Here is a 144,179-nt window from a genome sequence, read left to right on the forward strand (position 1 = left end):
TTAATAAATATTAGTTATTAATTATTATTAACACATTAACATTGATATTATTAATAATTATTAGTGATCAATTATTAATTATTATTAATAATTTAACATTAATATTATTAATATTTATTAGTTAATAATTATTAATTATTAATTATAATACATTATACATTATACATTAACATTAATATTATTAATAGTTATTAGTTATTAATTATTAATACATTGACATTAATATTATTATTAATTCATTAACATTAACATTAAAATTCTTAAAATTAATTAAAATTTAAATAAAAAATAAATAAATAGGATAATAATAAATAAAAATGATTAAAACAACCGACATTCATTTAATCTTCCCACTTCAAACTATTAAAAACTATTTAATACCATCATTTAAGATCTTCTATTATCATCATTCAAGAATGTCCTCATGATGGATCCTTGTTGCGATTTGAAACGTTGATGAAAATGGTTATTACTGTGGGTTCTCCAGTTACTAAATTAAAATATTGACATTATCTTGATTGAAAGCAATAATGAAAAATCTCAGTTGCTTAAGTGTTCATCTAACTTAGACTCCAAGACTGGCTAAAATCAGTTCTGAAAGGTGCTCCTCACAAACATACCTTCAATAGTTTTTGACTTAGATATTTAATTTTTAGATGGCCCTACTACTTTTGATCTGTCCAATTAACAATGAGTTGGAGAAGCTTTTGAAACTGATTATCTGCAGACTACAATTGAATAATTAAAACGTGGCATAGGTTTCTTATTTTGTTAATAGTAAATTTTATTGAATGAGGTGGCATGCCTCAGTTTTCAAGTGATATAGAGTTCACATAATCTTGGATTTTGTTGAATTCACACTTGAAACATGTTTAGAAATTTCCTTTGAAGATTTTTCCTTTCTGTTAAAAGGCTATTATGGTTTCGAGAAATGCAATATTATTCTTACAATATGATCTTGATTGACGAAATGTCTGACATGAAATATTTTTCTTCTGGAATATTTTAATGGAAATAGCTTATTTTTGTTTGTTTGTTTATCATAGAGGGGTTCTTTTTTAATTGCTAAAGGGCCTAAGATGAATTGGACAGCCAGATTTTACATGTATTCATCAAAAGAAAAAATACAATTCTGAAATGTCTAGATTATCCTTTGTCGAAAGTGTACAAAAATTGTACATGTATAACTATACAGTTAAAAAACCTTGAATTCATTGAACTCAGAAAAACAATATCAGAATAAGTGATTACAATTTCAAATCCAAGTCTATGAGCTCTGGGTGTTGGTTTCCTTTGCTTGTGTTAGGTGAGGCTGCAAAATAGAATCTTGTACAGATGCATTAAAGGCCAGAGAATGCATCCTTGAAGGAAGGGTGTGAAATTTGAAAATGTCCATGATGTGCTTCAGTTGTTAGTTTTCACATCTCAACTGAGCAATTTCTATCCCATGAGCCAAGAATATATGTAGAATTAGTCCAATTTCCTTCCCATAAGCTGCCAATGTTTGAAGAATTAACCTAATTTCCTGATCATTAAGCTGAGAGGCCCATTCTACAGCCCAGTATGATGTGTAAGGATGTCTATCTGTGATCAAAGTTGAAATTTTTCATGTCTCCCAAAATAAAAATTAAAAACATTTGCAAGTGAAGAAATTAAATCCCTCTCAGCTCATCTTAGATCCATATTTAAAATTGACCTATGCTAGTTAAGTTCCAGCTGAATGTCTTGGTTATTCTTTAGCTGGAAAAAGTCATTCCATGCTGCACAACTTGCTCCTCTCAGTGCAAGTAGACATGATCAATGATTCAGGGTGTCCCCCTGGGGAAGCCTTGTGCCACATTGAATAGATGGAAAAGGAAGAACAAAAATTGAACTAGAAATCCTTCATCAGCTGAGGTGAGGTGAGGACTAAAGGGGTGGGACTGAGCTGATGGAGGAGAGAGTGGAAGTTGACCTTGGGGGTTGGGAAAGGAATTGAGATGGGCCAGATGGAACTAGGCTAAGTACAGAGCCGAGGAAGGAAGAGGCCTAGACCAGAATAACAAAGAGGGGGGTCCTGAAGGCCAGAAAACCTGACCATCCCTTAGGGAGAATGAAATATCAGAGTAAAACCCATATAGAGTGTACAACTTAACCATTTGAAATCCCACCTTGAATAATGATTGAGGAAATTATCTATTCTAGTTTGGTGTGCTTGTTTGGAATTTGGGTCAATTAATTTTTGAGAAGATAATATTTTTTTGGTTTTGTTGTTTGATTTTTTTTAAATATATAATAAATTAAAAAATATGACTGAATAATCTCCAAAAACCTAAAACACATAAACTACAACATTAAAATTAGTTGTATAAGTGCATCGGTGGTATGATTTAGTACCTTTTGGTCCTCTGATTAAAGGCAAGCTTGGAATTTTATGTTGTACATAATGTTTTTTCTTTTTAAACATAAAGTTCTAAAAGTGACTAGTTTTGAATGTCAGAAGTGATAGGTGAAAAAAATTTGAAACTGTAGATTTCAGCGATAAGTATTTAATTTGTTATTGAAAAAATTTAATGAGTGCTTCAAACAGAGGTGAAGTTACATGATTTGTTGTGTTGCAATGCCTATTTCTTATCAGTTATAAGTATTTAAGTTGTCTATAATAAATTTTAATGAGTGGTTTAAACAAAGGTGAAGTTAGATGATCTGTTTGGGTGCAATGCCTATTTCTTGCCACCATTCCGGGGTGGATTAACTGGAAATGAGATTCCTTGGAATTTGATGTTTTACAAGATTCTAAAATGGTTACCAGAGAAGTGGTAAGTTATTTCAATGAAAAGGCTTATCTTCATCTGTCATTGTTTGAGATGTTTTCATTTGTATAGGTTTTTCTAGTATAAATATTATATTTTATTATTAGTTCAAGGAGTTTTCTTGCATTATGTCTAATAATAATATGTCTTTTTGGCGGTTGTCATGCTCAACACTTCTACATGATGTGGTAAGTAATAGGTATAGAGCTCATTAAATAATTTATTTTTGGAATTAAGTCTTTCCTTGATGTTGCTGAGAAGTCAGAGCACACATACATTCTTCTAAGCACTTTTTATGCTTGTACACGTTACCTCCCATATGTCTTTCCATATGTACCTTGTACCTTGTTACCTCCGAATGCACGTTATCACCTCCAAACTTGCAAGTAAACTGTTACCTTCCATATGAAGAATTATTAGCCACTGAGATAGAAATCAATGTTTCACCTGCCAAAGGTCCCAATGTTCAATCAAAGAAGTACCCATAGCAGCAACTCCTCCTCCAGCTCCTATCTTAGATCTTCTTGGTTATTTGATAGGTTTAGGCAATGCACTTGTCCCTAGAGATTAGTGAGCAATAGGCTCTAGGTGGGTATTAGATAGTCAACTCTATTTCATTTTGTAAAGAACAAATGGAAAAAAATTCTTTATTGTTGTTAGATGTGAATTTTATTTACTATGCGTCAACCTGATTAAAGCAACTTGTGATATTTGGTTAATGCTTTGTGCAGCGTTTTCTCTCCATTGGAAAGCTATATGAAATTCAGGATGAGCTTGGGAGGGTAAGTTTTCATGCACTTTGAAAATTTCTTTTTGGGGTTATTTTATTTTATTTATTTAGTTTTAAATTGGTTTTTTTCTTGTCTTTTTTGAAAACCTTTTGCCCATTCCTTTCTCTATGTATTTTTTTTATTTATTGGTGCATCTATGGATTGATTGAATTTTTTCTTGTCCATGGGTTTCTTGAGAATGATTTGTTATAGCCCTTAAGAGCGGGCTTGAGGGAAAGAGCCATTTTTTCAGTAAACTGACACTTCATCTTCATCTTCTTTTAGTCGGGGAAATTGCTTCAAGGAAAAATTGAAATTAGAACATCGTAAAATTAGTTATTTCATCATCATCTTCTCATCATTCAGATGTGGAGATGAGTCAAAGCCTTCAAGTAGAGGATGTGGAATTGAGGAGACTTCTCCAGAAGAGAAAGAGGAGAAGTAGAGATTGAAGCTTCAACTATGAGCCACATAAGAGGCCTTGGAAGGGTTGAAGTGTAATGAATGATTACTGAAGCCATCGTCACCTATTTTAGAATTGACATATGAGGCAAACAATGTTGATCATTCTTCAGTTTCATTTTCACATGACATTATTTTTGTTGGAAACATGGAGGTACCAATTTCAGGAACTGGCATGAGAATCCTTACTAGGATGGGGTGTAAAGGAGGAGGATTTGTTTTTAATGGCCAAGGAATGACTCATCCATTGGAGGTGGTATAGAGACCTTGATTCACAAGTTTCGTACACATTGAACGAGAGTGCTCAAAGGTGTTAGAAGCTTCCAACACATTGTTTATATCGTCGCGGAAATAACATGATATGAACACACATCACCATCCTCTCATGATAGTGGCATAGAAAATTATGTAGTTTTTCTAGTTTACATAATCATGCGGTTATTGAGTGTTGGAAAAGAATGACAAAAACAAAGATAAGGAGATGTGAAAGGCCTTCTGCACATCGATGAAGGAAGCAGGTTAAGAAACTCTAGAGGAAGAAGACCTTTTGCCGTCATTGCAATAGAAGTGGTCATCAAATATCCACAAGTTGGAGGCTCCATCCCGATCATTGTCTTAAGGACAAAGCGCCCATGTAGAAACCAGTTGGTGAAGGTGCTCAACAAGAAAATCCGCCACTTTCCTCATTGTTCACTTTGTTGAGTAAGAGATGGTTTTACCAGATTTTGTTAGCTTATCATGGCCACATTTTCTAAATCATGTGTTGCAATTTAAATTGTAAGAGTGATGATGTTTTTTGAATCACTTATTAAAGCAACGATGATGTGTTGGCCTCATGTTGACAGTTGAGGTATTGAACTATATTATAGTATAAACTTGAACACAAAATGTGTCTTATAAACTTGTGTAAATTATGGGGGTTCTTGGGTCATTATTGGTCATGTAATTGAGAATATGATTTGCAATTATGTAGTACAGTTATGCACAAGATGTAGGTGTTGATTCATCAATTATGGCTCTGAAGAAAAAGGGTTAAGGAAAAGGAAGTGTAACCTGTTAGGACACTTGTGTTGTAGACAATGTACACAATAGTTGCAGATTATGTTCATGCTTTTGGAGTACCACAAGATCCTAATTGGGGAGGAAAAATCCAGGTGGCTCCAAACACACTAAAAATTCAACAGTGGCTATGGAAAAGCTCAAAAATAAAAGCCCTCATATTGAAATGCAACCAGTAACATATTGTAGTTCTCATCGTCCTGATTCCAATGGTGTAAACGACACTCAACTTTCAGTTTGTATGCTCCAGATATTCATGATCAAAGTTTGGGTCAAACTTGGCCAAGTGGCACGCTTAAGGAGGCAACAAATTTTCCAAAACATGGTGCATCGAATTTGACCACTGAAATGGGTGAATTTGTTGCCTACTTAATTTTCCTAGTGACCCTTATTTTTTGACGATTAAAAATCAACTATTGTTTTATTAAAAGCAACAAACAAATATCTTAACAGGTGGTGGGTTGCCACCCCCGCCAACCAATGGTCATTATATATGTAATAAACTGGATATATATATATATATATATATATATATATATATGACCATAGTTACGAATATCGAAATGTGCTGCAAGCTATACAGGGATCAAACCCTCCCGTCCATGTGGCTGGCCTGCACCACGTGCGGTCCCATCCCAAATAGTGCCACAATACGTTACAACATTCCAAACGGTTAACCAAAACATAACTCTGAAAAATAAAATATGCCACCAGTCAACAATTACCACAAGTTGTGCCATCACCACCAAAATATATTGTAACCACCAAAACATAACTTGTCACTATGGTTAACAAAAAAACAACCAATGCTTATTTTTTGTCGGGTCGGGTTTTGAACATCAAACCTCTGCCCAAAAACCAACATGATTTTTTAATCTGCCCAACTGTCATACGTTAGAGTATCCGTCCAACAAATTTGATATAAACTCAGATTATTCAGTTGATAGGGAATAGAGGAGTGTCGAGCCAGACCAAAGCAGAACTATGAGGAGGTAGAGGGTGTGGAACCCTGAACATGGAGAATCTTAAGAAGCTAATAATATTATCTTGAACGCTAAAGATGCTAGCGACAATATTCGCCAAGCTTACAGTAATTTTTACAGCTTTTCTCCCCAAGAGTCCAACTGTGCAGTCAAAATCTCCATCCAAGCAGCATAGATGCAAGTGTCCAATAGCAAGGAATCCTTAGAGAACCTTGTGGAATCTAATATATTCCCTTGGAGGTTTATCTTTTGTAGTTTTAGAATGATGCCAACGTTATAGTAATTTTTCACATAATTTTGCAAGAAGCATAGTGGTGTGCTCAGAATCTTCATTAGAGTAGTGAATTTTTTGGCCATCTTCAGGAAGGAATCTTTAGGGGAATATTCAAGATGCTCGAGGGTCCAAAATTTAACATTTTAAAAAAGGGGGAATGTTTATAGTTGTTTGACATGAATTCAATGGCGGTGTCCATTTTAGCAGCTAATATTTGCATTTTTTAGCCATCCTATAGAGTGGAGGTATATGATGTAGTTATGTCTTACTTTTCTTCTAATTTGCTGAGATCAAGTTTTTGTTGTGTTGATCCTTGATTACCATTATTTTGAGGGATTCTTGTATGCCACATATTGTGATATTTTATTAGCTTTTCATGTTGAAGGAATACCGATTTGAGTGAGAGCTCCTATAGAGAGAATGTCTCGTGGAGAGACATGCCACTTTTTTGAGGGAAGTTACCCATATGAGTGAGAGTACCTGAGAATGTCTCGTGGAGAGACATGCCACTTTTTTGAGGGAAGTTACCCATATGAGTGAGAGTACCTGAGAATGTCTCGTGGAGATACATGCCACTCTTATTGAGGGTATTCATCTTTGTAATGACAAAGAACATACCACGTACATCGTCAACATTTGCAAAATTTAATGAAGCGACCTCCCCACTCTTGACACCAGGGCCGAAGACGTAACCCACACTAGGTGAACTCCATTATCAATGTGTATGTGTTCATTGATTTGATGGTTGTTGTTATGTTTTATATTCCTAAAATCATGCACATGTGGTTGTTCAATACTCTATCATATGCAATTATGCTAACATCCCAGAAGTAAAAGATCTTGGATAATTTTGGTAGATGAACATATGCGGCTCAACTAACCCTGAGAACTCACTGGTATTAAGGAACATCATGCTTTTGTAAACTTAGTTAAGGAAATAACTAATAGCCCATGACAGTAGAGGGTGATAGTATGATGATAAACATTTTTCATTTTTGTTCCATCACAACAATGTTTAGAGTTATTAATCTAGAAATATATTGTCTACATATTTATTACTATTGGTTGCCAAGTTCAAATATTTCGGTCTAAAAATAGTTACCACTATAAATAATGTTGAAAAGGTGTTAGAATTCTTATATCTTCATTAAGAGAAGTTTACATGTGCAATGAGTAACATACAATCATCATTCTCATGTTATCTAACCTTATTTTCCTTCTACTAAAAATATTCGTCAAATATTTAACATATTTTTAATTTTCCTTTTATTTTGTGACCTATAATATTTTATGTTGTTTGATGCATTGAAGGTTAATATCATAATTATTGATTATTATATGCCATGAATAAGATATTATTTAAAATTACTAAAAATAAGAAAGTGTGAATATATCATAGTTGTGGTTGGAATTTTGAGCACGTTCATGTGAAGGTGATGCAAGAATTGTTTGGAAAAGTAATTAGTCTATCTTGTTGTCACTATAATAAACACCCTCAAAAACATTTATTACACTTGAAATTGGAGACTAAGTGTGATCCCATTTTCTGTCATTGCTTGATTATTCTTAGTCACTTCATTGATTGATGGATTTCTAAATGTTTAGGTATTCCTCTGAGATTCTAGTTGTTGAAGGCACTTGTTCACACATGCTTAGCCTTTCATTCATTTAGAAGCGCCTTTCTTTCAAGCAAGCCAAATATTCAAGCACATCCTAGTAAGTAAAGTATTGCACAATCCTTATTGATAATCATTGTGCATGTGTTGAAGACATTGATTGCGTAGATGTATGTGGATGGCGATTGATAAATCCCCAAAGACAAGGACTATGTAGTCCTTATTGACAGTCATGTAGAAATTCCTTGTAGATTCAAACTTCTTATGTAATTTTCTAAAATAAAGGAGATAAATCTACTCTACTCATCAGTGGAAACAATTAATCGATTGAGAAGTCATGAAGAATACAAGAGAAATAATTAAATAAACACATTACACAATTATTTCATAGGGAAAGGAAAAGCTAAAAACCCCTTCTATCTATACATTACATTAGTTACAAGATATGGGAAGATTACAATGCTTTCCTCAAGCTTGAGCAACATCTGTCTCACAGCTTCCTAGATAAGCCTAGGCCAATACTTAACCAATTTATGACTTGTGCAAGTCCCTAATTTGTTATTTTTTCCTCGAGAATTATCCCCTGTTAATTAGGGAAATACCTCAATTGGAATTGCGCAATCCATCATAGGCCTCCCTCTGACTGCATGCACCACCTGTACAATTCAAATGATTAAATAATTGATAGTACATTGTCCTTGAACTCCAATATCAATTTTGTAACTCTCATATCTACCATGCATAAGTTATTTATGAGTGAATCATTATCTAACTAGTTGAACACTTGAATCAACACCCTAGTGTCAGACCTCCTATTATTTTCTCCATTAGTTGAAGCTATTTTTACTTACTTTTACTCAGTTAAACTGAATTAATTAATTACAACTCAAAATAAACTGAACCATGGCTCCAATAAAGTAGGAGACACTCTACATGACTTAGTTAGACCCTCAACTCAAATTAATTGAACCAACTAAGTCAAATTAAGCTATATGTATATTGCATTAGTTAGAAAATATGAGAATATTACAATGCTTTGCTCAAGGCCAAGCAACCTCTGCACTATCTCTATCTATCTCACAGCTTCCTAGACAAGTCCATGCCAATACTTAACCAATTTATCAATTTCCCCGGTCCTTATTACCTTGTGTTATTTTCTTGGGAATTAGCCCCTATTAATTAGGGAAATTTGTCAATTGGAATTGTGCAATACATCATAGACATTGTGTTGAGTGCATGCACCACCTGTACAATTCAGATGATTATACAACTGATAATACATTGTCCCTGAAGTCCAATCTCAATGGATAACTTTCATATTTGACATGCATGAGTTATTTATGAGTGAATCATTAGTTAAATGGTTGAACACATGAAGCAACACCCCCGTGTATCACCTACTACTAGTTCTTCCATCCGTTGGAACTAGTTTAACTAACATTAACTTACTTAAACAACATTAATTAATTATAGCTCAAAATCAACTCAACCATGGCTCCTACAAAGCAGGAGACACTCTACATGACTTATGTTAGACACTCAACTCGAATTAGCTGAGCCAACTATGTCAAATTAACTTATCTAACTTGTACAAGTTGTCTTATGATGTGGAATTACAATTTTGTTCCTAATTTAATTCAAGGACAAAATTAAATTAGGATTTTCTTGTTGCATTTTCAACACTCCCTCTCAAAAAGAAGGGATTATCAGACACCCAAATCCTACCTCTACAGAACTCAAATTTCCCTCTTCACAGTTCCTTATTTAAGATGTTTGCATCATGTTTCTTTGTAGGAATATACTCCAACAACATAATTCACCTCTGCACACAATCTCATAGATGGTGACACCAAATGTCGATATGCTTGGACCAATCATGAAAAATGGGATTCTTAAAGAGTTTGATACAAGTCTAATTGGCACAGTAAATCACTGTAGGACCCATTTGCTGAAAAAATAAACCAACAAGGATCTTCCTCATCTAGATAGCCTCATAATCTTCTTGACTAGCAGTCATGTACTCTACTTCTGCTGAACTGAGTGCAACTGATATTTTTTCCTAATTTACCAAAAAATTGTTGCTGACCCAATACTCAAGATTCCCCCTGATGTGCTCCTGTTTTTGGATGGACTCTCTGCCCAATCGACATCTATGAAGCCTGGGAGCTTCACTCCCTTTGTTCATCTGTACCAAAGACCAAACTAGGTCGTTCCTCTCAGGTATCTCAAAATATGTTTAGATGTCTTCCAATAAAGTTTGGTTGGATTGACCATTTCTTGACTAAGTTGTCTAACTGCAAAACATATGTTCATTCATGTATCCACCAAGTACATGAGTGAACCCACAAGCTTACTATAAATAGTAGCCTCCACTACTTCACGTGAAGTAGCATCTTCCTCCCTCCAATTTCCTACTAGAGGAGTCTCCATGGGTTTTTTTCTCTCTAGTGGAACTTCCTTAGTATCTCGTTGGCATACTTGCCGCGAGAGACAAACAGTTCATCGTCTCCTTGCCATACTTCCATACCAAGGAAATAATGCATAAGCCTCAGGTCCTTCATATTGAATTCTCTTGCAAGATCTTATTTGAAATATTTTGCCAAATTATCATCACCTATTATAATAAATCATCGACATATAATACTATAATAAAAAATTTACCTTCAACCACAATATGGAAAAGGTTTGCATCTGCTTCACTTTTGGTGAAGCCCAACCTAGTGAATTAATTTTCAATCCTGATGTAGCAAGCATGAGGTGATTATTTAAATCCATACAAGACTCGCATGAGTATTTACATGTGTGACTCTTTGTTAAAGGTCTCAAACCCTTCTCATTTCTCAATGTACACCTCTTCCTCAATCACTTCGTTGAGGAATGTTGTCTTCACATCCATCTAATGTGTCTTCCATCCCATCTATGTTGAAAGTTCTCGAATATATATGATTGAAGAGTACCTTGATACCATAGGAAAGGTGTCCTCATAATCAATTTCCTCCGTGTGAGAGAACCCTCTAGCCACAAATCTGGGCTTGTGTTTCTCCACACTCCCATTTCCTTCTTTTTTTACCTTATAAAACCATTTAGAACTCACCAATGACTTGTTTGCTAGTCTTGGGACCAATTCCCAAACATTGTTTTTGATAATGGAGTCATATTCCTCTACCATGGCATCAACCCATACTAGTTGTTGCACTAATTCCTTGAATGATGACAACTCAATGTCTACACTCTCACCCATTAAGGCCATATAGTACTGAGTGTACCAATCTGATGACCTCCTCTGCTTGTGTTGTGATATGCGTGTTCCCAGATTCTCTCTAGAAAATCTATTATCTTATTCGTTGTGCTTCCTTCGATATCTGGAAGTCTCTGCATGAGTGGATGATTCCACTCTCTGCTCCTCTACATGTGGTTACTCCATATCATCTTGTGATTCTTCCTTTCGAGCTAAAATATCCTCATATCCATACAACTGAAGCTCCCACTCAAGGGAACATCCAATGGCCTTCTCTTCATCGAAATTCACATCTCTACGAACCAGTATCATCTTATGAGAGGGAAATTAAACCCTATAGTTGTGAGGTGTATTAGTGTACCCAAAAAATACACCCGACTCATTTCATGGTTCTAGATTTTTCCTTTCATCCTTGGTAACATGACAGTAAATTAATGAACCAAAGATCCTGAAGTGTGCCACACCTGGTTTCACACCTAAAAAATATTCTTCTCATGTACTCATCCCAAGAATCAAATTAGGAATCCTATTCTTCACACATATAGTTGTGTTGCATGATTCAACCCACAAGTGCAACTGTGGGTCCTCATCATGTAACATTTCTCATGCAACTCTTGCAATACTTTTGTTATTCCTTTTGGACACCACATTTTGTTGTGGGTAATGGGGTGCTATTATTTCTCATCGAATTCATTATCATGCATATAATTTGTTGAATTAATTAGACACATATTCTCCACTGTTATCACTCCTAAGAGGCTTCACTTTCCTTCCAATGTCTTTCTCAACAAGTGCTTTAAATGAACAAAATACTGATAACTTTTGATCTTTGTTATGTATGAATAAATCCATCACTTCCATGAGAAATCATCTACCAATATTGCATAATAACTTTGCTTGGATGTGGACATTGACAAGAATGGTCCACGCACATTTGAGTGAACTCTTTTAAGGATCGTTTGTGCTCTACCATCCTTATCATGAAAGGTGGCTTTGGTGTACTTCCCCTTTTCACACCCTGTTCATGTATCTCTTTGCTCTAGTGGGCCCTTGGCAAGCCATATAGAAATCTACTGCATGATTTTCAAATCTCCATAGTGCAAGTAGCCCAATCTTCTATGCCACAATTTACTGATGTCTCGGCTCTACACCCTCTCTTCTTTTGTGCTCAATAAAACACAGTCTTCTACATCCAATTTGTAGAGGTTCTTCACCTGAACTCTGATCTGATTCACTTTTCCTTAGCCTATGTGATGAAGGAAAGAATTTCCTTTACTAAATATTGAATTGTTGCACGATCTTCCAACGTAGCAACTGAAACTAAATTTTCCTTCAAACCCGGAACAAACATGACATGTTTTAATGTGAGAGAATAACTAGATTCCCTCTTCAAAATAACAATATCAATGTCGGATGCACTATACCTTCCAACATATCCCATTTCCATGTGCACCTAGAGGTCCTTCTCATCCAGGTCACTGAATAATTCCTTATTGTAGGTCATATGATATCAAGCTCCACTATCCAGATGCCACACTACCCATCATCGATGTCACCATGTAAGAAATGAGGGTGGAATCCAAATCGAATTGTGAAGCAAGAGATTTACCTAATGATCCTCCAAAGGGATTTTTTTCATCCTTCTTGTGAAAGTACTTTGTGGCATATTGTATGAGCTTGTGATAGTGAAAACATTTAATCTTCGACAAGTCCTTCTTCTTCCCTTCCTGAATAAAATCTAATTTTGAATGGGATGACTTGAACCCTTTCCCTTTCTTTTCCTAGCTATCTAAGGCACAATTATCCTCATCATCATTCTTGGATGAGGATCCCACTCTATTGTTCTGCCAAATCTCTTCTTGCACCAAGTTGGATCATAAAATATCCCACTCTGTTAGATTATCCTTCCCATTTACCTAATCATGGTAGTTGTGCGAACTATTCAGAAATCCTAGAAGTGCTAGGCTAACTATATAATATTCAACAATTCTAACACCAAAACTTCGAAGCTCATCTCTACATTAGGTGAACTTTTTCAAGTACTTTTGTATTGTGTCTCCCTTCTCCTTCTTGATTTTCCTGAACTTTTCCTTCAGTTCCATCTTCCTGTGGTCACTACTATTCTGAACCAAGTATATCAAGTCCTTCCCCATTACATATGGAGTCTCCTTCCCGTGGGGGTTCGACACAATATGATCTCAAACTCCTTCTAGTATGATTCTTCTCTCATTTGAAACATATTTCCTCCACTCTGCCAAATCTTCAGCATTAGTTCCTCGAGGCTTAGGAATATATTTGTCTGTGGATTCCTTCTCCCTGTTGTATTCCAACATTACCTCCATCCTATCCTTCCAATAAAAATAGTTAGAATTAGAACTACCCTCAAGGGAATATTCAACTCTCAATCCATAGAACGACATCCTGTTGGCTTTGATGAATGATGCTACAAATTCGATTTCACCTGCAAAATAAAAACTCATATTCTCTTGTTCTAGAATGATTTATGATTTGATACCATGTAGAAATTCATTATAGATTCAAACTACTTATGTAATTTTCTAAAACAAAAGAGTTGAATCTACTATAAAAATAAGTGGAAATAATTAATCAATCAAGAAATCACAAATCTTACAAGAAAAATAATTCAATCAACATATTACACAATGATTTGTTGGGGAAAGACACAACTAAAAAACCTTGTTATCTATCTATTGCACTAGTTAGAAAATATGAGAAGATTACAATGCTTTTCTTAAGCCCGAATGAGCTCTACACTATATTTATCTATCTCACATCTTCCTAGACAAGACCAGACCAATACTTAACCAACTTCTCGCTTGCCCAAGTCCCTATTTCCTTGTGTTGTTTCCTTGGGAATTATCCCCTATTAATTAGGGAAATTCCTCGATTAGAATTATGCAATCCATCATAAGCCTTCCTCTAACTACATACACCACCTATATAATTCAGATGATTAGACAACTGATAGTACACTGTTCCTGAACTCGAGCATGGCATGTTGATCAAAATCCATCAATTATCAACAATATTGAAAATGAGGAAGATGGTCATTTTTGTAACCAAAAAATTAATCTTGAAGATGATTTTCAAGAATGGAATATTTTCTCTCACTTGGTTCAACCAAATCATGTGAATGTTTCTTATTTTCACACACTTGGTCTCAGGGACTTTGATATATCCTTTGAGTGGGAAAGTACAACTACTTATGATGATGTTGCAGAAGAAGCTATTAATTTTATAAGGAATGCAAAATAAACGGGTGATATTGTTGACCTTTCAAATAGAACATTTGCATCTCCAGATTCTTTGTTAGAAAAACAATGACTTGCTTTTGAAATTGTTTTAAGGCATTTTATTGAATATGAGATTCGTGAATTTCTTCTTATGATTGTTCAGGGAACTGCAGGCACTAGGAAGTCTTTCCTTATCCATTGTATTTTTGAAGCTCTTTCTAATTTTTCAAGTAATGGAAGAATCCCTTTTCTTCTTCTTGCCCCAACAGGAATAATTGCTTTTAATATACATGAAAAAAATACACTCAGCTCGAAAAAATCTAATTAAAGATATTCAGCCACTACGAGGGCAGTCACTTGTAGTATTCCAAGAAGAGATGAGACATATTAGATATATATTGATTGATGAAATGAGATTTCTAGGATCAAGGTTGTTTATGCAAATAGATACTCGATTACGAGAAGCATTTCTAGAGAAAAAGAATTGTCCTTTTGGTGGCAGATCCATCATCCTTATGGGTAACCTTGGCCAACTCACTCCTATGAGAGATAAGCCTTTCTATCCAGATAATACAACACGAATAGTATTTTGGAACAAATTCAACAATGTTTTCACTCTTAACACAATCTTTCACCAACAAGGGAATAATAAAAAACAATCTTGTTTTTGTAGAGTCCTCAATAACATAAGAAATGTAGAACATATTCTCGAAGATTGGGAGTTTCTTATGTCACAGGCTGACATGAGGTTGCATCCTAGGGAAATAGATTTAATGCAGAAGTTGACATGTTTGGAACAAATAATTTGTCTCCTTCCATAATGGGCATATGTTAAAATCATTAAATGTTCCAATTGCATGATGTATTTCTAAGAATTCAAGGCGTTCAAAAATCATTGGTGTTGATGATGATCAGTTGGACCATGAAGTTTTGTTGTGTCATGGTCAACGTGTTATGTTGACATGTAATTTGTGGGTTGAATCTAGTTTGGGGAATGGTGCACGTGGTTATGTTAAGGATATATTTTATATGCCTACCTCTAATCCACCTCAACTTCCAATGTTCACAACTATCTTTTTTGATAAGTATGTTGGTGCTCCATTTGATGCAAGTAATCCAAAAACTGTGCCTATCACACCAATGATAAGAGGAAATCGAAAAAAATTCCTTTGAAGATGGCATGGGCTCTTACAATCCACAAGTCACAAGGATTGACTTTGGAACAAGCATTAATTGATATCAAGAATAAAGAGCACCAAGGCCTTACCTTCGCAATCATATCAAGAGTGAAATCAATAGATGGTTTACGCATTGCACCACATTTCTCTTTTCAACGTTATGGCAATATGAAATATAGTGCATAAGTTAGAATTAGGAATAAAGAAGACGAGTGATTGAGGTCCATATTGCTATGACATACAACTAATAACATTGTGACCTTTTTTATAGTATTTTTTTGAATTTCTTTTATTGTCCTCTTCATTTATTTTTAATATAATAATCATTTTCATATATTTATGATATTAATAAATTCATGATATTCATAGTAATATTTGAGAATATTGTTTACATCGTTTTTCATGTTCTTAAATGTACCTATTTTTTTAAGTGGCTATTGTTTTTTCTTTGCAACAGACCATTAAGACATAAAAAATGTGTTATATTAACCAATCATTCAAAATTAATTTTATAAATCATTCCTATTTATATTAATATTGTGGATTCATGTTACATCATGAAATTAAAAAATGGAGGTTTTGAATATTGGCCATCACTATGGTCAATATTCATTTTTTGAATATTATCCACGGTTTTTTCCATTGTGTTGTGAAATGAGGCTTCTATTCGTAGAAATTTTATATCATTTGGTTCAGGTAACACTAGATTGTTTTATTTCATGTAACATTACAAGATTAAGTTTTTTAACATAAATAAAAATGGGGTGTTATGTTTTATGTATGTATATCTATATATGTGTATACTATTTTATTTGTGTGTGTCTTTATTAATTTTTCTTTTGTTTTTTTGTCTTTCAAATGTAGATATGGGTAGTAATGATGTCATTATTATTCTAGAACAATGTGTAATACTGTTGGAGTGATAAGCTTTCTTTTGTATCTTTGGATCAAGTTTGATAGAAAACATGGGTTCCATACTGCTCTTATTGATGAGAATCTTCGTGTGTTAGATGAAATGAAAACACATGTAAAATACTTGTTGCATGTGCACTAGAGGGAGCTTGGGAGGAGAACAAGGAGGAATTGGTTGGAAATCATTAAGTATTGTGATAATTATCATATTGATTTCAATTGGTGTTTCTTTTCTCATCGGTTTGGTTGTGTTTTGGAAGAGGCTATTCCATAGAAGAGTTTTGATGGAGTGTCTCAAGTTCAATTTTGTAGTGAAATTATTTGATGTAAAGAAAACAAAAAATATATGTTAAGACTCATTGTTCTTTCTGTGGTAGAAATGTTGGGGAAATTGAACTTTTTTTCTCGTTTGTTATGTAGAAAATTGTATATCTTTGGTCTTAAAATGTCATATTATGTTGTTCTTATTTAAATCCAATGTGTTCAATTTAGATGTGTTTTTATCATTTATGTTCCTTTTCTCGAATGGAAATGTTAATATTTTTTTTTCTCTTGCATTTGTAATTGTTTTGGTCTTTTGTGTGGGTCCCTTCACTTTGTTCATGTCTTTCATAAATGAAAATATTGTTGACGTTTATAATATTATTCTTGGGAATTCATGTTATTGTTGTTTATATACATATTCTTGAGATTTATACTGTTAATACATTCATGTATTGATATTAATGTATTTATGGCTTCAAATTTATTTTTTGTTTATAATGTAGTGTTATAAATGTGTTATTATTAATGTTATAATGATTTATCATGTTTTAATGTTTATAGTGTATTCATTTTCTATATTGATCTCTTAATGGTTTACAATGTGGTTCTTATATTGGTCGTGGTTTATGTTTATTATTATTGTTTTGTTTTATAGCATTATTTACACTTATAATATTGATACCATGAATTTAGGGCTTAGGGGTTTTAAAATATTTGATATGACATATATTCTCTCATTTTCAAAACCAATCATCGTGAATGTTGTCGAATGTTGCGTTAGAACGAAGATTGTATTCAGATGAAAACCGTAATCAACCATGGTGATTCATTGTCAACCATAGTCCAACGTCGCATTGTAACAAAGATACTCTCAATATGAAAATAAAAAATGGTTAAGGATGGTCATTGATATTTATTTTTTTATTTATAATATTTATCGTGGGGTTTAAACAACTTGGATTTATAATGTTAATCCATTGGGGTTAAAATATCAATCCTTTTCGTATTGATCTCTTGCATTTGATTATCACTTAGGTTTGTAATATTTTTCTCTTGGGTTTATTTGCTCTTTGAGTTTATAATACTAATAACTCCTTTGGTTTATCATTTTATCCCTTGGGTTTATTAATCCCTTGACTTTAAAATATTAATTTCTAGGTTTTACTAACAGTTTAGGTTTTTAATATTAGTTTGTTGGTTTATCTTACGAAACCAGCTCACAAAGAGATAGAAAAAATAGATCAACACCTTAGAAATAAGCCTCTTTTAGGGGGAAACCTCCTTTACATTACACAAATGAACAATTCTTGGATGATACAAATGACAAGACCTCCTTTCTATATATAGGAGTCTAAGGGGTCATAATATAATCAGAGCCAACATAACAATAATAAATGTAAGGGAACAATAATAATAATAGTGGGCTTCTATGTGACACAATAAGAACAATATGGGGACTACATGGGCACAAAAATATAATAAGGGGGTTGTACTAATAACAATAAGGGGTTACGCTAGTAGTATAGGGACCTAACATGCCCCTCTCCTTCAAAAAGTGGTGTTCTCAATGCTTGAGTAGTTCTTGATTCTTCTGTATAAAATTATTGTCCTCCCATATGGAATCTTCAGCAGGTAAGTTCTTCCACTTAATGAGATACTCTGAAATTGATCGATTTCATAGTTGTCGGGTTCTTGTTTCTATGACTACTCTAGGCTCCAATATCATTTTTCCTTCCTTGTCGAGTTTTGGCAATATTATTTTAATTGGGACCTTCTGCAACTTTTGAATGAATGGCCACACTTCTTTTTCCTTCTTCCATTCATCCCTTGCTTGGTTTATCCAATCTCGTTGGATAATAGAAATAACACAAAACAATGGTTCCACATCCTCATCCTTTCTTAAGAGTGCATCTACAACAACATTTTTCTTCTCTTTTTTGTAGATGATTTCAAAATCATAACCCAACATATTTGTGACCCATTTTTTTGTTATTGGAAAGATAATCTTTGTTCTAAAAAGTATTTAAGACTATCATGATCCATTTTTACCTTGAAGTGTCTTCCCATTAGGTAAGGTCGACATTTCTTAAGTGCATGTAGTATTTCCAACATTTCCTTCTCATGAATAGCTTGCATGAGATGTAGCCATAAAAATACCTAATCGCATACATCAAAACATCTTTCACTGCGATGTTGATCTGCTTGTTGTTTCATTCGATTCTCCACCAAAGTGGTGTTATCCTTTAAAAGTTGGAGAACTTGTTGTTGATGCTGAATGTGATCTATCACTACTTGAATCTTTTTCTTCTTGATATGTCCTTCTATCTTCAGAGTTTGAGTAGTGGTAATTTCTTCCAATGCATTACAATATATGGTTAGATTCATTTGTTTATTCTCGATGTGATATTTCACTTCTTGAACAATTTTCTTCTTGATATGTCCTTCTATCTTGATAGTTTGAGGAGTGGTAATTTCGGCCAATGAATTACAAGATACGGTCGGATTCATTTCTTCTTTCTTGATGTGAGCTTTCACTTCTTGAACCATTTTCTTCTTGATATGTCCTTCTACCTTAAGAGTTTGAGGAGTGGTAATTCTTTCCAATGCTTTACAAGATATCATCAGATTCATTTCTTCTTTCTCTGGGGTGGGTTCCTGGTGTATATCATCTTCTTTTGATGTTTCTTGACCCTTTTCTTCCTCCTCTTCATAATCTATGTAAAATAATTTCTTCTCAGCACACTTATGACCTTTAGTGTATTTGTTATCACAATTGTAACAAAGTCCTTTCGCTACTTTTTCTTCCAATTATTGTGGGGTTAACCTTGTAGGTTGTAGAAGGCTAGGAGAAACAACAATTCCATCTTTATAGTTGTGACGGGAAGACTTCCTTGTTGCCATAATTTTTCTTTCCATTTTTCTTGCCAACCCAAATGCCTTCTCCAATGAATCAAGTTCCCAAATATGAACCTCATGTTGAATGTTATCCTTTAAAGAACCTATGGAGATATCAATCCTCTTCTTCTCTGGAATATCATTTTCCCTTATATTCAATTTTTGAAACTCCTTAATGTGCTCTTCCACTGAACACTTTTGTTTGAGATTTATCAATTGGTTAAAGAAGGTGTTTCTCTTTGTATCCTCATAATGTGCTATCATTTCCTCTATGAAAATTGACAATGTAACAAGTGGTTTATGAGAACAAAGTGCTTTACACCATAAAAATTGATCCAGTTATAAATATGAAGATGCAATACATACCTTTTGTAACAGTTGCACCTCATGTAGATCAAAATATTTCTCCATCTGTAGTATCCAATTTGTTGGATCCTTGCCATAAAACTTCCTCATATTGCCTTTCCTTGATTTTAGGAGTTTGATCTTGAAACAATTGTAACTCTGTAATTTCGAATCTTCAAGTTCTGAAATCATGACCTGCAATAGCCCTCTGCATCCTCCTTCCAATGCCACCAGTCTGATTGAAATTGGATTCTCCAAGAAAGAGTTATGCACAATATCCCAAGACGACCTCATTATATACCTTTTCAAAAGAGCGAACTTGTATGAAGTGCCACGTGTCACTTTTGAACTTCGGATCTGAAAAATATACAAAGAAAACTATAGTCCGTCCTCTTTCTATAACTTCTTACGAAATTTCAATCTGAGGGGTCTAAGGGGTCATAATATAATCAGAACTGACATAACAATAATAATGTAAGGGAACAATAATAATAATAGTGGGCCTCTATGGGGCACAATAATAATAATATGGGGACTACATGGGAACCACAGTATAATAAGGGGGTTGTACTTATAATAATAAGAGGTTCCACTAGTAGTATAGGGACCTAACAGTTTATTTATTCCTTGGCTTTATTGATTGCTTGGGTTTATTAATAACTTGTTTTTAAAATATTAATGCCTTGGGTTTATAAAATTAAAAACGCATTGGGTTTATTCATACATTTTACTTATAGTATTAATAATCCCTGGGGTTTATAATAATAATAACCCCTTTAGTTTATTAAACCCAAATATTAATGTTTTAATTTGTTAGGTTTATAATGTTTATCTGTTTACATTATTTATTCTTTGGGTTTATAACACTAACAATCTCTAAGGTTTTTTGATCGCTTGGGTTTATAATATTAATAACCATGTGAATTTATAAATCCTTTATTTTTTGAATATTAACTCCTAGTCTTTATGAGTCTCTTGTGTTTGTAATATCGATACCTTGTGCTTCTTGATCCCTTAGGTTTCTAATATTTATCCCTTGCGTTCACTAATTCATTGGGCTAATAATATTAAACAGTTGGGTTTACGAGTTCCTTGGGTTTATAATATTAATAATCCCTTTGGTTTATTAGTCCCTTGAGTTTAAAATATTAATTCTTAGGGTTTATTAATCTCTTCGGTTTTTATATTGTTTTTTTGTGTTTATTGATAACTTGGGTTTATTAATCGCTTGGATTTATTAACCCTTTTTGTGCATAATATTATTTTGTTAGGTTTACTATTTCCTTGGGTATATAATATTAAATGATTAGGTTTATTTGTTCTTTAAGTTTATAATATTAATAATTCCTTGGGTTTATTAATCCCCAATATTAAGGTTTAAGTAATAGTCCTAAGGTTTAATATTAATCCCTTAGGCTTACAATGTTTATCCCTTCAATCTATTAACGTGTTGGTTTTATAATATTAGCAATCCCTAGGGTTTATTGATCCCTTGGGTTTATAATATTCATAGTCATGTGTGTTGATCAATCCTTTGGGTTTAAAATACATTAATTCTTAATGTTTTTAATATTCATCCGTTACAATTTTTATCCCTTGGGTTTATTAATTCCTTAGGTTTATTGATCTACTTTAATTGAAATATTAATAATCCCTTGGTTTTATAAAACCCCAATGTTAAGGGTTAAATATTTGTCCAACTATTTATGATTATGCCAATATCACAATAGATTAATCTAATATGGAAATAAACCATGGTGAACCATGATCAACCATGGTCCAACATCGCATTCTTAGAAGGGTTGTCTCACTATGAACATAAACTGTGCTTAACCATGTTTATTTTAGTATTTTTAATATTTATCTAAGGGCTTTATACCTTGGGTTTATAATATTACTCCCTTTGGTTTAATATTATTCCCTTGGGTTCAAAATCCCTTAGGGTTTTAGTATTAATCCCTTGGGTTTATTGTTCCTTTAATTTTATAATATTAATCCCTTGGGCTTAATTCTCTTAGGTTTATAATATCAATCATGGAAAACCATTGTTAATCATAGCCAACCATGATCAACCTTGTTGAATGTCGCATTGTGACAAGGATTATCGCACCATGAAAATAAACAATGGTTAAGGATCGTTATTGATGTTTATTTTTCAATTTATAATATCTATCTTGGGGTCTAAATAACTTGGAATTTATAATATTAAACCATTCGGTTTAAACTATCAATCATTATGTTTTTAATATTTATCCCTTGTGTTTTTTGATCCCCTAGGTTTATAATATTTTTTTTTGGGTTTATAATATTAAATGTTTGGGTTTATTTGTTCCTTGAGTTTATAATATTAATAATTCCTTTGGTTTATCATTGTATCACTTTGGCTTATTAATCCCTTGACTTTAAAATATTAATTGCTAGGGTTTCTTAATCTTTTAGTTTTTTAATATTAGTTTGTTGGATTTATTTATTCCTTGGGTTTATTGATTGCTTGGGTTTATTAATCATTTGTTTTTATAATATTAATGCCTTGGGTTTATAAAATTAAAAATGAATTGGGTTTATTCATCATTTTTATTTATAATATTAATAATACCTTGGATTTATAATAATAATAATCCCTTTGGTTTATTAAAACCCAATATTAAGGGTTTAATCCATTAGGTTTATAATGTTTATCATTTTAGTTTATTTATTCTTTGGGTTTATAATACTAACAATCTCTAAGGTTTATTGATCGCTTGGGTTTATAATATTAATAATCATACGAGTTTATCAATCCTTTGTTTTTAGAATATTAATTTCTAGGCTTTATTAATCTCTTGTTTTTGTAATAGCAATCCATTATGCTTATCGATACCTTGGGTTTTTAATATTTATCCCTTGGGTTCAATAATTCATTGGGTTTATAATATTAAACAATTGGATTTATTAGTTCCTTGGTTTTATAATATTCATTATTTTTTTGGTTTATTAATACCTTGGGTTTATTAATCCCCAATATTAAGGTTTAAGTAATAGTCCTAAGGTTTAATTAATCCCTTAGGTTTACAATGTTTATCCCTTTAATTTATTAACCTGTTGGTTTTATAATATTAACAATCCATAGGGTTTATTAATCCCTTGGATTTATAATATTAATAGTCATTTGGGTTGATCAATCCTTTGGGTTTAAAAATGTTCATTCCTGATATGTATTAATCCCATATATTTTTAATATTCATCCTTTGAAAATCTTTATCCCTCCGGTTTCTAATATTTTATCCTTGGGTTTATTAATTCCTTGGGTTTTTTCCTTATTCATGTTTTTAATTTTAATAATTCCTTCGGTTTATCATTGAATCCCTTGGTTTTATCGATCCCCTTAGCTTAAAATATTAATTCCTAAGGTTTATTAATCGTTTGGGTTTTTAATATTAGCTCGGTGGGTTTATTGATTCCTTGGGTATATTGATCTGTTTCATTTATTAATCATTTGTTTTTATAATATTAATGTCTTTGGTTTGTAATATTAATAATGTCTGGGTTTATTGATCTCCTTTATTTGTAATATTAATAAGCCCTTGTTTTTATAAAATCCCAATTATTAAGGGTTAAATATTTTTCCAACTATTTACGATTATGTCAATATCACAATAGATTAATCTAATAAGGAAAGAAAACATGGTCAACCATGTTTATTTTAGGGTTTATAATAGTCATGTTAGGGTTTAAATACATTGGGTCTATAATTTTCATCTCTTATGTTTATTATTCCATTGGGTTTATAATATAAATCGTTTCTATTTATTGATCTAAGGGTTCATATTCATAGCAATTAATATTATTTAGTAATGGTTAACCCTAAACAACCATGTTCGACCATGATCAACCATGGTCCAACATCGCATTGCAACAAGTATTGTCTCACTAAGAAAATCAATTGTGCTCAACCATGTTTATTTTAGTATTTTCAATATTTATCTAAGGTTTTTTATACCTTGGGTTTATAATATTACTCCCTTGGGTTTAATATTATTCCCTTGGGTTCAAAATCCCTTGGGGTTTTAGTATTAATCCCTTGGCTTTTTTATTCCTTTGGTTTTATAATATCAATCCCTTGGGTTTATTATTATCTTAGGTTTATAATATCAATCATGGTCAACCATTGTCAATCATAACCAAGCATTATCAACTATGGTTGAATGTTGCATTGTGACAAGGATTGTCTCAACATGAAAATAAACCATGTTTATTTTGTCTCAATATGAAAATAAATTATGGTTAAGGATGGTTATTGATATTTATCTTTCGATTTATTATATTTTTTGTGGGGTTTAAACAAATTTGATTTCTAATATTAATCCATTACGTTTAAAATAGCAATCCTTTCTATTTTTAATATTGATCCCTTGCATTTTTTGATCCCTTAGGTTTATAATATTTTTGTTGGGTTTATAATATTAATAATTCCTTCGGTTTATAATTTTATCCCTTCGGTTTATTAATCCCTTGACTTTAAAATATTAATTTGTAGGTTTTATTAATTGTTTACGTTTTTAATATTAGTTTTTTGGGTTTATTTATTCCTTGCGTTTATTGATTTCTTGGGTTTATTAATGATTTTTTTTATAATATTAATGCCTTGGGTTTATAAAATTAAAAATGCATTGGGTTTATTCATCCTTTTTATTTATAATATTAATAATCCCTTGGATTTATAATAATAATAATCCCTTAGGTTTATTAAACCCCAATATTAAGGGTTTAATCCATTAGATTTATAATGTTTATCCTTTTAGTTTACTTATTATTTCAGTTTATAATACTAACAATCTCTAAGGTTTATTGATCGTTTGGGTTTATAATATTAATAATCATACGAGTTTATAATCCTTTGGTTTTAGAATATTGGTTCCTAGGATTGATTAATCTCTTGTGTTTGTAATATCGATCTGTTGTGATTATAGATACCTTTGGCTTTTAATATTTATACCTTAGGTTCAATAATTCATTGGGATTATAACATTAAATGGTTGGGTTTATTAGTTCCTTTGTTTTATAATATTAACAATCCATTTCGTTTATTAATACCTTGGGTTTATTAATCCCCAATATTAAGGTTTAAATAATAGTCCTATGGTTCAATATTAATCCCTTAGGTTTACAATGTTTATCCCTTCAATTTATTAACTTGTTTGTTTTATAATATTAATAATCCCTAGGGTTTATTAATCCCTTGGGTTTATAATATTCATAGTCATGTGGGCTGATCAATCCATTGGGTTTAAAATATTAATTCCTAACGTTTATTAATCCCTTTTGTTTTTAATATTAATCCCTTGCAATTCTTGATCCCTTGGGTTTCTAATATTTTTCACTTGGGTTTATTAATTCCGTGGGTTTATAATATCAAATTCTTGGGTTTTTCGTTCTTCAAGATTTAATATTAATAATTTTCTTTTGTTTATCATTTAATCCCTTGGTTTTATAATTAATTCCCTCATATTAAAATATTAATTCCTAAGGCTTGTTAATCGTTTGGGTTTTTAATATTAACTCGTTGGGTTTATTGATTCTTGCGGTATATCGATCCCTTGCATTTATTAATCATTTTATTTTATAATATTAATGCCTTGGGTTCAGGAAATACTTGGTTAGTCTAGGATTTTACAAGGGGGGAAGCGGGAGAGAAGAGGGAGCATCTAGGGTTTGAGGTTTTCTGAGGAATTTTCCCCATGGATGGGCATAGAGGAGGGAGCTCCACTCCCTCCTACAAGGAGGTGGTGGCCAACAAGTGCAAGAAACTGCCGAAGAGAGGCAGAGGTAATGCTGAAGAAGGAAGGAGAAATGGGGAAGAGGAAACAGATGGTTCCATTTCGAAGGAGAATGATAGCGCAAAAAACAAGGAGGAAACTAACAAAAAATAGGGAACAAAAGACAAAAAACAGAAGGGACCATGCAAACCCAAGGCTGAAATTACTCCTAGAGTAGTATTAAATAATCCAGAGCTGCAGGCGCACAGGGAGCACATGCAGACTTATGCAATCATATGCAAATTCATGGGGCTATGGCCCACTGAAAAAGCATTACAAACTTGGATTAGATACCACTGGAAGCCTAAAGGAAGCATTGATCTTCATCTAGGGTCCAAGGGTTTCTTCACTGTAGTGTTCACCAACATTGAGGATAAAGATAGAGTGTTTGAAGGTGGGCCCTACTTCTATGCAGTAGCAGGACTCTATATGAGGCCATGGATGATGAATTTCGTTCCAGAGAGGGAAAATTTTACTTCAGTCCTGGTTTGGGTAAGACTCTATTCTCTACCTCTAGATTATTGGCAAACAGAATCACTAGCTACCATAGGCAATAAATTAGGAAGGTTTTTCAAAGCTGCTGAAGCCACAAGGAGGGGAAAATATACCTCCTTTGCAAGGATCTATGTGGAGATGGATCTATCTAGAGCTCTTCTGAATGAAGTTATCTTGGAGGTTTTTGATGAGGAATGGGTGCAGATAGTAGACTATGAGCATATTCCATTCAGATGCCGTAGATGCCATGAACACGGGCACCTTCTAAGAGACTGCCCTCTCACTAAAGCAGAAATCAAAGGAAACACTAACACATCGAAAGACACAGACAGTTTTCACAAAGTAGTTCATAAAGGAAAAAGTGGCAAAAAAGGGACAAAGCAACACCAAGCGGGAGGACAAAAGGCTAATCAAAATCAGTTCCAAGTTCTTGAAGAGAATGAAGAAATAGCAGTAGAAGATCAAGAAATGAAGGAAGGTTATGAGAAGAAGGATAAGGAAGAAGATAATGACTATACACAGGAAAATGAAAAACAGAAAGGAAACATGTTGAGTGATTCAGAACTGGAAATGGATCAGGAAATGAACTAGAGTGAGATGGAAATGGAAGACAATGAGCTACAGGAGATTCTTGACAGAGAAAACCTAGATCTAGAAGGGTTCTTGAATCAGGGAACTATGGGTGAGGTACAGTCACTACCACAAGAAGAGATCAATAGAATACAACAATTATTCCTATGGAAAACTTAGGCCAAGGGTTTGAAGGAAGTAAACAACACTAAAAGATAGAGCAATGAAGGGGGGAAGTAGTAAAAATGACTCCAGGGTTAGCACCGAGAAATCCAGGAAAAAAAAGAGGCAGGGAAAAGCAGAACGAGCTCCTGATGAAATGTGGCAAGCTCATGGTGGACTCAGGTAAGATGAAAGATCTAAGCAATTACTCCTTTACCAATATTTAATTATGAAGTTCACAACTTGGAATATTAGATGTCTTGGTAGCAAGAGAAAACAGAGACTACTAAATAACCAAATGAAACAAGAAACCTCGGATATAATATTTGTCCAAGAAACGAAATGCTCTATTCAAAAGTTAAGACAAATCTATAGTAAATGGCTCAGAAAATTTGAGTTTCTAGAAGTTAAAGCTGAAAACACAGTAGGAGGTATCCTCACTCTCTAGAATCCCCAAAAGATTGGAATAATTGATGCGGAGGCATCAAGGAACTATCTATCAGTGGTCATACAGCCTGTAGGAGACAGGGACACTTATCTAGTCACGAATGTTTATGGTCCCCAAAGGTTAGATGACAAAATCCAGTTTATAGACTCCTTGGTGGATTTCTGGGACAGACATGTAGGGTTACCTTGGGTCATAGGAGGAGACTTCAATATGATCAGATTTCTCTCGGAGAAAAAAGGAGGTACAGGAGCTTTAAATAAAGATTACTCAACCTTCCAAACGTTTCCAGAAAGCATGAATCTTGCTGACATTGAGACAAACAATGGCTTCCGCACATGGAATAATAAAAGAGGAGGAGACTCCCAGGTAGCCTCCAAGTTAGATAGATTCATGATCTCTGGAGACCTAATGCTTTTAGACAAGGAAATAATGGCAGAAATTCTACCTTTCAGAGGCTCAGATCATTGGCTGGTTCAAATGGAGATCAAAGGCATAGGCAACCCAAGAAACCGACCTTTTAGATTTGAAAATATCTGGCTTTCACACCCAGATTTTAGCAGCAACATTGAAAAATGGTGGGTGGAAGATTTGTAGATTCAGGGATCAACAATGTTCCTACTTCACAAAAGATTAAAGCACATCAAGATGAAACTAAAGGACTGGAACAAGAATGAATTTGGAAATATTTTTGCAGGTAAGAAATCGGTTGAAAACAAAATACTGGAGCTCAACCAAGCTTTGATCAAGGATGGATTTGATAAGAACAAAAATGATCAGGTAGAGAAACATCATCAAGAATGGGAAAAGTTGTGCAAACAAGAGGAAATTTTTTGGAAACAAAAATCAAGAGTTCAATGGCTAAAGGAAGGAGAACGCAACACCAAATTTTTTCACTGTTCCACCATTGCTAACAGGACTCACAACAGGATATCTTCGATCAAGGACGAGGATGGGCAGATTCACCAATCACATGAGGATATAGAAGTTGTGTTAGTTAGACACTTCAGAGACATTGCACAGGAAAACATCTTAGTAAGGGAACCTTTCATCAAGGACTTCACTAAACATATCCCTAAGTTGGTATCAAGAGAGGACAACTGTGATTTTAATAGACCTATATCTGAAAAGGAGGTTAGTGAGGTAATCAAGGAAATGAAAAATGGCAAAGCTCTAGGTTCTGATGGATTCAATGTGGATTTCTTCATAGTTTGTTGGAATATTGTCAAAAACGATATTGTAAGGGTAGTGGAAGATTCCAGGATGAACATAACTATTTTGAGAACTCTCAACATTTCCTTCATTGACCTAATTCCAAAACAGGATAATGCACAAATGCCAGAGAGGTACAGACCCATAGCCTTATGCAATGTAGTCTACAAAATAATTTCCAAGGTAGTGGCCAACAGACTCAAACCTTTGCTGCCTACGCTTGTTTCGGGGGAACAATCTGGGTACGTGGAAGGCAGACAAATTCTAGATAACATCATTCAAGCTCACGAAGTGGTTCACTCGCTAACTAGTAAAAGGAAAGTGGGTATGATAATGCAATTGGACATAGCCAAAGCTTATGATAAAGTAAACTGGACATATATCAAGAAAGTGCTCAGTGCGTTTGGTTTTGATCATAACTGGATCAGATGGGTCATGGCCCTAGTGACTTCCTCCAGCTTTTCAATTTTAGTGAATGGCTCACCCTCTAAAATTTTTCTTCCTTCTAGAGGACTCAGACAGGGGGATCCACTCTCTCCCTTTCTTTTCATCCTCATGATGGAAGGGCTGGGGTGGTCCATTAAGCATGCCAAGGTAACGGGAAAAATTCAAGGACTCCAATTATCAGAGAATGGTCAAGTTATGACCCATCAACAGTTTGTAGATGATACCATGTTACAGGGAATCCCCATAGTCAAGGAAGCACTTGCTTACAAACAAATCTTGAATGACTTTGCAATGGCAACAGGTATGGAGGTCAATCTTTCCAAATCAAAAAAAAATTCTTCAACACCCACATTGCCATTCAGAAAAATGTCTCTAGAATTCTTGGCTTTCAAAGAGAATCCCTCCCCTCTAAGTATTTGGGAGTTCCTCTAACGGCCAAGCCTTTGCATAAGAGCATTTGGGAACCTTTAATCATCAAGATGCAAGATAAGGTCATAAAATGGACAATCAGGTCTTTAAATCTAGCCAGTAGACTGGTCCTTACAAAGGTTGTGCTCCAAGCTATCCCAATCTTTATGCTATCAGCTCTCCCAGTTCCAAAAGGAGTCTTACAGCAATTTAGAAATATACAAAGAGATTTTCTTTGGGGCAAGGAGGAAACCAGGAAAAAATGGGCTTTAGTTTCATGGGAAAAGATCTGCAAACCTAAGAACCAAGGAGGCCTAGGATTGGATGATCTAGAGATTCTCAATAAGGTTCTTGGGGCCAAGCTTTGGTGGCGGTGGGTTAAGGATCCTAAGGCTCAATGGGCAAGCATCTGGAAGGAAAGATATGCCAACTCCTGGCATTTTTCTGAGCTAATAAGAATGTCTGGAAATATAAAGGGCTCTCCCATATGGAACAAGGCCTGGGAGAATAGAGGGGTGGTACAGAAAAACAGTTTCTGGGAAATCAGAGATGGAGATCATGCACTATTCTGGGAGGATAAATGGCAACAAGAACCAACACTCTTGAAAGAGGAATTTATGGGCCTCAAGCATGAGACAGACAACCAAGGTTTAGTAAAGGTAAAGGACTTTTGGGATCAGACTCACAATACAGGAAAATGGAGAACATGGAAGAAAATAGATGGCAGAGAGGATAGTACCCTCAACAGTAAAGCAGAGACCCTAAAGCGGATGATGGATCAAAGGATGATTCTTGTCACAGAAGGACAGGATCAACTAAGATGGGGTAGCAATAAAGAGGGAAACTTCAATATTAAGGAAGCAAAAGGTATTCTCCTGGTGCTGGAATTCCAAGCTCTGGTCAGAATTTGGCAGAAGCTGTGGAGGAGAAAAAGTTGGATGAAGATAAAACACTTTATATGGCTGGTTCACTATAGGAAAATCCTAACCTGGGACAATATTACAAAGAGGGGTATGCTGGGACCCTCCAGATGCCAGCTCTGTGAAGCACAAGAGGAAACAATGGAACATCTTCTCAACAACTGCATTTTCACTTCAAGGTTATTGGATTTTTCTACCACCCTCTTCATACAGTCTGACAAAGACAAAGATAGTATCACCAACACCCTAAACAATTGGAGGAATAATGTTTCGGATAATGAAGTTCTTAACTCTTCCTAGCCTCTCTTGCCAAGTTTCATAATATGGAATGTGTGGAAAGAAAGAAACAAAAGAATTTTCAAAGAAGAGAAGAATTCCTCTCTTCGCCTGTTGGAGTAGATATTGAAACAGTTAAAAGAGATAGTAAGCACAACAGTTAGGGATCTCTCTAAGAATCCTCCCTCAAAAACAAAGTTGGAAATACTCAAATAGTTAGACATGCAGGGGCTCATTCCACAAGCTCTGGATGGGAAAATAAGCATGAAGAAACATGTAAATAATTATGGAATCCCCCCCCCCCCCCCCCCCAGAAGGCTTTTTGAAATATAACATCGATGGAGCATCAAAAAATAACCTAGGTATAGCTGGCTTTGGAGGAGTTCTACGAGATGAAAATGGAAGCATCATCTCCCTTTTCCATTTTCATTTAGGAAAATCCACCAACAACATGGCAGAACTAATGGCATTGGAGCAATGCTTAGAACTTCTGAAACAAGAAAATTACCAAAATGTGATAATAGAAGCTGACTCAGAGTTAGTCATCAATGCAGCCAAGAAAATTAGTCATGGAACAGGGCCGGAAAAAGTCACAAAACACTAGAGGTTAATAAGGGTGCTCCATAAAATTCAAGATCATCTTCAGGGACTACGCACACTTAGATTCATCCATGTGCACAGAAAGGCCAACAAATTGGTGGACATTCTAGCCAGCCAAGGTGTCACCTGCAAGGACAACAAAATTTCGAGGGGTTGGCTTGCGATGCAACAGAGTGACCTAAAAGAACTTTGCCACAACCAGGCAGGAGAGGATAAAAGAATATACCAGGAGAAAACTAAGGAAGCCAATATGCAATGAGCAGATTCATGCAGGACTTGCATTTTTGGTTAGACAGGTCTACAGTAGCTAGCTCGCCAGGGGCAGCCCCAGCAACTATGAGTACCATAACAATGAAAATCCCTGAAGGTTGGAGTTTGGTTCTCATAGCCAAGGGAAAGGATGAGAAGAATAACCGATGGCGCTGTTCAGGCGGCATCACTTCCCATTTTTTCTAAAGTTGGGGGATAAAACCACTTCTCTGATGGTTTTGGTGCGATCACACCACGTTCAAGGCGAAGGGAGTTTCGAATTTGGGGCAGCGATACCATACAACCATTAGGCGGTTGCGAATTTGGGGTAGCGATACCATACAACTATTGACACATGGATGAGGGAAAGGTCTGTAAACCACCCTCATCACACAATAAACTTCAGTTATTTCAGGCAAGCGATTATAGCATCACCGTCCGATCCTTGCAAGCCCGATCAATGATCAGGATGGGGTGAGCGGTTTGGTGGGGTCGGGGGGTTAAACATCTGGCTTCTTGTTGGAGTGATATGCATCTCTGCCGTCGGGTTTAAGTAGGATCATGAACGATAGCTTTTTTGAGGCAGGCTAAGGGTTTCTTGGCGCGGGTATTCGTAGGGAGGGTACATGGGCCCTGCATCTCCCGTCACTTTTTTATGACTATTCTCAAATGTGTTTAGTGAGAACTTTTTGAGGTTGGAGGGCCAAGATTCTTTAGGACATATTTCTTCAGTGTCTTTCACCACTCAGTGGGGTGGAAAAGTATATATATTGTAAATTATGTTTGATTTAATGAAATAGAAGGCACGACTCTTGCTTAAGCAAAAAAAAATTAATGCCTTGGGTTTATAATATTAATAATGCCTTGGTTTTATTGATCTCCTATATTTGTAGTATTAATAATCCCTCAGTTTTATAAAACCCCAATATTAAGGGTTAAATATTTGTCCAACTATTTATGATTATGTTAATATCAAAATACATTAATATACTATGGAAATCAAGCATGCTCAACCATGTTTATTTTAGTGTTTATAATAGTCATGTTAGGGTTTATATGTGTTGGGTTTATAATTTTTATCCCTTAGGTTTATTATTCCCTTGGGTTTATGATATCAATACTTTCAGTTTATTGATCTAAGGGTTCATATTCCTAGGGTTTAATATTATTCAACTATGGTGAACAATAAACAATCATGTTTGATCATGATCAACCATGGCCCGACATCTCATTCTGACAAGGGTTGTCTCAATATAAAAATCAATCATTCTCAACCATGTCTATTTTAGTATTTTTAATATTTATCTAATAATTTTTATACCATTTGTTTATAATATTACTCCCTTGGGTTTAATATTATTCCCTTGGGTTCAAAATACCTTGGGGTTTAGTATCAGTCCCTTGGGCTTATTATTCCTTTGGTTTTATGTTAAGAAACCCACTCACAAAAAGATAGAAAAGATAGATCAACTACTTCAAAATCAACCTCTTCGGGGGGGAAACCTCATTTACATTACACAAATGAACATTTCTTGGATGATACAAATGACAAAACCTCCTTTCTATATATAAGAATTTAAGGGGACACAATATAATGAAATTAGACATAACAATAATAATATAAGGGCACAACAATAACAATTATGGGCTTCTATGTGGCACAATAATAACAATATGGGGACAATAGGGGCACAACAATAACAATAAGGGCTACAATGACAATAGTAATGGGGGAATCACTAGTATTATAATGACCTAACATGCCCCTATCCTTCAAAAAGGTGTTGTCCTCAATGATTGAGTAGTTCTGGATGCTTCTGTGTAAAATTCTCATCCTCTCATGTGGAATCTTCTGTAGGTAAGTTCTTCCACTTGACAAGATACTCCAAAACTGATCGATTTTGTAGCAGTCGAGTTCTTGTTTTTGTGACTTCTTCAGGTTCTAATATGATTTTTTCTTCATCGTCAAGTTATGGAAATATTGTTTGAATTGGAAGCTTGTCACCAATAACCTTCTTTAAGCATGAAACATGGAAACCTAGGTGCACTCAGGAAGCTACAAGAAGCTCCAATTTGTATGCCATAGTACCAATCTTTTGTAATACCTTGTACAGACCATAATAATTTGGCCATAACTTATTATCCTTCTTAGCTTACTTGAGGGAAATTTGATTATATGGTTGTAGCCATAGAAATACCCAGTCACCTACATCAAAACTTCTTTCGATGCGATGTTAGTTTTCTTGTTGTTTCATCCTATCCTGTTTTAAAGTTAGGTTATCCTTTAGGAGTTAGAGAACTTGTTGATGCTCGATGTGATCTTCCACTACTTAAACCTTAGAATTTTCTCTTAAAGTTCCATAAATGGGGTCGTTTTTGTTGCAGTATGGAAGGAACTGTTATACCACCATTCAGCTAGAGGAAACCATTTGACCCATTGTGTTTGTTTATCAAATAAAAGGCAATGAGATATCCTTCCAAAAATTTGTTTACTATCTTATTTTTCCCATTAGATTGAGGATGATAAGATGAGCTATGAACTAGCTGAGTACCAAGACAAGAAAATAATTTTGTCCAAAAATTTCCAGTGAAAATGGGATCTGTGTCACTTATAATAATCTTTGGGTTTCCATGTAGCTTTTGAATTATTTCCATAAATGCAATATAAACTGTATTGGTTTTAAATGGATGAGATAATGCACAAAAGTGTGCATACTTGGTAAGTCTGTCAGCTATCACCATGATGACACTCTTTCCTTCGGACTTGTGTAAACCTGTGACAAAATCCATTGAAACCTCCTCCCAATGTTGACTTGGAATGGATAAATGTTGTAATAGACCTGGGATCTTAATTGTTTCGACTTTATTTTGTTGGAAAACCAAACATTCTGCCACAACCTTTTGAATATCGGATTTAAGGCCATCATTAAAAAGTTACATCTTAACCCTGTGGAAAGTTTTTAAAAATCATGAGTGCCCTCCTAAGGGAGAGGTGTGTAATTCCACAAGAATATTTTGTTTGAGTTTGGAATTTTGACATAGGCATCAAAGGTCTTTGTACCATAATGAATCATTTTTCCATATAAATGTATCAGATGTATCGGGATCTTGTTGTAACATTTAAATGCACTCCCACACTTCTTCGTCACTCTTCCATTCATCCCTTGCTTTGTTTATCCAATCTAGTTTGATGATAGAAATGGCGCAAAGAAATTCTTCCACATCCTCATGCTTTCTTGAAATTGCATCCACCACAACATTTTGCTTCCCTTTTTTGTAGATGATTTCAAAGTCATAACCCAACATCTTTGTGACCCATTTTTTTGGCTCTTATAAATATAATCTTTGTTCTAAAAGGTATTTAAGGCTATCACGATCTGTTTTTACCTTGAAGTGTCTTACCTTTAGGTAGGGTCACCATTTCTTAAGTACACGTAGTATTTACAACATTTACTTCTCATAAATATCTTTGTGTAAATACTTTCCTTTGATTGGTTGACTTTCATAAGAAATGGGTCTTTCTTCTTGCATTAAAATAACCGATTCCATTTCCTGAGGCATCACATTCCACAATAAATGTTTTTGTGAAGTATAGCGTAGTTAATACCGGTGCTTGGCACATTTACTCTCTAAGATGTTCAAAGCCCTTTGTTTCTTATGGAGTCCATGAAAATGCATCTTTCTTCAATAATGTTGTTACAGGTTCTGTTATTCTCCCATAATTCATAACAAACTTGCGATAATACCATGTCAACCCAAGAAATCCTTGCAGATGCTTTATGGATGTGAGGATTTCCCATTACTTAATGGCTTTAATGTTTCTAGGGTCTACCTTAACACCTTCATCAAATACAATATGACCCAGATATTTCCCCTCTTGTACTCAAGACAAACATTTGGATCTTTTTGCATATAATTATTTCTCCTCCAATAGTTTGAGCACCCCTTCAGCATGATGAACATGATCCTTCCAAGACTTGCTATAGATTAGTATATCATCAAAAAATACTAACACAAATTTTCTAAGGAAGGGTTTGAAAATGGAATTCATCAAACCTTGAAATGTAGAAGGTGGATTGGTAAGACCAAAAGACATGACCAAAAATTCATAATGACCCTCATGAGTTCTGAATACTCTTTTCGCAATGTCTTAAGTCTTCATTCTGATTTGATGATATGTTGAATGAAGATCCAACTTGGTGAAGTAAATTGATCCATGAAATTCATCCAATAATTCATCAATGACAGGAATGAGAAATTTATCTTTAATAGTGAACTTTTTGAGCTCCCTATAATCCAGACACATACGCGATGATCCATCCTTCTCGTGCACCAATACCACTGGAGTAGAGAAAGAACTATGACTAGGTTGAATTATACTAGCGTCTAGCATTTCCACAACCATATGATAAATTTCACTCTTTCAGGCATAGGGATATCTGTAAGGCCTGATGTTCGGAGGAACAATTCTTAGAGTCAAATGAATAGCATGATCATTATCACAAATAGGTGGGAGACCTTTGGGTGTCTCAAACACCTTGGAATGATTGTCCAAGAGTTTTTGGAGATCTTGAGAAATAGATGATTTCGACGTGGGAACATCTAGCGGACATAATTGCAATTACACCTTGTTTTTCTTTCTTTAGAATATTTTTCACTCCATTAGAGCTTATTATCATTCCTGACTTCCTTTCCTTCTAGAGAAAATTTCATGAAAATTAAAAGTTATTCTACCCAAGGATTGTAGCCATTGGACTCCTACTACAACATCAACACCACCTATTGGAATGGAAATCATTGGGCTATTCAATACATATTCTCCCATGGATAGCTTGCTATTATGGAACTTTCAAGAGAAATTTGTGGTTCCTCCACTTGCAACAATCACTTGACACTCTAGTGTTGGATATAGAGAGCAATTCAATTATGGGTACTACTCGAATCAATCATCACTATTACCTTTTTCTTCTTGATATGTCCTTCTATCTTGATGGTTTGAGGAGTGGTAATTCTGCCCAATGCATTAAAAGACATAGTCAGATTCATTTCTTCTTTCTATAGGGTTTTCTCTTGGTGTATATCCTCTTCTTTTGATGTTTTTTGTTCCTTTTATTCCTCCTCTTCACAATATTTGTAAAATAATTTATTCTCAGCACACTTATGACTTTTATTGTATTTTCTATCACAACTCTAACAAATCCCTTTTTGTTTTTTCTCTTCGAATTGTTAGGGTGTCAACCTTGTAGGTTGTGGAAGGCTAGGGGAAACAACACTTCCATATTTATAGTTGTGAGTGGTAGGCTTCCTTGTTGCCATAATTTTTCTTTCCATTTTTCTTGTCAACCTGAATGCCTTCTCTAATGAATTAGGTTCCCAAAGGTGAACCTCATGTTATATGTTATCCTTTAAAGTTTCAATGAACACATTAATCCTATGCTCCTCTAGAATATCTTTTACCCTTATATTCAATTTTTGGAAGACCTCAATGTGCTCCATCATTGAACCCTTTTGTTCGATGTTTATCAATTGGCTAAAAAAAGTGTTTCTTTTTGTACCCTCATAATTTGCTATCATTTCTTCGTAAAAATTGTGAAATTGAAAATTTGTTTACAAAAGCAAAGCCATCGATACCATACAAACTGATTTGGTTCGAAATATAAAGTTGCAATGCATACCTTTTGTGTTTTTTCACATTATGGAGATCGAAATATTGCTCCATCTATGGTATCCATGTTACGGAATCCTTGTCATCAAATTTCCTCATATCGACCTTTGGAACATGGTGGGTCTTCAATCCAATGTTACAGTCTATGGAATCATTATTAACATTTCTTTTGTTCACATCATGAGTTTCCTTTACCACACTTTCACCATTAGTAAGCATTTCTTGTAGCAACTTAGTCAAATCTATATTCAAATCTTCCCTGTCGCCTTTCAAAGTTTCTTCTATACCATCCATCTTAGCATCCATGCCATTCACGTTAGCTTCCATGCCATCCATATTAGCTTCCATGCCATCGATCTTAACTTCCACACCATTCATCTTGACTTCCATGCCATTCATCTTAGTTTCCATTCCTTTCTTTAAACCCTCCATCTTAGCTTCTGTTACCCTTTGTGACAGTAAAATTTGTTGCACTTGGTCTCGTAATTTTGAAATATCATGTTTCATTTCTTCCTGTTATTCATGAGTCATGCTAGATATTTTAGGTTGCTTACTAGGCGTTTCCATTTTCTTTCATCGGGGCATCAATTAACAATAATTATCCTTCATTATGCCCTTTTAACTTCAAACTAACTTTTCAACCCAAACTTATGCAAAATTTTAAGACGACTACACACCTTTTTTCGCCTTGCAGAAGCTCGATATTGAATCTATTTTATCTCTATAATAGCGGATCTCCAAGGTGTGAAATTGCATCCTCGTGTAGCCCTCTGAGTCCTCTTTCCAATGCCACCAGTCTGATCGAAATTTGATTGTCCAAAAAAGAGTTATGCCCAATATCCCAAGATGACCTAATGATATAATTTTTCAGTAGATCGAACTTGTACAATGCACCACGTGTCAGTGTTTTGACCTTCAGATCTGAACACGATACACAGAAAATTATAGTCTGTTATTTTTTTGTCACTTCTGACGAAATTTAAATCTCATTATGAGAGAGAAAGTTATGAAGTTTTTCCAAAGGTCACCTGTTTGGAATGTAATTCGGGAGTTTGTAAAAATCCTCAATGTCTTGGACCGTATCTTCACAAATATAGTGAAACAAGATCTGAAATTTGTGAGTGAGCTTCACCATGATGTCAGCTCAATTGGGTTTTAATTTCAGAGTTTGAATCTTCGTAGCAAACAAATTATAGCGAAAATCCCACGATTATCTGTTTGAGATGGAATTCTAGAGCTTACAAAACCCTAACTTCCTGATATCATATCCTTGAAAATATAGCGACAAACGACCTAAAATGCGGACCCAAGGTTCAGAACGATTTCGTCTCAAATGGTTTTTCTTATCTTTTGAAACTTCGTAGATAAAAAGTTACAGCGAAACTTTCACACTCACCAGTTTGGAGCAGCAAAACCCTAGAATCAAAAGCTCTAATACCAACTGTTAAGGAACCTGCTCACAAAAAGATAGAAAAGATAGATAAACGACTTTAGAATCAGCCTCTTCGAGGGGGGAAACTTACTTTACATTACACAAATGAACAATTCTTGGATGATACAAATGACATAACCTCATTTCTATATATAGGAGTCTAAGGGGTCACAATATAATCAAAGTAGACATAAAAATAATAATATAAGGACACAAAAATAACAATGTGGGCTTCTATGAGGCACAATAATAACAATACAGGGAAAATACAGGCACAACAATAACAATAAGGGATACAATGATAATAGTAATAGGGGAATCACTAGTATTATAGGGACCCAACATTTTATAATATCAAACCCTTGGTCTTATTATTCGCTTATGTTTATAATATCAATCATGGTCAACCATTGTCAATTATAGCCATCCATGATCAACCATTGTTAAATGTCGCATTGTGACAAGGATTTTCTCACCATGAAAATAAACCATGTTTATTTTGTCTCAATAAGAAAATAACCGATGGTTAAGGATGGTTATTGATATTTATTTTTGGATTTATAATATTTATCATGGGGTTTAAACAACTTGGATTTATAATATTAATCCATTGGTTTTAAAATATCAATTCTTTCTGTTTTTAATATTGATGCCTTGCATTTTTTGAATTTTTAGGTTTATAATATTTTCTCTTGGGTTCACAATATTAAACCCTTGGGTTTATTTGTTCTTTGAGTCTATAATATTAATAATTCTTTTGTTTTATCACTTTTTCCCTTCCATTTATTAATCCCTTGACTTTAAAATATTAATTGCTAGGGCTTATTAATCATTTAGGTTTTTAATACTAGTTTGTTGGGTTTATTTATTCCTTGGGTTTATTGATTCCTTGGGTTTATTAATCATTCGTTTTTATAATATTAATTCCTTGGGTTTGTAAAATTAAAAATATATTGGGTTTATTCATCCATTTTATTTATAATATTAATTATCTCTTGGATTTATAATAATAAAAATCTCTTTGGTTTATTAAAGCCCAATATTAAGGGTTTAATCCATTAGGTTTATAATGTTTATCCTTTTAGTCTATTTATTCTTTGGGTTTATAATACTAACAATATCTAAGGCTTACTGATTACTTGGGTTTAAAATATTAATAATCATATGAGTTTATCAATCCTTTGCTTTTAGAATATGAATTCCTAGGCTTTATGAATCTCTTGTGTTTGTAATATCGATCCCTTGTTCTTATCGATACCATAGGTTTTTAATATTTATCCCTTTGGTTCAGTAATTCGTTGGGTTTATAATGTTAAATGGTTGGGTTTATTAGTGTTGGGTTTATAATATTAATAATCCCTTTAGTCTATTAATCCCTTGAGTTTAGAATATTAATTCTTAGGGTTTATTACTCTCTTCGGCTTTTATATTGGTTTGTTGGGTTTATTGATTCCTTGTGTTTATTATTATCTTGAATTTATTAATCCTTTGTGTTTATAATATTATTTTATTGGGTTTTGTATTTTCCTTGCATTTACTATTTCACTCGGTTTATAATATTAATTTCTTAGGTTTATTTGTTCCTTATGTTTATAATATTAATAATTCCTTGGGTTTATCATTTAATTGATTGTGTTTATTAATCCCCAATATTAAGGTTTAGATAAAACTCCTAAGGTTCAATATTAATCCCTTAGGTTTGCAATGTTTATCCCTTCATTTTATTAACATGTTGGGTTTATAATATTAACAATTCCTACGGTTTATTCATCCCTTGGGTTTAAAAAATTCATAGTCATGTGGGTTTATTAATCATTTGGGTTTAAAATATTAACTCCTAAGCTTTATTAATCCCTTATGTTTTTAATATTGATCCCTCTAATTTTTGATCCCTTGGGTTTCTAATATTTTCCCCTTGGGTTTACTCATTCCTGTTGTTTATAATATCAAATTCTTGGGTTTTTTCGTTCTTCAAGTTTATAGTATTAATAATTCCTTTTGTTTACAATTTAATCCCTTGGTTTTATTAATCCCTTGAGCTTAAAATATTAATTCCTAAGGTTTATTAATCATTTGGGTTTTTAATATTAGTTCATTGGGTTTATTGCTTCCTTGGGTATATTGATCCGTTGCATTTATTAATGATTTGGTTTTATAATATTAATGCATTGGTTCTAAAATCCCTTGGTTTTATAAAACACCAATATTAAGGATTAAATATTTTTACAACTATTTACGATTATGTCAATATCACAATACATTAATCTAATATGGAAATCAGCCATGGTCAACCATGTCCTTTTTAGGGTTTATAATAGTCATGTTAGGGTTTATATGCATTGCACTTATAATTTTTGTCCTTTAGGTTGATTATTCCCTTGAGTTTATAACATCAATCCTTTCAGTTTATTGATCTAATGGTTCATATTTCTAGGGTTTAATATTATTCAATACTGGTCATCAATAAACAACCATGTTCGACCATGATCAACCATGGTCCAACATCGCATTGTGACAAGCGTTGTGCCAATACGAAAAGCAATCGTGCTCAACCATGTTTATTTTATTATTTTTCATATTTATCTAAGGGCTTTTATACCTTGGGTTTATAATATTACTTCCTTGTGTTTAATATTATTCCCTTGGGCTCAAAATCCCTTGGCGTTTTAGTATTAATTCCTTATGTTTATTATTCCTTTAGTTTTATAATATCAATCCCTTGCGTTTATTGTTCTCTTAGGTTTATAATATCAATCATAGACAACCATTTCCAATCATAGACAAGCATGATCAACCATGGTTGAATGTCGCATTATGACCAGGAGGGTCTGACCATGAAAATAAATCATGTTTATTTTAGAGTTTGTAATATCTATATTAGGGTTTACCCATGTTGGGTTTAAAATATTAGTCCCTTGGGTTTAATATTATTCCCTTCAATTCATAATCCCTTGGGGTTTTAGTATTAATCATTGTGGTTTATGTTTCCCTTGGGTTCATAATATCAATCCCTTGGCTTTATTATTAACTTGGGTTTATAATATCAATCATTGTCAACCATTGTCAACCATAACCAACCATAAACAACCATAATAAAAATTTAGAGTTAGTTTGAAGCTTCAGGCTAATCATACCCATAGATATTTCACAATAGCCATGATATGATATGTAATATTATTTTAGAAATTAAAGAAATTAAAACAGTTAAATCAATGTTTAATCACTATTTTACTAATCAAATGAAATAGCAACGATAACTCCGTATCCCTTGAATTTGTGAACAAACGTCTTATTTTATAAGAAATTTATAACACATAATAGTTTACAAGTAAAGCAAATAGAACTTAAAAATATATATATGATTAAGAAATTTAATACTTATATTAATTTTATATATAAACAAAAAAAAATGTTAAAAAAAAATATTTTAATATTGTATAAAATAAAATATTTAATATGTATTATGAATAAAATATTTTAATATGAATTAATATTTATATATTTAAAATAAATTAATAATAAAAATAGCTCATTTAATATGTATGTAGTGATAATATGGCTCACGCATATATATTATGTAATATTTATAATATTCAAACATTTAATTTAAAAGTATTTAAGAAATTTACATTTAAAAAATTTTAATCAACTACTATTAAATTTAAAATTAAAATAAATCTATACTCATTTTTATACATATATCTCAAAAACAAAAACAAACTGCAACAACAAATACTTGTTAAAGGGGTTAAATCCTGGCCTCATTAACTATCTCGTAGACATTTCCATTGTACGTTATAGTTTAGTTATGACGCTCTAGAAAAAGACTGGCACCAAGTCATGGAAGCACATGGTAGTTAATAGCGGCAATTTTTAAAGTAAAGTGAGAGTGATCATGAACCATGTGATGGTCGGATAGTGTTGCACTTGTATTTACATCACGTTTTGGTTTGGTATTATTAAACGTCTTTTCCTGAATAGGATTTTTAGAATCGTGATTTATTTAAAATAATAATTATTACCCCTAGGATGTATAAATATTATATTAGTTATTATTTATACAATTTATTTAATTATGCATTCTAATTCTTTTTTATTAAATTAAAAAAATTATACAAATTATTTATAATTTTGGGAATATATTGTATTCACAAGTTATTGTATTAGTATGTAACATCCTAAGTTGTTTGAAAAGTTGTGGTTAGCAAGTTTTACTTTTACCTTCTATTAATAATTTTCGGAATATATTGTATTCACAAGTTATTGTATTAGTATGTGACATCTTAAGTTGTTTGAAAAGTTGTGGTTATCAAGTTTTATTTTTACCTTTTATTGCATTAGTTTTTTTATTTTATGTTGTTGAAATGTTAAATAACTGTTGGTCCTGATATATTTTTTGTTATTTGATTAATGAATAATTCGAATTTAAGGTATTTTAACAAAAATTATAAGAAAAAGTTGTTAACCTCGAGAAACAATTAAGGAAAAGAAACAATTATTCGTCTACTCATGGGGGAAGATATAGATGGGGAGGGGAGTCCAGAGAGAGGAGGAAAAACCCAGATATCCTTAAGCTAGGTGAAATAAACCAGTGGGAAAGACTCAAATACAGTTTGCAAGGTATGCTACTTGAGGCTCGAGAGTGAGTCCTGAGGCCTAGGGTACTTGACTATAGTTGGACTCAATTGGTTGTGAAGAGAAGGAAGTGCTTGGGGAAGAGTCTCAACGTAATTGCTAGGATTGCAGCTAGGTGGCGATATTAGAAAAATATGGAGAGCTAAGAAACAGATTTTGCATAACACAAATCTCACACTCTATGTTATTATTCATTCCAAAAATTATATATATAGGAAAATACACACTGATTTTGACAACTCTAGATAATGACTCCAACTCATTACATAATAATCAAGAGCTTCTAGACTCATGCCTAGGGACTCACAATGACAACTACAAATGACATGGAAGCATTACTTCCAACACCCTCCCTTAATGTTTACATCGAAAACGTATTCAACAATAAATAAATGTGTCTGGCTCATCTTCATCAACACCCACATCCACTCTGGAATCTCACAAACACTGTTATTTCACCACCACATCTTCGAGTTGTCACTTGACCTCCATTTAAAATATAACCGCCTTTGACCATCATTGATGGACTTTGCAGGATCAACAATATTGACAACTCGGCACGTCGAGGCTTCCGCGATAAGAGCCATCAAGTAATGAGCCATCCTATGGACCAACCACCATCTCTCAAATATTTTTCTTTTGGCTATCCATGAATTGATAGGATGGAGTTCTAGATACTGAATGTGCACAGGAGCTGATCAAATAACTTGACCTTACAAGAATTGATGTTTCGGACACCAGGGCTTCTAGTTTAAGAACCACCAAACCTTTTCATAACGAAAATTACTAACACACAAGAATTGACGTTTCGGACACTAGGGCTTCTAGTTTAAGAACCACCAACTCTTTTAATAAAAATGCAAATGTAAACACCAACACCATCTATGACATGTTTTTTTTTAATAATAATACAAAAATAAAAAGTTTCAAACACAACAAAACTAAGGCCTTCTGTTCAATTTATGCAAATTGGAATCAAAACAACTTTGGATGTGAAAATTCCATCTATGATTCTTGAGAAACGTGGTGCTTTTGCTGGCCATAATCAAATTCCTTCACTTTGAGAACATTGATCTTCATCTTCTGTAACATGGTCTGTTCTTTGATATTTTTAGTTTTATGTGAGAAGCACAAGACGTGCACATATCCATAATCTGATCTCGTAGTTTGATTCCAAGTTATGCCTTCCACACAGGCCTTTGACGTTGTTCCTAGCTCCTGAACAACAAGCAAAGAGGTAAATCTAATATTAGATCCATATTTGCATCAAATAGCAATCTCCTCATACAAATTTCTCGTAGTGCTCTGAAGTAATCTGCCAACGATTAACTTTTCCCTCACTTTGGCAGGCAAATGGCAGTCTCCCATGTAACTCCAAAGTGATTTCGCCATTATGAATAGTAGGATGGAGCAAAGGCATGCAAGATCGATGGAGAATTTGTAGGTCAGTGTTGATGTAGCCAGTTGAGACGGGAGTGTTCATTCTGAGCAGCCTTCATGCCTAGCGCCAACTTCAACGAGATCTGGTTGAGGGAATTTTTTTGTAAGTATTGGAGGGAGTAGATCCAGGCCTATGTACTTCTAATCTAGTAGTTCACTGGGTAAAAAACTCGTCTCGGTTGGCTCCTTCACCCGCTTAAGCACTGTGCAGCACTTAAACGAGTTCTCTTCTCCCAATCTACATCTCCAATTTGTGATTAATCTCTTCAGACTTTAACAACGTATTTTAATAGCAATGCACACACCAAAAACTCTTGCTTGGGCTCTAGATATACACACGAATAAATCTACACACAGAAACACTAAAAGAAAACACTCAACATTCAATTAATCTATTTACATAGGATTAATAAACTGAAGTCTCTCTCACATATTCCTGGTGAATCAAGCGAGAACATGCTCTGATACCATATTAGAAAAATAAAGAGAGCTAAGAAATAGATTTTGCGCAACACAAATCTCACACTGTTTTTTATTATTCATTTCAACAATTATATATATAGGAAATTACACACTAATTTCGACACCTCTAGATAATGACTCCAACTCATTACATAAGAATCAACAACTTCTAGACTCACACCTAGGGACTCACAATGACAACTACACATGACATGGAAGCATTACTTCCAACAGGCGAGACTTTCCAAACAGGAACAAAGCTTGCATAAGTACAAGTTTGTGAACAGATAAGTAATTTAAATTTGTCTTCAGGAAATGTTGGTTTAATATGAAAATAATAACTTTACACATAAAATTAATTAGAGAAGTAAATTCCATAAAATTGCAACTAAAATAGGGAATATACTTGTATTGATTAAACTCAGAAGAGAAAACATTAAATTTTAAAGACAAGCAATGCTAATAGTTGTATGCATGGTATAGTTAATTTGATCTAACAAATAAGTACTCACGAACCCAATAAATCAGTGAAGACCATAACTTAGCACAGGCAACGAAATTTCTATGATAGCACATTTCGAGCTTCGAATAGATAGAAACTCAGAGGAGAAATGAGTTACAGTAGGCGAATATTCCTGAATAGCCAGAGATTGCCAACTATTTTTTCTACAGTTACTTTAAAACAAGAAAAGGAGAAAATTTGTAAAAGTCTTTCACCATACACCATTCATTTCCATAATACATAAGTACAGTGAAGATTCATTCTATTAAATATAAAAGACTGAAACCATAAATATAGTTCTTTCCATCTCAAAAAGAAGACTGAAATTTTAAGTATGAGTTGAGTCTATAGTGGCAAGTCTAGACCAGTAGCCTTGAGGTTTCAAAGATATTAAATAACAAAACAAAAACCCTTAAGTTTGGAATCTAAGCCTTGATGATGGATTTCTACACATAGTAAGATATTTGAATCACAATTCAAATCATTTTTTGCAAAACCGAGGATAACCCTCAATTGAATCGCATGGTGTGCACAATTCAAAACCAGTATTAACGCTGTGCGCAAAACACATCAAAAAAACATTGTATCTGAAATAAAATCTATATCAATGGAATTACGCATATAGCCTCCACCCAGAATCATCATTTTCATAGGACGAACTACCCACATAGCTATCACCTAAAAATTTAAAGAACTAGTGAAGAGATTCTGACTTGACAACTGAGGTCCTTAAACCCTCGAAATATGATTGATGATGTCTTAGCGATGCAAATCATAAACCAATTAAAGGCTAATACCTGCAATCATATCACGAGAAAACATAGGGTCAATGTTGGAAGACTAAAGATGTTGCCAAATAAATTAAAGGGAACGTTGAAAGTGGTGTGAGAATAACAGATATTGGGGAACTCCAGTAGATGGCAGCCCACCTATAACCAACAAAACAATTAGTTAACGAGTTTCGAAACAAATTAAAAAAATAAAAGAAAGTAAAGAATGAAATGACGATCTGTGTGCTCACCTCCGTGAGAACGACATTGGTTTTGATTGCCTTCCACAGGATAAGAAAGCCGAATAGAAATCCCCAAACGGTTGGGGAAATCAATCAGATACCAAACCGGACGAAACCCTGAGGTGAAATCCATTCGCAAATAGTATAGAACACTAGAACAATGAAGGGACAAGTGGAATAGAATACCTCTTGCTCAGGGCATGGTGTATATCTCCACTAAGAATAGTAGAAACAATTATGAACCTGTCTAGCACAGCAAAGGGCCAACTTTGTTGCAGAGCAGTGAAGTCGAAAAGCCAACAACATGAAATGACTCTGTAGCCAGCTAGACGGGGGAGATTTTGTTAGTAGGTAAAACCCTAACTCCTCCAAGTCATCATGTCGCCGCCCACAAATCGAAGGGGGAAATCGAACCACCCATTGCAAATCATCCAAATCCTCTAACGAATACATGCAATGGGTTTGAATGTGCTAATGGCGCATGTATCATGGTACTGATAGCAATTAACCAAAGTCTGGTCATATATGTCAACCCCAACGTGAAGCCATGTGAAAAATAAATGTGAAGCCATCCTGAACGTTGGAGATTGCTTTGGAATGAAAATAATAGATCACAAGCCAAATATGCAATAAGGGTGCAATTAATGTTAATAAAACATTATTATAATAATTTTTTTATTTTTCCAAAGTTTGCTTGTGAATAGTGTTACAAATGGTATCAGAGCTCATGTTCGTACACTGAGACTTTTGGGAAATTACGTATGTATCTAATAAATGTGACTTAATCAAAACAACTAGGTAAATGTGAATGTGAACACAAAGACCGTCATCAACACAAAAGAAATGGGTCAGAATGCAGAGGAGATGAAGACGACCAAACCAGCCAAGGACAACTTATGTGGATGCCAACCCTAACAAACGAATATAGCTAGGAGAGGAATCTCATCAACACAATGTTGTCCTACTCTAAATCGTTCAATAATTGTGTGGTGAGATGACAAATTAAGGAACCGATAATGAACGGTTACAACTAGAACATGAGATAATTCTTACAAGTCTACCTAATAGACAGAACTAACAAGAACCAGATCCCAACGCTTAAGATAGAGAGAAAACCCCAATGGCTTATCATGGAGAAGATAATTTTGAGTCAGTTGTAAAACATGGGTAAGATGAAGAAGGACATTCTGATAATGTCTCCGACCAGCGCAAGACAAAAAGACAGAAATCTGTGTTACAAGGAGAACTTAAAAAGATAAAACCATCACTCTTCGAAAGAGAATCTGAAGAGGCAGCAAAATCTTGGTTAATTGACATGAGAAAATACTTTTAGATTTTTTATTACACTGATAAACTTAAAGTACGTTTGGTAATTTATCGGTTAAGAGGCAAGGCTACTCTTTGGTGGGAGGAAATCAAAACTATGAGTAAAATTGATGTAGAATAGGTCATGTGGAAGGAATTTCAAAATCGTTTCAAGGATAAGTATTTAACTGATCATTATTATGATGAAAAACTAAAGGAATTTCACAAGTTAAGATTGGTAACCTTAACCATGGATGAATATGTGAAACGATTCAAGGGGGGGCATTGAAATTGAAGACGTTGGATCTATCATTGTAGATATACATCCCAATCAAATGATTGTTGAATCCCACTGTGCTCAGATCTCTGTGAAGAAGTCGCATAAGCAAGAGATAAGGAGCAAATAGATGCTCGTAAACCCCACTCTACACAATCACAAGTGGATGAAGATATGTTGATTCCGGAAAAAAAACTTGTTGAACAAAGCTTGTTAATGACAATATGATGATTCCAGCAATGAAGCTTGCTGAGGAAGATTACGTAAATCCAACAACTAAGATTGTTGATGAAATTTTGGTGAATCGAGAAAAAGAGCTTGCACATGACAAGGAAACTTCCATTGGAGTAGTCTATACTATGGTTAAAGAAACAAACATTATTGTTGATGTAAAGTTTGATGAATATTCTTTTACTAATGATGAGTGGTTGCAGGTGATGCAGCAAAATCATCATATTGACATGATGTTATTTGGTGAGATACTGGAAGACAACATGTGTGTAGCAGCACAGGTTAGTACAAAAGTAAAAGAGAGAGACAGTGATAGAGGCATAAGCAAAGAATGAAGCCCATAAAGGGAAAACAAAGACAAAGGTAGAAGCATAGCTAGAAGTACAATAAGAAAAAATATCTCATTGCAGAGCAGAAAGAACAGAGCCAATGTGGTTCTGTAGATGTTCTTAACTTAGGATTGATTTCAAATGTGCAAGTACAAGGAATGATTTTTAAGAACTGCTAAATTTTCTTGAAGCATGGCTTGTAACACAATGTCTAGATGAAGTCTGCATAGAAGCTACAGAAATGAATGTTGAAGACATCTTGGATGATGAGAACATCAATGAAATTTTCAGGTATTGGAGTCTTGAAGAAATATATTTTTATTATAATCTTATGTTGCAGCATATTGATGATGAAATCACACTACACAAGATAATATGTGGCATCAGCCCACATACAAGTCATTTTTTTAAGAATTCCAGAGCATGCTTAAACAACCTAGAAGAAGAAATTGAGGTTTGAAGGATACAATTAGGAAGACATGCACCACCAAATGAAGAAATTGAGGTCTGAAGAATACAACAGAAATAAAAAGATGAAACAATTTAGAAGCTATGGGATTTGGAAAAGGGGAAGAAGAAAAGTTGAAGTAAATTTTTTTTTTAAACCCAACAGACACATAGACTAGTAGGTATCTTAATTGAATAATTTTATGTGGTTGTAATTAAGGGGGAGTGTTGAAGAATCTAATCCCAACCACATGTTAGGGGTCAAAATGGTCTCTCTTAGTGTCCTAGTTCAATTTGATGTACTTGAGTTTAAGTCCAGTTTAACTCCAATCATTTATTACTGATGTTTCTAAGTAATCTTATTTAACTGATTCGTAATACTAAGAAGAACAAGTCCTCTTATCCACATTTTGTTTTCTTCAATTTTTCGTCAAATACTAATGAAAAATATACTAGTGCCATAATTTTCATTACAACCCTCACAAGATAAGAACATTAAGCCTAATGAAACTCAAATAAGCTTTGGTTAGGGTTTGATAAACACAATTCGAGATCCTCACAAGGTAAGAACATTAAGCCTAATGAAAGTCAAATAAGCTCTGGTTAGGGTTTGATAAACACAATTGGAGATTAATTGGTAAAATATTAGCTTAAGGTATCAATTGTAGCAATGGATAGGAAGCTAACATGGAAAAATAAAACAACACCAAATGAATCAAAGTGTTGAAAACGAAGATAACAGAAGTAAACCTTCATTCATGTCATGGACATACCCACAACCATTAGGGTTCTGAGAGGTTAGGAATCCATAATAAAACCCTTAGTACATGAACTCATAAGAAAGTATTAAAATTATCTTAGAGAAAGGAAGGGTGGAGTACCTTTAAAGGGCTCTGTATCTCAATATGTGAACCCCATGAGCAGTTGAACCCCAATTGGAGTTAGTCCAGGTGTTATACAAAGATAATGGCAAAGGCACCTAAAAAAAGAAATAATGAATTATGTTTCAGACTTATAGAAAAACTCTACAAATTTTACCAACCAAGAGAATGAGAACAAAAAATCTCTGATACAGAGAACAATCAAACATAGTAAGGAAATATTGAATGCAAAAGGGAAAGGTGTAAAACCCTTATTCTATACCCTGTACACCAATGATATTCGACACGTCGAAGGAAATAAAACAAGGACTGCATGCAGTCGAAGTCCCTGCTGGTACATAGGTTTGTTTTGACATCTTTTAAGTATATAAATGTTAAATTTCCTTACATGACGTATGCTTTTAACCTGGTATTAGTGCTCTAGGGGAAAACCATACTTGTTGTATCTCAAGCTTCTAGACTTGGTAATACGGAGTATACACAACATGGACAAAGAATTTATACAGAGTATAGATAGGGTGCACACAGGGGTATATAATTTTAAAATGGGTTGCTTCAGGTGGCTTTATCTACACGAAGAATGAGAGAAATTAGTAGCTTGTATACAAATTTATCAAAGTGGGAATATGTGTTATTAGGTGTTCAATTCTAAGTAACGGTTTTAACGAATGAATAAAAATATAAAATTTGCTCACCCCCCAATTGACTCGTGTGGAATCCAATTGACTCTTGTGGAATCCTCATTGAAAAGGATATCTAACACATGCATTATAATATAATTAAAAAATGACAAATGTAAACAACATTTCTATGGAAGCTCTTACATGTGTTGGCACTTTCATTCCATACTTTATGTTTTCCATGTAATTTTTACAAGTTGCTCTAGCCAAATATATGTGTGGCATCTTCAAGTGGGGATCAGAGCTCAGATTTGTAAGTGGCAGCGAGCTTTGATTCCCATGATAGAATCAAATGACATATTGATTTGGTTTTATTCTGTATTTTTTGAGTTGCTCAGGCTGTGTTTCAGCCATGGAGATTTCGTACGATTGCATTTCTGCAAAGAGCGCGTGCTCTACCATTAATTAGCCACGTTTTCTTGGGCGCTAAAGAAAATTAAGAATATAACTAATGTAATCCTTAAAATTACAATCTTTCCGTCTTTATCTAAAAGCCTCAGTCAATCAGTTGTCCCTAATCCCGCTAGAATCCATGCTATCCCATAGTAACCCATATCTCTTGCTAGAATCCATGCCATCCCATAGTAACCTGTATCTCCTAAGGAGAAGTCAGGGTCATAGTACGAGCCGAGAACATTCAACCTGGTTGAATGAATAATCACCTCAGCTGGCTGGTACAATAATTAACTCAACCGACTTACTTATGTGCTTCTTGGCTTGTTAGAATTCTTGGAATAGCGACCAATTAGTGCTAGAGATAAATAGAGGCAGTGAAAAATAAGGAATGACATTCTTGGCTTGTTAGCATTGTTGGACTAGCAACCAATTAGTGCTAGAGATATATAGAGACAATGAAAAATAAGGAATGAGGTTATCACAGAATACGTCTTTTAGACACTGTGGTGGTGCTAATCCATTTTTCAGACACTGTGGTGGTGCTAATCCGTCGAATGCCTTTCAGAAACTGTGGTGGTGCTAATTCATTAAATGTCTCTCTGTGGCTCATTCATGGAAGAACACATATCCCCGAGTGACATTCACGGAAGAAATCATATCCACGACTGGCTTTATGTGTTGAAGACTTTGGATTTGAGTAAATGGGAAAAGTCTAGCTCTACAAATTATAACGATGGATGTATGAACAACCAACATTTCCAAATGCTTGCAGCTCATGACAAAGGTAAAATTCTTATTCCTTCCTGATAGAGGTAAAATTCTTATTCCTTCCTGAACGTCTGTACCTACGATTGAGGCCACCATTTTCTTTCTTGTTCTTGTTCAATTCTGGTTCAAGATTGAGGAAACCATTTTCTTTCTTGTTCAATTCTGGTTCAACTTGTTCAATTCTCGTTCAATTCTGAAAGCATCAAAACAAAAACCCAAACCTTGTTTTCTAGTTTTTTCTACCAAGGTTCACATGCTTATTGTAACAACAAGCCATTCTCTCTTCTCTTTTTACATTTGTGCATGTTCCAAGGGTTTCAATATCATTTCTTCCAAATTACGAAACTAAGCAAGTGAGCACGTAGTGATGCTACTGAAATTCGCATTTGGTCTGGTCATAGAGATGATATCTCGTCTGGTTTGGTCTGCTCATAGAGATGATATCCCGTGTTGCACCTCTCCATACATATTGCAGACTCTGTGTTTCAATAATAATAATAAGTTGGCACATCACAACGTCTATTGTCACGTAAGAGAGAAAAGAACCAGTAGAAACTATCACCTTACAGCCCGAGGAAGGGATAGTTCCCCAAAAACCGATGACTCTGGAATTGAATACTAGCATTTGATCCGACTTCGATTGGAGAAAGCCTCTAGAATTGGTTACGGCTCCTACTTCTTTTGATGACTATTATCCTTATAAGATACCTGTCGGTTGTCCTGCTCCTGAGTGGGATCCCAATCAGCCTATTCCTCACTGGTATGATCCAAATGTGTGGTGTCCTTAACACTACATGGCAGGAGCAGCCTCAATAGCAACCTGTATTTTAGATTTCAGAATAAACACAAGTGGGGGGCCTCCACCTTCCCCACTCCCCTCCCGTATTGAATTGATTTTTAGGTAAACAGGAAATAAAACGTAGAAATTAGTTCTATACATTAAATTGTTGAAATTTGACATGCCTTTCACTGTGTGCAGAGAAGAAGGTTCTTTGGATGACATGCTAGTTGTAGAGTTGAGGCTTCTGTGATCCATAACAAATTTATGATAGATTTTTGGGCGAAAATCACATGAGAAATCATTTTTCGACGCGTTTCGAACCAACCAGTGTGGTTCACCGTCAGGACAAGTTCTTAGTGATGTCTATATATTAAATATACCCAAGGCATTGCAGCCACAGGAATACGCAAAAGGTTTGGGCAAAGCTTACTTACCGGGTTATAGGATATTAAATGCAGTTGGGTTGTATATGTCCACAGTTAAATTTATACTTGTATAAATTTAACAATGGGCTGTAAATTTAACAGTGGGCATATACATCCCAACAACACTTAATATCCTATGGACTGATAAATATTTCCCGCCAAAGGTTTAGAGGGTTCTCATTAAATTCATCCAACAATTAGAGGAAAGGACTTCCAATACTACTATTCAAGCCAACATTAAAACTAAATTAGTTTAGCTTTGAACTAACCCTGGAATCGTTCATGCCAACTTTTTTAATTCTTTCTAATATATATATAATATATATATATATATATATATAGTGAGTAAACCATACATTTTTAGATTTGCATACCGCAATTTCTTTGTTCTAAATCTTCTCCGTAGATATCTTGATTCTGTCCTCCAAATTCCTCAACGTAACTAGTGACAACATGAAGCCTCCTCATGCCAAACTGCAATCAGAATCTGGCCTCTCTAATGATAAATCAAAAACAGAATTAGGCACTTCACTTGAAGATGAAAATCCATCACAAATTCTGAGATGAATCAACACAACACGCTCATTCTATGGCTAAAAGGATTAAAATCCTTTCAATCAATAAACCAGAAGACACTGACCGACACTTGCGTCTGTGGAATATGAAATTGAATCTGACGTGATTGCGAGAGGGAAAATTGAATGGCGTTGAGCATGAAGGAGAATGATTTTATCCTATGAGTTAATAAATTTGCAAGATCCCATTGCAGAGTATTGTAGCTATTGTCAGTGTCATTCATGGCCACCATTATGGTCCTACTTCCAATCTTATACTCCTCCATGGACCTCACTTGGTATCACAGATTACACCCACAAAACGTGAACGGTGGTCATTTGGCAGGTGTAAACTATGGTGGTTTGGATGGTAGTAGGTATAAACAATGGGTAGGTGTAAATGAGGGAGGTAGTCACCCGCGAAACTTTGGTTAAAAACACTTGCTCAACCACCATTTTAAAAACTTTGCATAGAAAAACTTCTTAGAAGCTCACTTATGAAACTTTGGATAAAAACCTGTCTGCCCCAAAATACCATCAGGGCACATGAAGTCTGTAATAAGAGGGTAATTTTAAAACTTTCATTAAACATTAATAAATAGAAGTAGCCAATTTTAAACTTTAGTTAAAAACTAAAATGTGATGAAAATTTGTGATCAAAGAATCAATTAATCACTGGTCAACACTCTAGTGATCGCAATAGTCCCTGCTCTACTGTAGGCAAGGACTAATAAGTCTTACTGATGCACTAGCACCATACAAGTGTTGGGTAGTGTATTTACTCCCACTCTCTTGAAACCCCAATACCTGCAAAAGGAATAATAAGGTTATGAAGTTGTCAACCAAAATATCCATATATACAGATATGTTGGACATAATTTAATTGTTACAGTCACAAGAGTTGAAATGGGTACCTCGAGAGTCCATAGTAGGACTAGTAGGAACAAAATTGGGAGGCTTGACTCCTTGAACCTTGAAACCACATCATTAAGTGAGAGAAAGTAGAAAACGAATGAAAGGAGAGAAAATTGATAAAACCCATTACTCAACTCATATAACTAGATATCATGCGAAGTACCATGAGGATTAATACATGTTCTGACTCAAAGATAAGTGAGGCAACCAGAGCCGAATGACCGTGAAAATTTAGTCGGGGCCCTGATTAACCCTAAACCACCAAAACCCTCAGAGAAGTGCTTTGCTGCGTACTAAAAGAAAAATTAAGAAAACAAAATGACCCAACGAAAATAGAAATGTGATTAGAATTCAGCCAAATTGATCATAGTCATCTGATGCACCAAGGGAGCATGACCACCGTTAATGTGTGTAATACATTTTTCATGTGACAATCATGTAGGTAGGGTTGCACGAATGACGCTTATAGTGACATGTTGGTTGTGGCTAAACCCTAGAGGAGGAAAAGTGCCATGTTCAATGTCACACATAGAAACCAAAGTCTAGAGTTATAACAACTAAAAACATCCATAATAACTCATGCTGAGGCAAGTGACAATGCATAGTAATAATAAACTATGGTTCTTAGGTGATATGTTGTTAAGAAATTCGTATGGGAATTTGACATGATGCTAGTTCAATGGTGAATGATGGTTATTAAACCTAAAGGGGAATACATGGAATAACACTGAACAATACATGAATGCATAGTAAACATTAATATCAGAAAAAAGAATCCTTCACAGTAATGGAAGGAAGATTAAAATTGGAAACACAATTTTTAATTATCAATTGATAATGTGGGTCCAAGATTACAAATCCTTATGGTCATTTTTCCTGGTCCAAGATTACAAAGCATTATGGTCATGTTTTACAATATATGCCAGTGGTAATGGCAAAAGTTCATATTAGTAATACTACTAGTCAAGTAACCATAGAAATGATTTATTTTTTATGTGGAAAATGGGTATGTTACATCATGCACATTCCTTGAGCCACGGTCAAACAAGAATCAAGATAACCTTTAATAATTCGTATCTTCTTCTCTTCTTTTTTTTATCTAACAATGATGTGAAGCCCAAATATGAATGTCACACTGGCTAGACTAGATGTAACAAAATGCATCTAGATTTAACAAACATATATGAAAGTGTCTGGACTAATTGTAGCAAAAGTGCATATAGTATTAACCAATGTTTATTGAATTAACGAGACACGAATAAGAATGTTTCTACTTATTCTTGTTATGATAATGTTTGCCTATAATCCATATCCATGTAACACGATATATTAATACTATCGGATATTCATATGCTTTTGTTATTTTATTTTTTTCCTGCTCATGAGCATTTTACTAAAGGTATTTAGGCATTTCTCATTTAAGACATAGTTATCAAGTTTGGATTCAAGTTTGTAAAGGAAAAAATGATTTTTAAAATCTAATTCTAGAGTATAGATCTTAGAATACTTAGAAATATTATTTTTTAAGAAAATAAAAGAAATATTCAAATGGAAAATAAAAATTATGATTTTTTCAATATTGATTCATATTATTTAAAGTGTTATAAACATCTCTAGTCTAAGATAGTCCAAAATCTTTTAGTGTATCAGTTAGAATTGAGATTATATAACGGAAAAAATTGTGAAATAAAATTTGATAATATTAATAAGAAAATATCAAAACTAAAATTCAATATAAAAAAATGAAAACTTAAATATAAAAAATAGACTAAATAATACGTCAATACCCAAAAAAAAATTATTTCTCCAATATTAAATAAATATATATAAACTTGATCCAATTAAAATCATCTACAAACATTGAGACCAACTATCTCACTATTAAATATATTAATATTATGTAACTATTCTATCTAAATAAATATAATTGGAATCAACTAATTAAATTTTTGGATTGTAATCCATCAAAACTAAGCCCCTCTAGAATATCATGCACAAAATCTCATACACTATTTCTTAAAATGAATGATTTTTTGAACACAATCTCTGCAACCAAACTGCTTCCATGCTTACATGAGTGGTTGCCATGTATTCTACATATGTAGTTGATAATACCACTACAGATTGTTTCTTACTCATCCAACTGACTGCACCTACAAATATGTTAAACACATACCCACTTGTAGATCTTCTCTAATAAATATCTCGAGCCCAGTCTGCATCATAAAAGCCACGAATATCCAACACTCTGTCCAATCCTGGTCTTCCTTCATAGCACACACCATAATCACTAATGCCACGCAAATATCTAAAAACCCGCTTCACTGTTGTCCAATGCTCCTTTCCTGGTTTTGACATAAACCTGCTTAGTGCTCCCACTACATGTGCAATGTCTGGTCTAGTACAGACCCATTGCATACATCAAACTACTAACTACACTTGCATATGGAACACAGACATGTCCTCTTCCTCTTCTTGTCTCTTGAGACACTCTTCAACAGATAACTTTACACCTACATGAATAGGAACCTTCGTTGGTTTACTATTCTACATATTAAATCTCTACAATATCATCTCGACATACTTCCTTTGGTTTAACTAGAGCTTCCTCTTTGCCCAATCTCTTTTAATTTTCCATGCCCAAAATATAGTTTGCAGCACCAAGATCTCTCATGTCAAATTTGGAGGACAATTGGGTCTTCAAATCCTGGATAATTTCTTTGTCATTTCCAACCAGTAAGATATCATCCAGATACAAGGCCAAATAAATAATACGTTCACCAATTAATTTAAAATACACACAGTGATCTGTTTTGCTTCTGGTGAAGCCAAGTCCCCATATAAATGTATCAAATTTCTGATACCACATCCTTGGTGACTGTTTTAACCCATACAAAGACTTCTTTAATTTGCATACCAGATCTTTCTTACCCTTCACCGCAAAGCCTTCAGGTTGCTTCATGTAGATTTCGTCTCCCAAATCCCCGTGAAGAAATGGTGTCTTCACATCCATCTGTTCTACCTCAAAATCAAAAGCAATAGCAATAGATAAAAGTAATATAATAGAAGTTACCTTGGCAACATGAGAAAAAATATCACCAAAATCAATTCCCAGACACTTGGGAATAACCTTTTGCTACCAACTGAGCTTTGTATTTTTCCACCTTTCCTTCTGCATTTGTCTTCTTCTTGAACACCCATTTCCTGCCAATGGGTTTACTTCCAACCAGCAACTCCACCATATCCAAAGCCTCATTTTTGTGCAAAGATGTTGTTTCATCAACCATGGCCTCTTTCCAAAGTTTTTCATCCTCTGAATCTATTGCTTCCTTCACAGTTCTAGGATCATCATCAGTAATAGATAAAGAAAAATTTGAACAAAAAGCAGATGGACTATACCTTTCTGGCTGCCTTCTTTCTCGAACTAATTTTCTCACACTCGGAGATTGTGGCTCTTCATATTATGATTCATCCTCTGCTGTAGAGTCTGATTCTTCCTCCTTTACCTCAAACTCTATCTTCTCAAGTTCCTTTGGTTGGACTTCATGTTTAATAACATCTTTAACCTCTTTGAACACCACATCTCAGTTGTACACAACCTTCCTTGTTATTGGGTTCCAAATCTTATAACCCTTTAAACCATCCTTATACCCAATAAAGATGCACTTTTCAGATTTACTGTCCGACTTGGTTCGTTTCTCCTTTTGAACATGTACATGTGCATCACATCTAAATACCCTCAGATGTGAAAGAGATGCTTTTTTACCAGTCCATAACTCTTATGGAGTTTTATCCTCCAACGTTGATGAAGGTGATCTATTGACTAGGTAACATGTTGTCTCCACCACCTCTGCCATGAATTCCTGTCCTAAACCAGCACCACTGAGCATGCTTCTTGCCCTTTCCATCAACGTCTTGTTTATTCTTTTTGCAACTCCATTTTCTTGAGGTGTATATGGAGTAGTCTTTTATTGTGCTATACCACACTTCTTACAAAATTATTCAAATTCCTTACTGCAAAACTCTCCACCATTATCTGTCCTCAGCACCTTTATCTTCTTCTCTATGTGGTTTACCACCAGAGCCTTGAATTCTTTAAACCTGTCAAAGACTTCGGATTTCTTCTTAAGCAAATATATCCATGTATTCCTTGAGAAAATTTCATTTATAAATGATATATATTACATAGACTTACCTAGTGATGGAACCTTCATAGGTCCAAACACATCACTGTGCACAATCTCTAATATCTGTTTCGCCCTCTTACCACCAGAGGAGAAAATCACCGGATTCTACTTCCCATATATACAATTTTCACAGAAATCAAAATCCAGAGAGTTATTACTTATACCTTCTACCATACCTTTACCATGAAGTATTCAAAGGGCCTTCTCTCCAATATGTCCAAGCCTTTGATGCCATAACATGGTCTTCTCTCCAGAGACCACTAGATTTTCTGCTCCACTTTCAAGAACCACAGAACTATTGCACCCATCAACAATAGTGTTACCTTGTAGCTTGTACAGAGTTCCAATCCGATCTCCCCACATCAGTACTAGTTCCCCCCAAACCACCTTGCTGGTATCCTTCTTTAACATTGTTTTTACACCTGCATCATCCATCTTGCTTACAGAAATCATATTTCTGGCTAATGCAGGAATATGCAGAACACCCAAAACTGTTCTAACCATTCCACCTTGCAACTTCAACTTTACTTTTCTGCGACCAAATATTCTAGCCTTTCTGTCATCCCCCAAGAAGACATCAACACCATCGTATTTCTCATACTCACAAAACCACTCTCTATGGGGAGTGAAGTGAAAGGATGCACCTGAGTCAATCAACCATGCCTCATGATCTACATGTGTACTTGAAGAAGCCAAGTACACATCCCCACCTTCATCTGAGGTGGTTTTTCCCTTTTTAGAACGATCATCATCAGATCCCTTTCCTTTGTCAGGAGTTTTAGATTTACAATCCGTTTTGTAGTGCCCTTCCTTTCTGCATTTCCAACACACGAACTTTACAGGTTTTCCTGGAGATTCATATCTCCCTCTAGATTTAGATCTGCCACTCGATGACTTATTTTTGTTTCTTTTCTGAGACCATCCTCGTACAGACAAGGCATCACCATTCTGGCTCTCCAAATTTTTCTGTCTAATCTCTTCTGTCAGCAAGGATGAGACTATTTCATCAAACTATAAGGTAGTTGCATTGCTACCTATTACAATAACCAGACTATTCCACGAATCTGGTAGAGAACACAACAAACTAATGCACTTATATTCATTTGAAATTTTGATATCAATAGACGTTAACTGACTTACCATAGTATTAAATGCATTCAGATGCTCTGTCACCGAGTCTCCATATTTCATCCTCAGGTTATACAGCCTTTTCCATAGGAGCAATTTATTCACCAGAGACTTAGATTGGTACAAAGTCCATAATTTGTCCCAAAAGCCTTAGCCGTAGCTTCCCCTAATACATTTAACATTACTGAATCTAAGACACACAATCGTATTGTGCTCTTTGGCTTCTGATGTAACTTCTTTCATTCTTCATCGGACACTCCTATTGGTTTAGTATCCAGATGTACCGCGATCCACTCATCTTTATCCACCCACAGATCCTCCATCTTTAGTTTCCACAACTCAAAACATTGACCATTAAATTTCTCGATCTCTATCTTTCCACTGCTCGCCATCTTCTTTTACCACTAGAATCGATCTCACAGATCTTCCATTGAACGGGGTCTACCATAAGCCCGAGCGAAACCCCTTAGCAACAAAGGCATCCCCTTGGAGCCAAAATATCTCTGATACCAAATGTTGGTTTTAACCCCATATAGAAATTACTTGCATACAAATTCTAAACACAGAAAATAAACAATGCGAGAGCATAACAAATAAAACACATATACACATAGATTTTTCCCTTGGATCCCAAAACCGAGACTACCAGCTTGATTTTTCATTATATTCCTTTCAATGTTACAATACATATTTATACATGCCGAAGCATCCAATACCATAGACCAAAAACCATCACGTCCAAAACCATGGACCGAAAACCATCTCGTCCAAAACCGTGTGAAAATCATGCACACAACCATAGGTAGGTCTGCCCAACCTTACATAGGGTCCAAAACCAAAATTTTATGGGGCGCTGCCCCAGACCCCATAGAGTGTGGTTACCAGTACCCCACAAACCCCTGTGATTCCCCCCGCTATGCAATCGGCGAAGCCAAGGGGGGCTCCGCCCCCTCCTAACCCCTCAGTTAACTACGTGGGCTAGTCGTGGAAAGAATATAACACAACCCAACATTCGGTTTATAATATCAATGCATTGGGTTTATAACATCAATCATTTTCAACCATGCCCAAAGAAGATTGGATATGGAAATCAACTATGGTCAACCATGGTCTAACATTGCGTTCTAACAAAGATTGTCTCAATATGAAAATCAATCATGGTCAACCATGGTTAACCATGGTCTAACGTTGGATTGTGACAAGGATTGTCGCTATATGGAACTCAACCATGGTCAAGCATGTTTATTTTAGGGTTTATAATATTGATGTTAGGGTTTATATCACTTGGGTTTAGAATTGTTATCCCTTAAGTTTTTTATTCCCTTGTGTTTATAATATAAATCCCTTGGTTTTATTGCCATGGCCAACCATGTTTCATAGAATAAAACATGGTCAACCATGGTCAATCGTGGACAACCATGGTGAATCTTGGGATTTTTAGTATTAATCACAATGGTTTCATATTCCTTTGGGTCAAACACGTGAATCATAGTCAACCATTGTCAAGCATGCTCAAATGTCACTTTGTGATAAAGATTGTCTCCATATGAAATTCAACCGCGGTCAACCATCGTCACATTGTGATAAAGAATTAATTATTATTATTATTTATTTACATTATTAATTATTATTATGTAAAAATGAATTAATTATTATTATTATTATTTAATTAATATTCATATTATTATTTTTTACCAATATTTAATTAAATAAATAGTATTATTGTTTAAGAATAATTAAGTATTTTACTATTCTTTATTCAATTTTTTTGTAAATTATTATTCTTATTGTTATTATTATTTTTATTATAACTTATAAAATAAAATAAAATAAATATATTTGTATTTTTTCTAAAAACAATAGTAAAATTAATTTATTTTTAAAAATGTTAGTAATTATTTATTTACCTATTACAAAAAATGAGAAATAAATTATTATTATTGTTATTGTTATTATATATTTATCAATAGTTTTTCTCATAGATAGAAATGAAGCTTTATAGGTATATCAACCACATTTACTAAAATAATTATGATTATTATTAAATAATTATTGTTATTAAGATTATGATTGTTAATTAGTATTACTAATATTATGAGTTAAATTTATTATTATGATAATAATAATATAATATTATTATTACAATAATATAGTAATAATTATAGTATATTATTATAATAACAATAATATTATTATTATAATTATATTATATTTCTATAATAACAAAACAATATAATATAATATGTAATATAATATAGTAATAAGATAATTTAATTATTATTATTAATTAATATTACTAATATTATTATTATAATATTAAATAATAACTATAAATATAAAAGAATATAATTTGTTATTATTTATATAGTTATTAGTAATCATAAATAGTTTGTTTTAAAAAAATTACACATAATAATTTTTTTTTCCACTGGAAAAATCGTAATCTTTCATTAACTTAGAAAAATTACATATTGTAGATGCATTTTGCATATTTTGTATGTTCTTCTGCCACATGAGGGTGGCTATATATCAATTCTGTCTCTTCAGTAGCAAAAATCATCACGCAGGATGTTCTTTGTTATCAGTTATATATATACAGATTGCCACGTAGGGCTTCAGGTTTTAAAATTTTTATCATCTATGTACAAAAAAGTTCCAAAAAAGTATCATTTTCAAATCTGTATCTCATGGGCTGGCTGCCCTGTGATAGTGTGCATCTATGTATGGGCGGTGGTAGTATTGGTATGCATTTGTTCCTCGCTGCTCCTGTATCATCCACTCTCCTCTGGGAAGTGAATTACACATAATAATTATTAGTGTGGTTAATATAATTTTATAGGTTTATATCAATCACATTGGAAGTTCTTTTTCAGAAGAAAAAGCGGAATAGATTTATATTAAGTCAATATAAAAACTACAATTGGGAACATAATACTTGAAAAGATCAAGTCAAGAGGGATAGATCAGAAAAAACCAGAAGATTTTCAAACCTTACACATGACTCAAAAAACCCAGGATGGACTGAGTAAACATATACAAAAACATTGGCCAGATAAACATAGCAGGAGCATTCTGTGGACGAAGATTAGGCCTAATTCCCTGATAAAGCATCATAACTTGAGCGGATACAATCACATTGGAAGTTATAGTTGTATATATGATTTATATAGGTCTATAAACCTATATCAACCACATTAATAAATACGGTTGTGCTAATTGTATCCTAATTCAAAAAACGCGATTGTGTTAATTGTATCTTAATTCAAATTTGAAAAAAACTTTGATATATGAATTCCTTAAAATGAATGTTCTTTTGAAATATTTTGTTAAAATGCATATATGAGATAATGAAAAAAAAAATAAAAAATCAATATTGTTTAAATTTATGTTTTAATCATCTTTATCGATATTATCGATATTAGAAGTATGTAAGAGAAGTGAAATCATAAATCATAGCGGAATAATAGGCCCATTTCTTACTAAAACATTAAGTTGAGAGATCAATGTAGAGACGGAAGTTGAAGGCACTTTATATTAGAAGTATGTAAGAGAAGTGAAATCATAAATCATAGCGGAATAATATGCCCATTTCTTACTAAAACATTAAGTTGAGAGATCAATGTAGAGACGGAAGTTGAAGGCACTTTATAGATAAGAAGATGTAATAAGAGTAGTTGTTATTATAGAATCAATTTGGCTTTTCAATTTTGTTTGTGAGCCTAGCCTAGTAAAAATAAGTCTGAAAAGCTATTCTGGTGTATATTTTCGGTATGAGTGCTCTCTCGTCTAAAGTAACCTCGAAGAAAACCCACCAGAAGGCTATTAACTATAATTATGAAGTGTTAGTATTGGTTTCTTCTGATGGAGTTACTAAATTATTGAACTCAAGTTAAGTTAGGAAACACTAACTTGGATATATTAAAATCATAACATCAACGTTAATGCAGTGTCGAATCTATTCCACCAATCATATACAAATAAAAAGTGTCATGAAAACAACAATACGCTTACAGTTAGAATATTAAACCACGGTCATAATAAGACCATCGTTGAGTTCTTAGAAAATAGTTGTTAGCTCATGTTCTTTATTGATTTCAGAGAACAAGTTAACTTCTGCTATCGGAGATATAGACGAACAACTTAATTATTTATTCAAATATGGAATAAATGTATACGTGAACTATATATATATATATATATATAAATATATAATTTTGGCACAGGAAAAAAGGGAAAGCATTTCAAGCGAACAAATCAGACAATCCGACAAGTCGAGACGTCACCACGACTTCTTTAGCTGAATTTCCCTATCATAATCCAACCGTTATGAAGTTGAATTCCACTTTAAAGATAATAATAAGGTGAGAATTACAACTCTTGCATAACGAATTTATATACGAAGTCTGGAAATAAGAAAAATGCGAGCGACGTACAATATGTTTCTATACTACTGTTTGATGGAACCATAAGTATTATATATTATAATAATCAGTCTCTTTATTAAGCAATCCAATTATATACGCAAAAACAATACACAGTAATAGTAAAAAGGTACATGTACATACCGGCAAGGAAATAAAATAGACAATATATATTTATAATCCCACTTCAACTCAAAGCTAAACTAGAATAAAAGAGGCCCTAGGTCGAAATTCAAATACTAGTGAAAAATATGCCAGTGCCATAATTTTCGTTGCAACCCTCACAAGATAAGAACATTAAGCCTAATGACAGTCAAAGAAACGGTGGTTTGGGTTTGATAAACACAATTCGATATTAATCTGTAAAATCTTAGCTTAAGGTATCGATTGTAGCAACGGATAGGAGGCTGACATGGAGAAACACGTTATCACCAAATGAATCAAAGTGTTGAAAAAGAAGATAACAGAAAAACTTGATACGTAAACCCTCATTCGTGCCACGGCGATAGGTACAACCATCACTGTTCTGAGAGGTTAGGAATCCATAATAAAATCCTTAGTAGCAGAAGCCCATAAGAAAAGTACTGAAATTATCCTAGAGAAAGGGTGAAGTACCTGTAACGGCTAAGTAGCTCGACATGTCAACCCCGTATGTAGTTGAACCTAAGAAAATGGCAAAGGAACCTAAGAAAAAAAATAATGATATGTGTTGCAGACTTACAGAAAAACCCTACCATTTTTACTTACCAAGAGAATGAGAACAAAAAATTCTTTGATACAGAGAAAAATCAAACATAGTAAGGACATATTGAATGCGAAAGGGAAAGGTGTAAAACCATTCTTCTATGCCCTGTACACCAATGATATCTGACAAGAAGGAAATAAAATAAGTCTTACTGATGCACTCTCACCATACGAGTGTTGGGTAGTGTATTCACTCCCACTCTCTGGAAACCTCAATATGTGCAAAAGGAATAATAAGGGTACATTGTTGGCCACCAAAAAATCCATATATACAGATATGTTGGACATAATTTAACTGTTCGACTCACAAGAGTTGAAATCGGTACCTCAAGAGTCCACCGTAAGACTAACAGGAAGAATTGGGAGGCTTGACTCATTGAACCTCGAAACCTCATATTAAGTGAGACAAAGTAGAAAAGGAACGAAAGGAGAGAAAATTAATAAAACGCATTACAGAACTGATATACCTAGATACCATGCGAAGTACCATGAGGATCAATAAATGTTCTGACTGAAAGATAAGTGTGGCGACAAGAGCCGAATGGCCATGAAAATCGAGCCAGGTCCATCATTAACCCTGAACCACCAAAACCCTCAGAGCGGCCCTCCGTTGCTTATGCATAGCAAAATGAAAAAACCAAATGTCCCAACGAAAATAGAATGTGATTAGGGTTGAGCCAAATGGATCATAGTCATCCGAGGCACCAAGGGAGCATCCCCGAGCATCACCACTCTTATCCCCGAGCATCACCGCTCTTAACGTGTGGAGTACATCTTTCATGTGACGATCATGTAGGTAGGGTTGCGCGGACCACGCTTATAGTGCCAAGTTGGTCGTGTCTAAACACTAGAAGAGGAAAAGCGCCATGTTAAATATCACATATAGAAACCAAAGTCCAGAGTTATAACAACTAAAAATATGCGTAATTATTCAGGTTGAGGCAAGTTTGAATGCATAGTAATATTAAACTATGGTGCTTAGATGATATGTGCTTAAGAAATTCGTATGGGAATTTAACATGGTGCTAGTTCAATGCTGAATGATGGTTATTAAACCTAAAGGGGAATATATGGAATAACAATGAACCATACATGAATGCATAGCAAACATTAATATCACAAATAGGAATCCTTAACGGTATTGGAAGGAAGATTAAAGTTGGAAACACAATTTTTAATTATCAATTGATAATGCGGGTCCAAGGTTACAAAGCATTATAGTCATATTTGCTAATATATGCGAGTGCTAAGGACCAAAGTTCATATTCGTAATACTAGTAATCAAGTAACGATAGAAATATTTTTTGTGGTGTGGAAAATGGGTATGTTACATCGTGCACACTCCTCGAGCCACTCTCAAACAAGAATCAAGCTAACCTTTAATAATTCGTATCTTCTTCTCTTCTTTGTTTTATCTAACAATGATGTGAGGCCCAAGTATGAATATGACACTCACTAGACTAGATGTGGCAAAAGGGCATCTAGATTTAACAAACGGATATGAAAGTGTCTAGACTAAATCAAACAAAAGTGCATATAGTTTTAACCAATGTTTCTTGAATTACCACGACAACCAACGAGTAAGAATGTTTCTACTTATTATTAATAACATACCCACTATGATAATGTTGGCCTACAATCCATATCCATGACTAAAGATATACTACTACTCATTCATATGCTTTTGTTTCCACCTTTGTTATTTTTTTCTCCTCATGAGAATTTTACTCAGGGTAAAGACAAAATGTGATTATTTAAAATTCAATTAGAAAAGTACATATCTTAGAATACTCAAAAATATTTTTTTCAAAAAAAAAAAAATATTGAAATGGAAAATAAAAATTATGATAAAAATAAAACTTGATCCTTTAAAATCCAATTAGAAAAGTACATATCTTAGAATATTCATAAAAAATATTTTTTTAGAAAAGAAAAAGATATTAAAATGGAAGATAAAAATTATGAATTTGTAATATCCCTATAGTAAATATTCAATGTAAAATCAAACAATTATGAAATAGTAATTTTAAAAGTTACAAATTAGTTACAAAAACTAATTCTTGATTTTCGTGAAAACTAAATGAGGATGAGATCAAGAAAGATAAGTCAATTTGAGGGCGTGGGGTTTTTTAGTTCTTCATCTTATGCACGTCTTCTGGGGGGAAGGCAAGGTGGTATGCCCTCATAGCAAGCACGCACTATTAAAAAGGAGGATCATTCGCACCTGCGGAGAAGCATAGACCAGTACATCCTTGGTTTTGGGTGCTTGCTTCGCTGCTCCCGGAAATTGATGGCGTTACCGAGTGGTTGTTCTACAATCTTGGATTCGGGTTTCACCTCTTCTGGCCGAGTACGACTATGGGCTTTCTCTGCCAGTCAAATGTGGCATGTGTGGGGCCAATGGTCTTTGTTGGAAACTTTTTGTGTCTTCTGGGAGCATTGGAGATTTGTGGCTACTTCAGGCTTCTTTGATTTTCCAGTTTCGTGGTTCCTATGGTTTCTATTGTTCACACACGACTATCATTTTTGTTTTGGATGGCTTGTGGCAGTACAACTAAAAAATATAAGTTAATCTTTTGAAATATTCTTTGCTTGTGTGCACAGAAACATATGGTTAATAATGTGACCCATGTTATTTAAAGTAAATTCTTTATTTTGGGTGCACTAAGTATAACTTGGTTATGATCGCCAAGTATTGCAAAGTTTCCATGTGTTAAAATATTGCAGGGATATAAGTCTTCTTGAAAATGTTTTTTGCTTAGTTTATGCACATAGCACAGTAAAAGCTAAGTTGTTTTGTGATTTTTTTGAGAGTGTTAAAAGCTAAGTAGCTTTATTATTTCTTTGGGGTAAATTACACAAGGTTCTTGCTAAGTACCCAGGATATCCTCTTGAGAAGAGACGTATGAGACATCTAAAGTTCTTGAGGAGTTGTTGTTTTATATTTTCTTGGCAAAGAAAATATACTAGTACAAGTAGATAAAGATTATATATTCCTCTTGGTAAAGAAAATAGGGATTTTATTTGAATAACCTAAAGAGGGTTTTCACTTAAATAACCTTAGTATGGGTAATTTAATATATTACTACATGTAGATTAAGGTTATATATATTCCTCTTGTAAAAAAAATATATTACTGCATGTAGATAAATATTGATTATTATATATATATTTTCTAGGTAGAGAAAATATATTACTACATGAGCTTAAAGGTTATTATTACTATATATAGGAAAAGATGGTTATTATATATATTTGGTACATTAAAAGATAAGTAACATTTATTGTCTTGATATAACATGCATATGTGTTTATGTAAGAAAAAATAGGATGAATTCTCTTTTCTTAAAAAGGGATTTCTTAGTAATTTTCTTGGAAATGAATGTAGATGAAAGAGGGTAATTTGTGAAATACTCTCATGGGTAGAGAGTTCTCTGGAGAAAAACAATACTTAGTTATGAGAATATATAATAACCTTTGCATAGATAAAATGCACAAAGATAAGTCATAGGAACCTTCTTTGGAAAGAATATCTCTTTATGCATGAAAGATAAGTTAATGGTGTTAATCGATTTGCAAAAGTTGCAAAAGTTACATGTTTTGTTGAGTAAAAAGGTAAAGGATTTGTGTGTTGCATATTGGATAGTTTGATTTAATTGCATGGTTAATGCATAAAGGGTTACCATTATTGTTATCTTAGTTCTTATGCCCTAAGAAAAGGTTGAATATGATACTTTCTTGAAAACAAATGCACGAGAACTTTTTTATGATACTTTCATGGAAACAAATGCATAATAACTTTGTACATAAATGATAGAGAACTATGTTGGGTTCTTGAAAAATAAAAGAACACATATGCAAAAGCATAGAAACAATAGTTTATTACATGTATGAAGATATAACTATTGTGTTATATATTTTAAAGAGAAACAAGGATTTGTAGAACTATTGGGTTAGATATTTTAAAGAGAAATATGCATTAGTGTGAATAAGAATTGTGGAAAGTAAAACAAGTATTTATTTGAATATATGTACTAGTTAATTATTATGACATGCTTGATAATTATTGTGCACAACGTTGTTAGAAGAAGCATGTTGTGATATTATATTTACAACTCATGCACAGGAGTAGATGTTAAAAGATCATTTTTAGAAACTGATTATTGATTGATTAATATTGTATCTAATCTTGTTGCCAAAGCTTGTTGATGACAACAATGACAGGAAACGATGGAGGTTTGTGCCAAGAAAAATGATGTTTAACATTGTGGTAGGTAAAGAACTAACGGTCCATGCTCATGAGTACGAGTTGCGGGATCGCACATTGATAGAATAATCATGCCACAAGGATGTAGAGAGTGGTGATATATAGGTAAAGGGTTTCATGGAAAATGTAATAGCTTTTAGCTAGTTATGTGACATTTTAATGATATTTCATTGTAATATTTTATAGCAATGGATAAGGGATGGAATCCCTTATAATCCATTGAGTGAGGGGTGAAAACCCTCACGAGCGTTTAATAATAAAATTAAACGTTTTCTGGTTTTCACCCTACAGGGTTTCCAGGGTATATCGGTCTTCAATAATGTGATTTATTATGGTGTCAGATTGATGGTGTTGAATCCTTGATGATGTTGATTCCTTATTTGATGTGATAAACATAATGTGAGGTATGTGATTAATTAATATGGTTAAGGGAAGCATGAAATGGATGCAAGGTTCATGAGACAATTTATGTTAATATACTACAACAGTGGTTGTCAATGGTTAAGCAACTTACTGTCCTCTATCGCAATTTACTTTATAACATTATATCTAATGGTTAATGAGGAAAGTGGAGTAGTGGTTTTGGATAATTACTTGTGGGTAATTTATGTAAAAAAAAATCTAACTCCCTGCTTTTACATGTGAGGTTACCGAGGTATGCTACAAGTGGTATCAGAGATAAACGTTGTAGCACTCGCGCCTTTGGGAATTGGTAAGCGGAAAAGAAATTGAGGTATGCCACCAGTGGGCATTAACTTAGGTATGAGTTTAACAATCTACATATTGATTTATGTAGTACACTACTTTTGACATGATATGTGTGATTCATGTTTATAACTGCTTTGAGTAGTAAGTAATAAAGTTTGCTGCATAACTATGTTCATGACATTGGATTCTTGATGAGGATAAAAGACAATAAAACTTTTGTCACACTTATGAACAATATTGAACACTCATTACACTTATGAACAATATTGAACACTCATTAAGGAAAGTGACAATCAACTACCAACTTTTGCTTTGCAAATATGGCAATAATAATGATACATTTAATGAACATGATTGAAGTTACAATGAACTAATTTTAATGAGTCAATGCATGAATGTAAAATACGGGGAATGTCTTTGAATATGATATAGTGTTTTAAAAAGACATTGTAAGAACCCCTTTAGATATTGAAAATAAACAATGAGTCGAGTAATGAGACTTGACTATAATAGCCAATTTTTGATTAAGTGTTGTCATGCATGAAGATGGTTGGCAGTTGTGATCGGTTAGTGTTCTATGACTAACTAATAGAACATATATGCATTAACTGAATTTGATTTAAGATTATTACAATTCGTAAACAAGTGATTATGGTAGTTACTTCATGTATTAGTATGTTGATGACAATACACTATGGTAAATTGGAAATGTTTAGATTGTTAACTCAACTATTATTGACATTTACAAATTAATGAATATTTGCATATACTTTTATGCATGACAATATTGTATGCATGAAACTAAAATGATTTGGAAAGTGAATACTTGTTAAATGATGCATATTTATAACTAACATTGTTGATGGGATTAAGTAGTGGTAGCTTAATGGCAACAAGAAACGCATCACGTAAAATGTTGCAATGTGAATTGCAATCATAAATGAGAAAGTATAATGGTATACGATATGTATGATTGTGTTACTTGGGAAATTAGAATGTATACAACATATATGTTAGATATGTGTCCTGTCAATCTACATAATTGTGGACCCATGTTGAGGGTTAAGTGTAAATGAATGGTGTACATGCATGTTTATGTTGTTAATGATAATGTGAATATGGTTCATTATTTAAATTATTGTGGAAAAGAGCACTTAAAGAGAAATTTAACATGTCAGATAGTCGTGGATAGATGTGAAAGACTATAATGCTTTGGGTTGATGGCAGTTACCTGCCCGAAGGGGTTGATGGTACTTGCCTGCCCAGATTTCCTCTCCTTAGAGATAAATGATCTCAGTAAGAGAAAAGAGTTGTCGAAGATGGTGAAGAGGGTAAAAAGACTGAGGCAACTCTATTGATTTGGAGGCTGTTGGAGGAGGCCCAAAAATTCCTCATAGACAGAACGCGTCAGAGGAATAGGCAGGACGATGCCAAGAGGAATCCTATATTGGACCCTATGTTGTGATTGTAATTCTTGAGCTAGTTGGCTAGTGGAATTCCATGTTAGACCTGGTAAGGTCTCTATCAAAGAAACTGTCTAGATGTGAAAATGACTCCACCTGGTTATGGAAACAAATTCCCATGGGTTGGGAAGAGCATTCCATTGTCATTATGGTTCTTGAGGGAGAACACATTAATTAAATAGTTATGTGTTGTGTTAAAAATTAATTTTACATATAGTTGTGTAAAATATGTTATGCACATTCAATAGGAAATGAGCCTAGTGCTCAATAAGGAGTTATTGGAAATTTTAACTCCTTTATTGTATTATTAATCTTGTGAACGTCTTAGTAGGGGCTAAGACAATTTTTACTTGGTGCAGTTATTGACTGTTTTGATGATTAGAGAGTTATGTGCTCTGAATAGTTTCATAAGTACCATGTGGATGTCTTTACTGAGAGTTAATACAGTGTGCATGTGGTGCAGTGATTTATCATGTTGATGATTAGTGTTAGTGCTCTTTAAGTACTTGTAAAAGTATTGTGATTTAAATATCATCTAACATTGCACAATTGATTGATAGTTAAAAGTATTTCATTTGACTCAAAATGTTGTGACTAATTTCATTGAATTTGTTGTTCATATATTACAGGTTACTTACCATGGAGTGTTGATGGGTTGTCCAAACACTATTAAAACGCTTACATGAAAGTGCTCATGCTTTTCAAGAGTAATTGGTAAGTAATGGTAAGTTGATAAAGAGATTTGTTTTTGTATACTATGAATTAGAATAAGGGCCAAGTGATGGATATTACAACTTGCATATTTTGCAGTTATAAATGCTTATGAATGTTTATTTTTCTTATGTTATAACATTACAATTTTTGTTTATTTTCATTTCTTGGAATGAAATCTTTGATTCTAAAGAGGAAGGATCACTTTTTGTGTGGTTTAGATGGTTATATCATGAGTAAAATCTAAAATTCCAACGAGATATGAACACCGAGGATGGTGTTCTTGTTAAGGGGGGAATTATGTAATATCCCTATCATAAATACTTAATGTAAAAGCAAACAATTATGAAATAGTAATTTTAAAAGTTACGAGTCAGTTACAAAACTAATTCTTGATTTTTGCGAAAACTGAATGAGGATGAGATCAAGAAAGAAAAGGAAATTTGAGGGCGCAGGGTTTTTTAGTTCTTCATATTATGCACGTCTTCTGGGGGAAAATGCAAGGTGGTATGCCTTCACAGCAAGAACAAACTATTAAAAAGGAGGATCGTTCGCACCTGCGAAGAAGCATAGACTAGTACATCCTTGGTTTTGGGCGCTTGCTTCGCTGCTTCTGGAAATTGATGGCATTACCAAGTGGTTGTTCTGCAATCTTGCATTCGGGCTTCGCCTCTTTTGGCCAAGTGCGACTATGGTCTTTCTCTGCCAGTCAAATGTGGCATGTGTGGGGCCAATGGTCTTTTTTGGAAACTTGTTGCGTCTTCTGGGAGTGTGGAGATTCGTGGCTACTTCAGGATTCTTTCTTTTCTGGTTTCATGGTTCCTATGGTTTCTATTGTTCACACACGACTGTAATTTTTGTTTTGGATGGCTTGTGGTGGTACAACTAAAAAATATAAGTTAATCTTTTGAAATATTCTTTGTTTATGTGCACAGAAAGATATGGTTAATAATGTCCATGTTCTTTAAAGTAAATTCTATATTTTGGGTGCAAAAAGTATAGTTTGGTTATGATTTCCAGAATTGCAAAGTTTCCATGTGTTAAAATATTTCAAGGATATAAGTCCTCTTGAAAATATTTGTTGCTTAGTTTATGCACATAGCACAGTAAAATCTAAGTAGTTTTGTGATTTTCTTGAGAGTGTTAAAAGCTAAGTAGCTTTATTATTTCTTTGGGGTATATTACACAAGGTTCTTGCTAAGTACCCAGGATATCCTCTTGAGAAGAGATGTATGAGACACCTAAAGTTCTTGAGGAGATTGTTGTTTTATATTTTCTTGGCAAAGAAAATATAATAGTACATGTAGATAAAGTTCATAAATTCCTTTTGGTAAAGAAAATAGGGTTTTTATTTGAATAACCTAAAGAGGGTTTTTACTTAAATAAATTTAGTATGGGTAATTTAATATATTACTACATGTAGACTAAGGTTATATATATTCCTCTTGTAAAGAAAATATATTACTGCATATAGATAAATATTGATTATTATATATATATTTTATAGGTAGAGAAAATATATTACTACATGAGGTTAAAGGTTGTTATTACTATATATAGGAAAAGATGGTTATTATACATATTTGCAACATTAAAAGATAAGTAACATTTATTGTCTTTATATAACATGCATATGTGTTTATGTAAGAAAAGATAGGATGAATTCTCTTTTCTTAAAAAGGGATTTCTTAGTCATTTTCGTGGAAGTGAATATAGATTAAAGAGGGTAATTTGTGAAATATTCTCATGGGTAGAGAGTTCTCTTGAGAAAAACAATACTTAGTTATGAGAAAATATAATAACCTACCCATAGATAAAATGCACAGAATAAGTCATAGGAACCTTCTCTCGAAAAAATATATCTTTTTATGCATGAAAGATAAGTTAATGGTGTTAATCCCTTTGGAAGAGTTTGCAAAAGTCACATGTTTTGATGAGTTAAAAGGTAAAGGATTTGTGTGTTGCATATTGGACAATTTGATTTAATTGCATGGTTAATGCATAAATGGTTACCATTATTGTTATCTTAGTTCTTATGCCCTAAGAAAAGGTTGAATATGATACTTTCTTGAAAACAAATGCACGATAACCTTTTTATTATACTTCCATGGAAACAAATGCATAATAAATTTTTACATAAATGATAGAGAACTATGTTGGGTTCTTGAAAAATAAAAGAACACATATGCAAAAGCATAGAAACAATAATTTATTACAAGTATGAAGATATAACTATTGTGTTATATATTTTAAAGAGAAACAAGGATTTGTAGAACTATTGGGTTAGATCTTTTAAAGAGAAATATGCATTAGTGGATAAGAGTTGTCGAAAGTAAAACAAGTATTTACTTGAATATATGTACTAGTTAATTATTATGACATGCTTGATAATTATTGTGCACAACGTTGATTAGAATAAGCATGTTGTCATATTATATTTACAACTCATGCACAGGAGTAGATGTTAAAAGATCACTTTTAGAGACTGATTATTGATTGATTAATATTGTATCTACTCTTCTTGCCAAAGCTTGTGACGACAACAATGACAAGAAACGATGGTGGTTTGTGCCAAAGAAAAATGATGTTTAACATTGTGGTAGGTAAATAACTAATGGTCCATGCTCATGAGTATGAGTTGCGGGATCGTACATTGATAGAACAATCATGCCACAAGGATGTAGAGAGTGGTGATATGTAGGTAAAGGGTTTCATGGAAAATGTAATAGATTTTAGCTAGTTATGTAACATTTTAATGATATTTCATTGTAATATTTTATAGAAATGGATAAAGGATGGAATCCCTTATAAACCATTGAGTGAGGGGCGAAAACCCTCACAAGCGTTTAATAATAAAATTAAATGTTTGTTGGTTTTCACCCTACAGGGTTTCTAGGGTATATCGGCATTCAATGATGTGATTGCTTATGGTGTCAGATTGATGGTGTTGATTCCTTATTTGATGTGATAAACATAATGTAAGGTATGTGATTAATTAATATGGTTAAGGGAAGCATGGAATGGATGCAAGGTTCATGAGACAATTTATGTTAATATACTACAATAGTGGTTGTCAATAGTTAAGAAACTCACTGTCCTCTATCGCAATTTACTTTATATCATTATATCTAATGGTTAATGAGGAATGTGGAGTAGTGGTTTTAGATTATTGCTTTTGAGTAATTTATGTAAAAAAAAAAATCTAACTCCCTGATTTTACATATGAAGTTACCGTTACAAGATTCTAGAACATTGTTCCCTATTCTTTAAGGTGTTATAAAAATCTATAATCTAAAATAATCCAAAAATTATCCCTATTATTTAAGATGTTGTAAAAATCTCAGTCTAAGATAGTTCAAAAACTAAATTATCAATAATAACCCAAAAATTATGACAAATAGTTATATCAGTTAAAATTGAAATTATATAATCAGAAAAACAGTAAAATAAAATTTAATAATATGAATAAGAAAATCTCCAAACTAAAATTTAACTTTAAAAATGAAAGCATAAATATTAAAAATAAACTTTAAATAATACCTACATACCCAAAAAAAAAATCATGTCTCACATATTAAATAAATATCTATAAACCTAATCTATTAAAATCATCTACAAACATTGAAACCAACTATCTAACTATTAAACCAATTAACTTTGTTTAACTATTCTATCTAAATTAACATAGTTGCAATCAACTAATCAACTTTTGGAATCAACTAATTAACTTTTGGGATCGTAAACCATTAAAGAAAAAACCTTAAACAAAACATGCACTAATTCTCATACACTATTTTTCACGGTTTTACTCTGGACAAAAAAATTGTTTTTGGGAAATGCAAATGAATTTTAAAATTCAGTAACTAAACCGATCTAGCAGAAGAGTCCAAATTCCCTATTCTTTAGGCCAAATCCTTTGGTCTTCGTGTCTCCTGTCAGCTTGCCTAGTGGATAGATTTCTAGGCATAAGGTTAAGTTTGACGATTCTTTTCAGTGCACTTCGCATGAAAATTTATAGTTCGAAACTTCAGGCTAATAATACCCATAGATATTTCACAATAGCCATGATATGATATGTAATATTATTTTAGAAATTAAAACAGTTAAATCAATGTTTAATCACTATTTTAGTGATCAAATGAAATAGCAGCTATGGCTCCGTATCCCTTGAATTTATGAGCAAACGTCTTATTTTATAAGAAATTTATAACACATAATAGTTTACCAGTAAAGCAAACGTCTTATTTTATTTTATAAGAAATTTAGAACAAATAATAGTTTACCAGTGAAGCAAATAGAAGTAAAAAAATATATATGATCAAGAATCTTAATATTTATATTAATTTTCCATATATAAAAAAAAATTGTTAAAAAAAATATTTGAATATTGTATAAAATAAAATATTTAATATGTATTATAAATAAAATATTTTAATATGAATTAATATTGGTATATTTAAAATAAATTAATAATAAAAATATTTCATTTAATATGCGGTGATAATATGGCTCACTACACAAATTCTAATATTTAAAAGTTAATTTGAAAGTATTTTTTTGCATTCTAAAATCATTTTACTTGGTAAAGGGGTTAAACTCCTGGGATCAATAAGTATCTCGTACATATTTCAATTGTACGTTATAGTTTCGTTATGTAGACACTCTAGAAAAAGACTGGCACCGAGTCATGGACGCACATGGTAGTTAATAACTGCCATTTTTAAAGTAAAGTGAGAGTGAGCATGAACGATGTGATGGTCGGATAGTGTTGCACTTGTATTTACATAATGTTTTGGTTTGGTATTATTAAACGTCTTTTTCTGAATAGGATTTTTAGAATTGTGATTTATTTAAAATAATAATTATTACGCCTAGGATGTATAAATAATATATTAGTTATTAATTATACAATTTATTTAATTATGCATTATATTTTTTTATTAAATTAAAAAATTTATACAAATTATTTATAATTTTCGGAATATATTGTATTCACAAATTATTTTATTAGTATGTAACATCCTAAGTTGTTTGAATAGTTGTGGTTTTCACTTTTTATTGCATTAGTTTTCTTATTTTATGTTGTTGAAATGTTAAATAATTCTTGAAAGGCCACGATATATTTTTTGTTATGTGATTAATGAATAATTAGAATTTAAGGTATTTTACCAAAAATTGTAAGAAATAGTTGTTAATATTCAGAAATAGTTAAAAAAAAGAAACAGTTACTTGTCTACTCGTGGGGGGAGATATATATGGAGGAGGGGAGTTTAGAGAGGGGAGGAAAAACCCACATATCCTTGGGTGAAATAAACCAGTGGGAAAGACTCAAATACAGTTTGCAAGGTATGAGACTTGTGGCTGGAGAGTGAGTCCTAAGGCCCAGGGTACCTTACTATAGTTGGACTCAATTGGCTGTGAAGAGGAGGAAATGCTCGGGGGAGAGTCTCAACGTAATTGCTAGGCTTGCGGCTGGGTGGCGATATTAGAAAAATAAAGAGAGCTAAGAAACAGATTTTGCACAACGCAAAACTCACACTGTGTTATTATTTATTCCAACAATTACATATATAGGAAATTACACACTGATTTTGACACCTCTAGATAATGACTCCAACTCATTACATAACAATCAACAGCTTCTAGACTCATGCATAGGGACTCACAATGACAACTACAGATAACATGGAAGCATTACTTCCAACACCCTCCCTTAATGTTTACATGGAAAACATATTCAACAATAAATAAATATGTCTGACTCGTCTTCATCAACACCCGCATCAACTCTGGAATCTCACAAACACTGCTATTTCACCACCACATCTTCAAGTTGTCACTTGACCTCTATTTAAAATGTAACCGCCTCTAACCATCATTGATGAACTTTGCAGGATCAAAAATATTGACAACTCAGCATGTCAAGGCTTTCGCGATAAGAGCCAGCAAGTAATGAGCCATCCTATGGACCAACCACCATCTCTTGAATATTTTTCTTTCGACTACCTTTGAGTTGATAGGATGGAGGTCTAGATACTGAATGTGCTAAAGAGATGATCAAACAACTTGAACTTACAAGAATTGATGCTTTGGACACCAGGGCTTCTAGTTTAAGAACCACTAACTCTTTTAATAAAAATACAAATGCAAACACCAACACCATCTAACACACCCTTTTTATAATAATAATACAATAATAAAAAGAATCAAACACAGCAAAACTAAGGCCTTCTATTCAATTTATGCAAATTGGAATCAAAACAGCTTTGGATGTAAAAATTCCATCTATGATTCTTGAGAAACGTTGTGCTTCTGCTGGCCATAATCAAATTCCTTCACTTTGAGAACATTGATCTTCATCTTCCTTAACATGGTCTTTTCTTTGAGATTTTTAGTTTTATGTGAGAGGCACACGATGTGCACATATCCATAATCTGATCTCGTAGTTTGATTCCGAGCTATGCCTTCCACGCAAGCCTTTGACGTTGTTCCCATCTCCTGAACAAAAAGAAAAGAGGTAAATATGATATCAGATCCAGATCTGCATCAAATAGTAATCTCCTCATACATCTTTCTCGTAGTGATCTGAAGTAATCTGCCAACAATTAAGTTTTCCCTCACTTTGGTAGGCATATGGCAGTCTCCCATGTAACTCCAAAGTGATTTCGCCATTTTGAATAGTAGGATGGAGCAAAGGCATGCAAGATCGGTGGAGAATTTATGGATCAGTGTTGATGTAACCAGTTGAGATGGGAGCATTTGTTCTGAGCAGCTTTCATGCCTAGCGTCGAATTCAATGAGACCTGCTTGAGGGAATTTTTCTGTAAACGTTGTAGGGAGGCAGATCCAGGCCTATGTACTTCTAATCTAGTGGTGCACTGGGTACAAAACTCATCTCAGTTGGCTCCTTCACCCGCTTAAGCACTGTGAAACACTTAAGCAAGTTGTCTTCTCACAATCTGCGTCTCCAATTTGTGATTAATCTCTTCAGACTTTAACAATGTCTTTTAATAGCAATGAACAAACCCAAAAGTCTTGCTTGGGCTCTAGATCTACACACGAATAAATCTACACACAGAAACACTAAAATCAAACACTCAACATTCAATTAATCTATTTACATAGGATTAATAAACTAAAGTCTCTCTCACATCTTCCTGGCCTTCCCATAAGGCAATCAAGCGAGAACATGCTCTGATACCATATTAGAAAAATAAAGAGAGCTAAGAAACAGATTTTGCACAACACAAATCTCACTGTCTTTTTTATTATTCATTTCAACGATTATAGATATAGGAAATTACACATTGATTTCAACACCTCTAGATAATGACTCCAACTCATTACATAAGAATCAACAGCTTCTAGACTCATGCCTAGGGACTCACAATGACAACTACACATGACATGGAAGCATTGCTTCCAATAGGCGAGACTTTGCAAACAGGAACAAAGTTTGCATAATTACAAGTCTGTGAACAGATAAGTAATTTAAATTTATCTTCAGGAAATGTTGGTTGAATATGAAAATACTATCTTTACACATAAAATTAATTAGAGATGTAAATTCCATAAAATTGCAATTAAAATAGGCAATATACTTGTATTGATTAAACTCAAAAGAGAAAACAATAAATTTTAAAGACAAGCAATGATAATAGTTGTATGCATGGTATAGTTATTTTGATGTAACAAATAAGTAGTCACAAACCCATAAAATCAATGAAGACCATAACTTATCATAGGCAATGAAATTTCTATGATAGCAGGTTTGGAGCTTCGAATAGATAGAAACTGAGAGGAGAAATGAGTTACAGTAAGTGAATATTCCTGAATAACCAGAGATTACCAACTATTTGTTCTACAGTTACTTTAAAACAAGAAAAGGAGAAAAATTGTAAAAGGCTTTCACCATACACCATTCATTTCCATAATACATAAGTACAGTGAAGATTCATTCTATTAAATATAAAAGACTGAAACCATAAATATAGTTCTTTCCATCTCAAAAGAAGACTGAAACTTTAAAGTATGGGTTGAGTCTATAGTGGCAGGGCTGGACTAGTAGCCTCGAGGTTTCAAAGACATTAAATAACAAAACAAAAACCCTTAAGTTTGGAATCTAAGCCTTGATGAGGGATTTCTACACATAGTAAGATATTTGAATCACAATTCAAATCATTTTTTGCAAAACTGAGGATAACCCTCAATTGAATCGCATGGTGTGCACAGTTCAAATCCAGCCTTAACATTGTGTGCAAAACACATCAACAAAACATTGTATCCGAAATAAAATTTGTATCAACGGAATTAGGCATATAGCCTCTGCCCAAAATCATCCTTTTCACAGGACGAACTACCCACATAGTTATCACCTAAACATCTAAAGAACTACTGAGGAGATTCTGACTTGTAAATGGCAACGGAGGTCCTTAAACCCTCGAAATATGATTGATGATGTCTTAGCGAAGAAAATCATAAACTGGTTAAAGGCTAATACCTGCAATCATATGACGAGAAAACATAGGGTCAATGTTCGAAGACTAAACATGTTACCAAATAAATTAAAGGGAACGCCGAGAGTGCTGTGAGCATAACTGATACTGGGGAACTCCAGTAGATGGTGGCACGCTTATAACCAAGAAAACAATTAGTTAACTGAGTTTGGAAACGCATAAAAAAAATAAAATAAACTAAATAATGACATGATGATATGCGTGCTCACCTCCTTGAGAATGACATCGGTTCTGACTGCCTTCCATAGGATAAGAAAGCTGATGAGAAATCCCTAAACGGTTGGGGAAATCAGTCAGATACCAAACCAGACAAAACCCTGAGGCGAAATCCATTTGCAGAAAGTACAGTACACAGTGAATGGACAAGTGGAATAGAATACCTCTCGTTGAGGGCATGGTGTACATCTCCATTGAAAACAGTAGAAATAGTTATGAACCTGTCTGGCGCAGCAAGGGGCCAACTTTGTTGCAGAGAAGTGAAGCCGAAGAGCCAACAACATGAAATGACTCTGTAGCCAGCTGGATGGGGGAGAGTTAGTTAGTAGGTAAAACCTTAACTCCTCCAAGTCGTTGCGTCACCACCCACAGATCGAAGGGGGTAGATCGGACCACCTATAGCAGATCAGCCAAATCCTCTAATGAATACATGCAACGGGTTTGAATGTGCTAATGGTGTGTGTATCACGATACTGATAGCAATTAACCAATGTCCAGTCATATATGTCAACCCCAATGTGAAGCCATTGTGAAAAATAAATGTGAATCGATCCTAAACGTTGGAGATTGCTTTGCAATGAAAATAATAGATCACAAGCTAGATATGCTATAAGGGTGCAATTAATGTTAATCAAACATTATTATAATAATTTTTTTATTTTTCCATAGTTTGCTTGTGAATAATGTTACAAATGGTATTAGAGCTCATGTTCGTACACTGAGACTTTTGGGAAATTACGTATCTATGTAATAAATGTGACTTAATCAAAACAACTAAGTAAATGTGAATGTGAACACAGAGACCATCATCAACACAAAAAAAGGGGTCAGAATGCAAAGGAGACGAAGACTGCCAAACCAGCCAAAGACAACTTATGTGGACGCCAAACCTGACAAACGGATATAGCTAGGAGAGGAATCTCATCAAGCCAATGTTGTCCTACTTGAAATCGTTCAATAATTGTGTGCTAAGATGACAAATTTAAGAACCGATAATGAACAGTTACAACTAGAACATGGGATAATTCTTAGAAGTCTACCTAATCGACAGAACTAACGAGAACCAGATCCAGACGCTGAAGATAGAGAGAAAACCCCAACGGCTCATCATGGAGAAGATAATTCTGTGTTGGCTGAAAAACATGGGGAAGATGAAGAAGGACATTTTGACAATGTCTCTGACTAGTGCAAGGCGAAAAGACAGAAGTCTATGTTACAAGGATAATTTAAAAAGATAAAACCATCACTCTTCGAAGGAGAATCTGAAGAGGCAACAAAATCTTGGTTAATTGACATGAGGAAATACTTTCAGATTTTTTATTACAGCGATAAATTGAATGTACATTTGGAAGTTTATCAATTAAGAGGTAAGGCTAATCTTTGGTGGGAGGAAATCAAAATTGTGAGGAAAATCAATGTAGAATAGGTCACGTGGAAGGAATTTCAAAATCATTTCAAGGATAAGTATTTAACTGAACATTATTATGATGAAAAAGTAAAGGAATTTCACAAGTTAAGATTGGCTACCTTAACCGTGGATGAATATGTTAAACGATTCACCTCCTTACTGCAATATGTCCCTTATATGCAAGAAGAAAAGGCCAAGATTCAGCGTTTCATTAGTAGCCTACCCAAATTTATGAAGGAGAAGCTTGATTTTGATTACCCAAGAACCATGGATGATGTAGTGTGAAAATCCCGCATCTGCTACCAGCAAATAAAACAAAAAAATGAGGGACCTAATGGAGGATTGAGGAGGAAGGGAAGGAACCTACCCCAAAACAGACAAACAAAATTTACTAGTGGCAAGAATATACAGCAAAAGCCCCTTAGTAAATTTCTAGCAGGCAACCACCCCAAAGTTGCCTACTCTGAAAATAGACAGTCGGAAGGAGTTAATAAATATGTTAATGATCAATAGTCAAAATTGTCTCTGCAATGTTGGAGATGCGGAGAACCCCATTACTACAAACGTTGTCTGCATAAATAAAGGACAGAGCAACTATCAAATATGCAAGAAGCTTCCACAGTTGGGGAAGTGGTGAGGTGCATGCCGAGAATTAATGCTGCTCTAGGTGACCATCAAGCAGAATACCAGCTTGCCATGATTGAAGTGAAGGTATGATTGCTAAGAAAACTATCTCTGGTTTGTTTGATCTTGGTGCTAGCCTAAGCTATGTTAGTCCTAAGGTTGTAGAGAGTTGTCAACTATAGAGTAGTAAGTTTCCAAAACCATGGTTAGTTCAATTAGCCACTCGGTAAAAAAGAAGGGTAACAGCAAAAACATAACGTTGTCCTATAACAATTTCAGGACAACCCATTTATGTTGACCTTAATATACTCCCTTTGGGTTCATACAACATTTTAATAGGGATGGATTGGTTGGAAGGACGTTGGTCCCTAGTTGATTGTAAGGAGAAAACTGTAAGTTATATCATTGAGTTAAGGCAAAGGAAGGAACTACAAGGAATCAAGAAAAATACTAAGTTACGTCCTATTACTGCTAGTGAGCTAAGAAAATGTATTAGGAAAGGCTGCCATATTTATGCGGTCCAGGTACGATATACGAACTCCAAAAGTAAAATGACCTCCTTGGAAAATGTCCCTGTTATTCAGGAATTTGCGGATTTATTCCCTGAATCCATTCTTGGGTTACCACATAAGTGTGATATTGATTTCACCATCGAATTAATTTTAGGGGTAGCCCATGTATCTACGGCCCCTTATCGCATGGGAATACATGAGTTAACCAAACTCAAAATGCAGCTTTAGGAGCTTCTAGATAAAGATTATATCTTCCCCAGCTTGTCTTCTTGGGGAGCCCCTGTACTATTCATATGGAAGAAAGATGAAACTTTTAGATTATGCATCGATTATCTTGAGTTAAATAAATTAACCATAAAAAATAAATATCCTTTTCCACGTATTGATGATTTATTTGATTAGGTGAAAAGAGCCAAAGTATTCTCAAAAATCGATGTAAGGTCTAGCTACCACCGGATAAGGATAAAGGAGGAAGATATTTGTAAAACTGCATTCTGAACTCGTTATTGTCATTACAAGTTCGTGGTGTTTCCATTTGGACTCACAAATGCCCCAGCTACTTTTATGAGTTTGATGCATGGTATTTTCCAGCCCTATCTTGATAAATTTGTACTGATTTTTATTGACGACATTTTAGTTTACTCTAAGAATCAGGGGAGCATGAAAATCATCTAAGGATAGCATTGCAAACTCTGCGAGAAAATCAATTATATGCTAAATATAGAAAATGTAACTTTTTCAAAAATCAGATTCAGTACTTGGTTCATGTTATATCAGTAGAGGGAATAACAGTGGATCTAGAAAAGATTAAAATCATTATGGAATGGACCGCCCCAAAGAATGTTGTTGATATTAGGTCATTCTTGGGCTTGGTTGGGTACTACCATCGGTTCATTGAAGGATTTTTGAAAATCGCTTTCCAATGACCTCATTACAAAAGAAGGGCTGCACCTTCTGATGGATAGTTTAATGTTACTAAAGCTTTGAAAGACTGAAAAATCTAGTTACCACTGCACCCGTGTTAATGGTAGTAGATCTGAAAAAGTATTTCGTAGTTTGCATGGATGCTAGTAAAGAAGGTGTTGGCGGAGTACTAACACAGGAAGGGAAAGTCATTGCCTACGAATCACGTAAATTGAAGGAATATGAGAAGCAATATTCTTCTTACGATCTTGAATTAATAGCAGTAGTGCATGCACTTAAAATTTGGCAACACTACCTCTTGGGGAAGAAATTTCTATTATTAACAGATCACAGCAGCCTTACAAATTTCTTTAACGGTCTAGCTTAAATGCTAAGAAGGCCAAATGGACAATAGTTTTGAGTGAATTCAATTTCGAAATGAATCATATTAAATGGAAAGAAAATCGAGTGGTCGACACATTAAGCAGATAATTACATTGTATTTATGAGGTCCAATTCAGCCAGGTACGATAAAACATCCCTGAAATCATTCAGGAAGCCTCCCTTAAGGACCTAGAGCACACTTTTCTTTGGCAGTAGGCAAATGAAGCCTAGTTGAAAGGGGAAATATCAGATTATGAAATAAATTTAGATAATATGCTCACCTTCAAAAACAGAGTATATGTTTCTAATCAATATTACGTCAAAAAATTGGTATTGGATGAATTCCATAGGAAACCGTGTGTTGGCCACCCAAGGTAACAAAAGCTATTTTCAACCATCAAGAAAATTTATTTCTGGCCTAGGTTAAGGAAGGATGTCACTGAGTCCCTATCCAAATGTTTGGAGTGTTAGATGGTGAGGGCAGAACATCAGCATCCTGCTGGGTTGTTACAACCATTTCCCATTCCAGAGTGGAAATGGGAGACCATATCTCTAGAATTCATCACGAGATTATCTCGCACTAAGAAGCATCATGACTCAACTATGGTGGTGGTGGACAAACTAAGTAAAACCACTCATTTGATACCAGTGAAATCCATTTACAAAACTGTGGAAATTTTAGACATATTTATGAGGGAAATTTTTTGTCTGCATGGAATACCCAAGGTGGTAATTTCTGATAAGGATGTAAAATTTACATCCACGTTCTAGAAAACACTCTTTTTAGGGTTGGATACTCAGATCCTCTTTAGTACTGCTTACGATCCCAAAATGGATGGTCAAACCAAATGAGTGAATCAAGTTCTGGAGGACATGTTACATATGTTTGTGATGCAATAGCCACATAAGTGGGAAGACTATCTCCCCCTAGTGGAATTTGCTTATAATAATGGGCATCATGAATCATTGGGCATGAGACCCTTTGAGGTGTTGTATGGAAGAAGGTGCAGGGTGCCCATAGATTGGAATAGTCTAGTAAATAAGCTAGCCTTGGGCCCTGACATGTTAGCAGAAATGGAGGAGAAGGTTAAGAAGGTTTGACAGAATCTAAGAGTTTCCCAAAATAGATAGAAGATATACGCATATTAAAAGAGGACATACAAAGAATTCTAGTTGGGGGATCATGTATACCTAAGAGTAAAGCCACGAAAAAGTTCCTTACAATGGAGGGGTTGTACCAAGTTAGCACCCCGGTACTGTGGTCCTTTTCAAGTCTTGGAACGGATTGGACCGGTAGCATACAAGATTACATTATCAAGCCAAATCCGGTCCATAATGTTTTCCATGTTTCCTTGCTAACAAATATGTGTACAACCCTTAGCATATAATTAGCTAGGAAAATATACAGGTAATAAGTTAGTAGAATACATAACTTTTAGATAAATTGTTTTGAGGAAGTTGTGCCTATGAATTGTATATGTGTAGGTCGAACCGGAAGGAGAATTTCTGGCAGAACCTCTTCATATTCTCGATCAGAGAGAAACCACCTTAGGGAAGTGATCCTTAAACATAGTTAAAGTGCAGCGGAAGTACTTTGGCTCGGATAGCACCACTTGGGAAGAACGGAAATTTATGTAGAGAGATTATCCGTCATTATTTTCTTAAATCAGAAAGAACGCCAGGGATGGTGTTCCTCTTACGGGGGGATGTAGCACCGCAAGATGTATGAACAGTTATTGTGGTTACTAAGTCTTACTTTCACCTTTTACTGCATTAGTTTTCTTACTTTATGTTGTTGAAATGTTAAATCATTGGGGCTGAGAGGCCAGGATATATTTTTTGTTACCTGATTAATGAATAATTAGGATTTAAGGTATTTTAACAAAAACCTATAAGGAACAACTGTTAACCTCCAGAAACAGTTAAAGAAAAGAAACATTTACTCATCAGCTCCTTAGGGGGGAGATATAGATGGGGGAGGGCAGTCCATAGAGGGGAGGGAAAACCCAGATATGCTTTAGCTGGGTAAAATGAACCAGTGTGAAAGACTCAAATACAATCTGAAAGGTATGAGACTTGAGGCTAGACAGTGAGTCCTGAGGGCGAAGGTACCTAAGTGTAGTTGGAATCAATAGGCTCTGAAGAGAAGGAAATGCTCAAGGGAGAGTCTAGATGTAATTTCCAGGCTCGTGGCTGGGTGGTGGCTGGGTGGTGAGACTTTCCAAACAGGAATAGAGTTTTCATAATTACAAGTTTGTGAATAGATAAGTAATTTAAATTTATCTTCAAGAAGTGCTAGTTGAATATGAAAATACTAGCTTTACAGATAGAATTAATTAGAGATGTAAATTCCATAGAATTGCAATTAAAATAAGGAATAGAACTGTATTGATTAAACTCAAAAGAGAAGACAGTAAATTTTAAAGAGAAGCAATGCTAATAGTTGTATGCATGGTATAGTTATTTTGCTGTAAAAAATAAGTACTCATGAACCCATAAAATCAGTGAAGACCATAAATTTATCATAGGCAATGAAATTTCTACGGTAGCAGGTTCGGAGCTTCGAATAACCAGAGCTTTCCAACTATTTATTCTACAGTTACTTTAAAAAAGTAAAGGAGAAAAATAGTAAAAGGCTTTCACCATACACCATACATTTCCAGAATACATAAGTACAATGAAGATTCATTCCATTACATATAAAAGACCAAAACGATAAATAGAGTTATTTCCATTTCAAAAGGAGACTGAAACTTTAAAGTATGAGTTGAGTCTACAGTGGCACGTCTGGCCCAACAACCTTAAGGTTTCAAAGACATTAAATAACAAAACAAAAACCCTTAAGTTTGGAATCTAAGCCTTGACGATGGATTTCTACACACAGTAAGATATTCAAATCACAATTCAAAACATTTTTTTAAAAATCAATGATAACCCTCGGTTGAATCGCATGGTGTGCATAGTTCAGAACCAGCCTTAACGTTGTAAGCAAAACACATCAACAAAACATTGTATCCAAAATAAAATATGTATCAACGGAATTTGGCATATAGCCTCCGCCAAGAATCAACCTTTTCACAGGACATACCACCTGCATAGCTATCACCTAAACATCTAAAGAACCAGTGAGGAGAATCCGACCTGTAAATAACAACGAAGGTCCTTAAACCCTCAAAATATAATTGATGTTGTCTTAGCCACGCAAATCATAAATCGGTTACAGGCTAATCCCTGCAATCATATGACGAGCAAACACAGGGTCAATGTAGGAAGACTAAACGCCTTACCAATAAATTAAAGGGAACATCTAGAGTGTTGTGAGCATACCTGAGACTGGGGAACTCGAGCAGATGGCGGCCCACCTATAACTAGCAAAACAATTAGTTAACTGAGTTTGGAAACAAATAAAAATAAAATAAAAGAAACTAAAGAATGACATGATGATCTGCGTGATCACCTCCCTGAGAACGACATCGATTATGACTGACTTCCACACGATAAGAAAGTTGACGAGAAATCCCTGAAAAGTTAGGCAATCAATCAGATACCAAACAGGGTGAAACCCTGCGAGAAAATCCAACCCCATATAGTATAGAACACTGAAACAGTGAACGGACGAGTGGAATAGAATACCTCCCGATGAGGGCATGGTGTAGATCTCCATTGAAAATAGTAGAAATGATCATGAACCTGTCTCGCGCAGCATTGGGCTAACTCTATTGCAGAGCAGTGAAGTCGAAGAGCCAACAACATGAAATGACTCCGCAGCCAGCCGGACGCTGGAGAGTTTGTTAGTAGGTAAAACCCTAACTCCTCCAAGCCATCGGATTGCCACCCATAGATCGAAGGGGGTAGATCGAACCAGCTGTCGCAGGTCAGCCGAATCCTTTGACGAATACATGCAGCAGGTTTGAATGTTCTAATGTTGCGTGGATCAAGGTACTGATAGAAATTAACCAAAGTTCGCTCATATATGTCAACCCCAACGTAAAGCCATGTGAAAAATAAATGTGAATCCATCGTAAACCTTGGAGATTGCGTTGCAATGAAAATAATAGATCACAACCGAGATATGCAATAAGGGTGCAATTAATGTTAATCAAACATTATTATAATATATATTTTTTATTTTTCGGGAGTTTTTTTTAATAGTGTTACATAGTAATTTTATGATATTGTAACAAAATATATTTACAATTAAGAATTTCAACTTAAATTTATCACAAGAGTTTTACTAGGTTTCAAAGGCCATTAGAGGATATCATGAAGAAGGAATGACACAATATATTGGGCATATAATAGGAGATAAAGGATTTTTATATTGTGGTAGGTAAAAAAATAAGTTCAAAGTTATTAAAAAAATATAAAAAGGTATGAAGAGATATTTTCCAATATGTAGTGAAATTAAATATATTATTTATTATGCCAAAAAATCATATATATTCATTGACTGAAACCCTAAAAATCCTCATAATTAATCTTATCACATATTTGATATATATATTAATATTAGATTTAATAATAATAATTAAAAAAAATTATAATATAATTAATTTTTATATTTCTAACGTAGAAATGTATTAGATAAATATTTTTTCGCCTTAATGTTATTCATCTTTATTTTTCATTTTAGATAAATCTTGAAAATATATTTGAATAAAATATTTACACATGTATGAGATAATTAAGAAATTATTTACCACTAATCCACCAGTTCATTGATTTTATAATGGAATTACTAAATATAAGTGGCACCGAAAATTTGTACAAGGTAATAGCCATCTAATACCTTAGTATACGTCTATTTTGAGTGTTTCGACATGGCCATAAAAGTGTACCATATAACGTCAAATTGACTGAAAAATGTTATCGTATTGCGAAAGGTGTACCATTTAACGATCTAGTGATGCCTTTTTGGGTGATTTAACATTACACTATGCCGGACAACGAATATCTCTTCACATCCTGTTATGATCCAGCTATTTGTTTTTTAGAATTTTCGCTCATCTTTGTCGTTCTGATATGCGCCTGCTGCCCGAAGACCTGTAGTATTCATATTTCTGTACTATCATTTCATCCATAGTATCATACCCTTGAATTCCTTCGCTACTCTTCAACAACTATTAAACATTTCTGTTAACGAGAAGATTTTGGAGTTATTTTATTAAATTTTGAGAATATCATAAACGCAGAAGAAAGGTTACATAATTGAATTCGTTGATATACGTTAAAATCGTGCAATCGACATTAGGATAGCAAGAAAGAGACGCTGCAAAAGAATATTTCGTCTTCAAAGAAAAATAAAAAAGACGCATTCAACTATTTTTATTAATAAGAAAAAGAAAAATTTGTTTCAAACGATATAGTAAGAGAGTCTTAGTTTCTGTTTGAGATTTCAGGAGGTTGTAATCCATTGCTCTTGGCTATTTCACCCGGCTGATCTTTGTATCAAGCGTCTTGATTTTTTCTGATATTTCATAACGTTATGATCGGTTTGTATCAAGAGTCCTGATATTTCGATATTTTGATTATTAAGAATGACTAACGGTTTCAACTCTTTATATATTAATTTACCACATGAATAATGACAATGTTTAGAAAAAAAAATTGTTGCTGGTAAACTCGTTACAGAAATAGCAATCTAGAAAAGTTTATCACATAAATAATAACCATAAACCCAAGAAATTAAAACTGAAATGACAATAAGTATTGGATTCCCTTTCTCTTATAACACTCAAGACCGGTACAATATCTCGTGGAAGGCACGGAAAGCATTTCTTGGACACGACAATATAACAGTCAAGAACGGTTCAATATCTCGTGTAAGCCACGGAAAAAGTTGTGGACCCTATATACTGAGCTTAGATGGGCGTTGTCAGCTAAGTAATGTTCTTGGAATGGTTCATTCATCATCACTCTGTCGACCAGGTGAATTAGTTTCTTGCTGCTTGCAAGATTTCTGTTCATCGCTACATGTAATAAGTAACTCGAATGGCACCTGTAGCTGAATCATTTTCACCATCATCCCCCGTCTTTTTCTCCAGCCACCACGGGGCATGTGTGGGCAGAAATTCCTTGGGCTTCAATAATCTGAAGTATATCTCGCGAGCATCCTTGGGTTTTGCCGGAAGCGCATTGTCAATCTTGGTCTGTGGAGGACGCTCATTCCGATCTTTTCTGGGCCAATCATTACCACCATCGCCATCGTTCTCATTTTCACGTTTGATGTAGAAAAAGGCCGCAGTAACAGGCGGTCCTAAGGAATTCCTACGAGCAAAATCTCTCGTACTGAAGTTCTCCCTGGCGCTAGGCAAATATATGTTCTGATCTGCTGAGGCGGTGAACAATGTGAAAACTATCATGCGGCCGGCCGTTCTTGGAGGTTCATGGTCAATCAGTTTCACCCACGGAGCATCTAACAATACAGCATAGAGAAACCTATCAAAGATTGATAATTGCTATTATGATTACCTGCTATATTGTCGACCAATTTAAAGTTCAGACAGAGAAAGACAGCCATGATACCTATGTCAGCACGTTCATGACCAATAACGGATCTGACACATAACCTGCACAGCATAACAACAGATGCTGTGATTAAATTGAATGGATTCCTGTGCCATGTTATTCAAAATTTTGATATGAGCTCAGGAGAATTGTAACATACTCGTGCAGATACTCGCCACCCGCTGGTTCAAGATGCGTCATCACCTGGTCATGTGGATTTATAAAAACCGCAATAATCACGACATCAATTGGACACAGTATAAATAAATATTGTCGAATATAAAGAAGAAATATGAATTAAGCTTGTTACCATGATGAATGCGCCAGTGTCTACGGACTCAGGAACGGCATCATCGCCATAACCTTCAACGTCAGGTTCGGTTTGCACACGAGACAGCCGTAGCCGATCACCCAAAGTAATTACTGTATCGTCGTATATTACTTGCAACAGCATACATGGCATGAAATCGTCGAGAACGCGTACAATAACTCCCGATTCCCGCAGCTTCTGCCTTATCGTTGGAAGGTCAACATAACCAATGATCTCATCCTCGCTTGAATCCCCCATTGTCTCTTCACTTTCACTTGTACGCTGAATTGTCTCCTGACTTTCGCTTCCGCTTGTATCATCCATTATCTCCCTGCTTTTGTTGTTAATGCAGACGGATCTGAAATCAAGAAGAAGAATTAATGCAGAGGGATCCACAACCCAGAAGAATGAAATAATGAAAACAGCGAACCGTAAAAATTGGATTCCCCGATCACCTATACTTCAAACTTTACTCCGTGTCCTAAAAGATTATGAAATTTATAGCACTAGTTTGCAAAAATATTTCTTTAGCCATTGGTGTATTTAAATCTTTTAAATAGTATTCCTTTAACAAATTAATATAATTATAAAAAAAATTAAACATTTTGAAGATTATTGATTTCTAAATTTTTTGGTTAAACTATTATTGATTAAATAGTGTTAAAAAGTATGCATAGTGATTGTCGCTGCCGAGATTGAGATACACTTGCACGATTGTCAACCTAACAGATATGTAATGCATTTTTCTTCATTTAACTCACATGAATGGTGTTTTGCTTTTCGGGCTTGCGGTTTTTGGCTTTTTTGAATTAAGTTACCGTATCCACACACTAGCAACGATAGGTTCATCGGAAGGAAGGTTTCCAATCACAAGCTTCCAGTCACAACAGAAGTTGGTGCTGCCACTAACATCTTTCAAGCGTGAGGTTCCGCGCTCATCAAGACCTTAATGAATCGGAGTGAAACATTCATACGCGTGACTGAAAGGGCGTGTCAATTGCCATGCAAAATAATGCCATCGTAAGTTTTTTTCTACTTCTTTTCATTTCTGACACCCGTGGTCCTTTTTCCGTTTATCTTTCCAGTTTTAATTTAGATTTTTCTAATTTATTTTTTTTAACTAATATTTTTTTTTTTTTATCTTTAACTTTTTAATTTATATTTACTTCGGTCACTCCTAACCCTACATAATCAAATAAATTTTAAGAGAAATATTATTTCTCATAAATATGCTTATAACTATGTTTATTTTGAAATAAAATTTCTAAATTTTAATTTAAAATTAACTAGTTTAATAATAAATTATATGTAGTTAATAATAAATTATATGGTTCACAATGAGTGCTTTAACAGCGCACTCATTCATCATCAATCCAAAGCTTTGTGGGCAATTTTGGAAGCCTTATTAAACACGTCTATCTACATAATTAATAAACATATAAAAACTCCACACTTACTCTCTATATATAAAATGTTGTGCATATCACATTAAAAATTAAAATCAATATAGATCCAAGTACCTAGAAAGATAATTAATTTTGGATCTACCAAACACCAAAAAAAAATTAAATTAATGGACTTCATGTAAACCTCATTTTAATTACAAAAGTGAACAATATATTTACACTCATGCAAGAGCATATTCTCTCCTTCAAATCATTTTATTAAATGATTAAGTCTTAGATTCTTGATATTTGCTAATAGAGGGTCTTGATATTTGCCTAGGGTTTGCTGTAAAAGTATTGTAAATGCCTTAGTTACATGTAGGAATATAGAAGTTTCTAGATAATAACAGAATTTCTGCAATTCAGTCATCAATATCATTGGGTTTTTAATTTAGAATTTATTGCAAATTTATAGGAATCTGGTACTCAACTATTTAATTGTAAGCCTACGGGAGGAAGAGAATATAGTACTAAGTAGAGATAGCGTCGACTGCAGTAAGATGAGAAGAGGGCCCATCTTTGTAAGATTAGGCCATTGATTGTAATTGCTATGATTAATGAAAATCACCGTGTGACTTGTGATTATATATAGATATATATATGAATTCTAGTGTGCAAATTCCTGTAATGTGCAAATTCCTGCAATGGGTTGATGAGGAACTGAGGTTTCTAAGAGTAATGAGGAACTGAGGTTTCTAAGAGTAATGATGTACACAATCAAACTGTGAATGTGAATTGTTTTGTTTGCTGGGAATTTGTACTATAATGGTTTGTATTCATATAATTCTATGTGGACGCTGTAGGTAAGTTCATGAATGGAATTAATGATATGCTAAGTGATGAGGGCAATTATTATCATTTCTTCCCATTGAAATTATTATGAAACTTTGCGTTGAGTATAATAGCAACGTAAATGTGGGATTGTGAATTCTGAGGTGGCATGATCAATGCATGAGATCTCGAATTACATTGTGAAGGTGGCACTGTGAACTGTGGCGTGATCAATGCATGAGATCTCGAATTACATTGTTCAATTTTGGAAGGAAATTGCCTATTGTGAAATTGCGTTGGAGGATTGTGAACGCATTTTTGAGATGGATGTCTTCGTGTCTCAGGCATCTTGTTGCTAATAAGGTTGCAAGCGTATCGACTCTATGGATATGTTTGTTGGTGCATGGCGTTGATAAGGAAACTAGTACTCTGTGCTTTGTATCAATATGATTTTCTTTTATAATTGTTGACTTATGGCCTCCGTTGACAGCAAAGGCGTTTCACTGTGATTGAGGTTAAATTGGCACGCTGTGATTGGAATCAATGGTTGTAGGAAGCATATTTCACTCAATATTACAATTAGCTAGAGGATAGTGTGGTTGAAATAACGTTGAAATTGTGCCGCCCTACGTTGGACAAATACATCAATGCATGTGAAATTGGACCCGCTACCCAGGTGAGATGGTTCTCATTGGTGAGGTTACAAATGTTTAGAGGATGAATGAGCTGTAAGTAAAGTTGCATTTGTTAAATATGTTGGAGATCAGATGCACAGCAAATAGGAAAACATACACATAGCCATAAAATCATGCACAGGCAACACAAGAATTTAACGTGGTTCACCCAACCAATTTGGGCTACGTCCACCAAACATAGGCATCGGCAATTCTTATTAATCAAACAGGAGATTACATAAATTGAATCCTCACAAACTCTCACACTCACTCCAAAACAATCCGTATGAATACCTGTTTTATAGCAAGGAGAATCTAACTGCCTCATATATCCTCTCACATCAAATTTAGGATGCATTAACTCCCTCCCAACAACCTAGAGCTAATCTAGCAACCAATTCCTATTGTTGTCACACATTAGAGATTTTTGTCTAATTTATGAAATAGAAAATCTCAACAATCTCCACCTTGACAACAATTAGCCTGATGCCCTGTTTGTTTATTATTTTATCTTTTCTGCAAGCCAAGAGAAGCCAAACACCAGCGTAGCTTCTCTAACAAAACTGGTTTCGTGAACATGTCTGCACAATTCTCCTTTATATGCACCTTTTCAAGAGAGACTCCCCTTTCAGTGATAACCTGTCTTACAAAATGGTACCTAATTGGAATATGCTTTGATTTACTATGATAGGCCGGATTCTTAGCCAAATGTATTGCGCTTTGACTATCACAAAGTAATCTGATGTTGTCTTGTAACCTACCAAACTCACCAAGCAAACCTTTCAACCAAACCGCCTCTTTGCAAGCATGTGAAGCAGTAATGTATTCTGCTTCAGTAGTGGATAAAGCGACAATGTTCTGTAGATTTGACATCCAGCTTATAGCTGCACCTGCAAGAGTAAAGACATACCCTGAAGTTGACCTTCTCTTATCCAAATCACCTCCAAAATCGGAATCAACATATCCGCAAACAAATTCACTACTCTTATTGTAAGTGATACAATAACTACTTGTGCCTCTCAGATACGGAAGCACCCATTTCACTGCTGACCAGTGCTTTTTACCCAGATTTGCCATGTACCTGCTGACAACCCCAACAGCATGTGAAATATCTGGTCGTGTACACACCATCGCATACATTAAACACCCTACTACATTAGCATATGGAATTCGAGACATATAATCCTTTTCTTCGTCTGAATTAGGACATAAACTCGAAGAAAGCTTGAAATGGGAAGCGAGAGGGACTGACACAGGCTTCATGTTATTCATACCAAACCTCAAAAGTATTTTCTCAATATACTTCTGTTGTGATAGCCAAAGCTTACCATTGCTCCTGTCTCTGAAAATCTCCATGCCCAAAATCTGTTTTGCTGCTCCTAGATCTTTCATATCAAATGTCTTTGCCATCTGAGCCTTCAACCTGTTGATTTCTTCTATGCTTTTGCTTGCTAAAAGCATATCGTCAACATACAATACCAAGATAATGAATATGCCATTTTTAAATTGCTTAAAATACACACAATGATCATATTCACTTCTAACATATTTCTGACTCAACATGAAAGAATCAAACTTCTTATACCACTGCCTAGGCGACTGCTTCAGGGCATATAATGACTTCTTGAGCCTGCAGACAAATTTCTCATTGCGATGCTAAACAAACCCTTCCGATTGTTCCATATAAATTTCCTCATCTAAGTCTCCATGTAGAAATGAATTCTTAACATCTAATTGCTGCAACTCTAAATCAAGCAAAGCCACTAATGCTAACACAATTCTAATTGAAACAATTTTAACCACTGGTGAAAAAATCTCATGAAAGTCAATACCGGCTTTCTGAGAAAATACTTTTGCAACCAGCCGCGCTTTGTACCTGTCTTCCGTATCATTCACACCCCGTTTCAGCTTGAAAACCCATTTACACCCCACAGTTTTCCTGTCTTTCGGAAGCTCAACCAGATCCCATGTGCCATTCTTACTTACGGCCACCATTTCATCCTTCATGGCTGCTTTCCACTTGTCACTTTTCGAACCTTCTATTGCTCCCTGATAGCACAAAGGTTCATTGTCATTAGTAGTAAATGCAACTGAAGTAACATAATCATCATACCTTCTCGGTGGCCGTTTGATTCTTGTCGACCTCCTTAAGGATGTTTCTGGCGCTTCCTCGATTGGCTGACTACCATCTGTAGGAACTTCTTGATGACCAGTATCTGAAACCTGTTCATGATCTATACCTGAACCCTGTTCATGTTCTGATTCTGAAACCTGTTCATGAATAGTATCTAAACTATGGTCATCATGACTATCATTAGAAATGCTATCAAACTAAATGTGCTGAAAATCAGATACATCATCCTGTTTCAATCTACTATCTACATCTAACTGTACAAGAGAGGATTCATTAAACTTTACATCTCTGTTGATGATGACTTTGCGGGTAGTAGGATCCCACAATCTATATCCCTTTGTTCCAACACCATACCCAACAAAGATATAGCTTTTCGACTTTGGATCTAATTTAGTTCACTGATGTTTAGGCACTAGAGCATATGCATCACAACCAAACACTCTGAGTTTAGAATAGTCACAAGGGTGTCCTTTCCATACCTCTTGCGGAATCTTGCAGCCTATCGTCGTTGATGGAGATCGGTTTATCACATAACAAGTTGTTGCCCCTGCTTCCGTCCACAACTCCTTTTGCAACCCGGTGTTACTCAGCATACTCCTTGCTCTCTCTAGAAGAGTCTTGTTCATGCGTTCAGCAACTCCATTCTGCTGAGGAGTATAAACCGTGGTCTTATGTCTCTCGATCCCTGCATCCTTGCAATAGCTGTCAAACTCCTTGGAAGTAAACTCACCACCATTGTCAGTTCTTAAACATTTTATTGTTCTACCAGTGTTGTTTTATACCAATGCTCTAAACTGCTTGAAAACTGAAAAAACATCAGACTTCCTTTTCAACATGTAGACCCACACTTTCCTAGAAAAGTCATCAATGAATGATACAAAATAAGACGAACCACCATATGAAGTTGTAGGGGCTGGTCCCCAAACATCTGAATGGATATAATCAAGTATGCCTTTACTAGTATGTTTGCCTGTTTTAAACTTTTGTTTACTTTGTTTTCCAAATAGACAATGCTTACAGAAATCTAACTTTCCATATTTTAGATTTGGAAGTAACTTGCGATCAGCCAAAAATTTTAACCCTCTTTCAGTCATATGCCCCAATCTTTCATGCCATAAGTGAATGGAACTACTGTCATGTTCAGACACCGTAGACACATAATCTGACCCTGTACTTCCTTCTAACTGAAATAGATTTCCTACCTTCTTAGCTTTCATAACTAGTAAAATACCTTTGTAAATTTTCATTACTCCACCTTGAATTACAGTTTTATATCCATTTGAATCAAGTGCTCCTAATGAAATCAAATTTTTCCTTAAATCTGGTACATGCCTCACATCAGTTAATATTCTAGTTGTCCCATCAAACATTTGTAGTTGTATGCTCCCAATTCCCACAATATTACATGTTACATCATTACCCATGTACACAACTCCATCATTAATTGATTTATATTCCTTAAACCATTCTTTATGGATACACATGTGGTTTGATGCACCAGAATCTAACAACCAATGTTGACCATGATTTGACACATTAACTGATAATACTTCATCACTCATACCTGAACCAGATGCCGAACCTGTATCTGTCGTATTTGCCTCCTTCTTTTCTGTCGAAGAATCTGCTTTAGAAGTTCGCTGTTGTCGCTTCCAACAGTCCTTCTTTAAATGCTTTGATTTGCCACAAAACCAACACTTTAGTTTACTCTTCTTCCCTTTCGACTTTGAACGTGAGTCGCTCGGCCTCCTGGAGTGTCTTTCTTTCGAACGACCTCTAACCATCATAGCTTCTGATGTAGAGGTTTCAGAATGCGACCTTCTCCTTGTTTCTTCTGATAATAAGAATGCAACTACATCATCAAACTCAATAGTTTCTGATGAACTAAGACTTATAGAAGTAACAAAATGATCCCATGATTCGAGCAACGAGCACAATAAAGTAATAGCTTTATCCTCGGATTGAATATTTACCTCTATACTTTGTAATTGCACAAGAAGAGTATTAAAAGCATTTAAATGATCAACAATCGATGTACCTTCCTTCATTCGCAAACTGTACAACTGTCGCTTCAGGAGAATCCTATTGGTTAAGGATTTGGTCATGTACAGCTTCTCCAGTTTCGCCCACAAACCAGCAGCTGTTGTTTTCGACACGATATTAAACAGGACATCATTAGCTAGACATAGTCGAATAACGCTTATCGTTCTTTCATCCATCTCGGCCCACTCATTATCTGTGATGTTGTAAGGCTGTTTGGATTTGCCCAACAACGCCTTTGCCACACCATGTTGGACAAGCAAATCATACATTTTCACCTTCCAGATCTCGAAATTATTTTTGCCATTAAACTACTCAATTTCAAACTGGGCACTTTGAGTTTTCGCCATCTTGTATCAACAAAAAAACACAATAATCTCCAAAACCAAACTTTTAAATACCAAAAATTAAAAAAACTGCCTATGCCTTATATGCCTTTGCTATTTAAAAAAAAAACTTTCAAATCGACTGCTCCACGGCAACCCATTTGTAAATGATTTTTCTCCTTTTTAAAAGACCAATTTTCAAACAAAAAACACCGAATGTGGTTTGCACTAAACAAATGAAGCTGTTTGGAGCCTCCCTACGCTTTTCACTATTAGTCGGACTTTGCTTGCTTTATTAATGGCATCCCAAACATTTTTACAGAACTTACACTATAAACTGCATCTTGACAAATTCCCTGGAAATGGTAGGTTTCACAATCACCTTCTACAACTCTCAAATATACAGAACTTACACAAACATTTTTGGATGCTCTTAACACAGGAATTGTGCAGCAGCAACGCTCCACGCAGACGCAGTGTAATATAAACGCACCACGCAGATGTAATACCTCCACGCACGCACTCCAGCTGCGCCACGCCTCCAAACGCAGACTCCAGCATCAGCCAGTCTTTAATCCACCATGCACAGTAGTCGTTTTACAGTCATGGCATGATTAAAAGAGCACATTAGTTCATTAATGCAATAGGCAACGTTTTTTCAATGCGTTCTGGTGGGCAACGTTCACCCTAAATTCGTTCTTGAAATCCGCTCTGGTGGGCAGTGTCCATTCAACCATATTGCGTTCACAATAAAAATGGTGGCTCTAATGGTTTGATTAATATGACCTGCGATGAATTTCTTATTGAAATAAATGTATACCTGAACTCTTTATTGCGTTCAACGCACCAGGCACAGCGCCAATAACCAAACCACGCACCTCCACGCAGTTTGAACAGCAGTGTGTACCATTCAACGCACCTGCAACCTCCACGCGCGCTGGCGTTTCACCTCAACACACGCAGCAATCTCCAGCACTGGTCATACGCACCAGCAACCTTCACGCGCACTGGCGATTCACCTCATCTTCCACACGCAGGCTTTACTCAGCAGCTCCTTCAGCACGCAGACTCCAGGACGCCACGCACAGCAATTAGCAGCACCAGCACTCCAACATTGCTCTGATACCACTTGTTGGAGATCAGATGCACAACAAATAGTAAAACATACACACAGCCATAAAATCATGCACAGGTAACACAAGAATTTAACATGGTTCACCCAACCAATCTAGGCTACGTCCACCAAACATAGGCATCGGAAATTCTTATTAATCAAATAGGAGATTACATAAATCAAATCCTCACAAACTCTTACACTCACTCCAAAACAATCCATATGAATACCTGTTTTATAGCAAGGAGAATCTAACTGCCTCATAAATCCTCTCACATCAAATTTAGATGCATTAACTCCCTCCCAACAACCTGGAGCTAATCTAGCAACCAATTCCTATTGTTGTCACACATTAGAGATTTTTGCCTAATTTATGAAACATAAAATCTCAACAAAATAACGATCAAGTTGTTTGATCATCGCTATAGGCAAGGGTTGTGGAATTGTTGGAATGGTATTGAAGCAAGAGGACTGGTAATTAAACAAGTTTGAATTTAATTGAGTTATGTCTTGATTACTGTAACTTTTCAGATGAATATTTTATATAGAAGAAATGGGGTTTTAGGTAAATAGATGATTGTTGGTAGCGACTGCATCCTATTAACTAATTGACTGCATCATTTAGTATCACAGCTAGAGAATTTGATCAAAATGTGTTTGCAAAAAGGAACAAGGAAAGAGTTGGTAGTAGCAAATGATATGCTAATTTTGGCAAAGGAATTCTAACAATTAGTATGGCTGTGCTAGAAAGGGTTTTTAGAGGATAGGTTTCGGTAATGCCAACAATGTGATCTCACACAATGACCTTGGTGATGTGTGTAGCAGCAAAGAGGTCTCCTACTGGAGAGGTCATTTGTAGGTCACACTGGACAACTAAAAGCTCACAAAGGAAGAGTAGAAGATGAAGATGACTATGGATAGACATTTGAACAATCTAGATTGAAACCAGTGAGATGCCAAAGTAGTGGGAATAACTAAAATGGGTGATGAAGAATACCAGAGGGAACTCGTTGAGATAAAAGCACAGTTGAATGTGCTTATAGAGCTGCTACAACAAAAGAAATGACGAGAAAGAGGTGGAGGATGAGGAAAGAAGTTAAGTGGCCTATCAAAAGATTATGGGCCAAGAAGTAGAGACAAAAGCCTAGACATAGGGGTAAGGAAGAACTCAAAGATATTGAGTCTAAGGAAACAATTCTTAAGGGTGAAGCTCAACAAGGAGAGGTTGTTGGAGAGGATGCTGACCATGTTGATGGAGGTTTGATGATTCACACATCAAGTAATGCTACAAAGCCTTATGTTTTTTCTAATGATTTGTTTATAGTTGTAGGTGTTATTGCAGAAGATGAAAAATCTTTTGAAATTTTCATAAAGAATGAGGAAGATGGAGGGGGACAAAATCCAAAATTTTTTCTAAGCCAAAATGAAGAACAATGCTTGAATGGGATGCTCATAAGGAATGATAAACTAGAGACAAAAATACTTTTTAGTTCTCAAATTGATCATGTTTATGCAAGGGAAGAAGAATGTGAGGATGGAAAACATTCATAAATTGTTATGAAGGAGGATACAACAAATCTAGAGGATGTATAATTTATTAGTAGCATGGTGAGAGAGCTTGATCACCATATTGAAATGAGGCAGAGAGTTTTGAGAGAAACTTTACAAGTGTAGAATAAGGATAAAAATATGCTTGGATGGTTATATATTTTGTTTGCTTTCGTGGATAGAAATTTTTCACTTCAAATAGTGAGTAACAACATGGAGAAAACAACTTTATTGCAAGAACGAAGGAAAAAGAGGAATTATAGTGGAATTTAAGTTGATGCAACAATAACAGAACAACATCATGATGAGACTAACAATCAACAATAGTGTAGAGCTTGGAATCGTAGAGGAACTGACACATTGTTATAGAAATGAGGAAAAAATCATAGACATGAGTCTATGAATATTTTCTAGTGTGGGAGTATGATGTAGGTAAAAGAATATTAGCATCTCGCTTGAAAGCTATAGTAAAAGAGCTAAAGAGAAAATGGGTTTTAGGAGACATCACTCAACTATTAAACATCTTGTTATTGTTAGGACCATTGTTGTGGAATGTCACAATAGTAAAATTGATCCCTTTTATTTTTTTGTTGATTTTTCGAAACATTTCAATGCAGTTCCTCATGATAAACTATGGCAAAGTCTTGAAGAGACAATGGTTCCCCTCGATTCATGGGTTGCCATGATTCGGCTATACAAGACTGTTGTTTCCAAGGTTAAGACCATTGATGCTTGGTCTCAAGAAATTAAGTGCAATATCAAAGTTAAGCAAGGGTGTCCCCTATCCCCTACACTTTTTGGAAATTACATTGATAAGCTAGAAGAATGTTCGAAAGGTGTAGGTTATGTTGGGCTCAAGATTACTGATATCATCATTACTCTTCTCCTTTATGTCGTCAATACCATTCTTCTAGGAAGAAACCATGATGATCTTGGTAAGTAGCTTAAATTACTCCATGATTACAACTCCAAGATGGATATGGTTGTTATATCTACAAGACTAAAGTCATGATAATTTAATCCAAAAAGATCAACCACGATAACTTCATCTATAATAGAAAATACTTGGATTAGGTTTCTTCATACAAATATTTAGGTATTGACTTTCACCATCATCTGAATTGGAACTAAAAACACTGAGAAAAAGGATTATTGGAGGTTGGAAAGCTTATTATTAGCTTGGAAAGAAATGTAAGTCAACTAATCTTTAGATTTGGAGTAAAAAGAAGGCTCCTCCTTGAGACTCTTATCAGCCTATTATTTTATATAGATGTGATGTTTGGGGTTATAGTATATATATAGAATCATTGAGGATGATCGAGCTTATCCAAAAGCAATTTGTAATGTACAACCCCAAGATTATAGGAAATACTCCTTATCTTATATTCTTGATTGAATCTAGAACTCCCCCCATTAAAAGTATGTCTATGCTTAGGCATTTTATGTATACAAAGAATATTTACAACATGGATGTCAAGAGGTTCCATAAAATTGCTTCTAACTCTAGCCAAAACCCTCATCTATGGTTCAAGCAAGGTCGGTTGAAGGATGCCTAGTCTTGTCTCGACCATTGGGGGATAAAAGAGGATATCTTCTTGGAGAATAAGGATAACATTAAAAAATATATCACTTCCAAATTTAAGGATAATTTTTGTGATGATAAGGAGCAAGAGGTAAAGAGGAAACTAAGGTATTATAGGCAGGTGGTCAACCCCACTCTTGCTAACTAGAATTTTCTTTCTTCCTTGAGAAGTGATAAAAAGATAATGAACATTGTGAAGATAATAAATACTTCTCATGAGCTTCAAAGTGAAATCAAGTGTTCGTCTATTCCTAAAACACCTTGGGAAAAAAAAAATATAAACACTAAGAGGGTTGAAGATTAAAAAAACTCTCGTAGATTGCCTCCCTTTTACCCATATCCATTCTCATTTCTAAAGCATTTTCTCCACTACCATCCTTGTTGACTTCAACAAAATTATAGTGATCTAGGAACACTTCCTTAGCTTCTTTTTTCTCACAAAAAAAACATTTTAAAGAGTCACAATTAATCTCTTACTTTCTTAAGGTCCAATAAATCACATTATTTTTAGTGGACATTAATCATCATCATCATATATCACAAAAGTATATTTACTTGTATATATGTCCATTAAATAAATTTATTAAATCTTTATATGTTTATTAATTATATGTTACCCAAGGGATTAATACTAAAATCCCAAGGGATTATGAACCCATGGGAATAATATTAACCAAAAGGGACTAATATTATTAGTCTAATGTATATAAACCCTAGGATAAGTATTAAAAATACTAAAATAAACATGATTGAATTAATAAAGCCTAATAATTAATAATTAGAATTGTGATAAGAGAATTATTATATGTAATTCTTTAAAGACCAACTATTTATAATTATTAATAACTATATAAATAATAACAACGATGTTCTTATATATTTATATATTTATGATTATTATATTAATATTATTATAATAATATAACCTCATAATAATAATAATAATAATAATAATAATATATTATTATTATTATTATTATTATTAGGCTTTATTAATTATTATAATTATATTATTATAATAATATAATGATAATGTAATATTATTATGAGTTATTTTTACTATTAATTAGTATTACTAATATTATTAGGAGTTTATATTATTATTATAATAATAATATAATAATATAATAATATATATATATATATATATATATATATATATATATATATATATATATATATAAATAATATGGTTGTTATTATTTATATAGTTATTAATAATCATAAATAGTTGGTGTTTAAAAAAATATCCATAATAATTATTAATGTGGTTGATATAAGCCTATTGGCGTATATCAACCACATTGGAAAATGTGGTTGTATATATGTTTCATGTACGCCTATCGGCGTATATCAACCACATTGGTAAATGTGGTTGGGCTAGTTATTATAACTATAAACAAACTTCATATACACAAATTTACACTGCATTTTTTATTAAATTATGTTAAAAATAATATAATCATAAGCACTTTAAACATAAATACTAAGTATTTACTCCATATTATTTAATTTAATTCAGGAATATAATGAAATTCTATATAAAACTTGAACATTTCAAATTCAACTACTCAAATTTCATTGTCACCATGGCTTTTTCTGTTCAAATTTTGAATTCAAAGGTCTTTGTCACAATAATATAGTGTAGACTGGTGAAGAAGAAACCTAGGCCTTTGAAAGATCAGCGTGACACCCCACTTGCGCCTATTTTAAAAATCCAATCCACCGTATTTAAATAAGTGTATCATCATTAACATTAAATCATCGTTGCACTTTCACCAATCTCCTTATGTGTATTATCTTTGTGTATTATTGCTACTTATTTTGGTAGGTATAAAGGATTACCCTATGCAAATGATAAAAATGCCATAAAGATAAGTGTTTGTTTTTTATTCTCCCTCCGCAAAGTTTGAACATGACGTACGTTTTTATGGTGGGTTTAGATTTTTATTTTGATTGAAGTGGTATTTCACTCCATGTCATGCTTTTTGTTTTCCACAATAATGAAGAGTAGAGATAAAATATAAAATCAAAAGCAAAGATTCAATCGCATGAATTTAGCTCCAAACCCAAGAACCCGATGTTCCACAACAACAACATGTAATTGTTAATGCGAGCGACAATCAAGAACTTGTTAATGTGAGTAACAATGATCAGAACCAAAATATTTGTATGTGTGAGTTCTGTAGCCCAATGTTATCTCACTAAATCTCTAAAGTTAGCCAACTCTTCATGCAGGAGTAATTAGCTATTTTAACACTCCTCCTTAATTACGACCTCTAAACTAAGACATGACTCAGATAAGGCTTTAAGTGAAATTCTCCATTTCTTACAAGTTCCCTAATAAGTGATATCTAGTATCAATATGCTTTCTCTTTTGATTAAACACACTATTCTTGTATAGTGCAATAGGTGAGGTGTTGTCACAGTATATTGTTGTTGATCTTTGTTGTTTCTACTTGAGTCCATCAAATACTCTTGTTAACCACATTGATTGGCATGCTGTTGATGTTGCTGCTACATATTGTGCTTTTGTTGACTAAAGCGTCACAATATGCTACTTCTTAGATACCCATGAAATCACACCTGAACCAAGATGGAACGCATAACCGAAAGTTCTCTTCCTATCATCCAAACTACCTGTAAAATCAATATATGTATATCCAATCAGATCCTTATTCTCTATGCTTGCATACATTATTCCACAATCTCTAGTTCCTGCTATGTATCTTAGAATTATTATTCTTTCTCTCCAATGTGTGTCTTTTGGAGACTTCATACAGCTGGAAATCATACTTACTCCTTGCATAATATCTGGTCTTGTAGCTATGAGATATATGAGGCTGGAAACCAATATTTTGAATAGAGTTTGATTGACACCTGATCCTTCATCGTCCTTACTTAACATTGTACATATTGCAACTTGTGTAGGGATAAGTTTGCAATTCTCCATCTTTAATCTTTCAGCAAATATTTGGCATATTTATTTTGACAAATAAAAATTCCTTCTGCAAACTGCTCAACTTGTATGCCAAGAAAATATTTCATGAGACCAAGATCTATCATCTCAAATTATTTCATCATGGCTTCTTTAAATTCATCCAATTGAAAATCACCTGTATAAATCATGTCATCAACATATAAGAAAACAATCAAAATATGTCCATGCTCATTTACCTTTGTGTATAAGGTAGGCTCAATGTTTCTTTTGTATAATCCATTCTTTATCATGTAGCTATTAATTCTACTATACCAAGCTCTAGTTGTTTGGTTGAGTCCATATAGTGCTTTCTTCAACCTGTAAACTTTATCTTCTTTACCTTGAACTTCATAACTTGGAGGTTGCTACACATATATTTATTCATCTAGAATTCCGTTCAAGAAGGATGATTTCATATCTACCTCATATACTTTCAACTTGTTCTAAGTTAGTGTGGCTACAACTACTCTTACAATATCCAATCTGGTTACGATAGCAAACGTTTCACCAAAATATGTTCTCGGTTGCTATGGTAATCCTTTTATTACAAATCTTGCTTTAAATCTATCAACTTCACCTTTCTTATTCAACTTTGTCTTGTACACCCATTTTAAACCAATGAGACTTTTGTCTCTTGGAAAATCAGTTGAATCCGAAGTCTCTTTCTTTTCAATAGCTTAAATTACTTCATCCATGGCTTGCACCCAATTTTCACCTCTCATTGCTACTTCAAACGAAGAAGGTTGAAAAGACACAATTGAAAATTTGAATTGACATCCAAATCATCATAAATATAATTCAAAATTCTCATATTATTCTTACCAGTGCTTGATTCATCACTTGATTCCATGATGGGAGAATTCCAATCTATTGATTTGCTTGAACATCCATGCTGCTCATAAAATCATGGAGTCCTTACTCATGTCTCCTCTTGTAATTCTTGTTGCTCCTTCTTTGTTACATCCTCTTCCATCAATGGTGCTTGTGCATCAACTAATTTTTCTACAGTCCCATTCCGTGAATCTTTTTCTTTGAAAACAACATCTCCACTGATTATGGTCTTCTTGGTGACATGGTTATACAACTTGTAAGCTTTTCATTGCTCACTATAACCAGTAAGTATGCCCTTTTCACTTTTATCATCCAACTTATCTCTTAGCACCTTAGGTGCATACGCATAGGCTACACATCCAAATACTTTGTGATGAGATATGCTGCAAGACATACCCGACCATGATTCTATTGGTACTCTGTTCATCATACTATTTGTAGGAGATCTGTTTATCACATAAACAACAAATGCAAGTGCTTTTTCCCAATTCTCATTAGACAAGTTTCTTCCTTTGAACATGTTTCTTGCAATGTTCATAATTGTCGTGTTCTTTTTCTCTGCTACACCATTCTATTACGGTGTCAACCTGATTTTAAAATACCTTCTAATTCTATGTTGTTTGCAGTAATCATGTAATTCCTTCGAATCATATTCTCCACCAAAACTTGACCTCAATACCTTGAACTTTCGATCACTTTGGTTCTCTCTGCTAAGGCTTTGAATTCTTTAAATTTGCGAAAGTTTAAGGCTTCTACTTTAGGAAGTAATCCCAAGTATTTTTTCTATAATCATTAATGAAAGTGAGGAAGTAACAACTTCAACCAATCGATTGTGTCCTCATATGTCCACACAGGTATGTATGCACCATCTCAAGTAGTTTCTTTGCTTTGTATGCAACTCCCTTTGGAAAATTTTGACGGTGCTAGTTTTCCAAGATGCAACACTCACAAGTAATAGAACGTTCTTTGATGGGAGGTAATCCTCTAACTATCCATTTCTGCTGCAACAATCTTAAACCAGAGAAGTGCAAGTGTGCAAACCAAAAGTTCCATAACCAACAATCATTAGATCATTCAACTATAAACGAATTTACTTGATCATTGTAATTCATAATTAGAGGAGAGGGTTTGTTCCTTGTCATCTGCACCTTTGCTATCAGCTACTTGCTTGGGGGCTTGTCATATATAACACACTATTGTCCTTGAAAGTTAGCCTTGTATCCCTTCTTCGTTAATTGAGCAACACTTATTAAATTATGTTTCTAACCAGCGACATAATATACCTTGAGATTCTCTTTGGCTCCCCCTACTTGGTCATATTGTTGACCAATACTTTTCCATCTACATCCACAGTCTTTTCATTTAACAGCTTTACCTCTGTCTTCATAGATTGATCCAAATTTGCAAACAAATTTTGGTTGGTTGTCACGTGGTTACTGCAACCACTATCTAATACCCAGACATTATCATAAGGTTCATGCATGGTATGGAAAGCTAGGAACATGGATTTAGTACTCTCTGTAGTGATATTAGCTCTCGTTTCCTTGATCACCTATCATTTTCTTACAATCATGGGCATAGTGACCAAATTTATTGTAATAATAACATCTCACCTTGGAATTATCAACTCTTTTATTATCATTGAAGCTTTTATTGTTGCTTCCACTTTCATGTTCATGCTCTTCTTGGCCATCTCTTTGACCACCATGTCTTCTGCCTCGTTCTCTACATCTCGATTTACTTCTTCCTCAACCTCTGTCTCTTGAAATAGAAACCTGACCTTTGAAATTGGTTTCTAAAGTGGAATCCTTATTTCTATGTACCATTGCCTCATCTGATAGAAGTGATGCCATCAAATCGTCAACTGTAAATGATGCCAAACCATTGGCTTCTTCTATGATTGCTACCACATCATCAAATTTGGTAGACAAAGATCTGAGGACCTTCTCAACCACTCTTTGATCTTGTATATATTCACCATAAATTTTTAACTGATTTACAACAGGCATGACCCGATTCATGAAAGAATTGATGTCCTTTGTTTCCTTCATCTGCAAACTTTCAAAATCTCTCCTAGTATTATGCAATTTAACAATATTGAGTTTGGAAATACCTTTATAACTTGTCGCCAAAGCCTCCCATGCTCTCTTTTCTCAAGACATGACCATAACCTTCTAGAACACTACTTGGTCCATTCGTTGGATAAGTTGCAATGCTTGTGCATTCTTTTTTCTGTCTTTCTTCCATAATTCCCTATCTTCATTAGTGAGGGGTAGTTCTTCTCCTTCATCCTTAGGTTCTGAAAACCCAAACTAGACATGATCCCAAACATCATGATCTTGCAATGTGGTCGTCATCTTAATAACCAAAACATCATAATATTTTCATGTAAACGATGGAAAGTAAAACTAGAAATTAAAAAAATCCATTTTCAACCAAAAAAATTCTTATTTTAAAAAACTTTACAAAACCTTCTTTAATAACTTTTATAAAAAAGTTTATAAAATTCTCTCTTTATAAAAAAAAAAAAAAAAAAAAAAACCTTAAAAAGAACTTTCATAATTAACCCAAAAAAAACCAAACCTTTTCAAACTTTTAGGAATGTCATAAAAACCTTGATCAACTCATGTAAATAAAGCACGTGTCCTTTAGAAACTCGTTATGAGTCCAAATATGAAGACTTCTGACTTTTGTACTTCTTTTTTAAAACGAAATTTCAAACTTTGACGGGATTGCGCATCCCGACACTAAAAAACTGCACACATTAACATCATTTGCGGAGTTTATGTATTAACGAAGTGACACTTAAAAAACTGCACACATTAATATCATTTGCGCAGTTTATGTATTAACAAAGTGCGGATTTCACACTGTTTTTAATAGTTTCACGAATTAAAAAAAATAAAATGTTGGGCTTTTATACTTCGTTTTTTTCTCACTCACTTTGCATGCATTATGGATTTGTGATCTTTACTCTATTTTGATATTTATTTGTTGGAAATAGATTATTATAAGCACAAAATAACACAAATAATTGATATAATAAATATATTAGGGCTCTTTTCATGGTTACACAAATTTGATGATTATAATAAATCAGATAAAAACTATTTAAACTTTTCTACTCATTTAAATTAACTTGACATTCAATAACACACTAAATTTAAATTTACTTAAAATGATTTAACTAATTCTCTAAATTTAACCACTCTTCATGCAAAAGAATTAACTATTTTAACATCACGGACTCTTACCTATGATGGCCCCTTTCTTCACATTTACAGACTCCATAACCAAGAATTCTCTAAATACATCTATATCAACTATATCATTGCTAAAAATTTCTATAGATGCACCTATATCAATTATATCATTGCTAAAACAAAATCCTGGCGAGGCCTTACGTTGCATGAATTTTACACACCTTGATGGAAAAGCCAATTCGGATAATCTACGCAAACAGTAACCCACCATCAGCAAGTGTGGATCCCTGAACATATTTATTAAGAATCTTGAAAAAGAGGTAGACTCTCCAATGGTAAAAGATACGTATAGATGGTTCACCTTGTATAGAAGTTGCAGTTGCACTATATGAACCGTGAAAAAAAAACAGTGATCAGAACTGGTATATTTTAGCAGTGTTCTAGGGAGGCGTCCCCAGAGTAGAGTGCACGCACGGTTCGCATCCCACGCACCTGGAACGAGGGATATCTGGAAAGGTTTACCACGTTTTTTTTGGGGAGACGTGGGGAGAGGTAGGGGGACGTCTCTCCAGTGTGGGACAAGTAAAAGTGACATTCTCTTTTATCTTTCATTTTCATCCTTTTACTTAAATTTTTAACATTACCATGAAATGATGTTTGAGAATGGTTCCAACGTCATTGGATTTCATATCGAGAAAGTAGAATTTTAGATCTCACTCAAAATCTAGTAGACTTAATAGTTTTTCAAGAATTCAGGATTCGATGGATTGCAATGTTTCTATTGCATTTTGTTATATACAAGGGTATGGAATTTGTATTTAATGAAGAGCACCAAGCCCTCTTTGTACTTTAGAGCGACTTTTAGACCCATCACTCCACTGTTTTTGAGTTTTAGTTATATCAATTTACCATTCTAGTATTCAGATTTCAGTGTCTATTATAGTCTATTTTGCTTAGTACTAATTAGATTCTAGAATGATGAATGTTGAATTCTAATTTTAAATCAATTTAGAATCTAGAATTATGAATGATGAATTTAATTTTTAAATCAATGTAGATTCTAGAATGGTGAATAATGAATAATGAATATGGATTGGAGTATTTCATTATTGAACCTCGTGGTCTATGGATGAATCATGTATGTATTAGTAAGGATGACGAGTGTGATCAATGTATTTCATTATTTAATTCAATTATGTATATATCATTGTATTTATGCTTTCGTTATTGAATATGAATTTGTAATATATATATATATATATATATATATATATATTAAAAAAGAAAAAATAAATATACCCCACGTCCTTCCCTCCTAAATTTCCCTAAAATTTGAGAGTACTCCCACAGGTCCCCTTATGCATCTCCCCGCATCTTCCCGTCCCGGAATCTTGGTAAAACATTGTATTTTAGTTCAATACACTTGATATTAAAAAATGTTTATATATATTTTTTTTTACATTAAATCCAAAGGTTATGCATCTCTCTATAATATACTGGGCTATTTGATAAATTATAATAGAGCTTACTTAAACAAATGTTGACCTATAATCTTTTTAACCTTACCCCAAACTGATACAGCTCTCCATACTTGGCTGTTTAACAAATTATTGTGTTTCTTTTAAAAAATTATAAAAGAGCTTCGGGCAATAAAAAAACACTATGTTAAATTTAAAAAAAATAACAAAATAAGCATTCTAGAATAAAAAGTTACACAGATTTGAATTGTGCAACACACCAGCGAAAATTTTATATAAGTTCGAAAGAACATGCTGCATGTTTAGCATCTGTTTTTCAGAACATGGCCACTCAAAGCATACTTGTGGTGATGAGACATTTAGATGCACTGGGAGTTCAAATTCCTTCTCCGTTGATTTAGTCGACAGATCATATTCGTTTCGAAGGATTTCAGTGCATGCGGGTATTGGTCGTCGTCTAATTGACCATAGCTGAATGATGTTTTCCAATTCACGTCCACGTCCACGTCCACGTCCACGTCCACGTCATCATCCATTTTGGTGTCCGTGCCGTTGTCTTTTTTCTTGACTTAGGTTACTGGTTGACTGAATGACAGGGCCTAATATTGAAGGCCGTTTTTATTGTTTATGTTTTGGACGTCTGAAAAGCATAGAATGCCGAGAGGAGATTTGGTGTCATTCATTTGATGATTGCAGGGAAGTTTGGGGAAACCGAGGAGAGTGATAGAAACAGCGTGAAGGAAAGAACGACGAAGCTTATTAAAGAAGATATGAGGAAAGGGAACACAAGAGTTGAGCAATGAGTAAAACAGAGAACGTTGGAAGGACAATAAGGTAAGTAAGGAAGAGATAGAACTAGAAAAGAAAAGTGTACGAGTTACGAAAACATAGCATAGAAAGAATAATGTTGTCGCAAATTTATAGGTTTTTAAAAAATAATTAGTATTATGTAAAAGAATTGTATGCCTCATTGTGAGAATTTCATGAAGTTTATAGAGGTGTTAGCTCACTATGCTCTTATGGGATCCCTTTGTGTGTTTGAAAGAGTATTTGATTAGTTGTGTCTCTAAATTATTGTATTTGAGTATTTATGTTTGAAATAGTATCATTTGTGATGCTGGTTAGTGTGTGTTTTATTTTATGAAATTTTAAGGGATTGTAAGTGTCTTATGGTATAATAAGAGTTGATATTATGTTGTGTGTTAAGGAAAGGAAGGTTTGTAATGTGTAGAGGGTTGTTATAGTGTTAATATTATGTATGGATTAGATTTTGAAAGCATGGAAGGATTGTTTTTACAAAATTTATTTTTGATTTAATCAAAAGAGATAATGGATAATCATGGTTCTCAATTGACTCATTCGATTTAGAAACCTTAGTATGCTCATAGAAATAAAAGTGACAAACTATAGGATTGGCAACAAACATAATGTTGCAATTGATGACTAGAATATAAATAATTTTATTTGTCTTTAGTCTATGATTTGTCTTCAAAGATCAACCAAAATAGTGAGACTCAGATCAACCCATTGTTGTTTATATTAAATATATTATTCTTTATTTCACCAAAGATATGCAAATGTTCCATCTCCCCTGTCATTACAAGGATACTAAAAGGTTCTTAGATGATATTTGGAGCCAACTCAAATGTTGGAATCATAATTACTTAATGGAAAGAATGACACAATGAAATCTATAGGGGAAGCTCAAATCAAAGAGGGTTAATCACTTTCTGATCATGGTGATGCCTCTTATTGGAAAAAGATTAAATTTGTAGGTAAGATTACATAATTACATGGTCAATCTAATGTACAAAGTGGAAGGGGATATTGGTGGGTAGCATAGGTTTTTGTTTGAAGGAAAATGCCTCTATAACCACTCTCTATTGTCTACCTACAACATTGGTCAAGATTAAGCTCTTACGTTAATTTAATGGTAGCATGGGTAAACAATGGAAAATGGAGTACCATTGCCTCGTGACATGTTCCTTTGAAGATTTGGTTTAAATCAACTCTAATATATTTTTTTGTTTAATCTTTGTATAATGAAGAAATTATAATAGAGAAATCATAAGAGGTGGCAATGCTCGATGTTTCCACGCTAGAGATCATAAACTTACACTCACTACTACACCAAGGGAAATTTTAAGACAAAATAAATCTTTTGTCTTAAAAAGTCACTTTTATTTTAATTATTTTACATTAAAATTTAATATCAATTGAATTGTCTTAAATATAAAATTTAAGGCAAAAACAGTTTGAGTCAAAAATATTTTAAGACAAAACTTTATATTTAAGACAAAAACAACTTAGGACAAATAACTTTAAGACAAAATTTTAAATTTAAGACAAAAACAGTTTAAGACAAAAACTATTTTAAGACAAAAACAGTTTAAGACAAAAATATTTTAACACAAAAATAGTTTGATACAAAAATATTTTAGGACAAAAACTTTATTTTAAGACAAAATTATTTTAAAGCAAAACTTTATAGTTAAGACAAAAATAGATTGAGACAAAAATATTTTAAGACAACTTAATATTTAAGATAATGGCCACTTAAGACGAAACACATTTAAGACAATTTACAATTAAGTCCGCCAGCTTGTGGGCTACTACTGTATTGCACCTATACCAACACTACTATTTCACTTTCCATTCATTTTATCTTATGTAAATACACCAACTTGTTGGGCTCTTCGTTTTGTGGGGGTAGCCAACTTTGAAGAACGTGAAAACTTTCCCTGCTAAGATTTCCCAAACGTTAATTACTCTTTGTCCATTCGATCTCTATTGGTATGATTATAGACAACTTGTATGTCATTGCATTCGACACTACTACATGGAGGGGAATTTTAAGACAATTTTTTTAAGACAAAACATAATTGTTGTCTTAAAATTTTCAATATGACGCGCTAGTAAAAAAGGTAAAGGATTAGGGGTTCATCTTTATGCTATTGATGGGTTCTTCGTGAAGTAGAGCGATGGAGGCTGAAAACAGAGGCGTGCATTGTGAGAGGAGCGATGGAGGCACTTTCGATGAATGTTAATAGGTGGTAACATAGTTGGAGTACTTTTCAAGGTCTCCGTCAATTGTGTTTTAATATGTGTTTTTTGATTGTTTTATTTATTTTGAACGCTACTTATATCCATTGGTTGTTGTTATTAGCACATTGTTGAGCTAGATTGACAACATGGATTAGATTCACCTAAAGGATTGTTGAAAAATGTAGCAAGAAATCTCAATTTGATTTTCCCTTGATTAAATTGAGAAAATTGAATTTCCACATCAGCAGACAACTTGGATGCAATTAGCTTGTATGGCATGGTTTGTATCACCCATTTTACTCAATAAATTAAAGTTGGAGGAGTTAGAGTTCCATTAAGCATGAATGATTGCTAATTTGTAGCAATCAAAGTCAATTATTTCAAGTTTTTTTAATTTAAACTAGTTCTAACTATTGGAGGAACTAGTGGAAGGCTAATTGTGTAGTGGGACTTTAGTCAAATGCAGTGATCATCTAGTTAACTAATCAATAAAACCAAATAACTAGTGCATGCAAAGAATTTAAGTTCCTTAGCTACGGTGGAGATTCCAAGGTAGTGTAACATTAGCTGTAGACTAGTATTGAGCATGCAGGTGTTGCATGTAGTCACATGATCAACCTTAGGAATTGAGAAATCCATTTTGTAAAAATACCTGAATAATAGGGGCCTAATTTCTCAAGGAATTGCACAAGGAAATAGGGCCTCAAGTAGAGGCAAAAATTGACAAAGTTTGGGTTTGAGCTTCTTAGTGAGCAAAGAGATAGGTTATTCACTTACAGGTTGTGCACAATTGAGTAAATCAATTGTAATATATCTATATTCATATGATTGATGCAAGAAGGCATTGGAGTTATTAGAAGATTGCTTTCCCTAGGAAAAATATTGTGTGCATGTGTTTTATTTCTTATTTCATGTCTGAAGTTTTTGTTCTAAATTGTGAATTAACTTTCGCAGAGCAGTAGAGTAAGTTTGTGTCTTATGATTTTGAAAAAGCTTCATGAGAAGTTTCAGATCAACACAATAATTTCCACATCGTATCATAGAAGGATTCACATTAGAGCAGGAATTTCAAATTTATTTCTCAGGAGGTTTGAATTTGCAGTTTAGTGTAGCAAGATCTCTTAAGAACTGAAAATATGACCTTAAATGGGTTGAGGCTAGAGTATGCCTTGGAAGGAAAATCTAATTTCATTGGCTAGAAGGATCACATGGTGGAGATATTCAATGACAATGGATTGCTAGAATACATTAAGAGAGATGTTACAAAACCAACAGAATCTAATGCCCAAAACCTTGCTCAGTGGAAGAAAGTTGTAGCCAAGGTGTGGATAATAATATTGGAGGGAGTACGAGATCACATTGTCAACAATCTCCATGGGAAAGAAAATCCTTACACAATGTGGTAGGCATTGACAAATCTGTTCTAGAATAGTAGTGACGACAAAAAGTTGTTTCTCAACGATAAATTTTGAAATATCAGGATGTAGAAGAATGACTTTATCCTACAATGTCAGATGAGTTTCACACACGTTCGTGATGATCTTGTAGGATTTGGTGTTACTCTTTCAAAGAATGACTTGGTAAGAATATCCCTTTTGAGCCTTCCCAAGAGTTGGCATAGCTATCAAGATTAAGTGAATGGGAAGGAGAAACTATCGAATTGGGAAGACTTATGGTATGATTTGGTACAAGAGGAAATAAGGTAGAATATGAGAGATGGGACCTCATCCAAGGGCAAGGAAGAAGAAAAATTTGCATTGGTTGGAAAGGGAAAGAAGGTAAAAGGGAAGAAATCTCAAACCAAACTAAAATCCAACCAAGGCAAAAAGAAGAAAGATTTGTAAAAAATTAAATGCTTCCATTGTTATGAATATGGACACTATGCCATGAAGTTCCCACATAAAAAGGAAAGCAAGAAGACCTAAGGAGGGGCAGCGGGCAAAACCTTGGCTTCATAGTCTGACCTTAACTTTACCCTTATCGCATGGATGTCCAACATAGTGATGGGGAGTGTGGTACGTGGACTCAGGTGCATTGTTCGACATGACAACGTGTAGATATTGTTTTAGTGACCTGGAGGAGAAAGGTCTTTAGATGCACATCAATCTAGGGGATGATGAAAGGTACAACACAACCAGTATTGGTACAGTCACCTTTTAGAGGGAGTCGGGTTCCCCTCTCAGGCTCAAGGATGTCATGTTTGTTCTAGGCCTAAAGAAAAATCTCATCTCCACTGCAGTTTTGTAAGACCATGGTTATGACATGATATTCAACAAAGGAAAAAAATTTCTAAGACACATAGCCATGAGGCAGGTGAAGAAGATAGAGGTTTGTGTGAAGAATCTATATAATTTAGATGTGGAAGATTGTGTTGCATTAATAACTAAGGAAGATAAAGTGTAGGGCCATGATGTAGGTGAACTTTAGCACATAAGACTTTGACATTTGCATCATGGAACCTCAAATATTTTACAACAAATATCCACTAACCTCCCTAAATAAGAACTTCAACAGCAAGATGTATGCAAATGATGTACCTTGGGGAAGTAAATAAAATCCTCATTCCAGGATCGAGACAACAAAGCACATGCTGTCCAAGGAAGGATTCGCTCTAATGTCTGTGGACCTTTCTTGAGAGCCTCCACTGCCAGACACAAATATTTTGTCCTTTTTTTAATGATTTCTCACATAAGTGTTGGATCTCTTCATCCATAAGAAAGATGAGACATTATCCAAGTTCGTAGAATTCAAAGCACTGGTTGAGAGAGAAACCAACAGGAAGGTGAAGCCTCTCAGGAGCAATAATGGACGTGAGTATGTGTTGAATGAATTTAAAAATTTATGTGCGAAATAAGGCATTCAACGATATTTGACAACACCCCATAACCCACATCAGAATGGGGTGGTTGAGAGAAATATCCATAGAATTTTGGGAGCAACAAGGGTGATGCTGCATGACCAAGGCCTACCTCTACATTTGTGGTTTGAGGCATGCAATACAATAGTTTGTTTGCAGAACTGACATCCTCATCGGATTCTTGGCATGATTACATCGGAGGAGCCTTTCTCGGGAAAAAAGTCAGATGTGTCGCACTTCAAGATTTTTGGAGCCTTTTTTTATTGCCATGTCTCCAAAGACTCAAGGAATAAGCTTTTGTTGACCATAGAATTGGGTGTATTTGTGGGTCACACAGAAACTCCCCACAACTAACATGTGTACTTGCCATCACTCATAATGGTATTTGTATGAAGGGATGTAAATTTTGATGAGGAGAAACATATGTGTTGCTCTCTTGAGAGGGAGCTTTAGATCCCACCAAAAGATGATATTTTAGCTCCAAAAGAGGAACCTTAGAAGGTTGTAGAGAAGCCAGAAATTGTGTAGTAGAGAGTGGAGACATTCACTAAAGCTAAACCTCTAGAGAAGGAAGAAAAACAACTAAGGAAGTTGATAGAATTGTGTAGGATGCGAGGGGAATGTGGGATATCCTTCAAATTTGCGTAAGCAAAGGTGGTTACCTGACAGGTACACTGCCTACATGGCTCTTATGACTGAGCTTATAGAGATCGAGTCATCCTATTTTGAGGAAGAAGTAGAGAAACCTGTATGGCTTGATGCAATGGTGGAGGAATATGAATCCATTACAAAGAACTGTTTTTGGGAAAAGGTCCCAAGACTAGCATATAAATCAATAGTGGGTTTGAGATGGATCTTCAAGGTGAAGCAGCCAACAAACAGAAGCATAGGGAAGTAAAAGGCCATATTTGTGGGCAAGGGGTACTCTCAAGTTGAGTGAATTGAATATGAGGATTACTTTTCTCTTCTACAAGGTACTCATCCATTAGATCAATTCTTGGTCTCGCTACATAGATGGGGTGTAATATCCACCAGATGGGTGTAAAAACAACATTTATGAATAGGGTTATTAAGGAGGAGGTGTACATAGAGTAACAAAAAGGTTTCGAGGCATTTGATCAAGAGTCTCATGTGTGCAAACTCAAGTGAGCATTGTATGATCTCAAATAAGCACCTCATGCTTGGTACATGAAGATCGATGCTTAACTCATCGGTTTGGGCTTCACCATAAGTGAAGCAGATGTAAACCTCATCACATCTAGATAGAAAGTAAATTGCTTATTATTGTCTTATATTTTGATAATTTTATTTTAACTAGTGATGAGTCATTGATCATATCTTGCAAGGGGGACCTTGGAAGGGAATTTGAAATGAAGGACATGGGTCTCATGCAGTACTTTCTCTGGTTGGAAGTATCACAAGGTGATGGGGAATTGTTTGTCTCTCAAGTCAAGTATGAAAATGAGATACTGTAGAGATTATACATGGAGAGTTGTAAAACCATGGAAACACCTCTAACGAACAACTAAAGAAGAGAGGATGCCACTCGAGGTGAAGTGGATGCTACCATTTATTGGTAGCTAGTGGCTCCACTCATGTATCTTGTGAACACATGACCAGATATGTGCTATGCAGTCAACCAGCTAAGACAAGCTATGGATAATTCAACCAAACTATTTTGGAAGGAAACTAAGCATGTTTTAGATACCTCATAGGCACTACCCAGTTTGGACTATGGTACAGATGAGCCGAGGGAGTGAAGCTGTGCGGATTCACAGATGTAGATTGGGCACAAAGTCCATCAAACCGAAAGAGTACATCAATGGAATTTTTAGTGTTGTGTCCACAGTTGTTTCTTGGTACGATAGGAAGCAAAGATATGTTGTGCTCAGCTAGACAGAACCATAATACATGGCTGCAAGTCAAGCAACACCTGAGGTGATATGGATGAGAAAGATACGTGTTGGACTATTTCGTCAGATGATGGATCCAATTGTGATAATTAGAGTTGCATCAATCTTTATGAGAATCCTATATTTCATGATCGATCCAAGCATATAGATATCCAATATCACCATTTACAGGACTGTGTCTAAAGGCAGATGATGTTGCTACACTCCATTCTGATAAAGGAGTAAGATGTTGACATTTTGACGAAAGCTTTGCTAAGAGGGAAGTTCAAATTCAGTAAGTGCAGGATAGGGTTGGATGATAATCCATTTCTTGCAGAGATGGAGTCTTGAAAAATGCAGCAAGAAATTCTCAATTTGATTTTTCCTTGATTAAATTGAGAAAATTTGAATTTCCACATCAACAGACAACTTGTATACAGTTAACTTGTGTCACATGGCTTGTGTCACCCAGTTTACTCAGTAAATTCAAGTTGGAGGAGTTAGAGTTCAGTTAAGAATATATGATTGCTAATTTGTAGAAATCAAAGTCAGTTATCTCAAGTTGCTTTCAGTTAAACTATTTCTAATTGCTTGAGGAACTAGTGGAAGGCAAATTGTGAAGTGGGATTTCAGTCAAACTCAGTGATCATCTTGTTAACTAATCAATCAACCCAAAATGGCTAGTGCATGGAGAATTCAAGTTCCCTAGTTGTGGTGGAGATTCCGAGGTAGTGTAACATCAATTGTAGACTAGCCTTGAGTGTACATGTGTTGCATGCATTTAGATGATCAACCTTGGGAATTTCACAATCCATTTTCTAAAATTTCCTAAATAATAGGGGCGTAATTTCTCAAGGAATTACCCAAGGAAATATGGGCTCAAGTAGAGGTAGAAATTTACTAATTCTGGGTTAGAGATTCTTAGTGAGTAGAGAGATAGGTTATTCACTTGTAGGTTGTGCTCACCTGAGCAACTAAATTGTAATACATTTCTATTCATCATATTAATGCAAAAATACATTGTGGTTTTTAGCATATTTCATTCCCCAGTAAAAATTATATGTGCATGTGTGTTATTTCTTATTGCATGTGTGAAATTTTTGTTCTAAATTGTGAATTTACTTCTGAAGAGAGCTAGAGTAGGTTTGTGTCTTGTCATTTTGATTAAAACTTCATGAGTAGTTGCAAATCTACATGATAATTTCTATAATTATGGTGGAGGCAAATTACAAAATACTCGTTAGTAGAAAATATGCCTACATCAAAATATTTTGGTCAAATTTTGCGAGAAGAAGACGTTGAGGATAAAAGATTGGATTATGGAAGAATTAGTCACAAAATTCACCAGGTCAGTAATTTTGGTTGCAGATGTGGAGATAGACGGACTAAATGTAATTTTGGCTACAGGTGTGTAGGTAGACAAGTCACAGTTACTCCTTTGATTTTTGTCAATGATGTGTTACTATTTGGTAGATTGACCTCTTTTGGTCAGTCTTTAGACTACTTATGAATAAATTTAAATATCGTAGGATTTCTTCTTATCCAGATGATGCATTGGTATTGGAGATTTATCATATTTTTGGTGTTATCTGCACTGCATTGGATGCAGATTTTAGGTATCTTAGTTTTATGACCCAACCTAACTGTTATTGAATTAAGGATTGGAGCTGACTTATAGGGAAAATTCATTGTAAAGTTTTATCATGGGCACACAGGTGGCTCTCCCTAGGAGCAAAGTGGACTCTAGCTAGAGCAGTCCTTTAGAGCATCTTTGTATATTGGCTTCATATTTTCTCTCTGCCTAAAAATATTAGTAAATGTATCTTCCTGGTGTCATCTTGGCATGGGGCAATTTATGTCATAAATGATAGAGTGGGTCTGCTTGTTGTTTACTCTTTATGGAGGCGATGGATGACCAGAATTATCTATTTCTTTGATTCTCCTTATCAAAATCAATTTGGAATGGTGTATTTAATATGTTGCATTTACAAGTAGATTATAACTACTCTTCTGTGGTTGATTGTATTCAGGACTAGATTATTGAATATAAAACATTTGGACCACTTCCAATATACATTAGGGTTTCAACCCAAAGAATGCATTACTATCCCAAGCTCCTTTGTTGTGATACATCCACCTCCATCCTTGTCAAAAAATCTAAAAGCCCCCCTGAACTTAGACATAACCTTCATTCCATATTCCTTTAGTAGATATAACCCTTCTCTCATTTTCTGACCATGCCAATATACCCTCCATCCCATATTCTCTCATGAGCCCTACGTAAACCACCATTTCATTCGAGGATTGGGATTTTGATGCTTACTCTGACCATATTTTTTAGATACTTTCCACTTTTCTTGCTTATGGTTTCTTGAGTTGGCCTCCGCTAAATATGCCCTACTCCCCTTAAATTATTTTGAAGGTAGCATTTGGCTGCTAACCCCATTTTACCGAAGATCCTTGACATGTCCCTTGAAATTTTGATCCGGCCCCATGATCTATTTTATGGTGATAAGTTGAAAGCTTTATATTGCTTTTCCACATATTCATTCATGACCAAACACTATACCACTAGTTCTAATAATATTGTGGTTACTATCACCACAATAAATGTATATTGTATTTTAGAGGAGACAAGAATGGTATATTTCCCTTTGGGACACTCCAAAAATATTTTGATGCACCCTATTTCTCTAACACTCTAGTCTAGTTTATGACCTTAATTCCCATTCCATTTAAATCCATGTGGATGCAATTTATGATCTTCTAGGACAACCTAATGTCCTTGTCAACTCCCTCTCATCTTCCTTGTCATGTTTTCTAGGAATTGTGTATCCAACAAGTAATTTTGGAGATGAATGCCATCACGGTAGAAAATCATGGGGTTTTAAGTCATTTATTTAGGGTTCCCACTAGCATAGTCGCACCATATGAACCACCCAATCCCTAAATTGGGGTCTAGTGCTATTTCAATTAATTATTAGATGATCACGGTGGGCCATAATTCCAATTTAAATTTTATGACTCTTCATAGGATATTATTGGAGATAATTGAGGAGACAATTCTTTGGGTAAAGGGTTAAGGAAGGATTTTGACTTCAATATCGAATCATCAACCATATCCTCAACTTTTGTCCCATCAACCATATCCTCAACATATCAAACCAACAATCAAGAAGACAATTGAGGTGAAGCATGGACATCCTCTCTCACCCACATTGTTCAGGATATATATCAATCTATGAATGCCTCTACACTCCACCAATTGTGCATCAATAAAATTTTGGGTTTCCCACCTATCCACCAAGATGGATACATTGTCCCTGCACTGTGCCTCTAATTGCAAAATTGAAAAATTGGGATTTTCCATGTCAAAATTTTAATTCAAGACAAACCATGCATTGGAAGGCAATTAACACAATACTAAGACATAAAAATGATTAATTGACAAAATACCAAATACAATACATACATTTATTTTTATCTCACAAGGTATATAGATGCTAATTGAGCAAGTTCACATGAAGAGAGAAAGAAAATGCCATGATACATTGTTTAATTTATAATCAAGATCATTATCTATGATAAGGGAGAAGTAACATTTAGTTTCTTTCTCATATACAAAGGAAAAATTACGAAGCAATGTCAAATGCCTTCCATGAAGCAATGTTGTTGTAAGGGTTTTAGAAATCTTACATTGTAGGCAAGACCCTCACACCATACTAGATTGTGTTAACCAAAGCATCCTAGCCATGTCCAGTGATCTCAAATTTCATGAGCATGTTCAATGAGTGACCATAAATGAGGGGTGCCAGAGTAGCTACTAATCATAGTTTATAGTGGATGATTGTAATCGTACATAACATCTATGGTCCAAGTCATTTTTTTGGTGCCTAATGTTGGTAAATCACTTATTTCGTCATGGTAGCATATCTTTCCTTTCTTAAAGAAAAAATATATTGAATGTAAATTAAGTTATGTCTCATGCAAATGTTCAATATTGTTCTATAATGATTGGTTTGCATATTACAAGTATCATGTATCTATTATCACTTATTCCAATCCTACTTTAAGAAATAAAGGGAGAAGTTCAGGGCCTTTCCATAGGAACGACACCCACGAACTCCTCTCCTCGTAGCAATCTTTCAAATGTTAGCCCATAAATCAAACTCATGCCCTTGTTTCTCTAGTTTGGAAACCCTTGGATGGATCTAACAATGAACTCCTCCCAACCACTACTTTATCCATCTATTGAATGTCTTTTATTGGTATGTGTAAATGATTTTGATTGATTCTTAGAGAGGTGTGAAATCTAATTTTTCATTGACATAATGCAAACACCAAATTTAACCCGTGGTAGCCAAAATTTCATCCTTGCACTTTCTCACCCAATATTAAATACTTCACTAATTAGTCAAGGGGTAATGTCCTTAACAATATATTAAATATGAGAAGCATTCATATTAATACAAAAAACAAGAATAGTATTTAATATTAAGTTATAATGCAAGTAGCTACCAAGTTGACATATGAGACCCCCTTGTTTGTGAGACAAGGGATTTCCTCCATTCAATGCTTTAACTATTTAATTATGGAGGTGTACATACCTTAATTTCCTTTTGATCCAATCTTGTGACCTTTAAAGAGGAAACACTTTAACGGAAATCGAACAAGTAAATACAAACTTAATTTGTATATGTATCAAAGTTACTTTGAGAGTTGCATGGCATGCTTAGTTTTGTATACAAGAAAGGGAGAACTTGAAGGGTTGATCACAACAAACATATATGGTAAATTATCATTGTCATAGAACTGGTTTAACATCATGTACATTTAGTTTTGTGTCTATTAAAGGCATGTCAATTCAATGAAAAAACCAATGGTTTTCAACCTGGTCAGCTTAGTGAGTTATGTGTTAATCATCTCAGTGAACAACATATCAGGTCAATTAGCTTAGTCATTGACATGGACATTCCATTGTCACTATTAGTGACATGTTAGGTTGGATGTTTACATGTATTTTTTATTAACATTATCTGGGAGATTAACCAAATCAACATGCATGTTTGACTACAATTTGGGAGATATGTTAGATAGGTCAACCCCATAAACAACATTTATGTTCAATTGCACATGTTAGAGGCATGACGCAATGGTAGCTTGATTATTAACATGTAAATTTTGTTTATCGCTATTAAAGCTGTGTTAGGTTGGTTAACTTGATCAAATATTTGTATGTCTGGTTACAATTATTAAAGCCTCACTTGATTTCTTGATGCAGTAAATGGAGCGTAAGTCTAGTTACCATTGTCGAAGGCATGTTTTGTTGGTTAAATTATTTGAAATCATATACATTCAACTATGATTGTTAGATCCATCCAAGGCTACTAAACCCATTTAAAGTAGTGCATAACATCGATGGGGCCTTGCTTATTGCATTGTGTGTGAGTATAGTGCGTTATTTTTTTTGTAAGTCAAATATTTTTCATTAATAAAAAAGTATGTACAAGGGCGTCAAAATGCATGTGGCCTCACCCTGACTAGGTTTGTCAACCAATGCTATTACCATGGTACTGACAAAAAAAAAAATTACCCATCTGGGAGACCCACGACCTTATAGGCCATACATGCCCAAAAACAAAAAGAACTAACAGTACACCAGTTGCCATAATTAGTCATCAAAAGTGATAGAGGTAATATTATCTGGCCCCATCCCTAGAGGAGGAAGTGGGTGGTAAAGATAGTGGATGTGAGTATAGTGTGATGTTATTCCCCCACATGTGTTTAATTATGCCACGCGACATGTTCACCCTTCATTTTTTGAATTGCCTTCTTAAGGGGGTTGCTTAATGAAGATGGGGCTATGTCTAAGTCTCACGTGACTTTAGTAGAATAAATTCCATTTAGTTGTGATTTTTGAGCCAAAGGTGTCCTTTCATAACTTTTGAGACACTTCTACCACATTGCGATGTCTCAAATCAAATAATCGCCACTTGCTTGTGTTCATTGAAAAGATTTCAATCCAAAATACAAATGTATGTCAAAGCAAGTTAAATAGCCCATTTCCCACTAACCCACACCACAAACCTTCCTAAATTTATCTCCTTGCTTGTGTTTGTTTGGGTTCAACCTTACCCCCCCACCATAACTCATTTACTCCACCATTATGTACACATGCATATCTCTAAAATGAAAGCCAAACGTAGCCATTTCCATGCCTCGCAAAAGAATTTCAAAATATTGTTACATTTGCACCATAAAATATACATATTTGTAATCAAGATTTTATAAAGTAATATGTGGTACTCCTAATTACAATCTACTACTATTTTGACTACCCATACCGTACCCCTCAACCCTATGGAGATCCTTGTATTGATGTCATGACCCTCTCCATTTTGTAGATATTCTCTTAAATTGATCTTATAACACCCTCAATTAAAATCATTACTTGCACGTACATGAGAAGCCTTTTCGTAACAAAGTAGACCAACAAGGACTCAAGAGACTCTGCTCACCCCAACTCAAGTGCGAGGAAGTCCTAGCAACAAAAGGTGGGAACTTTCAAACCTTGGCAGGAACCATTCCCACTCTCTCAAATGTGACCATGTTGGTCAAAGCATGGTTGTTGTGTAGAGTTTCTTTTAAACCAAGCTAAAACTGGGATATTTGAGTAGGATATCACATAAGAAAAATAAGGACTCCGGAGTGCATATTGTGCTAAGATTTAAGAAAGAAGTGTGAGTTAAATCACGACTTTCATGCAAAAGATTCAAACTCTAAACATCTCGACAATTTGCCAAGTCGATTTATGTTTTCAAATTTAGTGTAACATCTCCTTCTGAGTTTTGTGGGAGAGCTAGAAACTCAGGTGAGTACATATGCGATTGTCGAAAACTTATCTTTCTTTCTGTGTATTGCAGTTATATTACAGATTTTCAGTGCAAATTCATTTTTCCCTTTTTCCATGTTGTATGAATATGCACCCTAGGGTCCTTGTTATTTGCTATTATATTTGAGAAATCCACGATGGATTTATCTCGTAACTCCCTTATATGGTGGTCTAAGCCATGAATTTCATGTTTTATAGTTTCAACATCCATTTATGAGAAGGTTTGTGGGAAAAAGGTTGGTTGGGTGTGTGCGACTAATGTTAAGGGTTCTATTTGGCAATCCTATTAATTTCTTTCTTAAATGCGTACCATACGCTTTGGATGTCTTAAGTTGTTCTTCATCCTTTGTATAACATGACCTGATTGGGCTCTGGATGTTGTATGAAACATGATATCGAGTATTTTGTATTCGATCTATCTTTTCGTAGCTCTCGTTCAATAAAAAGGGCGGCGACAACATTTCACCCTTTTACTCAAATCTACTCCTCCCTGCCTCACTCGAATAATAGAAAAAGCTATCAAAGCATAGTTTTATTTTTTCGTCAAATTTTAAAACCCTTACTGTTTCAAGGGTTTCAAATTTGCACTTTGGCATTCCATACAGATCCTGGGATCTATCCTCCACAGTTGAGCCAATTCGAGCAATGAGAAAGCATGGTAGGAGTTCATCAGATGACCTAGCTTCCTCCAAGGAAGAACGACCATAGAATGAAGAATCGATCCTAGACAAAGAAGAGGATGACCAAGAAGAGCTCAAAGCCATAAGTTGGTAGATGGCAGATGATGATGAAGACATGAATCCAATCAGTCAGTGAATGTGCCCAGTGTAGATGATGATCAAGATGCTTCTTCCGAAACTAATGACGAGCTAATTTTTTCAAACTCTATTTCTTTTGCACTCCCTTTATTTGTCTTTGGTGATTTTGAAAGCCCTTTTTTCTTAAAATTTTATCATTTTTTCCTATCCCCCCTTTTCTTGTCTTTTGTGCACCGTGCAAGTTCAAGACTTCCATTTTATGTGGTTTAGCGTCCTGAGAAGTGTCGGGTTCCTGTTATCTATCTCGCATTAGAAAATTCTCCACATTGAGCTACCATAGATCACTTTGATGAAACATCCAAGAGGCACTGCAGTAAGAGGAAGCTCTGAATCAATCCACTCCTAAGTACTCTGCAATGAAAATGCTCCACATCGAGCCACCCCTCAGCACTGTCATGCAAGAGTTGATAGGCAATGGGATAAGAGCACTCCGCAATGAAAATTCTCTACATCGAGCCACCCTTGAGCACTCTGAGTCAACATCCAAGAGGTGCGAGGCAGGAGGAAGCTCTGCTTCGAGCCACCCCTGAGTACTCTGCAACGTAACTACACCTCAAGTGCTTCTGGCATCCTTAGTCTACTTTTGCTACCCAGGTATGTTCAACACCCTCTTCGGATTGGGGGAATTGGGTAGGATTTAATCTTGTTTATTAGGATATACTATCTTGTTAATTAGTATTTAATTCGGTCTTGTTGGTTATATCCTTTTAATTACGATGTAATAGTATTTAGTCGGATTTCAATTTTCATGAATTTGTTTATAGCCATACACTGCAAGAGTTATATATTTAAAAAATAACTGATTTTCTTTTGGATCTTCCCATAAAGAAGATACATTCTTTTTTTTCAGATTTTGACTTCTATGGATGTTTTATAGCCATTAGGGCAAGAATTTTATGTTCAAATGGTTGTGAATTTTGTTGGGGTCATCCCATAAAGAAGGCATGTGTTGCTCAGTTGTTGCATTTTAATTTTTATGAGCTTGTTACAACCACACAAGGAAAACATTTTATGTTCAAATTGTACCCACTTTCCCTTCGGGTAACCCCATAACCAAGATTTGTGTTACTGTTTAGTACGATTACCAATTATATGAGTTTTTTATAGCAATATATGGTAGGCATTTCATATTCATATGTATGATTTAAAATTGTGCGTCTCGATACTTTAGGGTTACAGATTTCTCAGTTTGCACGTTTATTGTTATCATCGAATTGTTATAAGGTTGTTACTATGAAACACTCATAAATAGATAGGTATAATAACTTGGCTCTTGTTATGAGCATGGCGATTTCAATGTCTTCCTAGAGATGCATAAGATCCACAATGCATATATTCAAATGGTGCCCAATCTCCTTTTGGGTCATTGTTTAATGAAGAGTCATGTTCCTTTTTAGTGGGATTTCAACTTTTTGAGTTTTTGATAGCCATATGGGGCAGGTATTTTATATTCGAATATATGATTTGAAATTCTATGCATTCCCTTAAACCTTAGGGTTCCACATCTCTTAGTGTGCATATTTATTCTTCCCTTAGAATCGTTAAGAGGTTAAGAATCTCTATGGTTAAATTAAGAGGTAGAATTTGGTTATAATGGAGGGAGAGGTAGATTTTACAGCTCACTATATGTATCATTCCTTCTACAGTTTAAGCAAGGTGCTCTAAAGTTTAAACATAAGTGATTTCCTTACCTTTTAATTGTTTTTATTTGTGAAATATCACCGAAGCAGAAGCCAGGATGGAGAAAATTTTTAGGTTATATTGGACCTACAGTTCTTGTGTCCATAGCCTTCATGGATCCTAGAATGTGTATGTAGTTACTAATCTTTAACAATTTTATTTCGTATATATTTGGGTATCGATGTTGATATCGAGAATTCTGGTTGTGTCTCAGTGGTGTCTGATTTGCAGGGAGGGGCTAGGTTCAAATATGAGGTATTTAATAATAATAATAAGCTCTTGAATGAGATGATTGATTCTGATTAATTACTTTTTCGATCAGAAGAATTTAGAATTCATCCTAATATAATATTGTTTGCTCAATTTTTTGTGTTTTTTGTAGTTACTCTGGTCATTCTTGTGATGTCTATAAGTGGCTTGATTATTCAATATCTTGCATCGAATTTAGGAGTTGCAATAGGTCTGTCCCTCATCTGTTTTCTCTGCCAAACAATTATATGAATTGAGATTATGCTCACCCTTGAACCTGCTAGTCCATCAGGTAAGCATCTCGTGCAACACTATAGGGAAGAATATCCAAGAAATCTAAATTTTATCTTATGGTTCCTATCAGAAGTGGGTGTCATTGTTGCAGATATTCCTGAAGGTTAGCATTTTCAAGAATGATTTTGCAAAGTAAACTTCTTTTATTTTGATTTCTGATGCAGTAATCTTATTTTATTTTACTCCGTGCATCGAAATGAAACTGCAACTAATGCAGGATTTTAATGAGAATATTGATTTTTGTTGGAAAATGAATTCAACTGCAACTAATGCAAAGAATATTGATTTTTTTTGGAAAATGAATTCAACTGCAACTAATGCAGAGAATATTGATTTTTGTTGGAAAATGAATTCAACTGCAACTAATGTAGAGAATATTGATTTTTGTTGGAAAACGAATTCAACAATATTATTAAGAATGGTATGAAAAATAATGTACATAGTACATATAAATATGCACTATATACAATAGGTAAACCATTGATTCAATTTCCTAAGTTTAAACGATAAATAACTATCCACAAGAACCCTAACTAAATAAGGGTTAACAATTTTACCCCAATTTACTTCATTCACTTCATCCACTGTTTGTAATGTTCTTGTCTCTTCCTTTTTTTATCGCAGTACTGGGAACTACATTTTCTCTTAACATGTTGGTCGATATAGCTACATGGGATGGTGTTCTTCTAACTGGATTCATCACACTCACTCTCATTGGAGTGAAGAGATTCAGGGTGCTCCATCTGATCCTTTTGACTATACTCTATGCATCTATTTCAAGACAAAATGACAATTCATTTTTCTTATGTAACCTGGTTACTTCAAAGCCTTTTATCCTATGTTATAACTTGGGACATTGCAGATGAGAAATTTGGAGGTGATCATTGCTTTTCTTGTACTTACAATGTTTGGTTGTTTCATTGGAGAGCTGGCATATGCAAAGCCTAAAGCCAATGAGGTGTTAAAAGGAATGTTCATTCCTAATTTAAGAGGAAGTGGAGAAATTGGTATTGCCATTTCTCTTATTGGAGCTTTTCTTACATCGTAAGCCCCTATCACTTGTCCATTTCGTTAATTCAATTCAATGAATATGTTCTGTTAGCGCAAAGTAGTAATGATTCGAAAATCTAGCCAAACATCTTCCCATATCATGCATATGAGGCTTTGGGAAGTTAGTTGCATAGTAATAAATGGAGTACTTTTAAGTGCGACTTTTTTGGAGTTTCTAGTAGTTTTCTGGTCAGAATTTTGTGAAAACATTTGTGGCCAAATTTTGTTATTTGTTGTTTAAACTAGTTTTTTTACTACATATATGGGTTCAGCGTCCTCAAAAACCTCTGAATCACTTCGATTATGAATATTTCATCTGTCAAACTTATGATTTCAATGAATGTCGGCCAGAACAAACTATATAGAAAAATAAACTAGAAAACTTTCCAAAAAATTGCACTCGAAAACTACTAGGTAATAAATTTAGTACTAAGGTATTGAGTGTTTATTGATTACCTTCACAAAATATAATTGACCATGTTATCCTCCATATCTAGATACAATTTATTTCTTCCCTTTGCCTTGTTTCTCTCCGTGAAAGTACCACCAACTGTTTCTCAAGTTAATGTAAGTACTCTTCCATAGTTTAGAGAATTCTTAAAATAACTGGAATAGATTATTCATGTACTTTTCATTGTGCTTTATTTAAAAATTATATTGATTTTCAATGGGTTGTTGAAATTACAAGTTTTCATTACGAAAATTATGAAATGTAATTATTCCACTCAGAATAAGGTCTAATAGTCCCATCTACAAGAACATAATTTGTAAAAGTACACTGAAAAACATGATTCTTCAACCCAAACTGTCATAACTCCGTCTAAAACTCCTCCAGAGAATCATTCACTACATGAATAAACTACTTCCTGACAATGTCAGGTAGCCATAGACCTGTCAATGACTCATTAATCAGATCAGAAGACTATGAAATGATCTTAAAATGTTGTCTATGTTCCAGTCAGTGTGCAGGTATTTTCTCATCGAAACTGGATTTGCTATATTTATGGCATTCTTAATCAATGTCGCTGTTACCTATCTGAGCGGGGCAGTCTGTTCTTCACCAAACTTATCTACAGAGGACTCGGATAACTGTCGGAACTTGGACCTGAATACCTCATCTTTTCTATTAAAAGTAAGCGGATCCTTCCATCCCAACAAATATTTCCTCCACTTTGTCACTATGGTTTTGATTCACCTCCCTATTCTTCCAACATTTTAATCACTTAGACAACTTTACAAGCGAACTGACTTATCCATTCATCATGATTTTAATTATTTTCTCAGGCACTTGAAATGGATCCACAAAATTTGTTAGTAAATATAGATCTCATTCAAATCTTTGGCATTAGGAATTTCCTGATATTGTTAATGGTAGTGTTCCGAAAATCGTAAACCGAAAACCCTCTTTTTTCGTTCTTTAGCATGTTCTAGGTAACTGGAGCTCAAATATTTATGCCATCGCACTACTAGCATCTGGCCAGAGTGCATCGATCACAGGGACGTATGCTGGGCAGTATATCATGCAGGTGCATTAACGCATTAGTAACTCGTTTTTTTCCCTCTTGAAAATAGATGAATTTTGAATTTTGATAACCAGATTTGCATAATATTCACATGATACTGCTTTTACTGGCATTTGAGTGTGGTGCGTTGTTTTTTGTTGCAGGGTTTTCTCAATATGAAAATGAAGCCATGGCTCCGCAATCTTATCTCTCGGGCCATTGCCATCATCCCAAGCTTGTCAGTTTCTATTCTCTATGGTTCTTCTGGTGCTGCACAACTTATTATTATTTCGTCGGTATGCTCTTTGATCATCGAAATTGGCATCTCGATAACACATTTCAAATCACAAAAAATCATGATTGGGCTTAAAATTATTTCCCTGGATTCCAGTTAAAAATTTCCATGGATTTGGATTTCAGTAGTTAGATAATGTAAATGTCAAAAAAAAAAATCGTAGTTAGATAATGTTATTTTAAATATTTCTTAAAGAGTTAAAATTATAGTGCTAGATTCATATATATACAGTCAAAAACACATTTCATTCAATCCAAAAAACCTCAAACTTACCATAATTAGAAAACATTTCTCATCTAAATATTTCAGATGTTTTATATTTAAAGGCTAATGCTATGTGTATTCCTTCCGTGCAGATCATTTTATCATTTCAACTGCCATTTACATTAATTCCACTGTTGAAGTTTACGAGCAGTGAGATAAAGATGGGTCCTCACAAGAATTCAATCGGAGTAAGTTTCTACTACCAGATTAGAGAAGAAAACCTTTTTCTCCTGGTGCTAGAAATGTAGGATAATGACGATTGATCGTATTATTGTTACCTAAATTGAAAAAATTTTCTTGAATTATATGGCGATTTTTTGAATTGCATTTTACTAAATGGAAAATATTCTTTACCGTGTCGCAGATTATGGTTCTTTCCTGGTCGTTGGGATGGTGTATCATGGGCATCAACACCTACTACTTGACTACAGAATTTGGAAAATGGTTGGTCCATAGTAGTCTGCCTAAGGTAGTTTCTATATTTATTGGACTAATTGTATTTCCACTCATGGCTCTATATGTAGTGGTGCTTTTTTATTTGGCTTTCTGACGAGAAAATAAAGTCACTTATATGGCTCAACTAGGATCCTCGATTTGATCTGAAATTACAGTGAGTATTAACCGAACCAAGTCACAAAAAAATTGATATAGAATCACAGAAGTGATTTGCAATTGGAGTATGATTCGATTAGTTGTAGAGAATTGATTTGGAATTTCAGGGAAGTCATGTAAAAATAGTGCAAGTATTAGCAGATCTGAAATTTAGTGTGTTTTCCTCTTCATGTCTCTGAGTTGGTTTCATATTGTGACAATTTCCATGCAGCACTAAAACTTCTTTAACATTGCTTGGCCTCCATTACTATGAAGAAGAAAATTCCTAACATGGTACTGAAAACAGAAACACAGACGCATTTAACCATACATGGGTACAAAGCTTTTACTTGGAAAACAATCTTGGGCTAATCATATAGGCTTGCAATTTCAAAAATATCATGGGACAGTACTAGCTTTTGTTTATGCATTCATTTTTCTTATTTCAAAATTATAGTAGGAATACCCCTAAGGTAAGGGTATCCCTTTAGATCCTTCCATAACTTATCTCGCCTTACAGTTCCAGAATGTTCTTGGCCTTTTCCACGACATAAGTGGTTTTAACCATTAAAATCCACACTTATACGCCAAGTGTGCCAATGATAAAAAATGTACAGACAGTCATTTACAAAGATTCTTATAGATCAGATGCCTTTGCTAATTTGGGTGTTCTAGGGTTTTGGTCCTAAAAATCAGTAGTAGTTTTTTTCCCTTTTTCTCGAAAAAGAGATTTTAGTTTTTCATTCCATTTCTGTTTTTTGTTTCCTCAAGAAGATTTTTTGTCGATAAAAACTAATTTTCGATGACTGCTTTCCTCATTGAACATTTAGCCTTTTTGAAAAATTTGAAATAGCTAAATATTTCTCTGAAAATATATTCATTTGAGCTCAGGCTTTGCATCTAAGAGGATTTTCCTTCTTCAATTTTTATTTTCTCAACAACCTACAAATCTTCCACTGAGTACAATATTGAACCAGATTTATCCTCGTCCTTTCGGTGGAAATGAATTCAGATTTTCTACATTAAATAATACAAAGGCAGGAATAGCTGCAAGTTCATTCTAGAATAGATGAGAGGAAATTCACTTCAGCTTAGACAAGAACATGCAGGGTGAGTGTTCTTCTTCCAAATTGATAAGAGGAGTAACTTCCGCAAAGTTAAAGTTGAGTGTTTCTGCAGGATGCTCTGCAAACTGTTTTGAAGATACGTGTTGAAGCAGTGCAGTACTCTAAAGCATTAGCAGATCTTACAACGATGTATATAAACAAGAGCATATACTAAAAATTAAAACGAATGTCACAACCAAAACAAAAAATACAAGCTCACTACAACCAATATACAGCAGGGTAGTTATTCTTTGCAGAAAAACACTAACCTACAAATATTAACCAACGTTCAATGGATGGTTCAAGAGATACTGAGATTGCTATGGGTGCATATCAACCACAATATACATGGTCTAAAAAACGAGACCATCCACATGGCCAGGTGATTGGCTTAAGATTTTGTACCATGTTTATATCATGCTTTAGTATTTTTTATTTTTGTTTTCTCTGCAACAACTGCTTTTTGAGGCACTCCCTCCCTCCCAACCTAAATACATACTGAAGCATCCCCTTCTCTTTTATATTCTTGAAAGAGCTATGCAAATTTTGGCCCGAGTCAGTGCAGAATTCTTGGCATGTGTCACTTTGGGGATGCCCAACCATGCATACACTGAGAATCGAACTTGGGTTAGTTGGGGTAGACACACATCAAGTTTTTTCTAGACCGCAACTCAACCTACATAAAGTGAAGCACACTTACTAGAGGTCATGCTCATTGTTACTGAAATTGATGTTGCATGAAGATGGAAGCTAAACTTAGATGGGAAGTGGTGAACATATCCAGTTTAGTTGCAATTTTATTTAGAGATTATAGATCCAAATCAGCTCATGTCTTTCTTTGTTTCGATCTTTTAGTTGAGTGAATTTTCCATGCAACCTCCTCCTGCCATAACATCATAATGCACTTGTTAGTTAGGATTCATCCTTTTGCTTCATTTCTTCTATATTGTGCTATATTTCTACTTGTACATTGTATGAATTGCATTAAAGAATAACCTTCCTTACAATGAACAAGGATTTTTTGGGCTCCATTTTAGACATTAATGGAATTTATATGCTCTTGATTTTGTAGGTCAAACATGGTCCTATTTCACTCCCAAAGAGGTTTGGTGAGCCTGAGTGTGCTATAAGATACTCTAGATTTTGCATTATGAATGTCAAATTAGAATAGTTATTTGGACATTTTAATTTTACATTTGAAGTTTATATAATGTCTCATAGGAAAAATAAGTTTGCAAAGCTTGCATTTATGGTTTTATATATACTCTGATACCTAACATAATGGCTTTCTATTTTTGAAATATAGATTAAAATCTTTCTGACTTGTTTTCTTGTATGACCATTAGTAGCAACCCTCCTATATTGACATCAACTCTTGCAAGTACCCCTTTATTTACAAATGCTAGTCTTATGAATATAGATTAAAAGGAAGCATGGGCTTGAAACACCCAAACACCAAAAATCCATGCATCTTTCTCGGGACCTACCTGTACGCTAAGTCTTACATTTTTGTTTTTAATAAATCATTTTACATACTCTTGTTGTTTTTTTTGCACAATTATAGTCCTACTCCTTGTCTTAAAAGTTACCCTGATATTGAGCTCGTATTAGCCATGGTTTTCATGATTCATATCATACTGTTGATTTCTCTATCATGTACCTTATGGTCAGAATTTTGTGTATTATATTTTGAGAGATAGACTATTTTCCAATTTGCATACAACGAATTAACTTTTGTCAACTCTATTTCCAAATTTCCATGGGAGGATGGTTTATCTTTAGATGGTGACAAATGGCATTGAGTGGTTGGAATTATTGTTTCACTTTTGTGAAGTTGTTCCTCATAATGTAATATGAAAGTTTTACTAATGAGATTGTGAAGGCATATGCTCAAGATAATTTCTTTGACGTGATCACCAACACAATTGGTCTAATTGCTACTGTTCTTACAAGTACTCTGTACTGGTGGATAGATCCTGCTAGAGCAATTGTGGTAAGTAGTGCTTTGACCTTTTTCTTTATAGTTCATAGTTTTCAAATTTTCACATGTTATGCTTATCTATTTTGTTGAGTGTGTGCCATGGTTTCTTGGAATTGGCTACTAAAGAGTATTTTGTCTTCCATTATGTTATCCTCTCCTTTTTATAATCAACGTCCACTTATTTAATAAGAAACTTGATGTTGTTTTTTTTATTATCATGATATAGCTTGGCATTTAGTAGAAACATAGATGACATTTTTAGCACATGTTCTCAGTCATAAGTACTCTTGACTATCATAAACAATGGCTGGTGTGGAACTCCCAAGCCATAGAGGGCCCCAAATAATTATGGAGCTAGGATGGAGCCATGAATTTATCCAGCTTAAAATTCAAACAAAAAACATATTCCATGTCTATTAACTTTTAAGTAAGGAGAACTGATTAGAAAGGTGTAAGAGAATATATCCACTCCATTTCATTTCTTTTGCTTTGATAACAACTCAATCGCAGATTGTGGATTCACAAATCATAATTCTATTTGTTTTACATTTGGAAATCAAGACATTTTGTTATAGGATTTTATATGGTTGCATATACACAATAATAGAGACATACATGTGTGGAGAAGAAGGTGAAGAAAAAGAATTATTAACATGGAATGAAATCCCAACATAGGGATATGCGATTGTAGCAAGATAACCTGTATACATGAATATTTAATTGTATACTCATAGAAGATTTTGAAATTTTTTGCTATAGATATAATCTGCCTCTCTTTGTACCTTTTGGGGCAATTGCTAGTTTTAATAAGTTAAAAATATGGTCTACATGATTATAGTTTTTATAAAGATTATAGATCATGTGTCAGATAATTTTTTTTAAAGCAATTGCTATAAATGTAGTTTTTAGGATTTCCATAACTCTTCACGTAATTCTTTAAAGTGTGTTAGCTCAATGGAAGAGCAGCTCCCTTACAAGTAGGAGGTTGGTGGTTCGATTCCACTGTGCACTAACATGAATTAATCAACGATTTTGTAGTATATTTTTAATTAAATGTTTTTTATGTCAATTTATTTCAATGGGGAGATATTTCTGGATTCATTGCTTTATATTGTCTCTAGAGAGACAAAAGTGATCTTTAAATAAAAATTTTATTGTCTCTAGAGAGACAATCACTAGTATTAAAGACATATTGTCTCTAATCCGAGTGTTGTCTCTAGAGAGAGAAAAATGAAATTGTCTCCCAAGAGACAATAATGCTTGTGCTATATATTGTCTTTATAGAGACAATTTTTTAAGATGGTAATATTTAAGACAATAATGTTTAAGACAATAATTTTTGAGACACCTGCTTAAAGAAAATATTTAAGACAATACACAAGTTTTTTTTTTGTCTCAAGTTAAGATAATTTACCCAAAAATTGTCTCAAATATTGTCTTAAAAACCCTTTATGTAGTAGTGGAAAGAGTCCAAAATTGATATTTGTTGCATCTTTTGTCCACATTTTGTATCCATTTGTTAAATATGACACCTTTCTTCCTACTGTTATGTCCCTATATTTATCAAACATCTCTCCTGACAGTGGATTTGGAATAACAACTGTACTTGGAGACTTCTTACCAGATGACAGGCTATTGTAGGATTTCCTCATTACTTTAAGATTCCTCTATGGATTTATCTCTGAAGATATCTTGTCAGAACCATAGGGATGTTCCCTGGAGTAGACTGAATCAACTGCCACATATTTTTTTCATTGTCTCCATCCCTGCACAAATTTCTTGTTTGAAGGCATGAAAGTCCTTGTATTATATTCCAAAATGCTATTATCCTCATCTCCTTGTTTTCTTGCCAAACATGACACATTGGTCAGTGGAGGCTCTGTTGCTGAAACATGATAATTGCTCAAGTCAAAATCTGTATGATTTTTTCTCACATTACTTGCATTTTTTGCTTCACCAACTTCTTCTGTAGAGATTATATCTACATTCAAGTGTGTACTTTCTTCACAAATATGGATCTGATCAGCATTCTTATTAATAGAACTTGATCCATCTGAAAAATCTTGTCCAAGAAATTTTGAAATATTTGATTCAACCTTTTCACTCCTTTCCATCTCAAAGCTAGTAACATCACCTAATTGTTCTTGATTTCTTAGATCTTGTGCAGTAGATGGAGTGTTGGTTTCAATTTCTACTAGAGAATTGACTCCAACTAGCTCTGTAAAAATATATGCACCATCAACAACACCCACACAATACTTAGACTGCAAAATATTCTCCCTTTTTCTATAAACTCTTTTTTCCTTAGTTTTATCAAACCTTTTTCTCAACTTCTTCTTGCCTAAGGTAAACAAGGTAAAAGATATAATTTAGTTTATAAATAACATTTGTTAAAATGTATAAATATAATGGAAATTTTCAAACAACACCAAACTATTAATATGTGTATATTGGGAGGTACTCCAAACCCTATGCTTGAGGGTTCTGGAGAAATCGGCACACAAAAGTGGCTTGTGGGCTTGAAACCTAAGATTGGGTTTTTGTACCCATAGAAGTTGGGCCAAAACCATGAAGAGAATTTGGCGTGTGAGTGATGGAGAAGGTAGAGCACTCTAAGAGCAACTAGAGGCAATGAAAAATCATCAAAATATGACATGTAGAAATGGAAATATTAATTTTTTAAGGTTAACATGGGTGAAGAAGACCTTAAGGCCACGTCAGCTAGACATTAGTGTGCCATTTCAAGGGATGTTATGTAACCCACATAATGTGTATAGATATAGGTATTGTGGGAGGTGAATTACATACATCCAAGTGCATTCAACATCATAGATTATCTCTGAAATTTGGTGTAGATCTGAAGCATGACGGAAGGAGGCAAGAAGGATGAGTTTGGGAAATGTTTGGAGTGAGTGAGCGATGAGGCTTGAAAGGCCTATGTAAGATAGTGGGTTCCCTAGCAAAGAAATTCTAAGGTATGAGGTAAGTTACAAAGTGTTTCTCTACATGGTTTAAGGTGTATTTTTTCTTTGTTCAAGCCATAGAAGAAGGCTGCTACAAAAACGAGTTGGGAGAGTTGTCTTGTGAGATGAGAGGCATAGAATAGGTCCTCTTCTCTAGCTATAGATGACCCATACCTAGCTTGGTTGAATCAAAGATATTTTCATTGTCTTAGAAGGTTGACACCCTTGCTGTAGTTATCCAATCTATTGCAAGAGTTCTTAGTACGGGCTTAGCAATCTCAACAGTGCAGGAAGCAGTGTAGAAGGAAGTGAAGAAGAGAATCTAATTGGAGAAAGGAAGCACAATTCTTTGAACAGAAAATTAGGGCTGCTAATGTGCCCTACTAAGAGCTCAGGTTACAAAGATCCCTAGGCAAGGTGGAAATAATGAAAAGTTGTAGATTTCAACCTGATGATGGATGCATTCTAGTTGGATGGGTGTTCAAAGGTTGGATAGTTCATGAGGTTTGTTAAAAAATGAGAGGAAGGTTTATTGTAGGTTTGGATGCCCTAACCATCATGCAAATGCTACATAAATGATTGGTCACTCATGGCGTGTTAGAGGGCAACATGAGAGTGGAACAAGTGTGGACAATGGATTGGGAAGTTATGGTCTGTCTGAGGGTAGCATGATATTGCCCAAATTGGAGGTCGGTGCGTACCATCTTGATCAACTAAGGTGGTTTCTAGTGGCAGAAGAAGAACTCAAGGGTCTAATCAAGCAGGAGAAGTTTGAGTAGCCCTATAGTTGTCGTGTGGAGAAGGACATCAAAAACAGAAGACGTGCAGTCCTCTTGGCCTGTGTTCATTATGAGAGATGGACATCTTGTAGTGATAGCTGGTAGCCCTTTTTTCCTTATTCTAGTCTTCATTGGAGCAATGCAGGAAGACTATGGCAGGAAGATGAAGTACCTGAGTAGCTTAGGAGAAATAGTGGCTAGTTGTTAGTTGTTCATAAACGAAGTTGTGAACAATGGGACATGAGTCTCAATGTGTTGATGCATTGACGGAAGAACAGTCAATGAGAGAGCATATTATTGAGTCGAGATTCAGTGGCCAAATGGACTTGGAGCACTGATAGAGACAAATGTTGCAAATGTGGAGCTGAAGGACTGGGAAGATGTGTACAAGGTATGACCAAGGAAGTTGTCAAGAGCTCTACATCAGCTAGAGGGTTAGACTTTCTTGTTCAAGGTAGACTGGCTGTCGATGGAATGACACCAAGCCCCAGTTTTGTATCTTTGTATCAGTGTATGTATGAGGGTTGTTATCCCTGATACATGAGCCTTAGATGATCATATTATTCAATTCGATTAATATAACGAAGTTGGGTTATTGTACATAATTTGTGCAAAAGTTGTGTATATTTTGTGCACTAGTATATTTACTATTGTTTATAATTTCGCTATGCAAAGTAGCTTCATTGTGATTCTTGGTTTTGGTGTTAATGATTTCAAAATCTATCCTAAACACCAGAATCATGGAAAATCAACACACACACTATTAAGCATACTTCTTTTGGATAACTTCTTCTTCTTCAACAAGCTCCTTCTGACAGCGAAGAGCTTCTGCCACCTTATAAGCTATTCATGCCTTTACCTACCAAAATAAAAGATTTATATCTTCTTAAAAATGTGAAGCATAATTTTTTTTTTTAACTGCATTAATTAAAACATGTCGAATTAAAAACACCTATGTTTTGTATTTCACATAGACGTCATTTACCAATTTTTTCTCAACCAAGAAACCCAGGGAAGCAACCAGATTCTTCACTTCTAGTCCAACATTTCCTACTTCTCCTTCATATACAAGCCTTTGTACAGACACAGATGATCCTGCACAAAAAGGTCCTTTCACTTGCATCATCCAATATGCTGAATAGATATCCATTTTGCAAGTGAAAGGACCAATATCCAATATACTGAATAGATATCCAATATGATGAATATTATGTGGCATGTTTGGTCACCACAAGCTTGATAAAAAGGACTTCATGATAACAAATCCTTCCTTCTGTAGTTTGCACATTATATATAGATTTAGAATTGGTGTTTGACGGAAAACAAGGCCATGGATATCCTTCTTCGATGCATCGAGGCCTTTCTGCACTTAGATAGGACATTCATTGAAGAGATTATGGAAATTTGATAGTCGTTAATTCCTTGGCCATAGGGTTGCAACTGTAGGTCCTAGGAACAATGAACTTCGTACAACACTTAAGGCAGTAGGAATTTTAGCAAGGGTTTGTCTACTGTAAGTTTAGTAGACATCTGGCTCATTAGGGCATTCTTAACCTGGCAAAAAACTTTAGAAAGCATGAATATCAATGGTTAAATAAAACAATTATTTTGTAATTAATTGAAGAGTTCTCGTGGATTAGTACTCATGATTTGGTTTTAGTACTATTGGATAACACTATTATAGTTGGAATTAATATGGTTGTGTGGCCTACTATTCATTAGAAATGGACTCTAATTTACTGATCTGAATTGGATCCATAGAGAGACTGTCAAGAACCATGATTGAATCAAGTCGAACAAATCTATAATGAAATCCAAAACAGTATCAGAAACACCCTGAACCAGTAGCCATGGCAGTTGACGTGGAACGACGAGGACCTCGGTCAAAGTGCGCTGACCGAGGCCCATGAAGACCACACAGGAGGAAAAAGTAGCCCCTGGGAGCCCCGGAATGGGAAAAGGGCGAGGTTTTTGATGCGTGATTAGCGCTTAGCGCTAATCGCGCATTGTTAGGTGAACAAGGCCAAAATGGGAGAGCTCGAGCACCCGGTCGTGTGGGGGTATTGGAGGACCGCGGGTGGGAAAAGGTAAAAGCGCTAAAGTACAAAGGCGGGACCCATGCTCTGGAAACTAGTAGTTTTGATCGGGGTGCCCTTGAATGGTAAGAGGTTTTGGATAGGAGCGGAGCAATTCCATACACCGATTGATGCATGACAGGCGGATGTGAGAGAAAACCGTCATTAATCGCGTGTTATCAGTCGATCAAGTCAACCGCGTGAAACATGTGCATGGCATCGGATTTGGAGGGCCTAGATCAGATGGTTGAGATTGCACCCGATGGAAAGAAGCAGAATCAACAGGGAATTAAGCCACATTATAAAGGGATTTGGAATCCGTTTGACTGCCATGGTGGAGGAAGAACGCATCCATGGCGTAACTGAAGAAATGAACTGACGAAGCATGCTGGCACCGTTTAGAGGAGGAAAAGTGGCCACTCCCTGAGTGTTCATTATGATGCTGAATGCAGGGAACTCCAAGCGCAACTGCAGAAGGTGAATCAACACAGGAAGAACATGAACTAAATAGGCATAGGGATCGAATGGCTAAAGCCATGAACAGAGACAGTCGAGCCAGTTAGAGTTGATTTTGGAATCAGAATTGAGAAGAGTCCAAGTGACCAAGAGAGACAGTGAACAGTGAACCCAGAGATGAGGACTGAACACAGAGAATAGTAAAGCCAAGTAGAAGAGACAAAGGGCCGAACTAACCACAGGTAGTGTCGAGCATCAGAGAGCTTGAAGATTCAAGCCTTCCCATAGAGGAATCTGTCCGGACTGAGCATCACATTTGGTTGTTTCCACTATAGACCAAGGGTCAGTGAGCTGGTAGGAAGAAGAAGAGTCTATGTACTCCGAGTGGCTTGGGGAATCCAAGAACCACCCTTCCAAGCAAAATCTGCTTCAGGAGAACTCATATTGAGTCCCTGTATTTAATTTCTCTACTAAAAGACACAATAAAACAAGGCCACCACTGAAGCTAGACTGATGACGTAGCCCTGGAGAATAGGGTGAGCTCCTTATTAAAATTGTTTGTGTCTTTGTGTTGCTTACTATATTTCTCTGCTGTCTTTCCATTTTACTTTCTGCGTATTGTCAATCTGATCGATCCGTTGTTTTAATAACGTAGAACACACACACCAGCACATGAGTCTGTAATACCTTTAGTTTAATGAATATTTAACTGATGGAACTCATATGGTGAATATCAGATCAAGTGGTATCAGAGCATAATGTTGTAAGGTTAGACAAGGTTGTGTTGGTATAGTTGTGAATGCTCACAAGATCAAAGCTCAAATTAGGAGAAGGAGAGTTGGTGGAAACTAATACTGAAATTGGGAGAGTCTATCCTCGAAAGACCATGTCAGAAGAAAGTTTTATGGGGCCAAACCCTCAATTCATAGAGAGTTTCCTAGCTATGAAGTCCATGGTTGAAGAAATGTACCGAGACTTTAGAAAGAAAAAGATGGAAGAAGCATTAGGTTATAAGCATGAGAAAGGAGAAGATGAGTCTCACTTCCATGGCAACTCCAAAGGAAAAGGGAAAGAGGAAAACTTTCTCACACCTCCTAATAGCCCTGTACATAATAAGAAAGCATCTTTAATTAAGTTAGATGTTAAATTTGATTTGCCTATATATGATGAAGATCCAAATGCTAAAAAATTGGACAATTGGATTAGACAAATTGATGTGTATTGCAGGGTACAGAACATAAACTCAGACACGAGTAAGATTTTGCCGGTAAGCCTATGCCTAGGAGGCACTGCCTTGGTTTGGTGGGAAGGTAGAACCCAAGATGATATGAAAAGCCATGGTAAGACCATGTATGTCTGGAGTGACTTCATTTCTACAATTAGGAAACAATTCTATCCATTGGCCTACATGCAGCAGGCCATGATGAGTTGGCAAACTCTTCGGCAGTTGAAGGGGAGAAGTGTACAAGGGTATACTCAAGAGTTCAGAAAGAGAAA

The 144,179-nt window shown here is 34.5% G+C and overlaps 1 pseudogene; it reads left to right on the forward strand.

The window, feature by feature from the left end:
• The first annotated feature begins 128,990 nt into the window (after window positions 1–128,990).
• LOC149150712 (metal transporter Nramp6.2-like) lies at window positions 128,991–133,281 on the forward strand (annotated as a pseudogene).
• The last annotated feature ends 10,898 nt before the right edge of the window (window positions 133,282–144,179 follow it).

Source organism: Pinus tabuliformis, chromosome 9 (genome assembly GCF_031772625.1).
Source record: "Pinus tabuliformis cultivar Carrire ecotype Pingquan chromosome 9, CPIR1, whole genome shotgun sequence".
NCBI classification, from domain to species: domain Eukaryota; kingdom Viridiplantae; phylum Streptophyta; class Pinopsida; order Pinales; family Pinaceae; genus Pinus; species Pinus tabuliformis.